Source organism: Aythya fuligula, chromosome 1, assembly GCF_009819795.1.
Source record: "Aythya fuligula isolate bAytFul2 chromosome 1, bAytFul2.pri, whole genome shotgun sequence".
Taxonomy (NCBI): Eukaryota; Metazoa; Chordata; class Aves; order Anseriformes; family Anatidae; genus Aythya; species Aythya fuligula.
The window spans coordinates 189,686,143-189,804,730 of NC_045559.1; the positions used below are offsets into that span (position 1 = coordinate 189,686,143).

Below are 118,588 nucleotides of genomic sequence, written 5' to 3' on the forward strand. Positions count from 1 at the left end.
AATAACGTATGAGTAAATGTGTTCCTTGTAAGCTATTCACCAAAATACATAGCTCAGACCTCTCTTGTGCTAACTGAAAGCCATTAAAATTTGAGAACAAAGTTTCACAAATCAGATGATGCAGACGCCTCGGTGACCTAGCAAAAAACGCTCTAAGGCCAAAGGGAAGACACGTGGCACTGATCGGCCATCCCCATCCCTCCCCACACCACCACCCCTAGGCCACCATTAGAGCCAAGTCGCATGAAGGCAGGAGTGGCATCTGCATTTTGGCTCTTAGTGCCGGACCATCGACCACCTGCTGTCCAAAGGTGTTCCCAATCTTTCCACTGGATGCGCAGTAAATTGTTGAGAAGTCTGTTGCAGGATAGAGCTGGTACACAGGTCAATAGCTGGATTGTACCAATTTAAGCAATATCGACTAAATAACACATTCCCATTCCTGAAACCTTTTTCTGAGTACTGCCAGAGAAAAGCTGCAAGTTATCAGTTTTCCAGGCTTACCTCCCATCTTTGTAATTCAAAAAATGTTCTGGTCTTCTGAGAAATTTTCCTAAGCTGAGAAATCCTCTCTCTTGACAGATGTCTCTTGGCTGGACTTTATTGCACTTTTCTACCGCCAATGAATTATCCCATTTGAGCCTCGGCTAAGCTCCTGGGCATGCACACAAATTCCTACAGTGCCTGAAGTGATGAACTAAGCTCGAGCCATCAGGCACACCAAAGAGCAGCCTGGAGTTTGTAAGACAATGGGGATGCATCAGCATCTGTTAGCACAACGATCAGGACTCCTCCAAGTCTGCCTCAAGGTCATTCTCACTGAGTGAGACGGGGAAGCCCACCTAGCTAGGCTGGAGCAGCTTTACAGGCTCCAAGTCAAGTGAACTGCTGCAGTGAGAATGAAGGACTTCGAAAAAATAATTGAAATCATTGAGGAGAAAAAGGAGGGGAAAAAAAAGTATGCTTAGTAATCTGTTATCACTGTTATCACTACTCTAAAAAACTGTTTTTGCTGACATATCTATTCCTTACATGTAGTCCCTATGGGCTAACATATTGGTCCTGCTGCCATCCCACTAGAAGCCTCCATAAAAGTTTCCAGATAGATTGAGACAAGGCAGATGATCATCTCATACAAAAAAAAAAAAAAAAACTTTCTGAAGTCATTTCAGAGAATGCATGGGTTAATAGTAGATGACATTTATTCTATTAAGAATAATCTGTCTCAAAGTCAAGATTTCAGGGATGGTAAGAAATGTTTCCCATTTCAGTTGCAAATGTTTCTACATTATGTCAAGAGCCACTCATCGATCACACCAAGGAAAAGTTTAGAAAGGCATGAAAATCAGGAACAAAGGCAAATCAACTGCCAACTTGGAAAACGGATTTTAAACATGCATTCAAAATGACAACTCTTATTCTAGAAGATGAAACAAAAACATCCTCTCAAAACTTTGTGGCAGAAAAATTGTTTCTGTAATTTGTGATCCTCAAAAAGAAACAGTGATAAGTGAGTAGTTAGCCCTGTTGTCCGGATTGGTAGTGATCTTTTTCTATTAGAAACAGTAATCCAAGATGGAACCACTTGAGATAAAGAGTAATTTAAATTCCTCTTCTCCAAAGTAAGTATTTTCTCAAGTTATGTAACTGTGGTAATACGCTCAGATACGGGTGTTGCAAACGGACCAGTTTGCAAGAACAGCCAATTTGACCTTCTGCACCAGCCACTGAATTTAAAATGACAAAAGTGTATTACTTTGAGATAACGCATTCAGCACTTCGTACATTTTTCCCCCCAAAATCGTGAAAGATCATACATAACAGGAGGCAAGCTCAAGGAAGTAATTTTTTCTACTCCATCTGCAGAAACTGAGGTTTATCCCTCTGTATTGCTGCACAGATATTGTTTTGATTTGTCTTAAAAGGGAACAGATATTATGACTTACTCTTACTCCTGTAGGGAAAAAATTCTGAAATGCTCTTATAAGCACTTTTTACAGCGCTTCCATGCTTGAACAGTACATCTTTTTATGGCGCAGTAACTTTTTATCATGTGTTCAATAGATTTTATTCCTGTAGCCATTTACAGAAATGTGGGTAAGATTCTTTTTATCTATCATTTTCAACTGCTCTGAGGAAAACCATAAAAAAAAACATATCCAAGCATAGACTAATGTAGACAAGCAGAGTTTGAGAGATCGATATGGGTAAAAAGCAATCTTTCATTTCAGCCTAATGTTCAATGGTCTCTTATGCTTTAGCTAACATGAAACTTTCCTTATTCAGTAAGGAAATTTGACTGATTTGTTTTTAAATTGAAAAAGCAGCTCAGCGTATTCAGTAGTCAATAATCAGGACAAGACAAGAAGCGTGATAAAAAGTTCACACTACATTGCACAAGCAACCTTCCTTCAAGGACACAACCATAATACATTTTCTATCTGTTTAGAAGTTCCCAGAAGATAACTGGCATAATTTATTATCTTATTTATCTACTTTGCTGTTTAGAACATCAGTAGGTTTCAGTATTTAGTACAGCTATGGGAAAAATAATGAGGCAGCTACAGGCCATTAGTGCAAAGAGATCAATATTTCAGCTAGGATAAGACTTGAGCGTTCAGTAATCAAAACTACGAAATACACAGAGCCAGTCTACAAGTATCTCCTCTTAATATGTTTTATACCTACCTTTAATACATGCTTATGCAAAACAGACGATTAACTTTAGAATCCATCTGCTCACTTATTTACACTGCTTCAATAAAATTCATCTTTCGATAAGTCCCACCCGCATTGCTTAAAATAAAATGTATGTGAAGAAAGCCATACTTCAAAAAAAAAAATTAAAACTGAAATGTTAAAGTCAAATTGAAGAAAAAAAGGAAAAAAAACAGGCAAGAAAACACATCTCCTCTTGAAGGGAAAAAATAATCTGTGAAAGCGCCAGCAGTTATTTGCCATAAAAGAATTCTGACTTTGAATAGTCCGACTGAAAATATGGCCACACTTCCCATGGCAGAAATAAATCCCTCTCCCATGAACACTTGCTCAATTGGTTTTTACTTGTTCATAGTTTCATGGATTGCTCATTTGCAAGGGCTGTGATTCAGACAGACTCAAATTTTTCATTCTGGAGGTCTGAGACTTGTAAATTCACTTGCAGAATTTTAACACCTGGATTTTCAAAGAAGCCACCATGGTTTGTTTTCTAGTATGGGTTTTTCAAGATCATCATAAACATCTTAAACTCTGGGCAGTTAGCATGCTCTTAAAATTGCTTGGATGGTTTGAGAAATGAAGTTAATTTTAAAGGGAGTAAGACATTAGACTCCTCTTACACCTTCTGAAAATCCTGTCTGGAAAATTACTGCATGTCTAGAAAGATAAGAAATAGAGGGGAATGATAGAGGGCAATAAAATGAATTTAAGAATGATATTTTTCTTTCAAAGTTGAACTGAAAAAAAATGAAAAGTTTTTGAATATCCAACACAACACAATTTTCATCATTCCCACGTTCTAGCTTCAGGGCATACTGTGCTTCTAGCCATCACCAATTCTTACCAACACAACTCAGGACTTAAATACGGAGTGTTGAGCAATTTACTGAGCAGCAGGTATCTACACAATAGTTGTAGTAGTGCTGAATACATTATTATAAAGTCTTCTTACTCAAAAGCATTAACATGAGACTTCAGATCAGATCCTGTATAAAAAAAACCTGCAATCATTATGTCACTTACACATTTAAAAGGACAATGATTCAGCAAGCTTTTTGGCTAGAGATTTTCTCTGGCAGAGTTTTAACAACTATGCAGTGAATTGCTTTGTTTGCAGGTTAGCCCCTTCGCCCTAACGCACACAGCAGATGGCTACTGTTTGAGATGTTATTTTTTAGCTGTAGAGGAGCCATTTTAACTTAGAAGCTATAGGCACAATTTGTAATGCAGTAAAACAACCAACTTTGTACAAGGAAAATGTATTGGGAGAAGGGGGGAGGTGGTTTACATTTTAAAAAGGGTAGGTTTAGATTATATGTAAGGGTAATTCTTCACTATGTGGGTGATGAGGCCCTGGCACAGGCTGCCCAGAGAAGCTGTGGATGCCCCATCCCTGGAGCTGCTCAAGGCCAGGCTGGATGGGGCTTTGGGCAACCTGGGCTGGTGGGAGGTGTCCCTGCCCATGGCAGGGGGTTGGAACTGGGTGATCTTTAAGGCAGGCCCCTTCCAACCCAAACCATTCTGTGATTATCTAGATTTTTTTTTCCCCCTTCTAAATACTCTACATACTCTACCAAGCAAATAGCAGGCATTCTACAGACTGCAAGACCATGTATTATGGACCTAACACCGCTCTACCTGAAGTAAAAGATAAGACAGACTTTCAAACACAATGGGGACAAAGCAAATCAGAAAGCCAGAGAAGCACACAAGGCAGCAAAGAAAAACAGATCTCTCTTGGCCACCTCTTGAAGACAAAGAGGGATAATTTTGAGCTGAAGATAGGCATTACAGGCTTTGAACCTGCTCAAGAAAGACAGAGAATCATCCCCTTCCCCCTCTTCATGACAGGAGCTACCTTGGAGGACTCAACTACCTGGGAGAAACTTAAGCTTGCATCTATCCTAGCATCCCCTCTACCCGCTCTTCATCACATGTTGGGGTGATTTTCACCATGACCCGCACAAAATGCTCTTGCTCTTTGCTGAATATTCTCTTCCCTAGAAACCTTTATCCATCCGAGAAACCTTTAGATGTACCCTTTGCTCCTTTACCCCCTGCAAAAAGGTTTTGTGCTACTGCACTGCCTGTTGTTGAAATCGCACATCTTACCAGCATCAGACCTTCCTCACTATTATCTTGATCCTTTGTGTGATTTTTTTCCTATTTCCAGAACCACTTCTCAGACCCTCACTACTTTAAGCTTGCCCTCATAATAAGAGGCAACCTCATTTGTTCACTTGTGTTCAGTTCTTGTTGAGACATTCTGTTTCAGGTTAAAGTTCCCCACATGAAATGTTCATATAACTTTCTGACATGTGACAGCCTAGAAGACAGAAGTTAGACTAAGCTGCCAGAAACAAATACCAGTACTTATTCACTGCCAACTCTCTGTGACTTTTGATGTGTTATGCCATTCTCAAGTGATTTCAACAAGCCATCTACACCTTAAGGACAAATATATTGAGGACACATCATATGCCTCCATGTTCACAATCAAAGAAGCAGCAAAGAGAGTACAACACTTTCTGATATCCACATACCAAAATCAACTACACAATGAAAGCCACGAGGCCATTTCCTGGGGGATCAGTGGCTGTCCCCAGAGTGCTGAGGTACTGCCGCTGCCAGAGCGGCCATGCCACCAGCCACCACCACAGGTCTCCAGCCAGAGGCCTCGGCCACCACCATGACTGCCACAGAGCTCCCCTCATCAGCAAAGTGACTTCCCATGAGCAAGAAACTCTCATGGACATTACTGCTTCCCATACAGCAAAGGCTGGAGATGACACATGCTGATCACCCCTCTTCATACATCCAGCATTACTACTCTGCAAGTGATGTGGGCCCTGCCCCACCATCACCAACATTATCAACAACTGGTCACAGCAAAAAGACCTGAAAAGGGTTTAGACATGATCAAACTTTCTTTTCATTTAATCTTGTTAAGGCCTCTCAAACGTTGGTTACCTTAATAATAAGGTAAATTATTAAAATATAAAAGTGGACAAAAAAGTCAAGGAAGTCTCTAGGTAAGATAACAGCTGTATCAAATCATATTTTTTATCAAAATACGCACAATCTTCACATTCTCCCCATGCAAAATAAGCTTCCCAAATCACACATTAACACTTAATTGACTGACATGAGTTTTAAGCATCCTGCTGTATATCCAGTTGCATTTGATCTAGCAGCTCTATTAGTCTGCAGTCAGCTTGATCCTAAGCCTAGTATTGAACTGGTCAGCAGCTTTCCAGACCTGATGGCAAACAGGGACACTTGACTACCCCACTACTTAAAGGGAAGCGAAGAACTCAAGATTTTAAAACTCCATCTAAATTCTCTAATTTAGGAAAACTTGAGAACACTACATATATAACACCACAAATCCTCTCTGTTACGTCCCTAGCACTTCTACCCTGCACAAAAGGTGACTACTGTAGCTGAGCCTGTCAGGGCAAAACCTTAAAAACCTCAGTCAAAACTAGTCAAGACAGCAATGCGGCACTAGAAAATACTTTGTTCCAAGACAGGAACAAGTATTACTTCAATTATTATTACAGATAACGCTCATCAACATCCCCTCACCACACATAACCCAAGGCAGCATGCCTCAGGCACATGTGTGCGTGCTGAATGCACCTGAGGGCTCAGGGACACCTCCACTCTAACAGAGTTCACCAACCAACGCTGCTCAGGCATATAGTTATATATGTGTTTGCAGCAGTACATCCCTAAGGCAGAACGAGAAAACAGTTTGCTACAATAAAAACAATATTACAATATTTGTTTTCGTAGCTGGGCAGATGGTGCATTGCAACTACAGCTTATTACAATAGTCATAATCATCTCCATTACCTTGTGTTTCCCTGTCTGTCTTTTATGTCCACCTGTTTTCTTGCCTTAAACAGTAAACTCTGTCACAGCATATATCCAGTACGTTAAGTGCCTAATGCAATGAAGTCCCAAACTCTGCTCAGAGATTTTATAATCTATGCTAAACGAAACGGAGATTGAATATTTTCAGGATTGTACATGGATTATTTAAAATGCACATTATTAACACCCACGAATCACGTTATATTTTTGTTCATTTAGTTAATAAATATTTGTAATGTTCCCCTTCCTTCAAACATAAGATTTTTACATTAGTAGTTCCTCTTCTGCTACGTAGACCACAAAAATCAATATATATACTCTCTTGGGTTTATTATCTTGCCTCTTAGCTTCCTCCAACACCATTTAGTGTCTGGCTTGCCTCCTCCGTTTACACCTCAAGGATTAGACTACACCAAAGCTGAGGAACCACCAACTTAGATGCATTCTGGAGCTGAAATGCTTCACTGGAATTCAACTGGACTCAGCCCAAGACATTCACGGACAGATTGCCATTGCTCATAAGACATATAAAAATTTCCATTGCTACAGTAATGAAAGGCACAGTGAAATACAAGGCATTTATTTTTGTCCTGCTGTTTCCCACCGTCAGCATTGTGATTACATTAAGTGCTCCCCGCCCACAGTCTCCTCAATATTATTTGTCAGTAGTTGTAGCCTGCAAAGGAAATTCTCATTTACTGTGCCACTGGGTGAGCATCCTGGGTCTACATTCAGATAATTCTTCAGTAATCACCACTGTGAAGCAAACCATCTCCTTTATGTCCCAACCTTCTCCTTCACAGTTTACAAGTCCTCATTAATTGTGTTGTGGATGCTGTATGTTGTGTAGGAAAACACAGCATCAAATACAGAAACCTTTATGCCCAGATCAGATGCAGTCTTAATGCTGAGCCATTACCAAAGCGCTCAGCCAAAATATCACTCCACATTAGTGAAATACATGGCTAAGGAAAGATGAAAGCAAGCAACAAATCTGATAGAAAATATCTGACAGGTTGTTTTAATACACAATTAAAAAGGATACTGCATGTATTAAGCCTTTATATTGGTCTCTTTTTTCAAATGCAAATGTTAACCTCTAACTGAAGGAAACTTTATGTTTAAAAATCCATTACTGACTTTGCCTGTGTAACATTTAATGGAAGCAGTGATAGCAGGGCTATTTACACTAATACCCTAAATTTCTTCCAAATTATACCTGTAATGCAACTTTTATTCTGATTGCAAATTAAATATTCTATTATTCTCCTTATCTATAAATTCCTTTTAAAGCAACATTACAGAAACACCATAGCTTAAAGAGAACAGCAAACTGTTTTTTCTGCAGTCTCCAGAGGTGCATTTCCTAAATAAACACAAATTTCAATAAAGCTTTACATCACTGCTAAATATTTCTGAAAAAATAATGTATTCCTGAAGGCAGAAATGCCAATTTCACCAAGCAGAAATTACATAATACAGTAAATAAAAAGTGAAAATACAAACAGCAAGCTCTGAGAATAAAAGACACCTGGAAAAAAAAAAAAAAAAAGGCTTTAATCCAAATAGTCATCTTCTGAAATTCCTTTCTGTCTTCTAAAGATACCAGTTTACCTCTAAACATTTCATTGCATTCACGTCTACTGCTTCTACACATACTACAGTGCTGTCATGTCTTTTCACCTGTGACTTCTGTGTGTGGGAGAGAGAGACTAAAACTGGGAAAGAACACGAAGGTAAAAGGAGGGGTGAAAACCAGAAAAGGTATAAGAAAAGCTTAACAATAAGGTCTAATGAGAAAGGGAATAAAGTTAAGTGCAGCAACACAGCTGTGTTGGAATCACAGCATTAGTGCATTAGAGACCAAATCAACTCCCATTGGCAGCAATCATAGCAAGAAGAAAAATAAAAAATGAAAACCAACATAGTTGTGCAAAGGTAACTAATTTTAACACAAAGACTTCTTAGAGTTATATACAGATAGGTTATAAAAGAAATGTTAGGCTGAAGAAACATTTTAGCTCCTTGGAGACTAAAAAAAAGGTTATAGACACATCAGTTGGGACATGGAATATACTGAGTACAGGGTGACCCAGGCACGTGGAAATACACAGAAAATTAAGTATTTCTGCATTAATTGATAACACAAAAAGAATTATGGTTCCTAAACACGAGTTTGGATACTGCCAATGACTTTAATATGTTTGTTCATTTACAGCGACACACCGATCACTTCAGTTTTATTTGGATGGTCTTAGAAAAGCTTCTGATTTGGACTATTTTGGTATAACTAACCATACCATCATTCATAAGTAATACCAAATATGAACAAATGATGGAATACTAAGGTTAAAAAAAGGAGGGGAATATGTAACATTAAAAAAAAAATCATTATTAAACTACAAAAAACAAGTATTTTCAGGGAAATAGAATAAAATTCAAGGACAGAAATAAAGGATATGACAAAATCTTTTTAATAAATATAATAAATATAAAAATATGTAATTCCTACAGAGCTCAGGATGTAGTAAGAAATTTAGTGTCTATGAAAAACACTTTTTTTTTTTTTTTTTTTTTAAGAGAACTAACATATTATAACTTTCCTACTGAACATACTTTTCTCAGGATTTTTTAATTGCCATCCTTGGCTGTTAACGGTCAGCAATATCTGATAGAAAGCAGGCATTCAGAAATCCCGTCTCCTTTTCCCCCAGGCACTGCATAAGGTGACAGGATAAGCAGCGTATATTACTGTTGCAAACACTCTCAACAAATAAGACTTAAGTCGTCAGCAGAATTAAAAACTATCAGTTTGCATTAATGTCATGTTAGGAAAGCAGGCTTTTGGGAACTGCACATACTACCTCTAGAGTCAAATTTGTGCTAAGGTCCCTGAAGATGGCATTTCCTTCTTTCCAAGGAACTCATCCCTGTGGAGCCATGCTCCCAAGGCATAGCTCCAGAGTTCCCTGCTCTGGCACCTCCTGCCTTGGATGCTCTGAGCAGGAAAACTGAAAGCCCCAAAAGGGCAGATGGAGAAGCCAAGAAACCAGGTATCAGCTGGAGGACTGATCAGCTTCATTATGAAGAAGGCATAGCAAAAAAAGCATGAACTTCTTCAAAATATATACCTGAGGAAAAATGAACTTGTAGGATTATAATTTCTTGAATAAACAAACATTACAAAACAACAGACTGGGAACCCTAAAAGGAGCTGAAATAGGGATGCAGGTGAGGAAAAGAAACCATACAGATCAATTTATAGGACTGAAGTCAAACTGCTTCCTACTACTGTAATACAGACCAAATAAGAACAATCCTGGTGGGGTTGTATAGTAAGAACAGAGGATCAACAACATCCTAAACGTGCTTTCAGAACTGTATAGCACAGCAATGAAAGGAGCCTAAGGAAAGCACAGCAGCTATCACCAGGTGTCTCAGTGGCATCAAAGGATCTGGAGCAATGTTCGGTAGAAACAATAACAGAAACACAGAAATACAAAACAGGACAAGATTCAGCCACGGCTGATCAAAGATACCATGCTGAACAAACATTCTTCCAGTGTAAAAGAAACAGTTTTAAGAAAGGAAATGCAAAAAATCCTGTTCTTCAATAAAGTTTTTGATGGAGTGCCAGATGCAAAGTTACCAGTTAGGCTGAAGAGACACCGGTGTAATTTTTCTTCAAGTCATCCAGCTACAGTGAAGGCAGCACTAAGGTGCTTCTGAAAGCTGAAGTGCAGGGCTGCAGAGGAGCTTACAAGCCCTGTAGGACAGCCCAGGTGGCCTGAAGGTGGCAAGAGCAAGAAGCAGCGTGGGTACCCCATGGATAAACCCCCCAGAATAACACAGTATCTGCCAGTGAGTGATTTGAGACTCCCTGGGTGTAACAGAAAACAGAAAGGAAAGAGCCAAAGAAACCATCTGTGGAAAAATAAAGAAATATGAACAGCTGAAGAAAGGAGCTGCTGAGGTAAAAAGGAAGTACTACCAGCTTGTTTGTATCAACAAAGAACAAAAATGTGGGAAAACTGAAAAAGGTGACCAAATCAAAGGAACTGTGAGCACCCTGATACGAGCCAAAAACCTTCCTGGCACCAATCTGGGTGCCCTGCCCATGGACAGCGAGCTCCTGCCACGGGGCACGGCACAGCCCCACGGCCACTGTCCCCAGGCCTCCCCACGAGGAGCAGCGGCCATCTTCTCCCAGCGGCTCGCCGCTCGGCCGCCCGCACTTATCGCTCTGGCAACAGCAGCACCCATCTCGGCATTACTATTTTCAGACTTCTAATTAATTCCTTTTGCACAAAGGCTTTGGTAATGATATTTTGTGAGGAAAAGGAACAGGGAGGCAGCCACAGAAGAACACAAAGGAAGCAATGCTGCATGATGAGAGGGATGCCCCCTTACCTGCTGATGAAGAATTAAGTTACAGAAAAAGGTAAAGATTCAAAGGGCGTTTTTCACCACATAGGAAAGTTGGTACCAGGATCCTCCAGGATTTCAGCTAGGATTTCCACTGCTCCACACATTCCTAATTTTCAAGCAAGTGTAAATAACAGGGTGAAAAATCTGTAGGCAAACATACTGCAAAGGATCACAGGGATATAGAGTATCTTGACAGTAAAATGAGGTACTGGATTACAGAAAATGTAAAATAACACAGAAAAATAGCTATATGGCACTCTAGACACAGTGATGAGTTCTACATCAGCTCTGTCACCCAGAGGAAGATCTTAAAATCACTGTGTGTAATTTTTCATGCATGAGCTAACCAATTTAGCGCAATCAAAAAGGTAAATAAACCAAGAACAAAACAGAAAACTAAATACTACTATATATTCATGATAAACCCTGCATTCTGATGACTACATCTGCTCTGAACATCTTGCCTGACAAATACAGACCCTTTGTAAGAGATACAGAATAAAGCAACAGCGATGATCCCAAGTACAAAACAGCTTCAGCACAGAGCAACCACAAAGAAGTCCTGTATGTTAAAAGGACCGCAGGGTTGAGGGCATGTAACGTGACAATGCCTATATATATATATATATATTTCACATAACTTCGATCAAATAATGGGCCTATAAAATATTGAGAATATATATAATTTACATTATTAAGACTTAAACGTAAAGCCTGCACAGAAAGAGGCAGATCTAAACCAAATCTAAAAACATTTAACCAGAAGACAGTTTTAATCATTAGAGAATGGAAAGCGTGGCTTCGTAAACAGTAATTCAAGAAAGAAGTTTAAGCCTGTCCTAAGATGGAACTAGGAGAAAAAAAAAAAAAAAAAAAGGAAAAAAAAAAGAAATTATAGTATTGCTATATGCAATATAAAGACTGTACACATAAAGGAAAAAAATGTTTTTTAGATTCCAACAGTTCACAAAGAAAATGCTACAAATCCTGTACTGCAACTATATACAAGGAAGGATTTAAAATAATTGAGATAAAGGAGAAAATTTTGAAGGACTCTACAGTGACGAATATCCTGGTGGCATACGAGACTCGGTGAGAACTTGCAAAGTAGAAATGATAGCTACATTCAGCAAGAGCGATAAGGACATGAAGACTTGACAAACCCAATATTGTTTTAACATAGATCTGATACTAGAATCTTCTTGCCTTCTAGCTGTATTCCAAAAATGTACATTTTTGTTCAGCAAATTTAATCTGTAGAACTATTAAATCCAAACTATGCTGTTTTATGAATTGCATCAGATAGCTAATAACATTTCAAATTCTGTCTCTGTCCATTGCCAGAGATTTAATTTCTCCCTTCTCTCCAATGATACCTCAAGAAAAGAGTACAGCAGTGACATCTTCTGCCTTATTTTCCACTGTAAAAACAGAGGCAGATTTCAGTGTTAGAGAAGCTTTTAAACAGTTCTAACTCTTAGTTGTGCAATTGGCTGGTGGTCTGGAGGTGTTGACTTCAGAAACTTTCCCACTTTTGACCATATCACCACAACTGATAAATGGTCTTGATAAAAGTTCTGAGGTTTGAATCCCAGCAAATCCTTCAGTAAAATAGAGCTTGCAAGTTCAACCAGTCTGACTGCAAACAAAGTGCTTAGCTCCCAGAACCCCTTTACTGCCCAGCCCTGCAGAAGATCCCCACGTGGCTGATACCGCTAGGCAATGGCAGCTCCAATTTAGAAAGCCCTGTGCACACCTGGAGAAGTAACATTTCACAGTGGGATGGAGAGTTAAACTCCATCAAATACACTGGTACAGATTGTTCAAGGTCAACTATACACTGTAACCTCTATTTCTGGATGCACTGATCAGGACTGTGCATGCCATGAAACCATTTCTCTCTCCCGATCTTCTGTTTAAAAGCTTATAATTTTTTATGTCACCAAGTGAAGCAAAGAATTTCACCTGCATATATAATAGGACCTTTGAGTATTCAAATTTTATGTTTAAAGCTTTCGTAAACAAATTATAGCAAACAATTATAAGTCCTTGCCTCCTTTAAATAAGAAGTCACATTATGATAGCATCTCAAGATCAAACACGATGACTGCATTACAAACTGTATAAACACGCCAGGAAAAAAAAAAAAAAAACACTGACCTTGTAAGAGCAAATAGCATGTTTACAAGTCACTGCGTCCCACTGTTTGAAGTGATCTCATAAGACAAGGTATAATGGGAGTAGGAAGTCATGAAAAGGTCCCACAAATCCTGTCCAAGTGTTTGGAGCAGCACCTTCCCCCAGGCAGAGGAAAAGGACCCACCTGGTTACAACATTGAGCTGAAGCCTGTAAAGGTTATGGTTGGTTTCAGTGCAATAAAGACATTAACAAGAGCATTAACAATGATTAATGTTAATCTTTAATACTGGGGACGTCGCTCCATCCTGAATGTCTGCCTTAATCACTACTGGGATGGTACTGGGTCAGAGGAAACAGAACTTATCACCTGTCAACATACAAACCGTCTACCGAAAGTATGCGCAAGCATATTTGTGGGTACAGGTATGCACATACCCACCTAATTCCTACACTCCTAAGAATGAAGGTAAATTGATATGGTAGATCACAAGCCAAATTCACGTCAGCAATAATCACTAACGTGTAAAGTGTAAACCATACCAAAAATGGCATAATTTAATCAAAGCCACAAATTATACCATCAGAACTACAGCATATGCCTTCACTGATGTTTCCGTCTCCATCAAAGGATACGTTTGAAATTCATCTCCTGGTTATTCCTATCTACCACATTTCGGTCGGCACAGCAGAGCAGTTTTGAAGAACAAAAAAATGGATTCCTTTCTGATGAAATGAGGCTTGCGGGCAGACTCCAGGAGTGTACCTGATACACTGACTGCTCAGTCAGTCCATAGAAACAGACCATATTACTCCAAACTAAAACCCTATGCATGTAAATGCAGACATGGGGTTTGCTCTGCAGATCCACTCTCACTGCATCACACTATGTGCTCCTGTAGCCACAGATTTGTATAAGTCTGTACTTCCCCACTATCAAGAAACAAAACCAGGAACCACCAGATTTCACAGATCTTAAGTGCCTTGCCAGTTCGTACGTCCCCAATTCTTCTCTCCTCGTGCCAGCTTGGTATACAGCCTTCTACAGAACACAATCTGCCTACGTGCTGTCACATATGGGAGAAATTGTTAACATACTGATCTATATTTTGGTGGAAATGATCATTTAAGGGCTAGAGACCACTGACAGCATCAAGGAGTATTTGCTAACTAAATTCATTTGCACACCAAAAAAGCCCCACAACCTGCTTACAAAGAGTCTTCTTCCAACCACAACGTTAGTTCCTGTGAAACTAATTTAATAAACAGTCAGCTCATCACAAAACCCACCATATGTACAAGAATTAGGCCTGCTGAACTCACTGATAGCAGACACTGAACAAAACAGGATCAGAGGATTTTGGAGAAACAAAGGCAATACGCTAGAGATGGAATTTACTCATACTTGAATGAGACACATCTGTGTTACCAGGCTACCCTGCCAGAAAAGTTCATAATGATATACTTAGAATTAATAAAATATGTTAGGACGTGCTGATATCAGATCCCAATTAAGTAGGCTTATGATATGGTAAATGATTCCCAAGAAAATAAAGCACCATTGGACTGAGAGCTTCAAAACGTTCTAGGGATTGGAAGCTTGAAGGTGTTGCTTTTCCTAATGTAACAAGAGCAGACTGCTTCAGATTATTAAAACCCTTTGCATGGGTGCAGCATGCCTTTGTCAAACACCTGATCTTTGGTTTATGTCTTGTATTTATACAAGATGTGATGTAGTCAGGTGGAAAAAATAACTCAAGACTACATATTTTAAAGGTTAATCTGATAGCACATGAGTATCCTGTGACCTTGCAGAGATTGAAAGATGCATCCCTACCTGTAAAAATGCTTGGTGTTACTTAAGCAGAAGGCACCAAGTTCAAATGTCTCAGCAGATTTCTTTCAGGGTGAACGAGGCAACAACACACCCAACAAATGATGCTTCTTGCACAAGGGACACACAAGAGGCCACAGCACTCGGTGGCAGCTAAGCCTGATTTTCCAGCAGCTCCCACAATTTCATGGGGTCGTGCCATGCTTCCTTTCCCAGTCCCCCACCATCCCCAGGAACCTGGCTGCACACGGTCATAGGGTGACCTAAAAAGCACAACGTTCCCCCCTGCAGAAGGTATACTGACTTTAGCTACATGGAAATACAAGGTAGGAACCAGCCAGGTGAGTCTCATTCTGTTCCAGACAAGACAACTTTCACACTTCGATACTGAGCCAACATTTGTATGTCTTCTTAAGCTGAGAGCACAATCACCGAATGATCAGGGTAAGGATTCAGAATAAGAACTGCAGGTTTTCTGTTGTTTCTAAGAAAGCAAAACACAAAGACTCAGCAAGTCTTTGGAGCAAAACACTTGAGCTATGCATGAGGTCTTATCTAACAAAAAGATTCTTTAGCTTTTGTAACATATATACACTTACATCAGTATAAAGAGCTCACTCTTGACATAAAATGAACATAAAAGATCAAGAATCTGTTTTTCTTTTAGTCTTAAAAATGCATGTTGAAGTGGGAAAACTAAGATAAATGAGAAGGTGCATATTTTTTACATTTAAAATCTTAAATCTCAGTAAATGCTGTTCAAACAATCTTGCATAAAATCATCAATTTTTCAGCATATTAAGAAAATAGCATAAATAATTTTCAGTTTAGTTTTGTACCATTAAAGTTCCAACCATTTAATATGAGGTAAATTATCAAAATTTATCAGATGAGTAAGTGGTAAAGCCCCATGATTATGTTGCACTGCTTAGCAACTTGCTTACATCAATACCAGTACAGGGGAGGCAAACTGGTATCATCTTTAATTTACACAAAAGGTTATTACACGGCTTCTGAAATGTATACAGCTAAAGCCAATTAAATTCTTATCCATACCTCAAGGTTCATGACTGGGGAGGAGGGTTAAAAAAACAGAAGGATACCTTCTACACTCTAGTTCTTGGTCTGCAACGGAGATGAACGTTAAACAGACAAAAAAAAGGACTGAGGCACAGGAATGTCTCTCAGGGCCCCCTCTAGCTTTAACATCTAAATTCCATGAAAATGAAGCCATCACTGAAAGGAACAGAGATCACATCAAGTGCTCTGGAAATACAATCGAACCTGCTTGGCCCTATATAGTAGCTCTAACTATGCCTTTAAACTCTAAGGTACCACTCTAAAAACTCTTAAAAAAAAAAAAACTTACAGAATCACAGAATCATCTAGGTTGGAAGAGACCTCCAAGATCACCGAGTCCAACCTCTGACCTAACACTAACCAGTCCTCCACTAAACCATATCACTGAGCTCTACATCTAAAAGTCTTTTAAAGACCTCCAGGGATGGTGGCTCAACCACTTCCCTGGGCAGCCCACTCCAATGCCTCACAACCCTTTAGGTTCTTACAAAGCAAAAATCTACTTCAAAGTTAAGCACAATATAGGGATCTTGACTTGATTTTTAGATTGCTTACTCATTACTGGTACAGCCAAGTCAACGGCAAGTTGAAGTCCAAGTATTCTGCTGCATCAGCATAGCACCGACCTGTAAATCAACACTGATTTGGGCAGGTTTTTCATTCTAATTGTTGCATGGAAAAAAGGAAGGCAAGATATACCAAGACATGCTGTTTAAGACCACCAAAGAGAAGCTACACCAAGGCTAGACTGAAAAGTGGCTTCAGTTTCCTATTTTTAACAACAAACCATTCTTTCAACTAATTTGGTCAGCGAAATTAACTTCAGATTTGATTATGAGTACTTCAGGTTTTCCCAATCACCCTTCTAACAGAGCCACATACGACACTAGGAAGCTGTACATGCTATGACGAACAAGAAAGTCAAACTGGCTCAGTGCTGAAGCCCATGCAATTTCAGGAAATCCCAAGAAATCCAAAGAAAACCCTTCCCCCTATTATTTTTAAACTGTTTTCCACCCATATTATTCAGACCTCTACATTCAGGAAGAATAAATTACATACAGGGATGAAGGCCTTTTTTTTTTTTTTTTTTAATGATTACAGTTAGTTTAAAGGATCTTTTTACTTAATCAGTAAATTTTGAAACTAAACCGTTCCTATAATTCCATAGCATTTTTGAAAGAGCAGTAACATATTCTTCACTGTTTTCACAATGAAGAGAACTAAAAGAAAATGACATTTTCAACCTGCACCCATTTTATGGACAGTCCAGTAACTTGAATTATTGAAAATAATCAAGTTTTTGCCACAGTTCATCAAAGCTGCCAAATTTTTTGGCACAGAACTAAAAATTGCTGCAACAACAATCAGATAGTTACCCAGAGCATAAAGGCCCTGCATTTCCAAATCAGATAGCATTCAATAGACATGAACTACATTGCTAATTTCATTAATTTAAGTTTAAATAAAGAGCCAAAAGTCTAAGAAGTACACTTGCAGGCTGGATAAGTACACAAAATATATCATGGAATACAACAACAAAACTATTCCCAAATGTTGAGTCCTAATTTTCCACTCGTCATTCTAATTAGACAGTATTAAGAAAATAGTAATTTCAAGCCATAAGGACACAATCCAATGCTGACTTTGAATAGCTTTTGGCTATTCTGCAAATTCAAATCTGCTTTTTAAGATATGACAAATATTTTCTTAGAATAAGGAAGGTTTTTAAAACAGTCCAAGTCTTTTTATTTCTAGAGCTGATTTTTCTACAGCAGCCAACATTTTTAAAGATCACTTGTACTGCAAATTGTACTAAACATTTTTATTAAAATACAACAGAACCACAAACATTTGCGCCTGAAACCTCTCAGGCAAATGCTAAAGCTCTATTTTGAGCACATATTGGCACTCCAATAACTCAAGCTGGATGAACTTCCCATCTCCGAACGAAGAGGGAGGACTTCTTTTAATGCACTTGTTTCATAGCTGTGCTTACCAAAAAATCACTTTTATTTTAGGGAGACAATCGCACAAAACCCATACACAGACCTTGGCCAACACTACAGTTGTGGCATCCTCTTCAACTGAAAGGTAACAAAAGGGGAGGTCTCGTACAGAGGATGCCTGAATGAGAAACTGGAAGCAATGATAGAAAGACTTGCAAGAAATCTTACTTGGCCTTCGGTATGACATTTTCATTGACTTTACCAATTCAAGTTAATCTGAAAGTCACCTCTTTTCCTTTAAAAGAAACAGCATACAGAAACCTTTCTATTTAACGAGGATGATATATCAAACTTTTTCAACCTGCCATTCCACGAAGCACGATAAATCACAAAAGCTTTTTCCCCCACACACATTTGAGTGGCTTTGAGAGGTTTGTTGTGGAGCACTTAGTCAAACCAGTGCAAATAACATGCCTCCAGTTTCATTGTGATTCATTTTGGTTTATTTTAGGCAGAAAAAACAAACTCTCACATTAGGACAGATATCCACATGCAATTTCTGCTGAGCTAACGAAATCTCTTTACACTTGCATTTCAACATTTGAAATCCCCTTACTTTTCAAACTGCAGTCCCAGTATAACTTGCTTTTCAGTTCACGCCAGATAATTTATTAGTCTGGGCACTCATTCCTCACAGGATAACTTACATTTTTCTGAAACTGCTGTACAACTTGCACAAGCCTTTATCCTTTCCCTGTAACCCTTCTCCATATCTAATTTGTAAATGGACCAGCTGTCAACACTGAAAACAGCATCTGAAATTATTGCTGTTCCCCTTGAGAATACCACTTAATAAGCTTATGTAAATGATGTACCTTTTATTTACTGCCTTACCCAAATCTAAACAGAGCCCGTTGTCAGTAACAGCTACAATCTGCAATCGTATGCTCAGCCCACTCATTAAGGTGGTTAAGTGCAGCACTTACATTGCCAGTCAATAAATAATAAAAGCATCTCTCGGGACACATCGCCAAGACAAGTGTACTCATGGAGCCTTAATAAATGACAAAATTACAAATTTAATTATTTGATAACAACCTGCGTGAAGTGCCTTTAAACTTTTGGTTTATTTGAAGTACATCTTAATACTCAAATGAAAGCAAGGAAATACACTGCTAGCAACTGCAAGCTGGCTGCCACTGCAGCTAGTGAGAACCATTTCTGAGATGAGGCTCAACAGAAACAGGAGTGGTTGGTTATACAAATGGATTTGGTTACTGAAACTTTCCCATTTTGGATATGCAGGCACCAAATCTGCTCAAATACCATGTGACACAGACCAGATGAGTTGAGCAAGGGTAATACCCAAGCTCATGCAATGGGAATGAAAACTTGCTGAGAAAGTCGAGAGACCTGACCTGTGCTTTTTGGATGTTGACACTGTTCAGAGGTGAGAGAGGAGCTTCGAATTTGTTTGAAAAAGGTTCTGTCTCTTCACAGCAACTTACAGCAAGATTCCTGAAAAAACAGAAACTACCTACCTCAGGAGCCTACCTTGCCCAAACACCTGAAATGCTGACACCAGAGAACACACATGCAGCCATCTTCCCACCCCAGCATTTCAGTTTACAGACAAGGTCATATTAGTTAGCTGATTTATAAACATGCTAGTTGCCAAGGTCAAGGTATGGACTTCATTTGCCAAGTAACCTGCAGCCAGTGTCACAGAACTGCTTTACTCATAAAAACAGAATGTAACACTTCCATAAAACTTCCCATAAAGAGTTTTATATATTTATATATATATATATATACACACACATATATATAAATTATATATAAACTATGAAGATATCAGGTTTTGCTTTAAAGGAGGTAATGGGAGGATTCCAAAGATTTGCATACATAGAGCTACTGTCATAGTAAGTGATTCATTTATATTTTAAACCACAGTTCCTTACTCTGTGCACATCAATTAACTTTTCTCATTTCTCACAGCTGTGAAGCTATTCGGGGTTTCATGGCAAAAATTATGTTTAGCAATGATTTTGTCAGGAAAAATTACAAGCAATGGTGTGCCAAGGCACCTTTGCCATGCACTAAACTGTTCCTAAGGTCAAATCTCAGTGTGCACCCAGTAACAAGTGAGCTACACAGGCGTTTTGGCACTGAACTTGTTTCCTTTCAGGAGTGAAAAGAACACAAGCTGTTTTTTAAAGCAGCAATTCAAGGGGATATTAACTGTCTTCAGTAGAATGGTAGGAAGAATAAGACGAAATTCTGGTAACTCTACATCACGGTTCCCTGCTTGCTTCCTCACAGCACAAAAGCACCAAAGCTCCAGCTATGACTGGAGCTTTATCATTTTGATCTCCAGCTGTGAAATGAGACTTTTCTATAAATGAAGCAAGGGAGGAAGCCTCCCTCCTACACTTCTGGTGTCTCCAGAAGGCAGACACATAAGAGATGCGAACACGCTGTGTGTGACCATGGCTCTTTTGCATGACTGCTCCCCAAACTCTCACCCACGTACGAGCTTGATCCAAGTATTCTCAATGGCAAAGACACAGGGAGCATAAATCAAGAAACCACGCTTCTGCGCCTCCACTGGCCCTTTTTCAAATTAGGAATGATGCTTTTCTACTGACTTTAAGGGCAGGGAAGCTACTTGCACAGAGGAATGGAAGACCTTCTGAAAAACTTCTTCACGTTCATGCCCCCTGGCCACATGGGAGCGGGGTAACCTTGCAAAATGACCCAGCTTCTGCCACGTGCACCTGCTGCTCCTCCAAAGAGGCCCCTGCTCCTTCAGGTGTTTTTAATGCTGATGGCAACTGCTGGCAAAGGCAAGCTAATGGCATCCAGTTGTTTCAGTGAACAAAAAAGGCCCCTTTTCCAGGGCAGAGGTTGGTGTTAATAACACATGGGTTTCCAAAACCCACAAGAAAAGGCAGAGCAGAAAACCTACTCTTCTGTGAAGTCCCCAGCAAATACCTAAGTGAGCACTTCTTTCCCTTTACTATTACTTCACACTTTTAAGCTCCAGCTGCCCTCATCAAATGCCCTGTTTATTTTAAGTGATAATCTTAATTGCTTTCTATCAACGTCTGTTCTCAAGCTTTCTTGTGAATGGCCACTTGCACCAAGAGGCAAAAATAGGGTAATGAAATTCTCCATGTTCCACATATACACACGCACAGTATATGCAAAACTAACATCCCCTGAAGAATTTTTCTTAATACAACATTTACTTTTCAGCACAAGGGAATGAGATAATTGAGTCGGAAGACTAGCAAGGGAACTGCGGCTGTTCCTTATATTAAGAAGCCTTCTGTTGGCTGGGGAAGCAAATTTCAGGCATTAATTAAAAAAGCAAGTCTGCCCAGACTGAAAAATTTCATGTAGAAAAGTGTCTTATCAAAACTGATATGATCTCTTCGCTTTGTTTTCTCCTGAGTTCTTTGAAAATCTTTTTGTAACCAGACTTTGCAGAAGGAAACAAGAAAGTTACTGGGTGGTGAAGAGGGAAATTCTGGAGCTTAAATTATTCACATAATTTCCAAAGGAGAGAATTTCCTTTTAATTACCTTGTTTGGTGACTGCCAGCATCTATAATAAGCAGTAGCAGCATAGCACATTAAGTCAGGAAAGGCTTTAGGGGATATCATTCTATTATCACATACAAAACTTGCAGTTTACACTAAAAGGTGAAATATCTGCTGGCAAAAATATAGGAAGGGACATTTAGAAGAACCTTGCTATTTTGGGAAAGTTAAAAGATGAGGATTTTTTTTTAAACAGAAAAGTATTTGAGTAAGAGTACGGCACCAGCGGCACCAGTGCTTCTACTGGCACTTCACCACACCGCAGGTCCTCTGGCTCTGGAGAAGTGGCATCTCCCCACTTAGCCCGGAGGTCACCATGCTCAAACTGGGTCAGAAATTTGGACCCGAGACCACAGTTGAAGTCCAGCACTTCAGCCTGAACTGCTGATACCAGCAGTCAACCTGAAACAGGTTACAGACAAGCAAAGCAAAATTTAAAATGTGCCAGAGAGCTTTTCAACTGATGGCCCTACTAGCATTGTCATCCCCCCCTCCCATAGCTTCCTTTTAATAAAATTCACGTAAAACCCCATGTTTATTAATAGCCAAAGAACCCTTGTATGCTTACAAAATAAGCCATGGGAAGCGATTCACAGAAGAATCCTGGCAGAAATAAAATGCAACATTTTCCAAGTGCAAGGCACATAACTATTTAGCTAAATTAATTAATTTAATAAAAACATTTTGAAATATTTTATGGGTTTAAGAGCAAATTTCTGCATACTTATAACTTAATTTCATAAAAGACAAAGCTACGTTATATGAAAAATAAAAGTTGCTTTAAGTTCATCTGATTTCAGGGTATCAGGGTACAAATGGTTCTTTGAAATTGCACTAAGAAATCATGGTATCATCTGACCACAAGCAGCATTTCAGGATACAGTCTGCAGAAGACAGTGTGCCAGCCTTGCTCCCACAACTTTGCCAGAGCCAGACCTCATGGGTGCATGCCCCAGGGCAGCTCAACTGGGCAATATATTCCTTAAAAGTTTCAGCACCTGGCATACTCTAAATGACTGTTTTATATATATATGTATATAATATATATATATATATATATATATATATATATATATATATATATATATATATAAAAGATTCTCAAAAGACCCTGTTACTCCATCCTTCAAAAGTTTTATTCCAAGCACTTTTTAAAATATTACTTCTTAAGGGAATACACACAAATTAAAATTATTAAAAACCATTCAATACAGCAAATAATGAAGTGTTAGAAATTTTATGCTGGCATGTTTCATAACTAAGAGAAATGACATTTCCAACAGTTTTAATGGATATTAACTTATTACTTGGGTTTTGTCTAGACTAGCAGTTAAAAGTGTGTTAAAGAGGTTCATTAAAACACAACACATTATGCACAGTGAGAATTGGTTTCATATGGCTTTCAGGCGCCAGCATACAGCTCAGAACTGTTTCATCTACAGTGAACCTTGACTCTACATGGATGCACAAACACCAGTACACTGCTGAAGCAGCTTACTGAAGCAAGGCCAAACATGTTTGCAAGAAATGTGCTTGCTGGGTCCCCTCAAAGTCATCAGGCAAACAAATTCAGGACTTAATCTGTGCCACTTGACTGAGAAATAACACAGAATCACAGAATGGTTTGGAAGGGGCCTGAAAGACCATCTCATTCCAACCTCCTGCCATGGGCAGGGACACCTCCCACCACACCAGGTTGTCCAAAGCCCCATCCAGCCTGGCATTACCATCTCTGACACCTGCACGTTGGATAAACCCTTCCTGTTGTGGACTGGGAGGCACAACTTAGAGAACGGAGATTTACGACAGATGCATCAAAGTCAATGAAAGCAGCACAGCTACTAAACCAGGTCTACCCAACATCCAGCACCACAGCACAACCAGTAAGCTCATCTCAGGGTACAGCCGTCACGTATTTTGCTCCTGCCTGCACAGTAGGAATAGTCCTCTCTAGCCTGTGTTGTGCATTTCACATCTACCTCTCTCTCCCCACCAGGCCAGACAATAAAAAGTTTCTATCCTCTTTACAACCCGAACATCACTGCCCTGAAGGCTCTGGGAAACAAGTTTAGTAGATTACAACCTGGCACCATCCATTCTGCCTGGGACTTTCTGGAGAGCCAAGACGCAGAACATCATGCCAGTGCTTTCCTTCTGCACCAAGACTCCTTGAAAATACACCTACATTGAACAAAGCTCCTAGATGGAGAATCCTGAGCTACATGTATTTTACCCACCTTAAACCACTCACGTCTTGTCCAGACACTTACCTTCTCTCTCCGTATTTTAACATGTGACAAACTGTAAGAGACTGGTATAAGCCATGCAGCACATGCTCTAACAGACTCATTACTCGCTCGCACCAAAGGAGTTAACCTCCACTGCAGTTATTACAGCCTTGCTGTCACTTGGTTTTTGTACTGTTTCTTCATCTAAAAAGAAAGCATTGCATCCACTCAGTTTTATAAGAATGCTTTTCTGAGTGTTGCATCTCCTCTCACAGCCTTCTCTGCCAAGTAACTGCTCAGAATTAAAAATCTTCAAGGAATATAGATGATGTGTAAGCAGATACTATATAATAATAAAAAAACCCCTCCAGCTAATGAAAGATGCTGACTCCAAATTTTCAGAGGTTTGCCAGAAAAAAAATATTCTCCTTTTAAAAAGGAGAAATTGCTTAAAATGAAGTATGGAATAAATGCTAAACACTCAAGGCTGGAAGCAAGACATAGCTCTAGCTCACACGTAACTATGGAGCTAAATAAGAAAGATGCTTCTGGTCTCCATCTAGAAGAAAACCAAGGAAACTTTCTTTATTTTCTCTTGCTTGTGGCTCACTGGTATCAATAAGTTCATAATTATTTCTTGGCATTAATTGCAAATAAATATGTGACCAGTCACAGATGCAATGGATCTTGAATGTTTGTGCCTTTGTTCCAATAAACCCCAGGTTTTGCTTCATGGTTTATTGATTCAAATAAAAATTCTCAAATTCTACTGCTTGTCCTCCTAGATTAAAAAGCCAAGCAGAAATGACATCTTAAGATTGTCTGAAAAAGCTAAGCCATCAGTTAACAATGAATAGGCATTTAGAGCAGTTTTTTTTTAAAAGAAAGGCTCATAAGTGACTGTTTTTTTCCAAGGGCAAATTCAGCCAGTAGTCCTTCCAGTACCAGAGGACCATTTCATAAAATATGCAGTGTTTTTTTTTCATTGTAACAGTTCGGATTTTAAGCCTTGAGTAATATTTCTCCTGGGAAATCCTGTAGATAAAATGTGCCAATTTGCTCCCTATCTCCAGCTGCTGGGAAAAGTTCATCTAGGGTTCTACGAGGTATCTATAATGCATTTTATTCCAGCCTTTAACTTACTGAAAGGTACAGCATTACCTTTTATGTTCTGCATATCCTAACACATAGATATATGCAGAATCATAAAATGAAGGTGATCCAGAATGTTTGAAATGCAAAATCAGGGGAACATACTTTGGAAGAATATCCATGGCTTTGTGATGCTACAGAACATTCTTCTTGCACAAAGTAGCATTACTTGTGACTTCAGTATGTCCTGCTATCCACTTTATACATTGCCTTCTGGTTTTCTAGCAATTCATTTATAACCAGAATCCTATTCTGCAAGTCAAGCAAGAGGTTTTGCCACTTCTATTTGTTTGCTTGGATGCCTCTGACCATACGATTTCAGCATGAGAGCGCTGCTAAGACCAATAGCTTGACGGTTTCTGCAGTACAAACTTCAATCAATGACTTCTTTATTGGAATGAAAGGAGCATAAATGTTACCAGAACAAATGATTACTCTGCTGAATGAAGTAACATAATTCTCTCTTCAGGCTATAAACTTCCCAGAAGTCCAAACTTCAAAGCTACTGCTCTGCAACAACTTTTATTTGGATTTCTCCATGAATTGGTTTTGTCTCTATTGGAAAATAATTACAGGAAGTTCAGAGAAGACACACTGGAATGGTGAAGAATATTTAAAAATAATTCTTGTACAGAGAAAATAAAAACAAAGAATCTTTGCCTCTGAAAAGAAAACAAATATTAAGAATTAAGCAATACATATAATTTAATAAGTGAAGATGCACTCTGTTTCACAACCCAAGAACAAGACACTATATGAAATTAAAAAGTCACAATTTAAATAGAAGGCAGGAAATACTGCTTCATACAATGCATAATTAGATTATGAAACTCATGCACAGGTAGTAGCTGATATCGGGAACTTGTTTTGATCAAAATGCATTAGACTTTACAGAAACCACGAGTACATTTGGATATCATAATATCCATTAACAGAAAAAAAAATAAAACAAATAAGGAATTTACTCAACCTCATTCTGTCCATGCTATTTTAACTAATAAATATCAAAATAAATGCTCTGGAATTCTTGTGAAACATAAAATGTATTTTTCAGCTTTTTTTTTTTTCCTTGAAATAGAACTGAGAAACTTCCTTCGTATTTAAGAAGGCTGGAAGGAAGATGTCTCTAATCTAAGAATATTATCAGATGTGGGGAGTTTGGTCATTAATTCGTTTTTAAAAAACAACCAGAAACCCTGGTGTGATGACATTTTCTCCACAACTAAAAATATCAGTTTTTACCATGTCCATTGGAGCCACCCAGCACTGAAACATCAGGGACTTGCCCCATGTGGTCACAGAACATGATCAGAACATGATGCGTTCTCAGCTCAGCCTAACACCTACCCCTGGTAACACCTACACCAGAGTAACCCTACCCTGAAGCCTCCCCGTCCTGATGGTGACCAGGACCTGCTTGTGCCGCTACGATTACTGCGGAGAAGGGGCTCAGGAGCTTCGACTGCTCACAGGAAATCTTCACATCCAGCCTTGAAAATATAAAAAATGAGCTCAAGGTGGTGTCAGCTTACCTTTCTGAAAACCTGACGACCAACATTTCAGAATAAATATGAGGAAGGGAGAGTGGGCAGCTTTCTCCTCCTGCACAAAGAGAACTGATCGGTAGGAAATCTGTCTTCTAAGGCAGCCACCTCTTTTTTTTTGTGGCTGAGTCAGCGCTAACAAAGGAGAAACAACGTGCACGAAGTAACAGAGAAGTGAGGTGCAGCTTCTGCACAACAGCAACAGTTTATCCTGTAACCATCATATGAAATATCTTCAATACCAAAATTGCCTGAGAGAGGTACATGCCATTTCTCTGCAGCCGTTGCTGATTGCCTCTGAGCACAATGCATCTTCCAAACGATCACAAAACCCAACGCGGAAAAATTCCTATTACAAGTTGGTACTCCTCGCTGAGCAAGTACCACCACAGAAATTAAAACGTTCATCATCAGGCTCTTGCCACTTGCATTAGCGAAATTAACCCCGTATAAAATGTGCTAAGTTCAAGGACTTAACAATAAATTTTCTTAGGAAAGGCACTGGAGGAAGAAGTATTTGGGAAGCATCTTTTCATTTACATATATATACACATGCATGCATATATAGGTACATAAATTAAATATGTATAAATGTTATATTTACGTATAAATGTTATATTTATAAGATTGTTATCTTTATTTATTAAACATGTTTTGTACATATAAGGGTTAATTATTTTATGTACACAATTTTTTAATATGTATAGTTTGAAATGTTTAAGACAACCCCGATCTGTCAAACAATTTAGTCATGCTCTGAATCCTGAAAGGCTGGTAGCCTAGCAAGTCAGTAAATTAACTCAAGTGAAAAGAAAACAGGGTCAATTCCAATTCAGCTCTGATCTACTTGCTGACCTTATCCTTATGACAACTATAAATTTCAACTATATTATCCTCGCAATCCTATTAAAGTAGGAGAAGAATGCAATTTCATCAGATAGAGTTTGACATTCAGATGCCCCAGGTCTCCCAGCACAAGCACTGAATTTCTATTTTGTACCAAGTCATTTCAGGCTGAACATGGCAAGTGCAGGAGGCTGTATAGTTCGGCCAGATTTCAGGACTGTTTGAAAAGGCAGACAGATAGATAGAGAGATAGATAGCCCTAAACTGCTCTCACTGACAGATTTTGGCCCCTCCACTGGAGGTAAAGGGATAGCAAAAGATCTCAGGAGAGAGAGATTTATTTTCGACTGATATGTTGTAAATGAAGTCGTGCTTTCAGAGCACTCCAAAGATAATCAGGTAGAGCTTTTACTTGTTGAGATATAAAAAGGAATAAATAAAAAAGGGAAAGGATAAGTTTGTTTATAAGCCTGACTGCACAGTTCATAGTCGTATTACAGGCTATTGTGAGACGTAAGCTTTGGCTTCCAGCAGTTTTCCATCACCGTGAATGCGGAGAAAAAGAGCTGCAGACACAGCCCATGAATAGGATGTTAACACACGCAGAACTGCTTCAGGATCTGTAAGCAACCTCTGTCCAACAGAAGTGGTTTTACATAGCAGGAAAATTGTGCTCAAAGAATAAACAAACCAGATACAGCAAAACCAAGCCGTTATTGGGTTGCAATTAAAAATAATAAACCTGGCTTTCTCCCACCACCTTACGTTTCCTAACCACAATAAAATCTCTCCTGTCTGGGGAACTTGAGTCCCCCTACATTATATCTCTATGTGTAAACACACAGCTAGATCTGTGAAAACCTTCACATTGCCTGTATCCAAATAAGCTGTCCATGGGTACACTAAGCCACCTCATTAAACATTCCCAAGGTAAACCCTGGCCACTGATGCCTGTAAAGATACCATGAGAGATTCCACTTCTGCAAATATGCTCATATTCATGGTTTCCAGCAACATACGGAAATTAGAAATGTCCATTAGATTTCAAGGAGGATGAAATTCTAAGTAATTGATCAGAAGTGCTTAAGAGAATTAAGAACATGGAAGTTGGATTCTACTCTTGAAGCAAATCCATCAGATGCAGCATTTGAAAATTAAATACTCGTTGTATTCTAGTGATTTTGAAGCCTTCTTAGCCTAGCTTACAATTTTCCTTCCCTCTCCCTAACCCCAATTCGGACCATTATTCGCTTCCCCTTTCTTTGTGTACACACCCACGCCACTTTTTGAAAGCTAACCTGAGAAACACTTTTTCATGTACACTGTTTCCTGTGGTCCTGCTGTCCAGGTCTGCAGCTGTAGATCACCTCCTAACCTAACCCTTCTGAAACCCTACACAAGCATCATTGAAGACTACCTGAAATATATGCAAGAAAAAGAACGCTTTGATCAATGACCAAGACTTAAGAGTTTGATTATTTAACATAAACATTAATCAGCTAAACATATACGTCTATAGAACCTCAGTCTAAAGTCTTAATCTTTTTTTTTTTTTTTTTTTTTTTTTTTTTAATAAAAATCCTTTAAGTTAGACTTGAACTTTCCTGCTGAAAAAAAAAAAAAAGAACTAATTTAATTGGGAATGTATCTTTTAGAAGCACTGCTTTCCTCACATAAATAATTTCAGAAAAGAGCTAATAATTTTTTAGCTGTAAAAGCTCTCTTTACATATACTTACACTTGCATAAAAATTACTTCTGTTAATTTAAACCTCTGCCCAAGCAGGGACACCCAGAGCAGGCTGCCCAGGACAACATCCAGGCAGCTTTTGGAGATCCCAAAGGAGGAGACCCCACAGCCTCTCTGGGGGTCACTGAGCAGAGCCTGGCTCCGTCCTCTCTGCACCCTCCCGTCAGGGATTTAGGGACACGGATGAGATCCCCCAGACCCTCCTCTTCTCCAGGCTGAGCAGCCCCAGCTCTCCCAGCTTCTCCTCACAGCAGAGATGCTCCAGCGCCTTCATCGTCCTGGTGGCCCTGCCTTGGGCTCTCTCCAGTATGTCCAGAACTCTCTGGTACTGGGAGAGCTTTTAACTATTTTTCCAGCAACTAAAGGAAAAATTGAAAACAATGAGCCAAGGCCTGTGTTCCAGTGATATGCTCACACTTGATATAAACACTCAATCTAAAGTTGCATTTCCTTTCTCCGGTGTTTTTCCACTAAAAGATTTAACATTTCTTGTACCTCTATTTATTAGTCTCTTCTCAATTTATCCAGTAAATATTCCATTACAGCTGTCTTAGCTTTAATCATTAGCAGCTGTCCTACATTACATCACAAAATGCTTTAGAAGGCTATTATTGCTCGTAAGTGCCTTAAAAATGTCCGAAGGTAAAATAAAATATGAAGATGTTATTTTTCCAACCATAAAAGAAGATTAGCAGTAACAAGAAATGTCAAGATTGATTAGCTTCAATGACCAATGAAAAAATCAGCTGTGCTAAAAAGAATAAAATACTTCTTAAAAAAGGGGAGAAGTCAAAGTAATTTATGTTCTAAATTCCCCAAGTTTAAAGGAGGATCAAGAGAGTGGAGCCACAAAAACAAGGCTGGCTAATGAGAACGTAACATTTCCTTGGCTCGGCATAAATGCTGACCTTGAAACCAAAGACAGAAAGGTTACCTGCAGGTGTGGTACATACAACTTTGTTTATTTTTTTTAATTTATTTAAAAGCTTGGCCTGTTAAGGTAATTACAACACTTGACCAGCCAGAAACAGAATCTTGACTCAAGTTCAGTCAGGCAAAAATACTCAACCTTCAACTCCTACACCATTTTTTTTCCATTTCTAAGCAACTACAGGGTGCCTGCCTTCCAAATGACTTGCAACACTTGATAACATGCAGTAATGAAGTGTCCCTAAGCTAAATGCTGTCTTAATTTGCATTTGCACATTGCATTTCCAATTTACATCATATTATTCACCTCCTCCATAACAGTATCACATTTTCTTCTCACATTCTCTTGTGTGCTAAAATAAAGTCTTTCTTGCAGACCAAAGGAGTATTTGTTCAAATATCTTTATTCTCAGCTCCTGTCCTCTTTCCCCCACATCCACCTCTTCACTGCAGCACTGACAAATGAACTAAACCACTGGGAGAAGTGCTAGTAATGGTAAACTTCGTATCTTTGTGTGTTTTAGGATACAGATTTCTTTTGGAAACAAAATTAAGTAAAATTCATGTTTTGTACTCAATACAAGTGTACCAAAGAGCATTATACCTGGGAAGCTCAGACCACTTCTCTTTACTTCTGTAAAACGTAACTACGTTATCACTAAAGACCTGTAGAACAAATTACAGACATCCATATTTAATGTCAAGATTTGAAACTGAAGGAGTGAACTTCACAGTAATTCTTATTCAAAAATCATCCCATAAGAGGTGGTATAAATCTTCATGAAACATGATGCTGAGAGACAGGAATCTGCTGACAATATTGTCTGGGTTTCCCAAAGGAACAGGCTGGGAAGATGCCTCATGAGTTTGTCGTTCCTGTACAACACCATTGCCTTTCAGTTCGTCTCATCTCAGCCCTTCAATCCCCCCCTTCACATCAGCCTCAATCGCTCATCACAGCTATTTGGGGAGCTTTCTTTGTATTCTTTTGCTTTGCCTCCTTTTTCTACGTCTGACAGTAAACCCAACAGCTGCACTTCCTAGAAGCACCCATTCAAAAATTGTGTCCTAAAGCTGGAAATAACATGAACATTTCTTTCAGCCCACAAATCAAAAGACATTTCGCATCAACGCTCACTGCCCTAACACAATACCTTCTTGATAGCAATTCTCCAGCTCTGCTGCAGGTCAGTATTTTCTTGTTACCACGTCATTCTGACATGGAGCCTACATATAAATAAATTCCCAAGAGCATATTCATTTTATAAAAGCTTCAAGCCTTTTGTAACCACCATAAAACCTAAAAGATATCCAGTAACTTATTTGCACTTTTAAGGCTGGGGAACCTACGGACACAACAGGTAAAGAAAGCAAAAGTTGACAGAGATTTACTTTCTCAGAAATGGTGTAACTCTAGGTCAGCATGCAATTCCCAAAACACACGAGCAAATTAAGGCATTACACATTCCTCCGAGCCAAAATGGTGAACCTCTGTGGCTGGAGTAGGTCTGTAAGCAGCTGTATATGAAGTACCTTTTGGCTTTCAGTGTATATTAATGTAAATAAACCCCAGATAGAAAGGCTTAAAACAATTGTTAATACCCATTTTAGGATTATCAGCTTGTTCTTCTATCTCCCTTTGTTAAGATAAAAAGGCTTGGCAGTGACACCAGATTTGTGATCTCACCAAAAAGACTGCCCTCCATTCACGATTTAGAAAACACCAGACTGAAAACCACCACCCAGAAGTACAGACCAATGAAACTCAGACCAGCAACGCATATATAAAGGAAGAGTGACGACTGTAAAAACAGTATTTCTCCAAAATCCCGGGGCAGATGCATAATTTCTCCAAGGCAGCAAAAGATCTACTGCAACAGAAACACATAGTGTCCTTTTGTGCTCTGCAAGACACGGCCCTTGCATTGCGAACCTGAAGGAAAGCTGCCACAGCAAGGCTGGCACTTTGAGGACACTCAGCTCTGAGCCAGAGATAAGGAGGCATCACTATAAGCAAAACAGCAGCTAATGTTAATTTTGCTCAATGCAGAGGAGATTAGGGAAACAAGAAAAAGCTGCTGGTCTTTCATCGACATCTCCCTAAAAAGCCAAAAAGGACAAGAGATATTTGCACTTTCTTAGAGAGTCAAGCTGTTTTCTCTTCCCAGCTTGCTCTTAGCAAGATCAGCACGGCACAAGTGTCTCAGAACTATCTTAAACTCTTTCACATGCTTATATCATCATTTAGCCCCTCAAAACGCTACTTTTGTCATTCTGTTTTCCCATGGATTTCCCGACTCAAAGACACCACCACTTTTTCCCATTTACTTGTTGTTTTTTGTTTTTTGTTTTTTTTTTGAGGGATTTACTAATGCACCCCCTCAATTTTCCTCAGGTGTGTTTGCCAGACATCTTGCTGCTGGAGCATCACCCTTTTTACTCCACAGGCACCTTCTGGAGCACGCAGGGCTGCGAGGAGCAGGCAGGGCAGTCTGCCTCAACCTGGTGAGCACCGTGAAGATGGAGATTTCCTGCTGGAGGATTAAACAAACCTGCAGCTCAAGCACAGAGAGGAACAACCCTGTGCTGAAGTAAGCTGAGAGCTAGCACAAGAGCAGCACGGTTTAGATAACAAAGGATGGGATGCCACAAAGCAATTTATAGCTCACTTAATTTTTGACACAAATAAGGCCAGCAGCTGTCATCCTAATTGTTTTATTTTCTCAGAAAAGAAGCTCCTTTAACAGGTCTTTATCCCCAGGGGCAGTAGCTGTTTCTTTACCTGAGACAGAAAGCAAAGAGCCCAGCCTGCAGCAGGCAGGAGGCTCCCTCCCAGCTGGTGTCACCTCTACCCCTCCACAGCTGGGACATCATGGAAATACGATGTCCCAAAGCAGTTTTTCTGTGATTACTGTCCTTTTTCCACAATCAGTCAGCAGGTCAGAATTTGTGAACAGTGTACTACACATATTTTCCTTTTTAAAATACTAATTACTCTACGGTTTGCATGTCAGTAATACCGCAACAAATCGCTCAGAGACTCATTTTGGCTAACAGCTCGTGAATCTTCACCAAAATTGTGATTTTTTGTCCTAATTGTCAAATTATTCCACCTAAAAAATTATACAACATGTAAGAATTCAGATATCTGCCCCAAACTATTGTTGAAAATGTGAATGAGCAGTTCGCTGAGAGGCTTAAAGTAGCAGCTGGCTGCATCACAGAAGATGCCCACATGAACAACTGAAGAATTATTCTCATAACGTCAACTACACACTGTGCTGACAGCGGTTGGGAGGCTCGGGATAAGTATTTGTTAGTTGGTCTGCTTTATTACTATTTCAGGAAGCCGCATTTCCTTTGAAAATTAGTGCTGTATAATTTCTGGTGGCATTTCAGAGTATTAGCACTCAACTTTTCAGAAACCACTCATCCAAAAACTGTGTCATAGTTATAAATACTTCCAGTGCCATCACCCAGCAAGCATTCAGGCAGTAAAGATCTTAAAGGAAATTGCAGCATTTTAGAATTTACAAATCCTACGGATTTGGAGAATATTGATTAAAACAAAGCAGTTTTAACGCAGAGTATTTGGCTCACTCATCCTCATCTATGAAATGATTACAGTATATTAAAGAAGGCTACAAATCAGTCATTAAGCACACCAAAACTGAGGGTATTGCTGCAGGCTTGAGTAACCTACTAGAAGTATTTAACAAATTATATTTTAATGAATCATTTTAAATTACACAATACCCCCGTATCTTTTGAGATACAAGACCATGCACCTCAGTCACCTCTGGTCTGTTCCATCCAAAGACAAAGTGTGCCTCGCTGCAACCTGAATTTGCACCATGAGCATGTGAGCAATGTGCTAGATTGCTAACATCATTGCACTTCAGGGAGCATCAACCCACCAGAAAAGTATTTTCTAAAGGAGAGATTAGAGACGTGCGTGGTTAAACACAAGTATCACAGTCCTCCAGTACAAGTTAACCACAGGAACACTTTGCAAATAGCTGCCTCTTGCTAGGACAGCAAGCTCTGTGACACTGCAGCAGGTTCAGCACAGTGGAGAAGACCTGGGAGGCTGCTTCAGAAAAGATTTTTTAACCCACAGCTCCAGTAATTAAAATAAAAAGGCTGCACTGCTTAGTTCAGGAGTCTGCTCCACTAGCTAGTAACTTTGTGAACAGCATTTCCTCTAGAAGATGAGCAGCACACTCCTGCAAAAGCTGCTGACTAACAAGCAACTCACCTCAGAGCTGGGGGAACCTCTCTTGGCTCAAAGGAGAAGGCACTTCTCAAAGAGCTGTGACTGAAAGACTGAAAGCAGGTCCCTGGCAGCTGTGGTATCCTCCTATACTGCATTCTTAATTACAAAAGCAACAAACTGTCCTCAAGGTGTACTGTAGACATCAAAACTAGCACAGCCCATAATGGTTCAAAAGCACTTTCCAGTGTAAAGCTTTTCACAGAAGCAACACCTGGCACATCAGAATTGGGTACCCTGTAGCCTATGACACAGAAAGCTAAGAGCTATGATACAGGAAGATATTAAATAAACGATACTTTCTATCCAGATTTGAAACATGATTAAAACATTTAGGATGACCATGTTATGCTGCACCCACAGTCTAAGAGACATGCAGCAGCCATTTATTTGAAGTATATGGCTCATCTGTAACTCAGATATGGAATTTTAATCCTATAGATTTTCCAATTTTCCTAATTGTCACAGGGATTGACACAAATACCTGGAATGCTGCCTCAAAAGGTGCAAGAAACAATTACAGTGAATTTTCCATACACTACAGAAGTTTTCAGGAAGTTTCTAAAAAAAAAAAAAATAATTGAAATAGAAATCAATAGAGAAAAATCTGAAGATACATTTGGAGTAGACACAAGAGCTGCCAATGCAAGCTGAAAGAACAATGAAGAAGCATTAAAAACATTTTAAAATAATAAGTGATTTATGGATCTGGAGTCCAAAACAGATTATGGGTTCTCACAAAGGACTGCCTCAAAAGCCTCTGTTACACACTTTAAACTAACAAGACGCTCATGAACGCTCTACTCAAAAATAATGATGACAGGGAAAATCTCAGGAGCAAAAGCTGTCCAAGAAGGGAAAGAAATATTTCTGCTGAACGCCATGCCTGGGTTTAGTACTGTCTCAATGCACAGCTTCCAGAAGCACTGCTGAACAACAAGATTTTTTAAAATTACATGGAATATAACTGGACGTCACAGCTTGTCTTAAAAAACAAGTTTCAGTTGTACTTAAGCTATTGAAATTGCACAGAAATAAATTGTGGTTTCATTTCAATTTTCCATCCACTTTGTAGGACACATTCAGCGCTCACTGCTGGGCATGAGGAGGCTCAAGGTGCTGTCAGCAGGTTTCGTTTCCATTCACGGCTGACAAAAGATATTTTTTCTTAACACTGCCTTCTTAAAACATCCAAATGTAGGCCTACCTCACTTGTGTGCAAATGTTTTGTGCTTCTTATAAATCATTACTTGCTATAATTCAACTTGAGGCACACAAGCACAGCGTTACTAGGCTAGGAACAGAAGGCCCATTCTGTAGGAAGGAGAATTTATGGTATATAATGCATCACGGCATTGACTTTTATTTAACTTAAAAATAAATAACCTCTGTATTTCTTGCTTTGCAATATGCCTCCAAGGAATAATGTGCCTTTTACAGCTAGCAGGTTGCCCTGGAGCAGGTTTGTTCTCTTGGACACCACACGCTACCACAGCAGGAGCAAAGAGAGGCAGCCCTAAGGGAACCAACACTGCTTCCAGAGTCAGCCAGCTTCAAGAGGCTTCCCTTGCCTCTTGCCTCCTTCGAGTGTTTTCTCTCTTGTCATCCCCTGAAAAGCACCAAGGAGACCAAGTCATATGTTTAACATGAGTTAATATGGAAGAATAAAGAGGTAATAAGAGCTGATAAGAGGAAGGAGAAGATGCTTCGCATGGATTTTGACCAACCTGATGTTTATATACTGCTTTTTCTGTCTCACAGCAAGGAACAGAAGGAGAGAAATCCCATTCAGAAGGGAAAGCCAATGTAAGAGAAGCAATCAAGATGAATCACAACTCTGAAAAGTAATTTTGATTTATCTGTATGGTGATAGGCTGTCTTCTCAACATCACAGGAGAAAATTCTAGAGGATTATGTCCTCACTTTGGTTGGCATTAAATGATGTTTCCTTGATACACTCTCTGTGAAAAGCCCAAATTACAGCCAACTATCACTCTCTGCTTCCCTGCATCATCTCTTGTGAGGGAGGCTTACCCTTGTCTGTTCTTTCCTGCTTCCATAACTTACCAGGTTTGTGTATCTGAGAACTGTAAGAAAATTTCATTTCACATAACATTATTGGATTATAAAACAAGCCAACTAGCTGAGACAGAATCATGAAATATAAAATAAAATCCCTCCAAAGCCACAGCATTCAAACTGAAGGCTCTGTGGGTGTACGGACTAACTCCAAGGAAGCTGCAAGTGTTATTGAAGGCAACCCTCTGTCCATAGGCTTACACTTCTACCATCGTCCAAGCAGGCAGTACCTCACTAGAAAAGCTTTACGGGTCTATAAATCAAAGGATTGGGGAGCAGGGAGGGAGTCGTGGCAGTCCTAAGAACCCAGTAATCTAACATTCTCTATCCTAAAAAAGAAAATTTGCTAGCAGAAAACAAGTCTGACAGCATGCAACATGTCCAACAAGAGGATTAAAAGTATAAACAAAAAAAAAAAACAAAAAAAAACTACTGTAGGCTTAATCTTAGTTCTCCAATAAATAGTGCTTTACGGGGAAGTACAGCTTTTGCATTTGAAAATGCGACATCCAATTTCACCAAAGTAGCATTAAAAGCAAAGTTTGTAACCTGGGATTATTTAAAGTCCTTGCAACATCAATACTGCTAATATTGTTAGATGCACTTTAAGCGATTAATTTACATAATGTTAATATAACAACCAAATAATACTGTGCATCTGCCAATTGATATTGGCAGTTCTGCTCGTCACCTTTTTAATGCATAAAAACATTGTACTTCTAAATAAGTCCCATGAGTTATACCAAACAGCTAAAAGTCATGACATATTTAAGTAAAATTCATAAATAGAGCAGCTGGTGAGTACCTCTGGAGCTCAGAAATTCATAACAACGTTGTAATATGTGCCAGGGTGAAAAAAACACATTACTCAAGGTTTTATTTTTTATGTGGCAGTGCTAAAAGAGAAACATTTATATTTGTTATCACAAAAACACAGAGACAATACACACACAACAAATAGACACACTAAGAAAGGGAAAGCACGTAGTCATTCTGGGGGTGGCGTTATTAACTGAGCTAACATTGGATATGTGGCACTTCCCATCACAACCTAACTTTCACTGTCAGGTTAGGCACCACAGACGTTCACCAAAAGCAAGCTATTCCAAGGAAGTCACACACATCCCCTTCCACTCCATCAGCTTAAAGAACTCCTGCTCTGCACTACAGCCCCATGGGACACACGGCGGTGCTGCACCTCCTCCTGCTCTTCCTGACGCTGGAGGGGCCTGGAAAGACACAAGCATGAGGAAGGGCTGGTGACCCTAACAACAGCTCTTTAAAAACTGAAGTTGAATGTAAGGTTTCCCCTGAAACTGAACTGCTGAAGCTCAACAACAGCAGTGGGACCGCTTTGCTGTCAACAAGCAGCATAGTACAGGAACACTGGAAGTGTAAAATCAATCACATGCATTGAAAGTATTAAGGCAAATTTAATTCAGCCTTTCCAGGTATATTCATGATCTCCCAATTAGATGATCACATACTAGCTTTTCCACAAGACTCTCATCTTTTTAGCACAGAAGGTAGATTTTTCTCAGCACTAAATGATCTAGCCAAGAGCACACCTCATTTTCAGACTCCTAGACCCTCTGCAGCGTTTGATGCTGCTAATTAACACACTGCCACTGCCTCGTCCCAGAAACACAGCAAGGATCCCGTACGCTGAAGTCAAACTGTCTTCTGAGTCCTTACTGGAAGGACACTCCAACCCAGAGCAACAGGAAAACTGCCCTTGGACTGCTTGGTGCCTTTTCCTCACAGCCCAGAGGAATTGGCTCTAATTCTTTAGATGTCAGCTACATGCATTCAGTAGGATCTACCACAGTACAGCATTAATCACCTCAAAACTTTTATCAAGAAAGTAAACAGATGGGGAAAAAATATAAGCAGTGTTGCAAGTTAACAATTCATTTTTAACATGCATAAAACGTGGTGTCAAGGTATAGGTATGAAATAAAGATGCACAACAACTGCATCTTTCAAGATAATTTCTGTCATGTGCGTTTGTATGCTGAAACATTAAAAGACTGCATACGGTTAGTGATACATGTATAAGCCTTTACTGTCTTATTCCTACTGAAAATAGAAACCATAAGTTTAAAGCACTCCACAATTTATCAACAATTTTCACAGTAACTAAGGCAATAAACACCACACTCCCATATGCAGTGATTAGTTTCCACAGCTAGGCACAGTACGCCCTACGTTCCTGCTTTCTAAAAATTATATATTGCACTATCACTGGCATTTCTGTAGGAGATTATTCAAATTATATTTCAATTCTTAACAACACAGATCTTGAAACTTAATTTTTCTTCACAGCTGCTTCGAGTATTATGCCCCCATGAACAAGAGGATTCAGGTAGTACGAGCTCTTCCATACTTGTATAGCAAGTATGAAACATTAACAACACTAAATCACAGAAAAGAATTTCCAACTTGCCTAACCTGTAAGTGTTTAATGCTAGAAAACTGTTAAAATATTACCTGGTGAGGTTCCAAATAACTTCTTAAATCACTAATATTATTCATAAAATTCTTGTTCATTCTTTTACATCAAAGCTTTGTTGTGTGGTTTTTGGTGGTGGTTGGTTGTTTTTTGTTTGTTTGTTTTGTTTTTCACTATTTTCTGAGCAAAACTTCCCAAATCACTTTCCAACATACAAATTCAACATAAAGCTGTCTGTGTATTTCAGCACAGAAAATAGCAGAAGCGATAGGAAAGCTGAGACAGGAGTGCTCTTTTAGGCAGAAATCTTTCATTCTACTTTTTGTTTTTTAAACTGCAGCTTCTTTACCACATGAAACTGAAATTTATTAATAATTATAAGGCACTGCCACGTCCACTCAGCTTTGCCCCGTACTAGCGCCTAGCCAGCCATGAGCTGCGCAGAGGCAGGACGATTCAGGTTTAGAGTAAGAGGGACAGAAATGCAATCCCTGGAGCACCCTCATCCACTACCCACACCTATCCTCCTCCCGTGCTGCTGGCAAGAGATGGGAACCTGTGACAACCTCCTCGAGGGAGAGGAGAGAACGCGGGCGGGGGTTCAGTTACTGAGCAAGTGCTCAGCTGTGACAAAGTGAGCTGACGGAAGGGTTTTACTCACATTGCTAAATACTAACGGAAAGATGCTGCTTATAAATGCAGCCAGTGGGCTGGTAAGCATAAGTTCATGACAAGTGCCCTGCGCTGTTAAATAACAGCACCGAAAAAGAAAGATTTAAAATACCAGTTGGAAAAATACATACATTGCTTACCAGGAGGCTCCCCTCGCATGTATGTAAGTTAGGAAAACCATCTTGCTGAAGCAGATGGCTATTTCACTTGGATCTCTTTACTACAGATAAATAGTTGCTAGATGGGACAAAGGACACACCAAAAATTCACAATATGCACTTAGCAAATCTGCTTTATGGGGGGGCGGGATGGGACTTACTATAACATTGCATTTAAAGATTAAATGAAAGCAACATTTCTGGGAATACTGAGTACTGAGTGCAGAGGAACCCTCAATTACAAAGCTACTGACTAAGGAAATGAAAGATCTACATCAATGAATACTTCTAATACATCTCTATAACTACGTTTTAGAAGTGCTCTTTAGAAGCGAAGTGCTCCTTCACTTGCTCCCTGATATTGGATCAATTCCTAACAGCAAAGGTAAGTCTTGTTGAAAGTAAAAATCTTGGTTTGAAGATATTTACATTAATGGTTTGGATCTTTAGGTTAATGTAAAGATCATTTCTTATGATTTGTATTAGGAAACAGCTCATCATCTGCTGCAATTTGGTTCCCAGTGTCATAAACTGTGTAACACCATCAAAATCAGGACTAAAAGTTGCAGCTACTTTAGGAAGGTACAAGAAAAGTATTCAAGTCATGTTATTCATAAATTAAAACTACTACAAGGACATCTTTTATGTGAGGAAAATTACTTACCTAATGTTAATAACACAAAATGATAAAAGCATAACTCACACCACCACTTATCTCCTGGGAGCAATTCTGACCTCTGATACTCTTCAGCAAAACATCTGACCTCAAGCGAGTACACTGCTAAAGAGCAGAATTTTCTCCTCATTTTTACTTGGAATATGTCCAAAATAAAATCATTAAGATTCATAAGCCTTACTGTAAAGTGTACTTACCTGTGCAGGACCATCTTTAGCTTCCATACCAAAAACATTCCGTCTTTTCACTGTCAGCAAATCAAAGTCTTTAGTATCATCATCTTCATCGTCATCTTCGAAGAACTGCATGGAGTCTGTGTTTGGAGCCCTGCTTGATAAAGCAGCTTCTTTTTCCTCTTCCTCAGATTCTTCTGATTCATCCTCAGACTCATCACTCTCCTCAGCACCTTCCTCAGAAGGGGGGTGTTCTGTTTCTTTCCTTCTTTCCTCTTCCTTTGCTTTGTTAGCAGATACCTTTCCACTGAAATTAGTTCTGCATTTCTCCACTCCTTCCTTGTTTATTGAGGAGATGGTATTTTTGTTTTGCTCTGTCTCCTTTACAAGATTTGTCTCATCAGCCGATTCATTCGCAGGTAACTGTTTCTGAACTTTTTGAAGAAATCTCACACGGGGTGCCATTGCAAGACCGAGTGATCTAATGCATGGAATTAAACAAACGCATTAATCTGAAAGGCATATACACAAAATTTGACTAAATTAGAAGCCTTCATCGAAGGCTCAAGTGCTTCAATTTTAATTTTGGTAATTTACATTTACACATTTTCACCAATATATTCACAAAACAGAATGTGGCACACAACAGGACACTCTAGATCATACAATATAAGTGAACACTGGGAGAGGAATGAAGATTAAAAAATGATAAAACAGGAACAATTACAGATCTTCCCAGGAAAGGAATAAAACAAAGAGCCTGAAAAGTTATAGAAAAGGATAAATTAAGTATGATCTATAACAAATACAGTGGAAGAAATACCAATGTAATTTGGTATGAAGTTGCATGGATATCATGTCACGGACTGAGATAGTACTGATACCTGTCAGTGTCCTTCACTGCTAGAAAGCAGTGCTTATCAAGTCAGTTAAGAAAGCAATAGAAGATAAGCTTGGACCAAGCCGTGTACAAACAACCTCCCAAACACTTATTATATAACTTCTCAAAGAAACTTCAGGATTTGGGGTCATTACTGTCTCTTTTCTATAATATATTCCACACTGAGAATAATTTGAGAAACACATTCTACTACTACTGAAAGTTTCCTCATGTTGTTAGATTTGACAGTATCTTTAAAACTTATTTCTTAATCATTTTTCAAACCTAGCGTTCAGTCATACTAAAAAAAAAAAAAAAAAAAAAAAAGCCCTGAATATATAGAAACAGCATTTCTTTCCATCGATTAGAAAAGGCAGTATCAGTTTCATTAATTCATTAGATGCCGCTCAGGCCACAATCCTACTTGCACTGTAGTTACAGCTGTTCTTCATTGAACCTTAGTGCTAGAATTCGCACATTCTTCCATAACAAGAAATTTGGAAGATTTTCTCATAAATACAGAGAGCAGTGATTTGCTGTGATTTAATAAATTCTAACACAGAACATTAAAAACATACTAACACCACAATATAGTCCTCAGACTTATGAAAGCCTTAAAATGCCAGTACAAATTCAGCTGACAAACTGAAAAACAATTTTTTGGTATGAAATGCAATAACTACCAGGGAGCAAGCTCTATAGAAAATGTTTTAAATCAACTTCTGAAAGCAATGCTGAAACCAAATACTTATTTTGCTACTATAAATGAAAGTACAGTTGACAATTCTATCAACTGACAGAAAATGAAGCAGCCAGACATCATCATTCCCTAAAACTCATCAGTGAATGTGTTAAAGGAGCTGAATAAAATATCCACAATGCTCAGGATGCTCAGGTACATCCTCCAATTCAAAGCAGGTTGACAATAATTTTCAGGAAATAATTTGAAAAAGTAAAACTCCAAAGGTCTTCAGAAAGAATATTTCATGCCTTTAAGAGGAATACAGCTTTTATTTCCTATTGAATAAGGAAAATTAGACATAAGTAAACATTTTAGAAAATGAATTCAAAGAAATAGCATAGACTGAAAGTAATGACTCTTACAAGGCCTGATAATCTCTGCTTCTATGAAGATCCATGAGTATGTTCGTATTAACGCAGTATCTTAAAAATCCCTCTATTTTGATTGTGTGCAAACAGGCACCTCAACTCTCTAAATGATGGTATCTTAAATATTAAGCAAAATCTGTTCTTCTATAGAAGAAATTAAACAGGAACTGGAACGCGAGTACAAGCTTTTACCTGTCACAAGACTGCCTAACCTGCAGCTAGACGATTTCCAGCCTTTTTTTTTTTTTTTTTTTTTTTTAAAATACGAGCCAGTTTTAAAGACTCTGTGTTCATTTTTTTTTTTTTTTTTTTGCAGGAGAATTGCTACACAACAATTTTTTACCCAAGTTAGTTCTTCATTGTAATGCTGCAAGTTGCTACCTTTACTATATATAAGACATTGTGTTTTTGAACTTACTCAGAATGATTCGAACACACAAAAAACGGCACAGTGATTTCTGTCACTGTAGAATAGGTTCAGGAAATGGTATAAAATAGCCTGAAAAAGGTTAAATACTTCAGAAGCAACTTCAAGAGATGAAATGTGTATTATTAACCCTGCAATATATGCTGTGTGCTCAGTACCTGAGCCACCCTGACACCTGCTCAAAAGCACAGCAGAGAACCAGCAGCAGTGGTTTCCAGAGTGCATTAAAGACCCTTTTTTCACCTTGGCTGGACTAACCAAGCATGAGAGGCACTCCACTGTAACGCTACTCATGCATATGCAAGCACTTCTGAGGTAAGTGAAGGTCGATAGCAGGCTTGGCTGCACTGGGAGAACAGATCCTAGCAGAAATGAGGGTGATGAGTAAGAGAAATCTGGGCTTTAAGAGAGGAGACAGCAGCTTGCTCAGGGGTCTGTACAGCAGGACCCGAAAGCTCAGAAGCTCCCAGAAGCTGTTGTAGAAAGCTCAAAAAGGGATGGCTGGGTCTCACAGGTGGTTGGGGGGGAGTGATGTGAAAAACACCCAAACTCCACAGGTCATTGGAGGGGACACTGGGGTCTGTATGTGTAATACTGTGTAAGGCTGAGATTAACTAGGTAACAGCACGCAAAATACTAAGTCTGGTTACAGGTGTACCAAAACTGGAACCAGCTGGGAAAAAGCAGTTAGGGCTAGGCCACTGATTTGGAAGGAGGCTAGAATCTAGAAAAGAAAGCACAATGGCAGTGAAATGGAAGGCCAGGAAGGGGCTGAAGCACCTCTCCTATGCAGAAAGGCTGAGAGAGCTGGGGCTGTTCAGCCTGGAGAAGACAAGGCTCTGGGGGGACCTCATTGCAACCTTTCAGCACTTGAAGGGGACTTGTAAAAAGGATGGGGAACAACTCTTTGCTCAATTGGATAATCACAGGATGAGAGGGAATGGTTTTAAACTAAAAGAGGAGAGGTTCAGATTAGAGGTTAGGAGGAAATTCTTCCCTCAGAGGGTGGTGAGGCACTGGCACAGGCTGCCCAGGGAAGCTGTGGATGCCCCATCCCTGGAGGTGCTCAAGGCCAGACTGGAAGGGGCTTTGGGCAGCCTGGGCTGGTGGGAGGTGTCCCTGCCCATAGTGGTGGAACCAAGTAATCTTTGAGCTCCCTTCCAACCCAAGCCATTCTGTGATCCATGAAGCAGCCAAAGGATGAGATGTACAAGCCCATGGCTGGCACCGCCTGGGGAATGTGTTGGGCAGCCCCGCAGGTGCTGACAGTGGCAGAAGCAGGACAACAAACCAAACCTTCTGTCCTGACCACGCCGTAAGGGCCAGGCCTACATCTGCAGTGCAGTGGGTGCTTTCCGTGGTCAGCAACAGGACAGACAGATGTGGACAGATGGATCATGCATCCTGGTGCCGTGCGTTTCAGGTCTGACAGCACCTGCAGCTGTCACTGCTGGGTAGCACTGATCTGTAAGCAACACTGGTAAAATTAGCTGGTACTGAGTTGTGTGTAACAGACATTTCCCAAACAACTTGGTTTTGACCTGCTTTCTTTATTCTCTGTGTACCTGTAGAGGGATAAACAGAGAAAAATATGCTGCATTCCTCCTAGAAGACATGTGGAAAAAATCAGGGGAAATTACCTCCCTTAGCAGCCCCAACAGAGCACCGACTAGCCAAAGTCCAGCAGGCTGCCTGTTAAAATACACCCCTGGAGACTGAAATGTGTGTTAGCATTTAACAGAATGAGGTGCCTGAGAAGTAAAATATTCAGATTCCCTGCCTCCTCTTTACCTTGTCTAGTACCCAGGAGGCCAGAGTAAGTAATTATTCCTTTTCACTCTGTTATTGTTTACATTTGCTTATATTTTCAATGCTGTTTTTTTTGCAACAAAAAAAAACAAATTTCTCTTTTATGCATGTGTGGAAGAGATTCTCCTTCAGGAAACCTAAAGGCTGTTTATGTTCACAACAGGCCTGTGCAGGTCTTCCTCCAGCAAATTATTCTGGGCAACAATTTGTAATGAGAGGACCCTGAACAGAATACTAATGTACCACAGCTCAAAGATGATAAATCTCTAGAATAAATATGTATATGTATACACATACACACACACACAAAAGAGACCACTGCTTTCTGCAGAGACTCAATCAGCAGCACTGAGGAGAATCTCAGTGCACAGACAGGCCAGGCAAGAGAGCAATAGAGACGACGGGCAACAGCCTGGCAGACTGAAATGCAAACCTGACAGGGGCATCGAGCAGCCTGTTTTCTCTATAGGATTTTAAGTGGAGTAACATCTATCAAGCTAGCTGTAAATCTCTAAAGAAAGGCTGAAATACTTTCAGGAGAATCCATAAAGAAGGTAAAAAGGAAGAAAGGACACTTATTCCAGCTTTTGCCACGAGTTTGTGCACAGACCGCAAACCGGAGCTGCTTCTGAATGCAGAATTTAAACACCCAACTTCGAGGGCCTTTCAGACAAATTGAGCTGACTTATCCACTGTATCACTGCGGTACGTGCACTGAATTGAAAGGCAGGGGACTGCAGGGTGTATGTTGGTAGACTAACAGGCTGGAGACAAGGGAAGAAGAATGCCAGCAGAAACCGTTCATTTAGAGCAGAACCTCCAAATTATCTCCCAGATTTATTATCTTCTGACTTTTTGATTATGTTTCCATGTATTTCATAGTCTTGACTAAATCTATGCTACTCTATCCAAGAACTGTCCAATTTCTCCCATTTTAACACAGAAATTACGAACTTCACAAAGTTGAAATTAGAATTGTCTTTTATGAAGGACCAAATCCTGTCACAGATGCCTAAGAGGAATTAGAGACTATTCTGTCTACACAAATATCGGGTACTAGACAGCACACCGTGCTGAAATCCACAAAGATGCACTGGGATTCCTAAAATTCAGCACTACCACCATCCATTAGGTTTGTTAACACACTGGTTAAATTTTTGTGGTCAGCCCTCTAAGTCCTGATCAGCATGGGGTAAGACCTATGATAAGGTTTTAAAGATGCTGACAAACCACACACAGGTCAAGGGGCAAGCAATAGATGTAGTGAAACTGTTGAAGTTTTTGCTAGCTCTCTTAAAAACCTCAGTCCACAAAGCATCTTTTGTAATTGTTTTGTTACCTTTAAAAACATAACCATGTTAATTGAAGCAGGGCACAGGAAGACCAGGTGTTCTACAGTCTAGTAATTTGTCACATTTTAGTTCATTAAGCCACGTGCTGACAATTTTGAGGACTTAAGTCTTCTCTGTATGAAATTCCAGAGACATGTAAAATTAATTTATCATGCATCTTTGAGCACCTTCCTGCTCCCTTCTGACTACCCCATGTCCCCTGAGATTGTTCTAAAGCTTCACATTTTAAAACAATCTCAGATGGTTGTCATCTTTAAAGTCAACCTGTCAGAATTAATTTCCTTCCCCTAGAAAATTTTGAAAAGATCACATATATGTACAAAACCAGACATGATAAAATAGATGCTATTCAGACCAGTGCAGACATGTTACATCTCTACCAAGCCCAGAGCATCTTTTGAAAAGTAATTTACATCCAGGGAACAATGTCCCTTTCACACTCAAAATGAGACTGCAAAATAACATTTTCACATAATCCAATTTCGTTTTAAATACTACACTAAACAAGTCAGCATTTAGCTACAAGGTTAGAGGGTGAACCTGAACAAGAATTATATTGTTCTCTATCCTTTTACTTCACAACTTCTGTCTTTTATTGTATCTTCTGCTGTAAGAATTATTTCTATTTGTAGACATATACTGTTTTTACACATAATTTCTATTCAAAATGTCTTTTAAAATATGCAAAAGCACAGTGTAAACATGAAAATGTAAATATAAGAAACTTTACAAATTTGTATGTTAACAGTCAAAAAAAGCTTTTTAAAGTTATCGTACGCTGCTAAACTACTTGTTATATACTTTTCACCTTCTGTGCTATGTTTTTTGTCATACTTACAGAGCATATTCTGCTAGAGGCAATTTGAAAACATCAAATACTTCCTTATTCTTCATCAAGTAAACGGAACGCAAGTAGGATACAAAACACTGAAAGGAAAATAAAAGTATTTAAAAAAAGAAAGAAACTATCCATTCATTTACCAACACATGAAATAAACATTACATTGTTGTTCTAAATACAAATAGATCTCCACTATAAGCTTGTCTGAAGCTAATTTCAAAGTGAAATTCTTTTACCCACTACTGACAGCCCCAAATTTAACAGTACTACATGAAGTGATACAACTTCAGATATTCGGGTATTTCATTAAAGCACATTAATTGGCTTAATTTGCCAGTAGAATGTTGTCATATTTCCACTAGAAAGTAAACATGGCAAATTAGTCAAGAAGGAAAAACTGATATTTACCCTCCCAGATCTTCTAGATGCTGTTACGCTATTCTGACACCTGAATCACATGGAAGCAAGAGTCTGAGTATGTTGCTATCAATCTGAGGTGTCTGGACTTAATTGCAGCCACTGGCAAACAGAAAGTGATTCAGCTCAATGTAGCTGTCTTTCACTGTAGCCCAGGATAATTCATATCCCCTTGCTTTTGCCACCAGCTAATCATACACATGCAGTCAATGAATGCAGCTCAGCTGACCAACATTCACTAATATGAGTCCAAGCTTGAAATTTTAATTAATGCCTGACATTCACCAGGAAAACTGGAACCAATCTGTAACAGAACAACTTAATCCTGTGTTATATTTTTCCTCCACCCTTCTCAAAAGGAGTGATTCCTATTATTCCTTTATTATTCAGCTTCTCATCGTTGTTTTTTTTTATATAGTATATTTCTGCCTATCATCAGTTCATTTCTTAAAATTAGTATTCTATCACCACTGATAGTACTGGATAGATTTACAGCTTATTCCTATTCAAACTGAAGAGAAAAAAAAAAATTGCTTTGTAAAATTGCACAGCACTTCTTTTGCTGCAAATGTAGGTGATGTTCTTGATGTTCGTTAACATTTGTTATTCACTAAATTGTATTGTTTATTCCAAGGCAGTATTCTGTTGTTTTTGTTTTGGGACACCAGTTTAAAGACTTGAAATCAGCCATCTGTTGCTTTACTTACACACTAACAGAATTTGGGGATGGCCTCTTGTGGTCAGACACACAACAGTATAATATCTTCTCTCTCCACCCCCTATCTAAAAAGCAATTCTTTAAGTCTATTAAGCAAGAACTTGGAATAGTTCGTATCACTAATGCAAGCATTTTTCAGTAATCTTAATCTGATGTCCCAACATTGTTGTAAAATAACAAACAAATACCCACCCTTGTAATGCTATCCAGACATACAGAGCATTCAAAGCACCAAAAGAAAGGACAGACTGTCATTTACCCAGTCACAACTTAAGAACTTTGACCCTCATGTATTAGTTCATAGTTCTGTACATTAACCTTCAATAGAAACCTATTAAAATATGTTCTGCTCAGCTCCAAAGGTTTGTCTTTCCTTTCCATGGCTGCTTGTCACCACCCAGTACCAGAAAAGCTCCAAATTCCTAAGTTCACACACAGAGGCAGGAAAACTTCAAAAACTCAGTGGGTTTCCCAGTTCTTATGTAAATACTGAGTTGTAAAAGCAGCACAGGTTATTTTATTCCAATAGAAAAACATGCTGAAAATTTTGTGAGTGCAAAACGATTTCCAACTCTCTAAAAATGGATGGCAGAACATTTCTGATGCTGGTGTTTGTGACAACTATGGCTTTTATCCCACTTCTAGGAATAATCCAAAAAAGTAGAAAAAAAAAAATCTGCGTTTATAAACTAAATACTTTAGATAATACAGTAAATTTGCCCTAGGAGAGTCTTGACTAGTGAGATACCAATCCAAAGAAACATGCCAGTAACGGCAAACATTTATCATTCCCCATTTAAAAGGTTCAGCATGAGAACTGTTCACAAAGCACTTGGGGGTATCTAGACAACAAAATTGAACTACCCAAAATAATAGCAGCAGTGCAGCATAATATAATGCAATATCTTAAGTATTAGCAAAAATCCTTAGACTATCATTTGCAATCTAATTTCTGATACATGCCAAAACTCCTGCCATCACGCTTAAACCAATAAGCACTAGAAACAGCAGCCAGTGAAGCTACTCTGGTTATATTCAGGTCTATCACAATCACACCCTTGTTCTGCCACGTACAGACACCTCTCAGAGAAAACTTTTGTCTCTGCAATTCAAGGAGAATTAGAAAAAAAAAAAAAAAAAAAAGTCTATTTCTTGTTACCCTGAAATACAGGAGAAGAACAATACTTGAGGCACCAATCTTTTATGGGGGTTCTTGAAATTCTAAAGCAAAACTATTTCCAAAGGTGAAAAGGGTGCGTCTGTAGATTAAGCACTGCCACAAAGTCATTCTTCTTTCCCTTGGCAAGGTGAAATAAGAACTTGTGCGCAGAGCTAAGAGAAATGCTTTTCAAGCTGCCCAAAGCCTTGTTAGAGACGTTTTTACTTGTTTTTTTTTTCAAATGCTAAGTTTTTAGGTAACTTCCTGATCTGATTATCTCTTTCAATTAACTTTAGACGTGGAAGATTTTAGCACAACCCATTTCATCTGGTACCAAGACTAAGGTGTGGAATAAAAAACTTGTTTTCTCACTTTAAATTACTAACTGCGAGTTGCACCATCCTTTTTCAAGTTTGTCACAGACATGATTCAGGCTGGAATTGCTCTACCTTCAAAGAAAAGTTCATCTCATTAAGATAAGAGGCTTCAAAGATCATTTAGTATTAATATAATGATTAAAGTCTTCAGCTGACCTCACTTGCTATTTCAGACACTATGAACACTTCCAACATGAGATATTCCCCACCCCAAAAGCTCTCATCCAAAACAGAAAATTACATATAGTATGGAAGAGAAGTTCTACTTTCAAAGAAGAGAAATGAAGTACAGAAAAGGTAAATGGCTTCTTCAAAACTGCAGCAACTTAATCTGAATTCTGATTTGATTTCAGTGTCTTTACTTCAAGCTCCTTCTAAAATATTGTCAACTCCTTGGGATTTTATTCATTTCTCCTAGGACTTGGTCACTCCTCTGCATACAGACCAGAGAGCTGAGGAAGATAAATTTCATCAGTCTGAACTCTATTCCTTCTCCTTTATCATTTTAGTTTTTTTTTTTATTATTATTATTTATTTTATTTTTATTACCCACTTCTATTTCTGCTGTTGTGATATCACTTTCGTGTTTGTTTGTTTTTATTATAACTGAAGGTTACAAAAAAATCACATTAATTAATTTATACCCTTATGCATACCATTAATGCTGAGCACCAGAAAGACCTTACAGCTCTACCACAGTAGCATCTAGAGGCCCCCAGAATGATTCAGACTAGAAACAGCTATGGCAACAATCTATACTAATTTGCTACATTTGCAGTTTTAATTTATTGATGTGTTTCTTGAATAATTGTTTTAAGCAATAATAAAAAAAATCAATTTATGTGTTGTTTTGACAGAATTCAAAGTTAACAGGGCTTGACTGGAATCTCAAGCCATAACTAATTATGTTACCAGAACACCCTGCAAGTCCCTCTGGGAGAGATGAAGAATTTAATGGAGAGGCATCACTTTGGTGTCCAAGTCTCCCCCTACACAGAAATGTTCAAGTTAGCAAGAAAAATACTTTATTTTTTAAACTCTTTTCCAGAACTGGATGAATTGGCTTATTAATTATTAAAATTACAAAGAATGCCAGTAGGCAGCATCAGTCCATGAGAACTGTGGAGGTTTCAGAGGAGCCCAAATGTGATACACCCTCTCTTTCCAATCAACAGCAGAGAAGTCAAGTCCTATGTAACGAACCATGAAATTCCTTAAGCCATTTAGTAACCAAGAATTTTCTTTTATAAAATAAAAGCATCTTGAAGTAAATAAAGAAGCTGTGGCCACCAAATCGTAATTCTCTTCAGACATAAATATAAGCAGAAAAACAAACCAACACATTAATTCCCTCCCTTATAAAAATGCTTCCCAAACAGGGTTTTCATTTTTGACATCCAAAATGCAAGATGCAATCACTCAGATCTCATGCCTTCAACATGCTGAACTATATCCTACCCAAACCTCTGTGCATAGCTGTTGCACTGCTGTCTGATCCATCCTGGTATTCCAGTAGGGAACTTATTTCTCACAATATGTCGAGAATTTAGCAGCTTGCAACAGGCAGGCTAGTTAGACAGCACAACACCCAAGCCTTTGACAAAACCAGCTTTCCAAACAAGAACCTGAGATCAAGATTTCAGCTGCGTTATTGTTTTGTTCACATTGATATATACTATATGTACTATATTCACAGTGATATGTACTGGAAGACATTAGCAGAGTATGTCTGAACACCCAGATCTTATTAAGGAGAGCCAAACTCCATCTATGACAAACCACTTGACCATATTTTAGCATTTTCAAAAACTGATTGTATATAGTTTGCCTGAAAGATGTCACTGCACCAATACTCATAAGCAAAAAATTGCAACAAAAATAGCTTAAAATGCTAATTAAATAAAATTTATAATTTTCAAAATTAGTTGAAGATTTTATCTGTAAGCTTGACAGACAGCCCATGTTTGATTTTCTTCTTATGTTATTTTGAAACTTTATCATTGTTTTCTTTTCTCAATTCAGAAATCTCTCTCTCTTCCTTTTAAGTAATCTTAAAAAGCCAACACCAAAAACTGAAAGGTTTGTTAGTATTTTCATTCCAAGTAAGATAACGCTGGCTCCCTCCTACTCTCATCCGCCCCCTGCCAGCTGCTCTGCCAATTCTGATGTAATTTGTGTAACTGCAGCTTCCTGTGGCAGTTGCAGATGATCACAGCATGTCACCAGTGCATCTGGCCTGCATAATGTCATGATGAACCTTACACTTCAGTCCACATGCTACAACCTCACTCTAGGAGTTTTAAATACTCCAACTTGCTTCATTTTACATCCCAATTCAGCAGACAGGCTACAACCCTCTCTAAACATTCCCAACCTGCTTCTCATTTTATTCTACCACTCCAGTTCACCACAATATTTTCAGGTGTTATCTATCCTCATGCTAGGTGAGACAATTAGTTACCTACACTAATCCAGAATTTCTATGACCTTTCCCTTGGATAGCCCTTGTACTTCTCAAAATTTGGCATTTTCAGATTTCCGGTCACTTGGCCTTCGATCACCAGCTCGTTCTATTCCAGGAAGTTTTTCTACGTTCCCCAAACCTGCTAAATTTTTTGATAAAATTCACATACTTTTTTTGAAGTCTCCCAATATTAATCAGCACAGCAAAGAAACACCAGTCACACACTTCTCTATCTTACTTGGAAGAGCAATTCTAAGCAATTTTGCTTCACATTAAAATCCAAATGAAAGTAAATATCTCTTAATCAATTCAATGATAGGGATTTTACAGCCATGATTGGACAAACTGTCCTATATATTCAGGAGATATACTATTGGAAATTGATTAAGAAATTAGGCACATGAGACCAACCTGATTTCATATTTCTAACTTTTTAAGCCAAGGAATGAAATCTATCACTTCCCAGTAACATTTTGGAATAATTGCAACAGCAACAACACTATCAATAATAATGTTCTGTATCAGCTCCCAAGGACAAGTCCTCTCAGGAACAACTACCAATTTACCCATCCCCTTCAATCAAACTGTTACTGAACTGCAAAAAGGTACATGCACCATCCTGTTCTCCATCGTGTCACTGAGGATACACAATAAAAAATACAAAGTTGTACTGAATTAAAAGCTTCATGCTTTACAGAATCAAAGTTTAGTTGAAGTTGAAAGAAACCTCTGGCGATCACCTAGTCCAAAACACTGCCCAAAGCAGGGTCAGCTACAACAGGCTGCTCAGAAACACATTCAGTTTTGAGTATCTCTGGAGACTGCAGTCTCTCTGGGTAACCTGTTGAAGTGTTCAACCACCCTGACAGTAAAAGTTTTTTCTCACATTTTCTCCAATTTGCATCCATTGCCTCCCCCCCTGTCACTAGGCACCATTCAGAAGACTTCAGCTCCATCTTCTCTGTAGTTCTCTCCTAGTACAATACATACTCCAAGCCTTTAATCATCTTTGTGGCACTCCGTTGGTCTTGCCCCAGTACACACACGTCCCTCTTGAACTGGAAGCTCAGAATCAAACCCAAGCACTTCACCAGGGCCAAGAAGAAGGGAAGGAGCACCTCCCTCAACCTGCTGGCAATACTCTGCCTAACACAGCCCAAAACCTGATCGACCTTCTTTGCTTCAAGGGCACATTGTTGTCTCAAGTTCAACCGCCTGCCCAGGGTCATTTTCTGCTTTACAGCCTGTTGGTCCCAGCCTGTACTGGCAACCTCCACAGGTTCACAACTTCGACATCTAGGAAAGACTTGAGCAAAATAATAACAACAACCAAACAAACAAACCAAAAAAGAACCCTCAAACAGCTGAGCAGCAGTGTCTAGATGATCTCTAGATCTTTTGGACTAGATGATCTTCAGAGGCTCCTTCCAACCTCGTCCATTCTGTGACTACTGAATCAAAAATTACTTTTATACCCCAAACTCTAAAATAATATGTTCCCACCTATGCCTTAACTATGACACAATAGCAGTAAGTCAGGATGGCTCTGCAGACATTAGCGTCATGAGCCCATGTTCAGAATCAACTCACCTAGGCCACACAGACACGCTTACCAGCACTTGCTAAAACATAATTGTTCTTTCTACTGATGCCACACTTTAAATATCAGAACAATTTAGAAGAACAGTTCCAAACACTGCTGCTAAGGCACATATCAGCAGGTCAAATATTCCAGCAGCAGTTCTATTCAATTAGCATACCTCAAGAACCATAGGTACAGCAGATGAGCACTTACCCTTTGAGCTTTCTCTTTTAACTCCTGATCTTGGGCTAAGAAAGCTTGCAGCCTCTTTTGGATGTCTGTAAGCTTATCAGGATTGATTCTAATTAAAAAAAAAAAAAAAGTTAACTTTAATTATTAGAACATGCACAAATAAGCACCTATTCAATTCTCCGGAGTATCTTCAAATTTTCTGCATTGCTTTAATATGCATAAAACTATCTCCACTCTGAACAAGCTTACAGAGGAACCGTGTTATATACACTCCTCAAAAGAATAACACAGAAAAGAGAAATGGGAGCTCAGCCTTTTTATCCAGCTACACTTTTTGTTGAAGTAGATTAAACTTGTCCCAAAGCAAAGCCAAAATCAGCATTAAAATAATTCTCAAATTTATAAAAATGATGAGAAAAAAAATACAACTACAGTGAACCACAGTACTACCTTATAGTGAGGCAACAGTCTTCCTAAGGAAATTCTCAGTGTTTTTGAAAGCTTAAATACGATGCAGTGTATTGAGAATACTGAAATTAACTTTTCTGTTATAACCAGATGAGCAAAAATAAAGGACGTTGAGATAAGCAGATTTAAGAGTTCCTCAAGATATTTATCAGGTGGATAGAGAACAGCTACTATATTATGTATATAAGCATATATTATGTACTATATATGTACTATAATATATATTATGCTACTATATTATGTATATAAGAAATGCCATTAAATCTGGTAAGAAGTTATGCAAGTCCTCTCCCTTTTTTTTTTTTTTTTAAACTCTTATTCCAGTGATATTTACACTGTGCTTTGCTTATTTGCCAAGATCCTTACTCACCTATTTCTTGTTTTGACCTACTAATGCCAACCTAGGATATCAAAAAAGCAACTAAACGTGGTAGGAGTGTACCCCTCAAGCAGAGGTCAAAAGAGATGCTCTACCACAACTACCAGAATTCTCACATTGGATCTTGCTGCTGTGTCACGTGTACTGGGTCATCCTATACTATACAGCAGAACATAGCTTTTGTTTAAGAAAACCAAGAAAAATAAAAGAATCAAAATCATGTATCTTTACATAACACCGAGTGAGTCTAAAAAACATGACTGACTGAAATACTAGGCAAGAAATATTTCACAGTAATCTTCTGTAATATAAACCATTATGATCATCTACTATTCTTACTAAACAAGAAAGCAGCCATTAAGCAAAGGGTTGTGGGGTGTTACCAAGCAGTACTTTAAAGACATGAAAGCTTTATTCCCTCACTATTTCAATTTCATGTGTCTGTCAGGTACAGCCAGTGGAAGACTGTGGTGCTCACAAGCTGTTTGGTGACAGTTTCAGTGAAAGATCAAATAGAGTTCCAGTTTCAAGACAGCATATAATTTGCTCTTAATGTGTAAAAATGTAAGACAGAAGTCAAGAGGCATGAAAAATTCAGTGGGACACAAACTGACCAACAACTTTTTGAAATGCAGTGCACATAAGATACCTAAGACAGAAAAAGTAAATTGAGAGGAAGCTCTCCTAGATTTTGTTCTACCAAACAAGATTAAGAAGGTAACAGCAAAAATATTTATGGTCCTAACACAGGAAACACGGCAGAATAGCAAAATAAAAGCAGCAGCTTCAGGAATACTAAATTGTATTAGAAGGTACAAACACAAAATATACAACCTCACTGCAGAGGAAATACAGAAAGAAGAGTAAAAAAGCTAGCTAGACAATATCAAGAGGTTTACAGTGACCTGAAACTCGGAAGAAACCTTAAAGTAGAACTGAACACAAGAATAAAAACCAGCACAAATACACTGGAATAAAGAAATATAAGCACAAAATTTATATGGGTATACAGATAGGTAGACAGATAGGAAGGGATAGTAAAAATTACAAAAAAATAACACTGCTAGTAAGACATCCCAGAGAAGTGTTGCATTACTATTAAGGGAAAGTTACTAATAGACGACATGCACTTAAATTATCCTGTGTCTTTTCCCCCTCCCCTGTCTTCACTCAGGTGGCAGCTGACACCAGTTACAGCACAGTCCAAGCTCGCACCTGAACTGGAAAGCCTGGGTTAGCAGGTACTTTGATAAAACACCTGGGTCAAAAGAATCTTGTGTCTTATCTAGAGAGAAAGCACGCTTCAGGACATAGTTATACTTATTTGTGCAAGCTCATCTGAGATAGATAAAAATCTGTGAAACAGGGCAGATAAACATAGTGCTCATCTTCAAAGGTGGCAAGAAAAGAAGTTAAACAATCATTGCTTCTTCACTTGGTACTGAAAAAAAGAACTTGTAAGTACCTGAAGAAAATAAGCAAACATGTCATTAATTGCCAATACAGCTTAGTCAATAGGAAAGGAACAGCAGATGTTGTATCTTGATGTCAGCAAAGCATCTGGCAGTCTCATATCCTCAATAAGCTAGGGAAACACAGTATACGTGAAAGCTCTGAATAAAGGCACAGCCAGCTGTGGAGCTGTTGTGGTTATGACTAACTCACTGTCAAAGTCGAAACACATCCCAAGTTCCAGCTCTCACCCAGGCCCGCTATTAGGTCCTCCATTATGAACAATAGTCTTAGACAAGTTGTAAAAAAATAAAATCTATGTGCAGTCAACAAACTGTAAGTAGTTTAGAAAACGTGATACTTCATAGCTAAAAACAAAGCAAGATATTGTAGTGTAAATCTAAGTTTTGAGTTTTCAACTTGTGTTCTTGTTTCTAAGTCTTTACAACATAAACTCACTGGTAACATGTCCCTTGTAGACAACATGAGAAGCAGATAAATTGCAAGATGTCAATACATCGGAAACTGAGCCATACGTTCAGCAAACACAACGTGGGGACACAGAGTCAGGCCATGGTGCGAATCAATTGAAGCCCCAGCTGTTTATGAGGTGTAAGTATTCTTGAGAAAACAGACAGGGAAGTTTCATTTCACCAGTATGCAATACATCTAGGGGGAAGGCTGCTAGTTAAAAATTATGACATGAGAAAAACTTTAATAATAGTCTAAATTTGCGAGACTGTACAGAGTAAGTCAGAAGTATTTCCAACACTCTTTTTCTCTCCTCATGATTTATTTATTTCAACTTTATGGACTACCAAAAACAGATGGGTGTTTAGATGGCAATTCATCCAACACGGGATCTTCAGGAGTGGATGCACACATGAAGCCAACTCTAAGACAACCAGTGCAGGCCATATTGCTGTTTTGTTAGAAAAGCATTACTTGCAGTTTTTAAACTTAAAATCACTCTTTTTTCCATCATATAGTTTCAATATTCCACGTGACTTACAAGCAGCAGCAGTTTTTGCTCTGTGCTGGGGGTATTGGTCAATACTCAGCTGAATAGTCAGCTGAATATGAGCTCAGGTGGCCAAGAAGGCCAACGGCATCCTGGCTTGTATCGGGAATAGTGTGGCCAGCAGGCCCAGGGAAGTGATTGTTCCCCTGTACTTGGCTCTGGTGAGGCTGCACCTCAAGTACTGTGTTCAGTTTTGGGCCCCTCAGTATAAGGACATTGAGGTGCTCGAGCGAGTCTAAAGAAGGGCAATGAAGCTGGTGAAGAGTCTAGAGAACAAGTCTTATATGGAGAGTCTGAGAGAGAGCTGTGGTTGCTTAGTCTGGAGAAAAGAAGGCTCAGGGGAAACAATACTGCTCTCTACAACTACCTGAAAGGAGGCTGTAGTGAGGTCGTCTCTTCTCCTAATCAGCAAGTGACAGGACAAAAGGAGTTTTTTTTTTTTTTTCAAGTTGAGCCAAGGGATGTTTAAGATGGATATTAGGAAAAATTTCTTCACTGAAAGGGTTGTGAAGCATTTTAACAGGCTGTCCAGGGAAGTGGTTGAGGCACCATCCCTGCAGGTATTCAAAAGACATAAAGATGTGGTGCTTAGGGACATGGCTTACTGGAAAACTTGGTAGTGCTAAGTTAACAGTTGATGATCTTAGAGGTCTTCTCCAACCTAAGTGATTGAGTGATTCTGATTCTCTATTTGCACTTCGTTTGGTAAAATTTTCTATAGAGAGATAAAGCTTGTTACGATAACCTTTTCAGAAGCAACTTTGTTCTTGTTTCTCAAGAAAATTAGATGCAATGAAGAAATCTCAAGGTATTATCAAAAATAATTTCAGTTTACACTTTTCATCTAAAACCTTAAAGTTATAGACTAATAAATATGCCTATAACATTTAATACCTTCAGAGTAGTTTTTGCTATATCTGAATACTCTACAGTACTATATTTATTATTGCATATTTTAGTTTATCTTGCTCTGCTTGAGCAACAAAAAATGACACATCATTAAAAGCACTAACTGTAAATTTGCAGCTTGTGCTGATTAGAAAAGAATGGTATACTGTAGCAAGCTCTACAGGGAGCTTCGATATGAAATTGAAAGTCAGGAAAACAAAACAAACCCTAGCCTTTTATTTTCCTAAATACGTGTTCAAAAATTCTTCCCCCTGCATCCTTCAAATTATGTAACTTTTAAAAGCCCTACATAAACGAAGTAAAGAAATGTTAACAGCTGTTTGTAGAAGAAATACAAAACAAGAAAGTAACAGAAAAGTGGTTCTTATGATACTTATGCAAGCTAAAAATGCTAACAAAAACAGCAAAATTCTACGAGTCTATGATGTTTTAGAAATAAAAAGCTTTCAAAATGAATTTCAAAAGGTTGAAGACTTAAACCCTGTTTGCAGAAAGCAATGCTCATAAACATCTAACTCATCATGTAGAACAATTCTTGAGAATCTATAATTGTATGAATATGTACACACAACACAGGAAAACTTCAGCAAGAGACCTGTAACGTCATCCATGAGCTGATGGAACTTCTTCAGCAATTCATCAACTGACAAAACACACCAGGGTTGTAGTAATTGGTAAACTGGTTAGAAGTAAACGACGTGACAAGAATCATCATTAATAGCTTTTAGGATGAAGGTGGTTTGAAATCTACAAGTAATTACAAAATTTTTATTATTTTTAAGAACTTTGGTCAGCCTCTTAGAAGTACGGTGCTAAACAAATGTTAAACACATCAAGTAGACCATTCTAATTAAAAGTAGTACCCTTCATTACAATGTTGCAAGTACTACTAAGGCGTCCCTTGCAAATTTGAAAACTCAATCCTAGGGGGCAGGCTGTTAAAAAGTATTATCAATTGAAAGCCTTGACTTTGCTTATACTGGTTCCATAACCTATTCAAACAATATTATTCAAGAAGTTTAAAGCTTAGTTGCCAAAGAAAGATGAACTATTTATACTGCAAATGAGAACAGACATTTATTTAGAGAAAACCAAAATGAGATTAATGATTTGATTAGATATCATTTTAAGAAGACAAAAGATGATGTCTGGAAAAAAAGACATTTTGCTTAGACTGTGGTGGTTATACAACTGATTCTTTTAAGGTGCTATGATGCCTAAAGGAAAAGGAAACACCAAAGAAAGAATCTTCAGGAACAATTAGACTTTTAGTAGATACCTGACTTTGGTTTTGCTGTTTTAGCAAAAGGTATCTGTTTGAATTTCATGCATATTCTATACAAAACTGTTACCTGTATTTGCCAAGAAAAAGAGTATTTACTTCACTGGCTGCTGTGTAGTCACTCTGTTAGAAGCAAGATTCACAAGCACAGTTTGCAAGTACAACCACTAGAATTTGAAACAATCCACTAAACCTTAAATCTGGAAAGTGCTATATGCATGTTTTTATACCCTGCAGAAGTGACAACCTGTGTCCAGGCACTGTGTGTTTGGAGTGATGATATTTAACTGTGACATTAAAAACAGCAATCATCAGCGAAAACAGCCAGAAAAATCCTGCTCGTAGCCTACTGCCTTGTGAAGCTGTATACTGGTGAACTCAAAGAGTAATATTCAGTGGAAACTAACAGTATTCTGTGGTTATCATTCCAAGCTTTTGCTTACCACTACCACCACAACTGCACCAGACCACTTGAGCCTTCCTTTCCACTTAAAAAAAAAAAAGTTTGTTAAAAGTCACTTTCACATCAAATTGCAGTTAAACACCTTATCCTGGCTTACCTTAATGCATCCTATTATTTAATTTACAATAGGAAAAGCTAAATTAAGTGAGAAAGTGTCATTTTTCAAATCTACTGAATGAGAAATCCTGAAGCATGTGTTCGCTTGCATTTCTTAACTTAACAAACATGTATGGAAAGTGTAAAAAAAAAAAAAAAAAAATTAGTAATGATATAAATAGCAGTAATTTCTTACTTTTACTAATTAGAATTCAAAGAATCTAGTATAAGTTAATTTTAAGCAGACCTGAAGGTTTAAGTGTTGAGGTAAAAATAGCCACTTAACGTTTCACCCTATTCTGTTTTATTCTCCAAAACAATTATTCCACCAACACTCTCTGCATACAGTTAATTATCTTCTAGTCTTAGGTATCTTCACCTTCAAACCATAACTTTTCAAAATAAAACAGTCCCAGCCTTGCTCTTATCAACTTGTAGAAATTAATTCCTACCTTGCATCATCCTTTCCTGGATTTCTTCTAGCTCCACTCTGTGACTTTTGACATGCGGTAACCTGAACCATATGAGCATTCAAAATGGAGTCAAGCTCTTTGTGTATTTCCTGGCTTGCATTCAGGCTATTTTTCCCTCATATATTATTTTTTTACAATTCTGCTTCTTCTTTTGATTTAGCATTGGGCTGATAGCCTCAACAAACACAGAACTTCTAAGTAAGAAATCATCACTGATTTATTTTTAGTGTTCTCTTTATTTATTGTTTTTAAAGCTATGGCTTATTTCTTTCCTACAGGTACGTTACTCTGCATTTAATAGATATTGAAAATATACACTGGAGTGGGGTGGGGGGGCAAAACATGTTGTTTTTGTTTGTTTGTTTTTAACATAGTATCGTTATATATTTTTGCAACTCTTTCAAAGTCAGCTCTCATTGGTAGCACAAGCATAGATTCCTACTGGTTTCCATTAGTATATTCTCTCCAGTGAGAAAAATGATCATTTAGTGAATTTTTTATTTCCTGTTTGTCCTGGTTTCAGTTAGAACAGAATTAATTTTCTTCCTAGTAGCTGGTGGAATGCTGTGTTTTGGCTTAGGATGAGAAGAGTGCTGATAACACCCCGATGTTTTAATTGTTGCAGAGCAGTGCTTATACCAAGCCAAGGACATCTCAGTCTTTTGCTCTGTCCTGCCAACAGGCAGGCTGGGGGTGCAGTAAGAGCTGGGAGGGGACAGACCCAGGACAGGTGACCCAAACTAGCCAAAGGGGTATTCCATACCATCTGACGTCATGCTAAACAATATATAGGGGTGGCTAGCCGGGGGAAGGGGGCCGGACTGCTCGGGGTTAGGCTGGGCATCGGTCAGCGGGTGGTGAGCAATTGCATTGTGCATCACTTGTTTGTACATATTATTATTATTTTCCTATTATCACCATTGTATTATTATTGTTATTGTTATTATTATTTTGTTATTATTATTTTCCTGTCTTATTAAACTGTCTTTATCTCAACTCACGGGCTTCACTTTCCATTTCTCTCCCCCATCCCAGAGAGGGAGGGGGAGGGTGAGCGAACGGCTGCGTGGTATTTAGCTGCCAGCCGGGTTAAACCGCGACACTGTTCTTCAACTAGCCAATTCAGAAAGAGCATGACAAATTGGAGAAACAGTCTAGAACTACAGAAAAGACAGGTAAGAGAAACCAGAGTAGTGAAAGGTCTAAAAAGCATTACATGGAAAGATTAAAGAAATTGTAATTACTTAATCTGCAAATGAAAAGGGAAAGAGATAGGGTGATAATGCTCAATTACATAAGAAGTAGCTGAAGAGAGTATGAGAATGTAATTTTCCATAAATTCTTGGCACAGGATAAAAGAAATATTTCACTTAAATTATTGTAAGACTTATCAGACACTTGAGGAAAAAAACTTAATGACAAGAACTGTTGAGTATAGATGAGATCACTTTGCGCAATTGTGGAAATATTCATTGGCAAATTAGACAAGCATTAAGTACAAGTAATTTGTACAGTCAACTCTGCCTTTAGGAAAAGAGATGGAATAGGTAACCTCTCAAGGTCTTTTCTTTTTCTTTAGCAACATCAAAAACAAATCATGTCCCTTGTTTGTCCAATTCCAGGCAATTCAAGCATTTGATTCCACCATGACTGTCGTACTCGTAACACGTTATTCCTGGGGAAAGGCTGGCAGACAAACCATCAGTCACTTACTTGATTTCATTGACAGGTACTTTCCTCTGCACCAGCTGTTGCACCATGCTTTTTTCTTCTGAGGGAAGCAGTACTAACAAAGCTTCACCACCTTCTTTGTACCTGATCCAAAAGAAAAAAGGAAAAAAAAGAAACACAAAGTAAACATGCAAAACATACAATTTTTTATTGTTCCGCTACTGCCTTCTCCACTCTTGTTTTTCTATGCAGGTAAAACTTCTCAGTCTCCTCAGACATAACTGGTTTGTTCTCTATATGGGAAGTTAACTTCTTCCTCTACCTTTACTCCATTCAGTCTGTTTCTATGCCAATAACTCTCCCAGTGTCCCTTATCCATTCATTTTCTTCTTGCCATTCAAATAACCTTTGGCTGCTTTTACTCCATCACATTTCCCTGCTGTGCCTTTATTCCAATTGCATTCATTCTTCTCCATCAGTAGAAGCATCAAGGAAAGGATATTATACAAAAGATACCAACTGTCAGCAGTAGGGTGGGAGATGTTACCAGTTTGCGTTCAGGTCAGAAACCACAGAGAACAAAACTGTGCCAAGGTAGGTGACATATTCCAAGAAAAACTTGGCAGCGATGGAAACAACCTTACAAGCTTGAGAAGTGGGCCCATGTGAACCTAAGCACAAGAAGGACATGGACCTGTTAAAGTGAATCCAGAGGAGGGCCACAAGGATGATCAAGGGGCAGGAGCACCTCTCCTGTGAAAACCGGCTGAGGGAGTTGGGGTTGTTCAGCCTGGAGAAGAGAAGGCTCCGGGGAGACCTTGCGGCGGCCTGCCAGTACCTAAAGGGGCCTACGGGAAAGCTGGGGAGGGACTCTTTGTCAAAGGGTAGGGTGACATGACAAGGAGTGATGGCCTTAAACTAAGAGCGGGTAGGTTTAGACGAGATATATGGAAGAAATTCTTTACTGTGAGAGTGGTGAGGCCCTGGCACAGGCTGCCCAGAGAAGCTGTGGATGCCCCATCCCTGGAGGTGCTCAAGGCCAGGCTGGATGGGGCTTTGGGCAACCTGGTCTGGTGGGAGGTGTCCCTGCCCATGGCAGGGGGCTGGAACTGGGTGATCTGTAACATCCCTTCCAACCCAAACCGTTCTGTGATTCTAGGAAATCACCCGTCCAGTCTTTGCACATAAAAAAGGGGACAGAAATGCTGTGTAAGGAAGTGTTGGAGTCAAGTCAAGACTCTGGCCTCTAGTGAGTTATCTTCAGCCATGGAGAGCGCCAAGTACGTCCTTCCGCACACCAAACAACAGTCACACCATTAACTGATAAAAATCACTTCAGATGGGATACAGAGAGCCCGTATTTCACCAAGTATAAACAGTTATCACTTGGCAAAAACAGAACTGCAAAACTGTTTGAAAACTATAAACACTATCTGTCACAGCATAGTAAGCAACACAAGTGGCAACAAAATCTGCAGTTAAAACAGTCTGACAGCTTTTATTACAGCTCTCTGCTTTCACTTGATGAATCTGGAAAATCACAACAAAATGTTCTGGAATGCCTTTTTCTTTTTTGCTCAGTGCTATGCATTACGGGTTTGGGGACTGACGTTTAAAGATGATTTAAAAAAATTATCCTGCCTTTAACATTTTTACAAGACTTTCATCATTAAAATTTAACCGTTACATTCTGTATTTTGGCATTTCACGGAGAAATCAAATTGATACAAGAGGAGAGCTTCTGCCATACACCATGGAAGTTCATAGCTTTGAAATTGTTTGGTAAGAATACCAAAACAAACTGTAATACATTTGGAATTTGTCCCCAAAATAATACTGTTTGGGCGTGAGGGAGAGATACTGTAAATATATGGATATAATTGCATTATTTTAATCCATGTAATTAATAGACCTAAAACGTTCTTAATGCAGAAATATCAGCTTGTAGTCTTTTTTTCAGAGTTCTAAATGAACAAACTCCCAGGATGTTTGGTTTAAGGCAACTCTCTTTGCCAACAGCACAGCAGGCCCTAAGCCTTTCCTGAGAGAACATTCCATGATTTTTTCAGCTCTTTATATAATGATTAAGGTTGGGAATGACTTGCATGTATAGACCAAGGCCACTTTGTAAGAAAGCTCTATTTACTTTTTAACCCAAGCAGATTCCAGGCTGTATTTCCACCAAGTAGGTGCATGTCAGACGCTACCACTGTCTGAACAAGCGATGGATTCCTGGAAAGCCAATGAACCATGGAAGACTCTGCCCTTTATGGCAAAAATTGATGATCACAATCCCAAGGCAACTAAGTATTCATCAAAAGAATTCTCAGTACTGTAGAAAACAAGCAGAAAAAAAAAATACCCTCTTTTATCTACCCAAAGCTTGTATTAGACACGAAGACAGAAATTATATTGCTGTCAGAAAGAGTCTCAGCAATTCATTACCCAGAGTAACACACACAGACCTGCTAGTCTCTTCAAAATAGATGCTATGACAGGAAAGGATTCAGAAAAAGTCTATGAGAACAACCAGATATCTGGAAAGAGTACCTGTCTAATCTCTTAATAAGAATATTCCTCATTTATCAAGATGACAAAAAAAAAAAGTCTTAATTCCACCAGATATATATACATACCTATGAAGGACGATTTGTACGGCTTAGTTGTTTCTGGCATTTCTTATCTTGGAATGCCTGATTTAACATTCTTAAACTTTTGTTGTAATGTATTTCTTTTATTCAGTGTGCAACACACTGTGAAAGGCCAGTGCCATACAAACCATATAAGAAATACCCATCATGGGTCAATAAATGCAGATACCTTCTCTGCAAGCCACAGCTCCAAACTGTGTTATGATACAGTATGCGAAATGTCATTCTACATCAGTTTCGCTTTAATAGCTTTTCCTCAGTACACCCGAGGTCACTCTCAAAACATCATGCAGGACCAGATAAAGCTTCAAGCTGACCCTTGAAAGGTGTTTTTGCATTGTTAGTGCTAAACACTTCCTTTCAGGAAGCACAAGTTCAGGAGATGTAATTCTGCAGGTACATTCCATACATAATTCACACGCACAAAAACCTACCACAGCCTGTTCTCTATGGACAACAATGAGTTCAATGTTTAAGTCTTACAAAGCCTTTATATCGAGAAGATAGTACTATAGCTAAGTAGAAAAACAATCACATGAAAACGGACAACAAACAGTTTCCAAATATCCATACTTTCTCATTTTTTGGCAACTATTAAGAAAAAAAAAATTAAAATATTTCTCAGAGTTGATGCCTTCAAAGATTCAAATGGAGTGAAAGACATCTGATAACTATTGATGCAGTATAAGCCTTTTCCTTACCTACTTTGGAAACATTCACTCTTTTAAATGTCAATATTTTAAACCTACTTAAGGAGTCTTTGCCCATTTTATACTGCAAGTGTGGTTTAATTAATTAAAACAGATGGTTTAATATTAATGCTGCTCTTCCAGAGCTAAACATGAAAACGAAATTATTATAGAACTGAGTAAGCTGAAAAACAAATAATCTTAAGTACCATCTGGGAAGGTTTGTATCTGTTTAGTCTCTCCCATGGGTGTTTAGTTACAGAAAACAAAATCCAAGCCTACAAAAAATGAGTTTTGCTTGGGCAAAGTTTTATCTTGTTTCTTGAAAAGAAAAGAACAACTTACTAATATGCTAGTAAGAAAATTATGGTCTTAAAAGATAACCTCCAAAACAGAGGTTGCAGAGGAAAGTTTCAATTTTCAGAAGTTTTTCTGTGTCCTTCATATCAAGAGCTTCTATATTAGCAAACTTATGAAAGCACAGTCTACTAAAAGCTGTCATAAACAATAAAGAAAAGAACACTTAAATTTTCTGCTCAGCATTTGTTTCCATTACAATGCCTGAAATGTAGGAGAAAAGAACATCCTTCAGCCTCTTAAGGGAATAAAGTTCTCCACCAATGCCAACAAAAGAGAATTCCTGTAATTATTTTCAGTAGACACAGGCAAAACATTTGAGCCTTTATAGATGACAAAGCAGCAGAGTCAACCTCAGTTACTGAAATTCTTCAGTACGAGACTACTTCTACAGAAAAGACGACATTAGAAGTTCTCCCCATTCCTGCTAATAGCAGCCTTCAAGTTGCCTGTTGTCACTGAAGCCAAACATCTGTCTTAGTGAATAACAAATCACCAGAATTAATTAAGTATGCACCTCAACTGCGCTGGAGAAAAGTAAGTTAACCTCAAAGTAATCACACTTTCTCGACTGTTTAGTAATTGATGATATTACTTATCTTGTCATATCCTCAAGGTGATCAACAAACCAAAGCAGGGAGTCATCTTTGCATTGAAATTTTAACAGTCCCTTAGTATTCCAGAGACTATTTGTTCCCATTCTGCAGCAAATTGCAGCTTACTTGCACAAAGTCTTTGAAAAAAGATATTCATCTCTCTCCTATTTATTTATTAGTCTGCTGCCTTCAATACTTGTCAAAAGGAAAGGAACTTCTCTGTAACTCTATCTTGACTTACAAACAAGGAAGCAGTGACAAATCATAATTAGCTCTATAAAGCAAAGGGTAGGAATGATGGATTTACACTGATTGCACTGATTGCAGATGAGAAGATAGTTTAAGGCTAGCAATAACTGATCAGCTACTTGGCCTCCACGAAAAGCATTTGAGTCTCATCCTGTTGTCCAGGAGTGGTTGCCGTGCTATCAGTTCCTTCCTACTTGATACTAGCCAGCAGCTTGAGGTGATTTTTAGCTGAAATTTAAATAGTTTATTCACCATGACAGAATCTATCCTCTTGATTTTAACTTTTTTTTTTTTATATATAAAGTAAATGAGAGTTATTCTACAACTCTTTGATCCTTTACTGAAGAAACAGTGCTCTTGACATTTTTAACCATTTTTCTCTACTTATAATATAATAATATAGCCAGTACCACAGAGTCCTAAATAATGGGTCCTGTTTCCTTCTCATCCAGCCTTTGGATGAAGGCATAACTATGTGCCTGCAAGTAGGTAAATATTCATAAAATTAATGAAGAAGAAAAAACAGAAAGATAAGTTTAATGATTAAAATTGTGCTGCATATTACGCCATAAGGACCCGAGTGAAGCGCATCTCATATCATTAAGAAAATTGTGGTTATGATCCGTATCTAATAAACTAAATTATTGTACTCAGTCTGTATTTCAGTAACATTTCTATTGTATTCGTGTGACATCTGGAGAAAGAAACTAGTACATATGGACTGAAATCCAAGAAACTTTATAAATAGTTTCTGAGCTTATGGTTGGGTCCTTAGATAAGAAGCTTAATATATGAAATCAGATTAACAGGATTGAAAGTTTAAATTTGACTGACTTCAGAAAGATTCTCTAGCTGGGCTTTATAATCAGACAACACCTTATTAGTATTTATGTAGGGCTGAACAGCCTGGTAATAATCCGACGTTCAAACTCGAGTCCTACACAGACATTAATTCCAAGTATCAGTTTTAATCTCATTTACTAAATAATTTCATTCCAAAAACACATTTTGGTCAAACTCAAAACCCAAGAAGATTAACGGTAAAATTTATGAGAGCAATGAGGCCTGCACCTTTAAAGATTTGTAGATAACAACTGCAGTGTCCAGAGACCTTCTCCTAGAAAGTCAAAAAGACTTCTGAAATACCCAAGAAACACACACACACACAGAGTGTATTTCCAAAATAGACCATGTTCATTACACAATATATTATTTGAAATGAGTGCACCCTAGGTCATTATTCCCTGTGTTTCCCAGTCAGATTTCTATCAGTTACAGAGCTTAAAAATAGAAAACAAAACCAAGTATGATGTAGCAGTATAAAGATTACATGAAATTTAAGTGTAAAATAACTGTTTCATTAATATCTTAACATGGGAAGTCATGCCAGTCATTTTAACCACAAAACATTAAGATTAAATAGATGTCGACAGCAAAGATTTATAAATGTCCTGTAAAAACAGAAAGAATAGATCCTCTTTTCCAACGGAAGTCTATATATTTCTCTATTTACATACAACTGCATTTGAGATTTGTGGCTGAGGAAAAAAACAGGCATAGCATATTTCTTCATATTTTGTAAGAATTACTCAAAAAGAGAGAATGGCTATCTGCGTATGCAAACATACATCTAGTTTTCAGAAGCTAGGTTACAAACAGTGACTTCCCAATCTACATTTTCATTAAGTTAGCTAAAAACTTGATCATACTTAACATAATAAGGACTAGAAAAACAGTGGAGTCAAGTTCTATTATTTCTACCATGTAATTTTTACATTATTTTCAGTTCCTTGACAAAATAGCTACAGTAGTGAAGGAAAAAGCATTTCACTGATGCACGTTTGTCTGCACTGAACTCTTTTTATGTAATGCAACATAAGACATCTTAAAAAAATCCAAAAATGTCAAAATGGAGAGCTTTATTCTGAGAAGACCTATTTCAATCTGATAGTCATACGAATAAATCTGTTCACCCACACACTACTCTTCAACAAAGAGGCGCTAATATCCATATTTATCCCTAAGGCCTTCCACAGAAATAACGTAACTCATACTTTTGTTTTTAAATTCAACTATTAAATCTGATTATATAAACTACCACTTTAAAACATATTTCTTAAACAAAGTAACAGCTTTAAGTCTCTCATGTTGGGCTCAATTCAGGCAAAACTTTTTATACTCCTTCCAGGCCTTCTGCCACAAAGAGGATTGGTGAAATCTAAGCTTCAGAACAATAAAACATTACTTCTCCAAAGCCCAGGAGCAAGAAGGATTTTATCTACTGTTTATCATACCTTCTACACTGCTGGGTTTCTTCCCTATCATGGTAATTTGTTATTCCATTTTTCTCAAGAGACAAAAGAGCAGAGAAAACAAATGGATGAATATCAGAATTTCTGCCCTATCTACATGATCAACGGTCTCTTATTTGATAAAGAATATTCTTTAAAGCAAGCTTTAAAAAAAATTTTTTTTCCACTATCTGATACTGGTCTTTATCATCTACAGCGTCCTACACAGCCCAACAAAAACCACAACAGACCAGAAAGTTTGCTTGCCATATATAGCTGAGCAAACCCCATAGACAGCCCGTGCTCACTGATGGTTTCTAGCTTCAGTCAAAAGAGCTTTTTTTTATCCCATGGGTTGAAAAAAAATCTGAAGTTCCACAGAGCATTTAACACAAATACACATCAATAAAAAGTAATCTGGCTTCACTCTTTGTTTCTTCTTTTGCTCATTTCTAGTGCTTTGTCCTCTCTTAGCTCTTTGTTGCATAGAACTTAGTTCAGTATCCTAAAAAAAAATGTATCAGTAAATATTGCTATGAAGTTAGAGATTTCTTAGGGTTTTGTTCATTTCTTTTTTTCTTTCTCTGATCGTTTCATAACGTTTTCCTTCTCTTGTCTGAACAGTAGCCTTTTTATATCTATTAACAAGTTCAGAGAATCATGCAGCTCGGTTGTATTTATGCCACAAAGCCTTAATCCCCCTCATTTAGTCATATATCAGTTACTTGTCATTGCTTGCCAGACAGGCAGAAGAAACAACGGACAAGAACAAGGAGTGGTTCACCATAAATTGATCTGAAAAGGCCTTTGGGAGGTTGTTGGTCCTCCAGCCTGGATTGTAAGCAATCCATTTTCCACAGCAGCTGCGCCCACTCTGCTGAAACACAGGTGCTTGCTTATTTTTTTTTTTATTACAGCTCACAGGATAGTTTCATGTCAGCAGGTAATAAACCTAGCCAATTAAAACTGCAGTTTACTGAAACATTCCTGTCATTGCACTGTAAAAAATAATTCTAATAGCCAATACAAAGGCAGGTAAACATGGCTGCAGCATCACAGGCCCCTGTCAGGTATGTACCTAGAAAATTTAATAGTATGAATTGCAAGGTAACTATGTGGTGCCAACAATTTCTTGTGACCTTCAGTGGCAGTTATTTTCACTTAACTTGAGCTAGGATAATGATTTGACTGCAACATAATTTGAGATGGTCTAAATACTGCATTTATTTTTAAAGAAACATCAGTAAAAGTGCTTCACTAGGTCTCAAATAAGAAAAAAAAAAAATCAAACAAGGAGATGCCATCTTGATTATGCTGTTTATTCATGTCTCTCTCAGATTTCCCAATGGAAAAAATCAAGTTTCCACCACTGAAATATACTTCGATTATGCCACCCACATTTTTAAATGATTTACTGTCACTTGGACATATTATTCTAAAGATATATTAATCTCATTTTCACACTTATGGTGTGCAATTACTTAAGGAGAGGCCCAATAAGCATGTTTCAAAGCAATTTATCTGATGACAGAGTAAGATCATTTCACGACTACAGCTCTTCTTAGTCTTTATTCACACTTCTTGGCTCTAATCATCATGCCAGCCAGTACAAAATAATAGGTTGTCCTGGTTGCACAGTACCTCGCTTTGGGAAGGACTTTTACTATCCCATTTTCAGAATAGAGTTCACCAAAAGGAAAAAAGCATATATACAGCTAGACAAAATATGCATACTTGTATTCATACACACATTACATTTAGCAAGCAACATAAAAACAAACAAACAAACAAACAAAAAAAAACCAACACTATTTTGCTAAGTCAGTTTGAGCACCTAACAAACCTAACCACCTAACTTGGATTAAACACCAACCAGTATCAGAAATCTGAGCCTGAGTCGGACCTAAAGCCTGTGTAAACCTCTGGATTTAAAAGAAAAAAACTGCAAAGCAGAAGTTTTATTCTGTTTTACATTTCACTGTCTCCTGACTGAGAGAATTACTAAAGAAACAGTCTTTCTAGTCCCCTCTGAAGGAAAAAACAGAGCAGAGGGAAGAATGAAATTCTAGGAATGAATGTAATTAATTACTGAGACGTGCTAGGATATGGGAACATCCAAAATACAAGATATTTACGCATGAATAGAAAGACAGAATAGACATTTCAATGTCTTTTCTACTCATCAATGCAATCACAACTGAAAGAAAAACATCCCTGTACGCGTTCCTTTCATGCCACACAACTTACAAATCATGTTTGGAAAATCAGTTTGGGGGAAAAAAAAAAAAAAAAGGATATCAGGGTGCTTCAGATACTATTATCTTCTGCTGTCCCCTAGTGGCTCTACAACTTATTTCACAGAACTGATCAAAGAATATTTTCAATTGCAGGCTTCACGGACTACAGAAAAGAAGGCATCAACAGAAATTAAAAGACAGAAGTAATGATCGTTTGCAAAACTCTGTTCAAGTATCACTTATTTACGTAGAATTTTTTAAGCTAAAACTCACAGGGAAACACTTTGATGTAGTATTTTAAATTACAGACTTCACTAAGAGACTGTATGACTGTATGTATCTAGCCAAAAATATTTATGGGCATGGACATGGTATTGTCAGCATTTCAGAAACCCTGTTACTGAACTAGTTAAGACTTTAAATAAATACTTTATATTGGAGTAATTGGAAGCTATTTCTCCATTTTAATGGCACACCTTTCAAGGTAAAAAGAAGACAACCTATATATGCCAATTCCACTATAAACTAAAAGCATTACTGGACAACACCCAGATTTTCTTGATCTTACTTTACCATAAATCAGAAATGCCTAAGCTGCAATTTATGCTCTTCATAGGATGCGATGCAAGTGAAATACTAGTTATGGAACATGGTGGTCCTCTCTATTTAAAAGAAACAATCTTCAACTTTCATTTTAGATAAGGTTTTGCAAAACTGCCAAAACAGAGGTGGGAACACGTCCACAAGTTTTAGTCAAAGGTTTTTCAGCCCCCTCCCAAAAATAATTTATCTCATGACTTTCATATTTACTTTTGTATCACAAAATAATTTGATTTCAAAAGTAAACAGTATTTGGCATCCCAGTTTTAATTACAGCTTAACACAGTCTTCTAATTAGCAGAGATATTTAATTTAGCTTTAATTCCATGCAATTATACACTCGCATAACCCATGAAAATTTGCAATTAACTCTAACCTCATTAATGAGGACTACTAAACTGCAGTTCAGTTCATTTTTATCAAGTTTCTAGAAGAAAGATGAGCTTCTCTCATACTAACTGCAGATACTGGAAACAAGTAAAGTTTCCTACTCAACAGTCAGAGTTAACCAAGAAGCACATTCTCAATTATCCACTTCTAAAACTGCATTAGCATACTTGCTTAGTGTACTGTATTTACCTATAGCTATTACACACATTTAGTATTTTATTTTCAATGGCTTATTTCATGGTGTTAAGATCAGCAAACAAATCTTTTTCCAGGAATGCTTTACTTCAAGGATGGGGAGCCTAACAATTCTCCAAAATGAAAGCCCTGTGTAGGGCAGGACTTCCACTGATCTTTGTATGAGTTTATGAGAGAGAAAATACCTGTGAAGCTTTACCTACAGAAGGAATTTGCCTTCAGTTTTAGTCTCAATTCTGCCGTCTCTAATAACTCACTCAGAGGTGCTCAGAATTTCAGTAAGGTCTGGCTACTGAAAAATTGATGTGAACACAAGTCTGAATGACAGCTTGGTGAAGCAAGAGACGGGCACCCGGTATGGCTTGTGGCCTCTGGGACAAAGCCTCTGCCCCAACAGCCTGCCCCAGTCTGTCCCAAGCCATCACAGGAGTTTGTATACGAGATGCCTCTGAAAACAGACCCTTAAGGCAGCAAGGCTAACATCTTAATTAGTGGTATTTTATGAGAAGTATTGTGGAAACAGGGTGGTTATTGAGCTTGATATAGCTGTTTACCCATTCGCATCTCAACAAGTGTTCTGTACTTGTGTAAACTGCCCATTAAACAGTGCCAAGTATAGAATCATAGAATCACAGAATCATTAAGGTTGGAAGAGACCTCCAAGATCACCTGGTCCAACCATCCCCCACTAAACCATGTCCCCAAGCACCACGTCCAACCCTTCCTTGAACACCCCCAGGGACAGTGACTCCACCACCTCCCTGGACAACCCGTCCCAGTGCCTGACTGCTCTTGCTGAGCAGAAATGTCTCCTCATTTCCAACCTGAATCTCCCCTGGTGCAACCTGAGGCCATTCCCTCTAGTCCTATCACTGGTTATCTGCAAGAAGAGGCTGACCCCCAGCTCCCCACAACCTCCTTTGAGGTAGTTGTAGAGAGCTATGAGCTCTCCCCTGAGCCTCCTCTTCTCCAGACCAAACACCCCCAGTTCCCTCAGTCACTCCTCACAGGCCTTGTGCTCCAGGCCCTTCACCAGCTCCGTAGCCCTGCTCTGGACATGCTCCAAGGCCTTGATGTCCTTCTTGTACTAAGGGACCCAAAGCTGAACACAGTACTCAAGGTGCAGCCTCACCAGAGCCGAGTACAGGGAGACAATCATCTCCCTGCTCCTGCTGGTTACACTACTCCTGATACAAACCAGGATGCGGTTGGCCTTCTTGGCCACTTGGGCAAACATCTGGCTCATATTCAAGTGAAACATGAACATGATATATTGTTTACCTTTCCACTATGACATTATGCAATAAAGACAAAGACATGTAATAAAGACAAAATTGCAAGCCTTGCATGGAATTCACACAGGATTTAAACAAAACAAAAACCCACCACCCCACAGAACACTAAGCTTATAGGTTTTTTCCTCAGTTGGGACCCATAAGAATAGGTAAATGCAAATCTACATGTAAGTAGTTACATGTTTTACCTAATTAACTAACATTGATTAATTTTGTTCAGACATTTTTGCAAGAGCATTTAAAAATGTATTATTCCAATCTATAATATAAGGTCAATAGGAAAATAAAGTACATAGGAAGGAGCAGAGCAGAAATGTTAGCAATTACCATAAAAATTCTAGATTGTGAGAGTTCTGTAACTACAAAATTTAATGCCATCTGATCCAGAAACACAGATTTCAAATTTCTGTAGTGCTGAGTACTAAATTCTGTTCTAAAAATCTTCCATTGTTGTTTTATTTCAACTTACATTGCAACACGCATGATAAAAGCCTACCACAAACAAATTAAATTATGTACAAGATATAATGCTAGGTCTCACATTTCATCCTTCAGATAATAAAGTTTATAACTGACTGAATTACACAATAACTAATCGTGTTGCTCTTAAAAATCTACTTCAAAAGACCAAGAAGCAGGTTTTCATTAGTGTAACTAGGTAAACTCTCTTCATGAAGACTTAGCCACAATATTTTAGCTCAGGCAATGCCTAAGAATATAATTCTACAAAAGACTTAGAAAATTAAAAATTTGACCAGTAATTAACATTGTTTGATTCCTTCCTCCCCAAATTAAAATAAGGAAGAAATATTTCAATTCTTTTGATGAGTCTGCAATGACACAAAGAAATTGCATCCATACTCTGAAGCAGTTATTCATCTATACATGGCAGTGGCAAAACAAGCATTTCCACCCACAAATGCACTCAACTCAGCCATTGAAGTAATCCTGCCAAGTGCACAAGACAACTTTGACTTACTCACTATTAATCTTCCCTGATCAGACTAAACAATTAGACATGCCCTTTTCTCTCAGCTGTAAGGAGTAAGGATGCTCACTAAGAAAAGATTAAGTCAAACCATTACACAAATAATCAGAAGTGTTCTTTTGGTTAACAACCCTTCTTTTCTTTCTAACTCGTGGCTTGGTTTTTTCAAGCAAGCGTGCAGCCAATTATCTGTCCTGATAGCTATGCAATTTTAAACAGTAAAATATTAAGGAGAAGTGAATATGAACCTGGCTGTTCTTCCCACTCTGTGGATATACGTGTTTGCATCCTCCGGACAATCAAATTGAATGACCCAGTTTACTGCTGGAAAATCTGCATGAAGAAAAAGAAAAATCAAAATTTAAGCTTAGTGGACTCCCAATTCTCCTAATCGAGAGCAACATATAATTTTGAAGCATTAATTTCTGTAAGAACCATCATTTATGACAATTTATAGACATAGAGTGTAACATCTGAAATAAAAATAATATTAATTGCATGTATTAGCATTTCATGAACAGCCGTCCTCTTCATCAATGAAAGCTAAAATTAATAGTGTCTTCATTTTCTAAATTATGACAGCGTACCGAATGGAACTTAATTTCACAATTGCTAAGAACAGACATGCTTTGTCTTAACACAAATGTAGTGGTGTTTTGTCATTTAATAATTAAATAACAAGATCTGACCCACTTGTCACCTAGAGTATCAATATTCTACACAGCTGGGGTTTGAAGTTAGCTGTGGTGAGACAGCACTACTTCAGTTATCCATGTACAGAAGTATCACACACCCTCTCAATGACAGGGAGGGATTTACCAAGCCTGCCAAATAAGTCAACATCCAATGTGAATTACAGTATTTATGAGCACTTTCCAACTGCTGCCCTTTATCCACCAGCAGCAGCATGCTTTGCATTGTAGAAAGTTAGTGTTACTTCCTGGCAAGTCTGTAGCTATGCCATACTGCACAGGAATACCTACACTCTCAACCTAAACGCACAACCACATTAGTTCCTCACTAGTAAGACATCTGCAGAGTAGAAGGTATGATAAGCCATTTGCACTTCCATTTTTTGAGCACCTTCCTCTTACAACATAAGCCAATACGTCACCATTTCCATTTTCTCTCATTCTGATTATTTGTCACTTAACATGGCTGAGAAAACTAGATTGTCTACAGACTGGGGAAAAAAAGATAGCTTTCACTGACCATTTTAGTATTAAATATTACAAGGCTAGTAACAATTCAGGTCCTTCTGGAACAAAAAAGCACAACTGAAGTTGGCCTCTCCATTAAAGAAACAGCAGAACTAATTAACAATCATCTCTCTTCTGAAATACCTTAATGAGCACGTAAGCAAACTACAGGTTCATTTCTTACATATCAGGTTGGTCTTCAGAACATACTGTCACTGAAAAAGAGTCTGAATAGGATTAAATCATAACTTTGTGAATAATTACAGCTTTTGTGGGTACATACCCAGGCCACGAGCTGCAATATCTGTAGCAAAAAGTACTGCTGCCTTCTTCCGAACAAAACAAGTGTAGACTTCCATTCTCTTGAACTGTTGCTGTTTGCCATGCAGTGCTAGTACAGGAAGACCAGGTTGAAGCTTACAGAACACTCTGAATAAATACTGGACCTATCCAACAGGTTAGGAAAAAAGAAAAAAGATTTAACACTGAACAGTAAAAATCACATCCAGTAAATCAAAATAGACTTAGCACTTTAAGTAAAATATACTTTTTTCCACATCAAAGATCTGACATGGATTTCTGAGACTTTATCCTACACCCAGGTACTATAATAGGAAATGAACAAAGACAAAAGCCTAGGCTGTCTTTTGACAGCATTTCCTAATAGAAACCAGCAAGAATGATTTAGGACATGACTAGTTAAGCTGTACACAACAGACCAAACCATAAGAAGTCCATCAGAAGCACTGCTTTTAGACAACACTGGAAGAGTACGATGTCTTATGCTTTGTACTCAAAGCAGTCTACACAGTCTATTTCAAGCTTCAACAGCTTCTTCTATGCAGTGTTTACGATCATATACACTACCATGATGTAGCTTACAGTAGACATATCTAACAATTTTTAAGAAGTTACAGAAACTATGTATATTGCAGTAACAGCTGCAGTTCAGAGGACTTGTGTACAAATAAGCCCACAACCTCACTGTCCTCAGTAGCCAACTGCAGCACAAAAATGCTGTAACCTTATGCACAAGTAAATGAACTGTAATATTTACCACATAATTGTGTACTGAACATACACAGTAAAATATTTGATACTTGCAGAAGTTATTAGAATAAATATTTGTGCCATACAAATGTATAACTTCAACAGAATAATACTAGGCCAGTAGAGAACTGAAGGATTACTTCCTATGTAAACACAAGAAAAACCCTTTCCTGCACCATTTCACAGTTATAATTTCTTACATAGCCAGCTTTAAAAGCTTTTAAAGAAAGCAGTACATCTATTAAACATTCTGTAACCCAACAAACTGCCTCACCCAACAAAACTGCAATTGATAGCCCTTAGTGAGACAACTTTTAGGGGAGGGTTGGTTTGTTTCTTTTTAAAAAACAGCAGAGCACAGAAGTCACTGAATACCCTGAGGTCTCCAGGATCTTCCTGCTCTGAGCTTGCTTACAGCCAGGCCCTGCCTGTATGACACACCTGTAAGTGTAGGCAATGTTCAGCTCCTCCACAAATTCCTGTTACAAACTGGCCCAGAATGTCACCTCTGGTGCCTTCAAACCAACATGAATGTCTTAGTTTAAATACTGTTTTAACGTGCTACAGAGGGAAGTAAAAAAAAATAAAATAAAAAATAAATTAGAGGGATAGACCTACCTCTTTACAGCTTGCAAAAAACACAATGGTCTTCTTTTTCAAGTGACTTCTCAGGAAAGAGTATAACATGTTTACTTTTTGTTGAAGCTCACAAACAATGTAGCTCTGATCCAGAGTTGCTGGGGTACTTAAAATATAAAAAGAAAGAAAGAAAGAAAGAAAGAATTAGGTACAATAGTTCCCATGACATTAAAATGACAAAAAAAAAAAAAAAAAGGAAGGGAAAAGAGAAAATATGAATATATGCTATCCACAGAGCTGTCTGTCCATTCTTTTTAAATGAGTGTCTGACAAATATCCATAAAAAGGGGGAAAAAAAGTCAGTCTGGAAATTTCTCCCACTTTGAGGAACCAGTCTTAGCACCTCTACTAGAAATATACTGTTGAAAGATTAATCAATTTCCTTATTAAATGTCAGGGGGGAGAGGAGGGGCAGGGGGTGACTTTTGACATGACTTCATTTCATTTACCTTAGACTCTTACTAGCAGTAAGCCCAACTCTTTCCATGTCTAAGCAGTGACATTCAAATTGCCTTGACTTAAAATGCAATTTTTGTCTATTAGTGCTGTTAAAGCATCATTTGTGCTTAAGGCAATGTCAAAGCACAGTCTAATCATGCACACAAAAAAAGCATTGATGTATTTTCACTGATTACACCATGACATGCAAAGTGACTTTGTAAAGCTCTGAATTGTCATCTTAACTCACCTTGCCATTATTTGTAAAATTAAAAAACATAAAATAAAATTTTAAAACAATTATTTGGCATTATTGCCCTTGAAATACATCTAAATGCTCATCTCACAGTCCCTCTGCTTCACCCAAGACAGACCAAGGGTATTTAAAATCATTTTATTTTATTAGAGGTGCCACTTAGGAGAATGAAATTACAAGAAACTGCTCCAGATTTTATTCTGTTATTCAGTTTGAATTATGCCACAGTACTTTTTGCCTTGTAAGTCTTTCAGAGGAAACTGTTTCCATAACACAACAGTATACTGTATACTAAGGATGTAAATTCTAAAACAAATAAAAACGTGTTTTGTTTTTTTTTAATTTAATTTATTACCTAACTCTACTTCCCTAAACATATCAAAAACTCAGAAGTACTTGAAAATAGGCTTCACAAAAAAAAAATAAAATAATATAAAAAGGATTTGTGAAACAGTCCTCAAACTGAAGCCCACATATTAAGCTCGTACATCCTCTTCTGATGAATATTCACATTTTTTTCTAGGAGTCATATTTAATTAGGATACCAATTTAAAAAAAAAATAGTACTTTCAAAGACATTTACAGTACAATAAACAGAATCTAGCCAAATACTTAAAACACTGCCTCAGGATTCAACCTCATTCTGCTGTTTGTTTTGCGGATGATTTTTCGTTTGTTCTTGGGTGAGACATTTTTATCAGTGTGCTTCACCTTTCTCCACCTTCATCTTACATATGGAAATATTTGCACAAATATGTAAATATGTTTTTTTCTCCCATAAAACGGCAGAAAAAAGTCATGCATGTTTATAAGCCATTTGGCACTGAGATATCTGACAGTCTCCAGAAATGCAAGATTTAAAATTGCATTCTTCACTTTTTTTTTTCCTTTCAGAACCTACGTGCCAAAAACCAACATGCATGTTTTATCATTTAGTGACACATTCATCATGTCTGGGATGGGTCTCCCATTCTGACCCAAACTGTACAGCATGACAAATTTACTTCATGTGCATAGGGCTGGAATCCTGAACATGCAGAATAAACCCAACATATCTGGAAATCACAAGTCTTGCTGCAACACAGACAAATGCCAAATGCTTTCGTTTACACACCTAGTATCACATACACAAACAAGACTGTCATTCTGCACGTTCCCAGTAGAGTAGCATTGTCTTGGAATGCCAGATTCATCAACAACACATGGACGAACTGTATTTGTGCAATAAATCTGATGGTCCTGCACAGTAAGTATCACAGAATCACAGAATTTTCTAGGTTGGAAGAGACCTCAAGGTCATCGAGTCCAACCTCTGACCTAACGCTAACAGTCCCCACTAAACCATTTCCCTAAGCTCTACATCTAAACATCTTTTGAAGACTTCCAGGGATGGTGACTCCACCACTTCCCTGGGCAGCCTGTTCCAATGCCTCACAACCCTTTCAGTGAAGAAGTTCTTCCTAACATCTAACCTAAAACTCCCCTGGCTCAACTTAAGCCCATTCCCCCTCGTCCTGTCACCAGGCACGTGGGAGAACAGGCCAACCCCCACCTTGCTACAGCCTCCCTTGAGGTACCTAAAAAGAGCGATAAGGTCACCCCTGAGCCTCCTCTTCTCCAGGCTGAACAAGCCCAGCTCCCTCAGCCGCTCCTCGTAGGACTTGTTCTCCAGGCCCCTCACCAGCTTCGTCGCCCTTCTCTGCACCCGCTCGAGCATCTCCATGTCCTTCTTGTAGCGAGGGGCCCAAAACTGAACACAGTACTCGAGGTGCGGCCTCACCAGAGCTGAGTACAGGGGGACGATCACCTCCCTAGCCCTGCTGGTCACACTGTTCCTGATACAAGCCAGGATGCCGTTGGCCTTCTTGGCCACCTGAGCACACTGCTGGCTCATATTCAGCCAACTATCCACCATCACTCCCAGGTCCTTCTCTGCCTGACAGCTTTCCAACCATTCCTCTCCCAGCCTGTAGCTCTGCTTGGGGTTATTGCGCCCCAGGTGCAGGACCCGGCACTTGGCCTTGTTGAACTTCATGCAGTTGACCTCAGCCCATCAGTGCAGCCTATCCAGATCCTCCTGCAGAGCTTTCCTACCCTCAAGCAGATCGACACACGCACCTAACTTGGTGTCATCTGCGAACTTACTGAGGGTACACTCGATGCCCTCGTCCAAGTATGCACATGCAGAAGGAAAGGAAGCCAAAGAACAAAAAGTAGCAATTCAGAAGTGACTCCTGCCATGGCCATGACACTACTCCATACAGTCTGTAGCCCACTCTGGAGCTTATTCCCAAGGAAAAAAACTTCCAGCCAGAGAAACTGCCTGAGGAGCCACAAGAAAAGTGATGGTTCTGTCTCCTGTAATGAAACAATCAGAACTAGTACCATCTTCCTTAGAAATTCCTTGTTTTCAGGATAGCACACAACAGCATCCAACACTGACGGAAGGAAAAAAACACGACTTCTGATCCAGGAAACTGACGGTCAGATAAGCAGTTAAGTATGATCACCATCTGTTTAACCACCCCCTGTTCCTCCTCCTCCATTTCCACCCCCCAAATATCCCAACATACCTGAATTTGGCTTTCTCATGAACCCAGACATATTCTGGATCTTTCAGACTCAGCCGCGCAAGATCCTTCACTGATTTTGTTTGCGTTGCAGAAAAAAGCAAGGTCTGGCGTTTCTTAGGCAGATTTTCTATGATTGCGTTCATTGTATCAGCAAACCCCATATCTAGAATTCTGTCAGCTTCATCAAGAACTGAATTGAGAAAGATTTGAGAAAAACTAGTTTTAGCTTTACTCTGTTAAAGACTTTAAATCCATGCCTACTTACACCGCAGAGATTAATTACCATACATGACAGGATTTAGTTTATATATACTTGTATTCCAAAAACGTTTTTAAAAACTGCAATAAAGTCATAGCATTTCCCATATGGATTCTCTCAGACTCTTCTTTCAGACCCTGAAATAACATTTATACACTCCAGCCCTCCATTTCACATGCTGAACCACTGGAAGATCTGCATTTTCAAGTAATCTGTTCAGCAGTTTGCAGACAGAATTAAAATTACAAACTCCCTGTCCTATTGCAGAAACAAAAGCACGGAATATAAAACAGTGCTGTACTACTCTTGACAGAGCAGAACAGACTCTCCTGTGCCTAAGCTCAATTTGCCATTCAAACACAGGGAATGAACAGAGTAGCACAGAGACAAAACCTTCAGAAAAGAGCGTATATTTGATGCAATTCTTGTCTAACTGCCATGAATTGTACTCAGTATAGAAAGCTTAATTTTGCACTTTATCAGCTTCATTAGCTTGTTAATTGCTTTTAAGTTCCTCAAGCTATGCTAAAAATTATGCACAGTTCTTAGAGGAAGGCAAACCCTTCCATTAAACTGAGATTTGTATTCAGGTTGGAAGGATAAAAAGAAGCAATGAAGGGAGAAGTAATCTGGCTTAAAATTCAAAAAGAAATGTCTTCTAGAACTGGCATGAAATACATACACTGTAATGAATATTCCATACAGTTAATTATCATATCAGGAAAAACAAGAGAGCTATAGGCAGAAAAGGCCAGCTTTTAGCTAATACATACCTAAAGGATAATATGGCATACCACTTGTGGTTTTTGGTTCCTCACTTAACTCGCCTACTTGTCTTTATCATCTTAAAGAAGGCACGCTCAGTAATTGTTTTGAGAGAAAGTAGACAAGACGGGTTTTGTTGTTTTCTACTTTAATTTGTCCATATGTAAACTTAAACGCTCTTTCATCTACATACTAGGATAGTCATCTACAGACTAGGATAAATTTTTTAACCGAGGAACTGTTCCACAGTTATCAACTACTAAAAATATTTCTAAGTACTTTCAAGTACTTAAAAAACTTACTCAACATTTGCAGATCAGATGCATAGAAATACGAAGTTTCATCCATGTGCTGTAGAAGCCGTCCTGGAGTGCAAATCAGCATATTTATGTGGTGGATTCTCTCAGACTCTTCTTTCAGATCCTGAAATAAGTTAAAGCAGCTGAGCTCTAACTGTTCACATTAGAAGCCCAGTGCTAGAGATCTCAGCCCTCCTTAACCTATTGATTGCTTTTTGAAAGAATTGAGCCTTTCCTCTTTCTACACATATACCACATCTTATCAGCATGCTCGCACTTGTGGCTTGAGCAAATATATTTCAGACCAATCCAGTTTAACAGGACATGAAGAGTTGGAAGGAAGTTCCATCCAGTCACATCACCTGGAAAGATGGTAAATATGCAAAAGCTCTAAAAGACAGAGAGTACACAGACAGAAGAATGAGTGGGTTGCTGATGGGTTCCCATTAACTAGTATGTTCTCTGACTTTCCCTTTTCAGGGTTTCCTTCCTAAATATTCACATATGATATGAAAGATGATTCTGTGATTTATTACAGTGCTCATCCATGCTCCCATACAGCAGTCTCCAGTAGAGGACACACCTTTCCTCCAATGATTAGACCAGCTGAGAACTCGTGATTCTTTCCCACTTTACGCAGAACCTTAAAAATTTGAAATGCCAGTTCCCGGGTAGGCGATATTATCAAAACTCCCAATCCATCTGCTGAAGTCCACTGAAGGCGATAGAGGAGTTCCAAAGCCTGAAAAAAAGTTACCACATTCTCATTACATAAATCTCCGAAGGAAAATACATAACAAAAAGTGTCATAGAAAAGATGACGTAACACTAATTCAAATAATGTCAACAAGTGAGTATGCATTTCACACAGTTTGATTAATGGACATAAGATGTACAAACAGACAAGAAATTTCCCTGGTTTTAAGGGAACCAGAAACAGATTGACCAACTAGAAAAAAGTCAATTAGTGCAGCTTTGATTTTAGACCCTCAGGAGTACCACACACACATGCTATATGGGAGCATTCCACCTAACATTATCATACAACTCAGTCCAAGATTATTCCTCCTCTTATGAATTTATACTACAGAAATACAGCCTTAGCTAATATTAATACAAAGACTTAATAGGTATAAATAACTGAGGCATTTTTGGAAAAAAAGTTTATGAGGGTGCTAAACAGCCCTTAATATTTCACTCTTCATCTGCCCAGCTCCTCCCTTATCACTTGTTTTCCCTAAAAAAGTTTTTAAATAAGGTTTGTAAAAAAAAAAAAAAAAAAAGCACTTCTACTCCTAGATCAACTAATTCTGCAATCTCACTTCTGTTTTGTTTCTCAAATCCACAAGACTCTCTTTTGAAGACACCTACCACCTACATTTTTTCCTATTCTTTACTAACAAAAATAATCAGCATAAAGCATGTCTTCTCAACTAGAGTGGGTATTCAAAACACATATGACTGTTACCACAGTTACTGACAGAACAGGCTCCAATGTAATTTATGTTTGCAAAAACACAAGTAATGTTTAAACCAAAAAAAAGAACTCCATAATTAAAACTACATTTCTTTTTCCCTTTATCCAATCATAACATGATGGGTTTTGTATCCATTTATATGTGCACTTTTAACAAACAAGATTCTCAATTTTATTTTCAATCTAAAGCAATTAAACGTAGAGCATAATGTTTAGAGGAAAACAGTCAAACATGTTATTCACAATGGGAGTTTTCATCCTGTTTTCCTGCTTGGACCTGGAAGCGATTTCTAAGGTGTTCAAAATAGACAACCAAGAAAAGGAAGCCTATTACACTTCTAGGCTTCAGTTTGCCATAAAAGGTCCAACTGTTCATATTATTTCATTCTTTTAATTTTAAAAACACACATCTAAAAAAACAAGAATGCTGAAATTTCTATGGTTTCTATAGATGTAGCTTTCGAATTTTAAAAGAATCAGACAACTAGATTGGCACAGGAAAAAAAAAACACATTCCTGAGAGAAAAACAAAGCACTTCCTAAATCACAGAGGGGCTACTGACGTAAGGATCAAAATGAGATTTCTAAGCACCAGAATACTCCTAGGGACAATAATATATTTCTTCCAGAACTTCATGTAGCTTTCTTAAATGTGACTGTCTTGGCTATCTAGGAACATCTAGACCACTCGAATTATCTCCTTTCTCTCATTATCTATTAACCTAAACTGCTTAGCATCCCCCTAATTCCCAGGTGACTTCCCAGGCTTAAGGGCAAATGATGTAAGTTACTTACCGGGATAATAAAAGCCAAGGTTTTGCCTGATCCAGTCTTTGCAGCTCCAAGTACGTCTTTACCTTGTAAAGCCAAACCTATGGTTTGCCTCTGTATCTCAGTTACCATGCGGTACTGAGCTTCCTGCAGTCCTAGCATTTGGGGTGTGGGAAGGGAAAGGGAAAAAAATATATGTCTTTATTTTTCTTTGCCCAGAGCTGTATTTTTCCATTTAGACAACACCATACATGGCAATACTCATTTAAAACTAGTTTAAGACAAAAGATTATTTATATGCAAATAAATAATACGCTCATTTCTAATGTAATTACTTTCCAAATTAAAATTTATTTATACTCACCTTTTAGAGTTTTCTTTGACAACGGAAAATCTGAAAATCTTTGAATTTCATCTGCATTTATCTGAAACAAATTAAGTTTAATCAGTGCTAAAATCAAACGTAATAGAAAAATTAAATAACCTTTAAGTCACTGTTATTTTTACTAGGAAAAATCCAGAGGAGCAATTTGTTTTTGCAGGCTACAGCAAATGGAGTAATGACAGCCACATGCCATAAAAAGGAACTCCAAGAGCTCCCATATCTCTGTGAAACAGAAGATGAAGTCTCTTCCAGCAGCTGTATGAGATCAGACATCCCAGGTAAATGTTTCCAGCCTGGTCTGTACCTGGCCAACAGTACAGTACCACTCACAGCTGATGGCACCAACACAGCACCCACCACTGCCCTCCCCATATAACTCTTACTGACAAGTCATCTCTGTCTAAACTGCAAGCAAGATAAACCTAAAGCAAAAGGAATTTATATTTACTATTACATTTCTCCCCTTAAATCAAACAGCTTGTACACTTGCATCACAAAAATCCCTTAGTGATTCTAAGAACATTTTTTCACATCATTCATAAAAACGATTACACTACTATATTAATTTTATTTTAGTATGATCCTTATTTAAGTTCTTTAAAGCTCAACTTTCTAACTGTATGTACGGATGACTAATTTAATGTAGGTGGAAAAAACACACAACTCTAAGCCAAACAAGTTTTCTTATTAAAAAAAAAAGACTTAAATCTGTTGTCAATGATGCTATAATGATGGGTTTACAAAGTTTTTCATCTCTTTACTGCTGTCGTGTACCCGGTGCTCCCAGCATGGATTTAGAAATGGGAAGTCACGCTAACCTTGTGTGTGAAATGACTGGCCTGGTAGATGAGGGGAGAGCAGTGGATATTGCCTACCCAAACTTCAGGACAACTTTCAATACTGTCTTCTCATAGCGAAGCTGCAGTATGAGCTGGATGAACAGTCAGTGCTGTGGACTGAAAACTGGCTGAACGGCCAAGCACAAAGCCTACTTGGAGGACATCAACTAGTAGAGTACCCTAGGAGGCAATACCAGGTCCAGGCCTGTTTAATATCTTCATTAATGATCTGTCCGAGGGGACAGAGCACTCCCTCAGCAGGTTTGCAGATGAAACAAAGCTGGGAGGAGCGCCTGGTACACCGTGTGGCGTGCTGCCATCCGGAGGGACCTGGGCAGGCCGGAGAATTGGGCCGACAGGAATCCAAGAAGGTCAACAAGGAGAGGTGCAACATGCTGCTCCAGGTAAAAGACACATCCCCGCACCACATTTTTCCATTTTGACTCCACAGCACTAGCATTAAGATTTCGGTAAAAATGGGGACTCTGTACAACCTCTTATGACGTGTTTTCAAGCCCACTGTAGGAATGTCAATGGCATTATAGGCTGCTTAAGGGAAGGATCAAAGGCAAAGAAAGGGAGGAATCAAGGTGGATTGGGGAAGAACAAGTGTGAGGAAATCGAGGGACTTGGAGATAAAAGGGGCTGGTCAGTATGCTCACCTGACTGAGCCCTGCACCTGATTAGCACAGCCTCTCCTAGGGTCTTAGTACATGTTGTTAAGTAATAATTATTATTTACCAATAATTATTCTTACTTTCCTTCTAACCATTCCCTGTATGGGTACATGGTCTGTTCTGAGCCCACATGAGAGACCACCAGCAGACGTCAAGCCAGAGCAGTCAGCAGCAGCAAGAGAGCCGAGTGCCACAACTGGAGCAGGACCACAAACTTCAGAGGGAAAGTCAGGGGCTGAGGCCAGATCTTGGACAGAGTGAGCAGCTAATGCCAGCCACTACTCATCTTCCATGTGTGAGTATATATTTCACTAATAAATGTTAATCCTGACTAGCAGGAGAGGAACATTGCCTGCTCTCCATGTCGTTCAGGTGTGTGCAGGTACTGAGTGTATTCAGGTGTCTCTTACAAGGGTTGTGGTAGAAGCACTGCCCTCTCTGCTCATCGGTGGCTGACCACGTGTGCACACACACTCACCCACAGGAATACACGCTCATACTCACTGCAGGCTGCACCTCAGGACCCAGCACTGCAGCAGCCTTACACCTGCCTGACTGGGACAGGAGAATCCCCCTGGGTACTGAAGCTCAACGGGTTCAGCAACCTCTAACATCTGGTTTACTTGATTTTCTTCGGCTGTCCTGCAGGGTACAAAACATACTAAAGAAGTAGCTCAGTGTGCTGACTCCTACTGATTTACTTCTCTGTGTACATCCACCTCTAGAGCACATTGTGAGGTGTTAATTCTCTACTCACACACACCAAGAGTATGCATTTGATTCCACAAGTTTGCTGAACAATTCACAAAAACACTGAGATGTCAAGTAGAGATCTTAAGAAAAATGTAGTACTTTCAAGTCTTCTCTAGTCAATAGCATACCATCAAAAGATGCAGACAGCTTCTGCTGGCAAAGTTAACAATCAATAGCAGTAAGACAGCACAGAAGCCAGAGAGAGAAAAGAACAACCAAAAGTACAAAATAAAGAGACCCCTGTATCTATAACGCCTGAGCAGACTAACAGAAAGGTAGATGACAGCTCTGAATGCACACTGACTAGCAGCCACTAAGTGAGATTTCCAGATGACAACCTCGGAGCTTCCTCAACCCTTTCCTTCCTAACGGATACCACTTACCTCTAATGGGCTGTGGAGCAGAAACCTCCCAACAAAGGAGCCAACCAACGTGGTCCTCAGACGTTTATGACAACTTGCGACAGCACTTCAAGAAAGCCTCAAAGAGTTTCTGAGCTGTCAAATCAGGCTTGAAATACCAAACTTTCTGCCAGCCCTGCCCATTACAGAAAACCGCGAACTGTATTTCTCTGAGGATCTATGCCTGTTTAAAGCACCCAGATCACAACGCTGCTCTCTGCAGCCAAGAGCTCTCTAGTAACAAGGAAGGAACTTATCTCAAGACCAAACGTGTACATTAAAAGGCAGTAACACCCTTATTAAAACCCCTTTTTGACACATTCCAAGACAAAGCTCTTGAAAGATAGATTTCAACCTTTCACTGTGTTCTAGCAGAGCAATTAAACTTGTACCAAACTTTATTCAGAAATCTTCAAGGTGAATTATTTAACTTGTGCCCTGAGAAGCACAGACTTTAAGCTAGTACATTTCTGGGACTGGGAAAGAACTGCTATCTGAAATCATTATTTTAAAAGGTCTGGCTGTCACAAATTGTATTTCGAATCAATATTTCCCAAATTCAGTTGATAATTGTGCAGATATTGTATGGCATGCAATACTGCATATTGTGCTAATTCTCAGTCTTATCCTTTAGCATCTAAAGCAATAACAACTCCCTGATGTACAGAGGTTCAATTTAATTTCAACCAAGAGATTGTTCACATTGGAAAGGAGTACACCTAAAGAAAAGACTGTTTTACTAACACTATTTTACTATTTCACTAAGAAGAATTAAAGCAGTCTACTATGTGCAAATAAAGGGATAATTTTAATAGGTTTTGACACAGAACAGACTACCACAACAATGTGAAACTATTTAAATAATTAGAACTGCTACAAGTATTTCAGCGGACAATTTATTACTGGGTCATGTAGAGTTAAAAAGAACAGATGTATTAATCACAACAGAGACTAATACTATTTTACTTTTCTACCTTAAACTCCAAAAAGTCAATTAAAAAGTCAAAGCATGCATAAGTCAAGTTCTTTCAAAGACTTCCAAGAAGGAGAAAAAGTAAGAAAAATATTAAAAGAGAGAGCACAAGAACATTAGGAAGGGTCATATCACCAAAGCTTCCCATGTTACTTCTCTGCCCTTCAAAGAAGGATCAGTTGAAGTACCCTAAAACTCCAAAGATACTGGCTTATTTTCAAATAAAGTCAGGATGGCAGGAGTAAAAGGGATTGATGCTAAAGAGCTAGAAATAGGGAAGAAATGCAGAAGATCAATAGAAAAACCTTGTCAGGGACCAGAGAAGGAGTCATGAAGTCTGAAGACAGGACGCTAAGCAGTCATCCACTGTATGTTCATCAAGAAAAGACTCCTGGAGCGAGAGAACAGCAAAAACCCAGAAGAGTTGAGGCCAGGAGTCCCAAGAACAATCCTAATACGTATGCTTACCCTGTCTTCATTCTGATGGATAAATGCCTGACCGCTACCAGCCCCTCTTCTTTAACCTCTATAAATGCACCCCAAGACAACCTCCCACCACCCACTCCTTGCCTCTGTCCCTCCCAGCTCCAAAGAGTGACACAGAATGACTACCCATGTCCCAAAAGTAGATAGATGCACAGACAGATATGCACACCGGTGACAGAGCCTGGCATCCTTGTGTGTTCACATAACCAGTTAGTTTGTATGGCAAACTAGCTCAAATATTGTAGAATTAATTGAAAGACATGTCTACAAGGCCTTTTTAAAAATTCTATGTAAAATGACTAAAAATTAAACACAAGTTCCAAATGTATAAAATGTGTTTTGGGGGAAATGACGGCATTTGAATGTTACACAAAAATATTTAAGTCTAGGAGTAGCAGAACAGACCACTTAAAAAACAGAACAGGGCCCACTCAGCCTAAAAGTCTGAGGATCACAGATCTAACCACCACAATCAAGACATAAAACCCTAAAATTTATGTGGGTGAGAAAGGAATGCTGACCTCACTATGGAACAGAATGGTAGAGAAACTATTAAAGAACACAGTTTTATTGACTGACTGTTTGTATGCATTCCTTCCAAACCTTTCTTTTGCCTACATACATCTGTGAGCAGCACACCCATACCCTGCTACCTGCCATGGATGCATTCCTGTAAAGTTCAGTGATAGGACATAGCAAAGTATTTCTTCTCCCTAAGAAGTAATGTAATAGATGGGGATACACGGGGATTTAATGCATGCATACAACTTAAATGTAGCAAACTGTATATGGGGAACAGACATTGTATGTACGTGAAGAAACAAAGAGGCTAAAGCAGCATCAAGAAAAAGAGATGTCAGCTTCCCAGAGCAGATCAGTTATCAAAAGACTTCAGCCACTTTATCTCTGAGGCTCAAGAGAAATCTTTTAATTCAAGCATTGCTTGCTTCCTCCTTCTAAACAATTACATTTTTTCATTATCATCTTTCTCAAATTAATTAAGCTTAACTACAAGCAAATGACAGATGAACGGAGGTCACATTTTCCAATTAAGTCTCACAAATGAAGAGGCTGTAATCCACTCCAAAAGGCAGCATCTCCTCCAGTTGAGGATTCTGATCATCCTGTTTTTACCTCTTGAGACTCCCACGCTGTATGCATATAACTTCAGCACACAAGAGCACTGTATTACTTAAGTTTTTGCATATATCAATCTACTACATTAAAGAAAATAGAGGAAAGGGGGAAAAACTATCAACTGAACTAAGCTACTTTATAAGGCCAATAGCAATTACCTGCTTGGAGTATTAAACAACCAGTGATGCACCTCCAAAACAAGAGATTGTGAAGAAAAAATAGCTAAATATTGTGATAGTACCCTAAAAGCAACGCAGAAGCCTAACTTCTGTATGGCATTACCAAGTAAATGAAAACTACTGTCGTATGTAGAAACAATTAGGGCCTGAAAATAAGCAAAGTTAACTTCACACTACACATATCCACTCCTGTACACAGAAATGAAAAAAGCAATCTATTGTAGAAATACCACAGCTAGGTATATAAACAGCAAGGCCACCACTCAGGGGCCTGGGCAGAGTCTGCAAACTCTGTACCTGGCCTGTGTTGAGCTGCTTTAACCCAGTTTTCCCCTTGCACACACACACCTTCCAGAGACCATGCAGAGCCAGCTGCCTAAGCCGAGGTGCCGCGATACCATGACTGAGTGCAGGAGGCTTTTCGTTCCTCAGCAAAGGGCACATACCTGACAGTGGTCATCCCCCTCAGAAATAATACGAGCTTCTAGCAGTGCAAGTACTATTCAGCACCTAAATCTTCTACAGTCAGTACAAAAATATTGCTGAAACAAGTCAAGACTCAAAATTTATCCACGAGATGTATTAATCATTTATATAGGTACCAACTTTAGTTTTTATCATGAAAACAACATAGGGCACAAGCAATAAGCCCATTTTTCCCCCTGTGAAATAATCTGTGATTCAAAACAGTAATTTGAAGTATACCATTTGTTTTTAAAACAGTAAAACAAATGACAATGTGAAGCTGGATCTTAACAAAGAGCCGTCTCAACTTCTGCATGGTGACAGACACATTCCTCCCATACCTACCTTCATTACCTTCTGCTCAGTCAAAATCCATCAAAAAGCCTCTACTACCAGCAATGCTGAGTGCTGCACAGCCAAGTACAACTGCCACATTCCTCCCCGATGGCAGCTGCAAATTCAGCAAATGTTGGCAGGACGTGTGCTTAGCATGTATTGCTGCCCTGAGTCGTTATCCATAATTATAGTATTTTCCGCTACATGGCTTAAAAGATGGCCATCTCCCAGAGGCCTGTAAGGGAATCTGGGTGACAATACCAACACCGCCAACCTTGGCACAAATATTCAGTTATGTGGTTCCTGACCTGATGCTAACTAAAGTGAAAAGGTGATATTTGCCTGTTCAGCATCTTCTATGCAGACAGAAGTGTCCCATCCCCAATGGCCAGGCATCCGTGCTGCCTGGTCAGAAGGGACAGGTACCACTCTTCACAACCATCCCCACCATCTGCTTCGGCCTCCTCCTCCTCCTCACTGTGCTCTGGCCCACTCGCTGCCCCCAACCACCCCATGGGGCTGCATTACCACCCTCTGATCTGCCTGGGGGGAGGCATGGAGGCGCCTCGTGGAAGTGAAGAGCCCTTCTGCCTGCACAGAGCCCTATCACACACTGCCCTGACGCCATCAGCCACATAAAGCTCCCACTCCCTAGCCACGGGGGTGCTCCTACATCCTCCTCCTCCTCGCAGGAGCCCCCCTTTCCCCTCGCATCCCTTCCCTCCGTCGGGACAAACCCCCCCATGTGCCGTACCTGCGGGTATTGCTGCACCAGGCGGCTGATGCCCTCCCTCTCCACCTGCCACTCGGGCCGCTCCCTCTCCTTGCGCTGCAGCCGCAGCCGCTTCGTGCGCCGGGTGTACTTCTTCTTCCAGCGCTCAAAGCTGCGCACCGGGTCCACCGCCGCCGACCCCCCGCCGCCATCCCTACCACCAACCCGCCCCATGCTCCCCACCGCCCCGCGTGGGCCGCGCACAGCTGCCGGCTCGGAGCCCGTCGCCGCCGGAGCGCGTCAACGGCTGCGCCGCCGGGGCTGTGCCCGGCCAGGCCCCGCCTAACGCGGTCAGGCTCGGCCGCTAGGGGCGCGGTGGGGGGCGCTGGGACTTGCCCCGTAGCTGCGGGCCTGACCAGGGCCCGGCCACGGGCACATGGCGGGCGTGGGGTTAGGGCAAGGCAGCGTCCCGGCTGGGCGGTGGGTGTGAACAGCTTGTAGTGCTGCAGCTGCTTCTGCGGAGGGGTTGCAAAGGGTTAATAAAATAAATAAATAAATATAAATAAAATAAAATATTTATTATAATAAGTAAAGAACTGGCCTCGTGGAGTACAGCCGAAAAAGCGCACTTCGTGCAGTGTAACCAATGAAATGCCCCTCAGTGTAATATAACCAAACTGTCCTGTTAGTGGGGCATGCGGCATAAATGCTCTGTAATGGAGACTATTAAAAGCAGAATATTTTTGGTTTCGTTTTTAATTTAATAGAAAGCAGTACGTGCTTAGTACTGTCGCGAATGTCCTCTGCAATACCCTGTTATGGAGGGAACAAGAGGAAGAATTCTGTGGTAAAACCTGTTAATGGTTTAGTCACTGCTGAGAAAAATCTTAAATTAGGAAAAATCAAAAAGCAGTTGGTCAAGGGGCCAACATATCACAGAATCACAGAATTTTTAGGTTGGAAGAGACCTCAAGATCATTGAGTCCAACCTCTGACCTAACGCTAACAGTCCCCACTAAACCATATGCCTAAGCTCTACATCTAAACGTCTTTTAAAGACTTCCAGGGATGGTGACTCCACTACTTCCCTGGGCAGCCTGTTCCAATGTCTAACAAATATGGTAGGCCTTGTGTTTAAGACGGTGGATTTAAGCTCCTGTTTTGACCCTTCACAATATAGTTGCAGTTACTCTCACTGACCATAGCTAAAAGCCTTGAATCATGCAAATGGCTTGCAGAGCATCACAGGGAAAACTACAAAAATGCAAATGAGTTTTACACTGTGCAGTGGAGGGGGGCTCTTTACAATGCACAGACCTATAAAATTAACTAGATTTAATCAACCTGCAAATGTACATTATCTTTATGTGTGCAGAGTATTAACATCTTCCTAGAGGGAAGGTCTGCATCATATCTGGTTGTTCTGCAGTCACAACCAATGTGCTGAGTCAAGTTTTAGCACCACATCAGCACATAGGATTAAAAACAAAAACAGGCTACAGAGTCATCAGGCCACATCAGGAAGAGAAAATTACAACGCACTGTCATAAGAAGGAAGTAAACACTTCAATTAGGGGAACAGTGAAAGACTCCCAAAATAATTAGGTCTCTGATGAGGGTTTGGAATTCCAGAAAGCCAAGGGAAAAGGGAGTGTCTGTTAATTACCTCCACTTTTGCCATAAATATGTTGACTGTATCGTTAAGGGTGTTTTCCCCTCCTCCCCAAGACCAGGGAAACCAGTGATTATAAAAATGTTCGTTTTCCCTTTAAAATACATTAAATTTCTAATTTCAGGAACAGATGGAAAAATCTCCATTAAAAATGCCCTGATGGGATCTCTCCTCCCAGATACAGCTTTGAATGTGTTTTTCTCTAGGGGGTTATTTGCTGTTAAGATTAATAAGGAATGATACTGAAGTTTTTATTCTTAAAACAAGTATGTTTGCACTTGGTGAAACAAATGTTTGTAGGAGGTGCTGTTCCACCCCAAAGGGTATTCTGCTGGGGCCTGGCACATCTTTCCTATGATTACAGCTCTGGACCTTGACATATAAAGCAAGGTCCCAGTCAAACATAGTCAGACTGTTGCAGAACTTAAGTGTCACTCTAAATTTTTCTATTTGTCTGCCCATAATAGCAAAGCAAACAAACAAAAACCCTCCTCTATAAATTTTTCTGCTGTAGCAGCAGTAAAGTTTAACATATTTATAAGTAAATGTACACGTAAGTGTTGTGTTTGAACATGCCATCTTTGCTCGCTGTGGCCTATGTTTTGCCTACAGGCTCATTTCTCTAATAGCAGAACAGCAGGAGTGGTCTGATTCACTACAGACATAAATCCTCAGTGAAAAAAAGTTATACGGAAAATTGTATCGAGCAGTTGTATTTCCGAAACAAGGCTGTATGCTGCTATATGAAAACTTCTAACTATGCCTGGGCTTTTTTTTTTTTCTTTCAGTGTTTTTTTAATATTATTTTTTTCTTTAGCCAAGAGTCCAGATATCAGAAAAGGAAGAATGGAAAGCCAAAAGCCGCCTGTTCTGTAACCCACAAGAGAAGGTAAAGTTCTGGAGAGCCTCACCAGCCCTTGTGGGGGAGTTTTGGGGTCCAAAAAGGCCCCCATGAGTTACCATTCTGTTTAGTCTGGTTTCTCTGCTCTGCTCCTAAACCAAGGGGCTTGCCCCTCAGAGAATGATTTGTAGAAGTTTACCTTCTATGCAGGAAAAAATGTTACCCTATGAAATTTGATGTATTTATAAGGTACAAGACTTCTGCAGTTGTTTTGTATAATATTATCCCTAAAACTGGCAAAATCAGAGATATTTCTCAGTAAGAAAGAGGGAAAGAGACAGAGAAAAAAAATGCCTGTAAAAGCAGACAAATAAGTGACTCAAGCATTGTTGTTTACGTGCAATTTGGGGGAACGAAAGAAGGGAGTATGGATATCGCAATAAATGTAGCAAGGCTCCATGCAAGATCATATTTTAAAAGACATTTTTTTCATTAAAAAAAATGGTAAACACTGGTTACACTAACATCTGCACACACATTTCACTCTCTCTTTCATACTCCCTCTTTCATATTCATTCTTTTATGCTTTAAAGCAGAAATACACATGTGTCTGGCCAAGGTTATCTGTGGTGATAAGGGCCACTGTGTCTCAAGGTCAGAGCCCTGAGGGCACTCATAGGCTTTAATGGCCCTGGTCAGCTTCACCTGGGGCCTCCCCACACACCCTGGCCTCAGGCCCAGGAGCCCTGTTTTGGCTCCACCCTGGGGCTTCAATCCCTGCCTGAATTATGTCATAGGAGCGCTGGTCTCCAGCTCAGCCATGGCTGTGCCCGTTTGTAGCCACAGAGTCCATTGATGGGGACTTTGGGACCGACTTTCTGGCTTGACCTTGGACCTACTTGGGCACTATGGACCTGCTTGGTCATCAAAGGGCTATGTCTGACCCTGGCTTTTGCCACCAGGCCATAATCATGGCCCTAACCCAGCAATTGATTTCCCAGCTTGACCTTGGACCTGCCCCATCACCACAGACTTGTCTGCTGAGCTGGATTCTTGATTGACCCTGGTTGCCACCCATGGGCTTGTCCTGCGCCTTCAGTTGAGGTCAGTGGAATAGACAGTGGCTCTTTCCTTGCTGGCCACATTATCATGCTTTGCTCCCAGCTCTAAGGGAGCAGTCACCTTCACTGTGCCCTGACAGTCAAGCCCTCATCACTTCTTCCAGGTCCAACTTGAATGGTGACAATGGTGCGTGACCTTTGGCATCCTTATATGCTCTCTACACAAAACCTCAGGGCCAAATTGAGTTGTATTATGCTACTGTTGCTCCAGATCTGTATTGTGGGGCCTTCTCCATGGCATGGCCTTAGTACAGATGGCCTTACACCCAAGTTCTGTCAATTCCATTATTCTCACCTATATTCTTTCTTGCAGTTTATGGTTGTTTGTAGTCTCTTGGCTTGCTATGCACGCATCACTTCCTGTACTTCTGCTGTGCCATTTCTTCTGTTGCCTCATGCTACTGCATAGCACTCTCATTTACATTCCATGTATCCCAGTTTAACATTCTCTTTACAAATCTCCTCAGGAATTTAATATAACTAGGGCTTGATTTCATTTTTTTTTAAATGTAAAATTGTGTATGTTTAAGTTAAAGTTTGGGATTTCCATCAAATCTATTATTGTTTTGTACCAACCTGTTTTCTTTCAAATTTTCTAAATAATCTTTATCACTTATCTGAAGAAGTAATTAGGAAACCAGAGAAATTGCTAAATCGCTCCTAGAAGCACAATATGTCCACAAAATACCACTGAAGACTTACTCAATGAAACAGCCAAGTACTAGGACAATATCCATATATGAGATACTATGGACACTCCACTCCTTTTCTTCTGAGGCTTATCTTGCTGTGCTTCAGGAGGTTTGAAATAAAGCAGGTAAGAGTTTGCATCTGAAGATTGTGCTCCAGTGTCTTTGAACGAGATGGAAGCCTGACAACTCCCACAACAAAAAGATGGATCTGCAGTGTAATATTTTCAGTACTAAGGTGTAACTCCAGACTGTTTTGAAAAATATATATATGAAAATGGCAGACATATTTATGAATGTTGGTTTCAATAAAAGTAATGTTCCTGTAAGAATTCATTAAAAAATGTATCTGGCTGAAGGCTGTACATTATGAGATAGAAAAGAGGTACTCCTACTTGGAAAAAAAAAAAAAAAAGAAAAGAAAAATCACTTTAAACAAGCATTAGTAGGTACAGTCACCAGAACTGTTCAAAGAAGAGGTGGGTGTCAAGGCTCTGAGGGCACTATCGGATCTTGATGTCTTGATGTCTGGCCAGTCTCCCCTGGGGCCTCCCTGACCCCTGCCCATAGGCTAAGACCCCGCTTCAGCTCAGCCTCTGGCAAAGTATTACTCTGAGCACTGCAAACTGAGAAAATCAATGCTGTCAGTGTAAAACAGAGATTAGAGCACTCTTATGCAGACCCAGGTTAAACAGCTCTAGGAAGGAAGCACAGAAAGTGTCTGTGATGGAGAACAACAACAGCAAAACAGACAGAGAAAAAAATAAAAAATTAAAAATAAATAAATAAAAAGAAATCCACAGAATTTACTTTTCCAATATGGGGTATACCTCTAATAAAAGTTCTAACATCTGGATTTTTAAAAACACAGCTTTTAAACTGGATTTTCAAAAACACATTAGAAACATTTAAAAGCAATTCCTGGTCTGAGTAAATGGGTAAATTGTGATTGGGTAAATGGTAAATGGTGTCAGTTATGGCCAAGGTTATTGTGTGGTGTAACTGAGTGTCTGTCCTTTCCTCTTAGTAATGGGCTGCTGTTTCCCAACAAAATAAATACAAGTTTGCATACGACATGATGGCCTCTTCCTGTGGAAGTGATAAAATGAAAAATCTTTTACCAACTATATACAATTGCAGGAATTAGGCTTTATGTGGACACACCAAAACGTATTCTGGTCTGGAAAAAAAAAAGCAGTTAAGCCATTACTCTAAACATGATTGGATGATCCAGCTTAAAAACTCAGAACAAACTACTGACTGCATCTTTGGCAACACAGATAGATATACATAGACAACCAACACAGAGTTAATTCTAGATTTCTCACAGGTGTGTGGATTAAAATGTTTCTACCATAGAAAATTTTAGAATTAAGTCTTTTCCTTCCATGTTGGTAAATAATTTTGTACTCTGGAAAAAAAAAAAAAAACAGCTATCATATATAAAATAATATTCAAAAGATTCAAAAGTAGCTGCTTCTTGTTTGAGCCTGATCTTACCAGAGGACAAATCATGTCTTCATGGAAAGAATATGTTTGTCTTCAACGAATCCTTCACTCATTCTCCTTGGATATGGACAATTTATGAGCCACTACTGCAGAAATGTCCCTAGGTTCTTAAAAATGTCCTTCAACAAGTTGCCAAATTGGGATTCTTTTAGGAGATACTGATAATACACCCCTTAAAACCCGAGGTGAAATAGACTGGGAAAAGTGGGGGAGGAGAGGGAACTTGTGTGTTGCTCTTCTCTTGATTACTGGGATTTTGACTAAACACCAACCAATTACACAATTACACAGATCGGAATGACAGCAACCAATTTACTAAATGTTTAAATGAAAGCCACCCTCCAAAGGACAGGTTTAAGTTAACAACATAAAACTTTGTGCCACAATGTTTCAAAAATATTCAATGTATGTCAAAAACCTTGCTGGGGAGGAATTTGCCATTTTTTCAAAATCAGAAATAAAATAGGCTTGTAAAGTCTGCAGAAATGCCAAACGGAAGTGTTGGTGGAAGTGTTGGATGTTATTAGAGAGTGTTTCAGGAAAAAAAAAAAAAAATAAAGAGCTGTTTGATAGGATATCATACATATATTTCTTCTAGGAAAGATAAAGGACTTTTTGTTTTCTAGGGGTCTGCTGGTGATTCTGTTACTCGTCATTTAGTCTGCAGGGCCCTCCAAATGAACATTTCTCCAGTGAAAGCCTACCTGAATGTTAGGAAAGTTGTGATGAAAGCCCTGGACAAAGAGAAGATTTATATAGTCAAGGAAAAAGCTTTTCTCAGACTGTTGGAAAACAGTGTGACCATTTATAAAATGGAAAAGATTTAAAATAAAATAAAATAAAATAAAATAAAATAAAATAAAATAAAATAAAATAAAATAACTTATTATGTCACACTTTCAGTCTTCTAATAAAACCATCTGCTGCTTCAAAATGTTACCATATGTAGATGCCTTTTTAAAAAAGACACGGAACTGATTTTAAAACCTACAGATACAAAATCAAAACATTTTCCCTTAAAGCTAACAAAGGGATTTTTATTGAAAATTATCAGCATGATGAATCTTGCAGGCAGCATGTGACGCAGGTTGCCGAGACACGTTTTCCCTCGCAGAAATGTCACGCACACCCAGTGTCTCTGCAAGCCCTATCGCTTCACCGCTTCCTGCAGTTTGCCCCTTAGCTCTTGGCACTTCTCTGAGCTTTTGGCACAAGGACCGGCATCATGTTTATGTATATCTAAGCCACTAGGGGCCGTAACAGAACTGTAGAAATAAAAATGACTAATAAATTGTGATCATAATAGATAGGTGTGTAAAAGACTCATGAAATAATCAGGCCTGCCTTTACATGCTGGTCAGGGTCTGTATGCAGCCCAATGACATGGGCTGCCATTCCAGTCCAGGGAACTCCGTAAATACCTGCTGAATTTTGAGCATCTTTGACAGTTCTTTCGCAAACTGAGCTGATTTCCTGACTCAGAGTTGACAAATCGAATTACGAAAGATTACTTAATCTTTCAGACAATCGCACATTTTGGAAGAACACCATTTCTGAAACAGAACGGTATACACTATGTTGCTACTGGGGCTTAATACAAAAATGACACACTTACATGCTGTCCTCTAATTAGTAAAGAACTTTATGGATTAAGAAAAAAAAAAAAAAAAAAAGAGGACTTGCACTTAGCACAGTTCTTGGGCTATTTGTATTTCAGAGTCATTCAAGGAGACAGTTAATGTATTGTTTTTCCCAGCCCATTAACATGGTAAAATATATTTAGCTCTTGTCAGATATGCAAAGAAATGGCGCTGTACTAATGCAGCAGGCACTTACGCCTTATTATCCTTGTGTGTGTATGCTTGATTATTCTTACGTTTGGAGAAAGAGTCATAATTTATTATTTTGATTCTGTAGTTTATTCACTAGGTGTATTGCTCAACTCTGAAGTGCATATTTCTCTCCTGTTTATAATGACTTAAAAACACCTCTTTGTGTGGCTGTGAAGTGTAATCCACCCAGCCAGTCCTATTTATCTGCATATTTCTGGCTGTAGCAATTAAATTTGGTTTAAATGTTTATGCTCATTAGAACTGTATTTGATAGTAATGGGTCATTAGACTAGTTTTAGAGAGGAGACGTAGGCTGAGAGTAAATCACAGAAAGACAATGTGGGAAGGCAAAAGGAAACTGAAACTAAACTACCTCAGCAGGACCTGTTTACACTGATAGAGGTGAGGCCAGACCAATGCCTCTTCATACACCTCAGCCACTCCTACTAACAATCCCTGTACTTGTCTTCTGGTAGGGACCTCATGTGGGCCAATATGAAAACCAGCTGTGTGAACTGTAAAGTTGTCAAACCAAGTTCATCCCATATGTAACTGCGAAGTCATATTAAATATATATATATATATATATATTTTCATGCTTTATTATTGGACTTGCACCAATACAAGGTCTTCAAGACTCAGGTGAAATCTATATTGTCCCTATGCCATGTGTTGATTCAGCTGTGAATAACCAATTGTGCCCTCTAAACACCAGAGTGATGGCTGCGTTGTCAAAAATGGAAGAGGAACAGCAGCAAGGCTCACTCTCAGCAGGCATAAAATTCTGCCACCCCAAGCTTCAGAGGGGTGATGCTATTCCACATCAACCCAAATTCTGTGGCTGCTGTGCTTGATGTCCTTATTTACATGCTCATTAACACACAGAAAGGGTTTTACGGGGAGCAACATGGTGATGAAGCTGTGCAGATTTCTCTACTGTTCCCTTCTGAAGTATTAGATCAGTTCCGTGATGGTTGGTGTAGAGAACCATGTGCATGAGTAGTTGGATTTCTGAAGCTAACAACTACAAAATTTCTGTACTACTGCTGGTTTTAAGAAAACAGGAAAAAAAATGAAAACAGAAGCATTGTTAAGATTTTCTTTTTTTTTAATGGGATACTCTGTATACTTTTGTTAGACAAACCGACACAATGATTTAACATTTTTTGACAATCTGATCCCAGGGGCGGCATTCAGCTCCATGCTGTATGCATGTAAATTTAGGTATCTAAATAGGGGGGCTCACACGTGTCTGTCTGTTGCCATCTGAGCATCCTGCCTGAGCCCCAGTGGCTTTTCCTGAAGGGCACAGATCTCCCGTCTGCCCTGTGTCACATCTGGCAGCCTCGTGCAGACGCTCATCTACCCTAAGGCACTAGATGCTTATGTGTAAGCCCACTGGAAACTGTAGAGCCATTTGACTAATTCGGAAAGAGCCATCTCATTTAGTCATCTGTATCCCACTCCAGTCCATTATCTGTATTGACTAGATCTCCACTGACTATAATGGGAGCATGACATGCAGACGTGACATTTAAGTGCCTATAAGCTGGAACTGATGGTCTGTCACCCCTCCCCAAAGAATTTAATGTTCACCAAATGTAAGGACACAAAGTAAGAGGCATGTGAAAGCACGGGATCATAGAATCACAGAATGGTTTGGACTGAAAGGGACCTTAAAGATTATCTAGTCTAACCCTCCTGCCACGGGCAGGGACACCTTGTACTAGATCAGGTTGCCAAAGCCCCATCCTGTCTAGCTTTAACACCTTCAGGAATGAGGGATGGACCTTAAAAGCTTCACTAAGCGTCTCAGCAGATTAGCGTTCCAGTTTCATTTCATTTAGCAATCCTATAAATCATTTTAGCATCAACAAGACCATTCAAGAAAGCAGTTGTTTCAGTAAATGAGGTTGGTTCATGGGCAGAGTTAAAGCCTAAACAAATCTTTTTATTGAGTTCAGTACTCTTTAATCAAAGTAGGATCTCTATTTCAGATTTAAGTTGTGCAGGTTTAACAACTCATAAAACAAACTAAACTAAACTTAAAAAAAAAAAAAAATGAATTGGTTCCTACCAAATTTGTTTCCTACCATTGGTTCCTACCTACAGAGCATTGGTTCCTACCAAATTCAAAAGTAGCTGGTCAGTCTAAACTATCTGGCTCTGCCTCTCAGCAGAGTTTGGTGGCATAAACATCTCACCACAACCTTCAGGTTCATGTCTTCCAGAAGGGACATGGATAACCATGCACTACCCAACTGTCTGCACTCATCAGTGCTGATGTTACTTGGCAGTCTCCTGTTTTGCTCACAAAGGGAACAGCAATACAATATTGTTAGCTGTAAAACAGGGATCAAATACACCTGAACAGTATTTTAGCTATACTTACAAGTGCCTCTTGTGTAGGTAAATATTTTGAAGAGTAAAGGGAGATTACTAATGGCAATCTGTAGGCTTGGCGCCTCACTGACTTGGCCTGGTGCCTCGCTGACCTGGACCTGGATCCTGATGTGCTGAGTTGACTCCCTGGCTTGACCTTGTGCGACCACAGACATGTCTGTCCATCAGTCACTGGAAGGAGGCTGAGCTGGGTTACCACCCTGGGACCTGTTTGCCTTGCTCAGGCGCTGGTGACTGTGCCTCGCCAGTGAGGGCACTGCCCCTGCCTGCCTCGTGGTCGCTCCCCTTCCCTTACAGCACAGCCTTGCTGCTCCCGACATCACGTTATCTAGTGTCATAAAGGGTTTCCTGGGAAGGCTGTAGAATAATTGACCAGGTAACAATGCAGCAATTAAAATTCAATGTAAATAAAGGTGAAATTATGTACATAGATAAAAAAAGTCCCAACTTTGTAAATACCAATGTTGAGCTCCGAGTTGATATTCACCACCCATAAAATTTCAGTTATGAAGAGACTGTTGCTATTATAAGGTTGCTACTTAGGCGTTCACTATCTATATTTAAGGTAGCAATTATCCTGTAAGGTACAAACTAAAAGTAAAAGCAACAGAAAACCCCGGTGCTATCGCTGTATATCACTATGTTGTATATGTGAATGTTGTCCAGCTGGATGGTTACTTGCAGGGCTTTAACAACAATACTCAGCTTTCAACCCCAGATTGTAAACAGTCTGTGAAGAATTTATACTGCTGTATATTCAGTGAAGTGCAAAGAGAACATGGCCATGCTATGGCTTTCCTCATCCAGCTCAGGACAAAACTGCATGCATGCACTCAGTGATCACTGTCCTTCCGTTTGGATTCTCCATGCCATCCTGTCCTGCAGTAGCTGTCTGGCATCAGGAAATAGTAATACCTAAACTGCACTGAAAGGGCAAATAAAGTAACTTAGCATCCCTTAGAAGACAACCCAGAACACTTGCTTCCCTTTAAACACAGCAATTCAAATATTGCTAAGACTTGAAATCCAGTCCTCACTGGAGTTGTGCTGTAGCTGTCCACAAGGCCTGGGTTTCACTCTGTTTGTGGTACTTCAAACACAGTATATGAAAAATGAAGAAAAAATCTGTAAGAATCTGTAAGAAGCGCAGGTAACCACTCAGAAGCACACCGTGGCAGGAAAATGTTGCATCGTCACGCATTGCCTCTGTGCTTAGGATAGTATCCACAGGATCAGGGAAAAATAAATGTGAATTCAATTTTGGGGTGACAAAAAACTCCTGTTCTTCCTCACATTTATTATTGTTACTGCATTTCATTGTAAATCTATCTTTACTGTGTTTATTGTGGCATAAAAATTGGCATACATAGTGGCATAATATGGCAAAATATACAAAAATGACAAAAAAAAAAAAAAGGAGACACATCACATCTTCAGTGAAAAAACCTGTGCTTGAAAAGTAACTAAAGAACAGAAAGAAAATCCAGGATACAACGTGAGACCTTTTATTCTAAATTTAAGAAAAAGGAAAAGGCATTTGAGTTGCTACTTATATTCCAAGAGTCATAGAAGAGAATAAAAAGATTTATTTTCTTTACTGTGGAGTTGTTTTAGATAGTAAGGCACAAGTGAACATGGTGATCTGGGGAATCCCAGATCAATAGCTTTGACAAGACCATATAAGACAAGACCAATAGCTTTAAGTTACAACCATTTCTATGTGTGTTTTGTTTTGCTTTCCCTTCTGTCACCTTTCAAAGCAGTAACAACCAAAGCCACCTGTGCATCACCACCTGTTTGATCCTCGCTGGTGATAGCAGCTATTTTGCATCTTCGTTCAAACCACTCCACCCCATTCCTTGCAGTAACATTAACAACAAAACTTCCTGTTTGGGGATGCATTTCCGCAACAAATCCAATTACTGCGGCTCCAGGGAGGGGCTCAATGGGCAACAAATGCAACCAGGACAGATTGGTGTCACACGGATTTTTCCTAGGTCCTCAGCATTATGAGGCAGGCAAGACAACTGCTATAGCTTGGAATAGATAACAGCATTTTTAGCCTCCCCAAAATCCTTGTGAAGGTGAATTGATTCTGTGCCAGTTCTTGGCCAGTGTGGACTGTAAAGTTGTGCTTCATGAAATAAAGGCTGTAGAGATTCGCTGTAATTCATGAAGGACAAAGTTAATTCAAAGTTCAAAAAATGTAATGAAAAATAAGCTGTTGAAAAAGCATGCTCTTTCAAGAAAGAAAAGAAAGAAAAGGTTATATAAATGCTGCGATAGACATAGATAATTGTATCTTTAAAAGGAATATGAACTAGCCATATTATGAATTATCAAATTGTATCTTTATTTTGCAAAGCATTTATCTGAGAAATTTAGGCGAATGGATCCATGCACTCCCTGGTCTCAAACCCTACTTGCCAACACAATGGTAGGATGCTAAATTCAATGTATTTCATTGTTTCTTCAACAGCTTGACACCACGCTGCAGGGGAGCGTGGAGGAGCAGGGATTCACAGCAACACTTCAGTGCTTCTAGCAGCTGCCAGGAAGAGGCTGCACTCACAGTATGAAAATGCTTGCAACCCCTCCAATGATCTGCGGATTTTTAGGGGCCCTCACTGTAAACTTATCACTGTTTCCATTGTGCTCAGCAGCTTAGATGTGCAAGAAGCTTTCACAGTGTGTTACTTTTGAAGTATCTGAATGATCTCAGTTGACATTCTGGTATTCAATTAACTTTTTACTGGATGGAGGAAAGATAAAATGCTGCTACCAAAAATTATCAAGATATCAGCACTAAATTAGTTTCCCATGTGGAATTCAATATTTAGTTTTTCAGTGCAGAGTGCAGACATATCTGAGCAGATGAGAACTGGTGGCAAGGGTCCCCCTCTTCTCCCGAGTACCAAAATGAACAAAAACAACTTATGTTTTCCTAGGAAATAAATCCTTCAAAAACAGTGGCATGTGTTGATTTGTTTTTAAATATTTTTAAAGTAGGCATGTACTTACTTAGTTTTTTGTTTGTTTGTTTGTTTGTTCATTTAGGTCTTCCAAGAGCTTCCAATCAGATCAATAAAGTTACAGTAAAATTTGTGAGTTACAACTGTATTTTATTGCCTTGTTGATCAGGCTATTTATAATGTGCATTGCATAGCTACTTGCTAGGATATGTAAACTGTTATATCTGCATATCTACAGCTCTACAGCTGTTGAAGTGACATCATTCCCAAGTGTTTAAATGGATACCTTCATTGATACCACGTTTAGTGAGATGAACTGATTTCATTAATCTTCTGCAAAGGCTTCTACATGTAACAGTGTCAGAGCAATAAATTCTTCCCACAGAGAGACAAAAACAGGCAATAGTGGGGAAAAAAAATCGACTGAAGGATCACTCACTAAAGAGATTCAGATCAACTAGAAATGTAACAATACAGCAAAGACATATGTAACTGCACCTGAAATACTGGATTTATCTTTTTATCAGGAAGGTGATTTAGGAGGAGTAGGTGGAAAATAACAGTAATATTTTGGGTACTGAAAAACAGACAGAAGATAAGAAAAATCTTCAATGGCTCCACTGCCTTGTACTTTGAACAATTGCTTACATTAGCACCTAATGAACATAATACGCTAGCATTTTCATTAACAATGCCTCCAATTTATAGTCACTTTGCACTGAAGCAAGATCTTATTTCATGAAGTTACCAACAAATTGTTTGTATTAGGTGTATGGTTAAGTGGATCCCCATTTAACAAGGTTACTTAACCAGTTTGCAAATACCTTGGTACATATAAACTGTGTTTACCCTGAAGCCAAGCAGCTAGGCAGTATGCAGGGCTATTTGGTTGAGATCATTTTCACTGGAAGAAAAAATACCCATTATCTCACTGCATATCCTGGTTTGCTCATCATCTGACCAAAGTCCTGTCTCCTAAGAGTAACAACGCACCAGCAGGAAGGTAATGTCCACGTCCAGAAGCCAAGCTCTGTTTCCAGATAGGTCTGAGAATTTCTGGTCCATACAGAATTACAGGTGGCAAATTTTACTGTTTGTTTTATTCCTGAAGTGGAATAGAGGAATGAACACAAATGTGATGTTTGCTATTTTCTGTTAAATGAGAACTGTATCATTCAATCACAGTGGTAATAGAGAACTGTGTCATTAAATAATATGAATTAAAAATCTAATAGAAGTTTTGAAGAAGGCTGTAAGCCAGTGACTAAGAAATACTTCTTCCTTTGGATCCCCCTTCAAGCTACGCTACTAGCACTCTCCTATGCTCTTTCTAACCTCCCAGTTGCTTTCAGACATGGTCACGCAGTCTGATTCTCATGCAGCCAAATCAGCATCCTTCTTCTTCCCCATTCTCGGAGTCACTCTGGTTTGACCATCACTAAGGTGGAGCTGGTGCCTGCTACAACTAGGTCAGCGATACTTTACCTTGATGACACAAGGCAGTGACCTAGTCAGAAGCATTCTGCCAGCTGCAAATTATTCCAAATATGTTGCTGGGTCAACTATGCCACAACAGGCATTGCCTCTCTGTGCAAGTGATCTATTAGACTCCCCACAGCTGCCTCACCATCTTTTTCACCAGTTCCTCCTTGCTGCCTCCTTGTCATTGATGCTGGAAATTGTTGGGTCTGGATGCTGCAGGTTTCAGTCTGGCATTTTTTCTTTCTCTTCAGGCTCTCACCTCAGCCAAACGTTTCCTTATTTTTCACTCAGTCTGTCCATTGAGCATTTGCCTTCCTCAGAGCCTGTCTTGTTTACCCCTCTCCCCTTGCATCTAGAGCACCAGCACGGTATAGCCCACGCTGGAGCAAAAATTGGGTTTCCCAGGTAAGAAGGTCATTTGTCAGGTCCTTTCCTGTTTTCCTTTTTATCACTCGCCGGGCACAGAGCCAGGAGCGGGGCACTTTGCCAGCACACAGGCTGCTCTCACCCCACCCTGGACCTCGTGTCTTCATGCCTACCTCACCTCTGGAGCGGTGCCTGGGGCCGCACCCCTCGCTACACCCCTGCAGCAGCGGAGCCACTCCTGGCCCTGGCACTGGCCCCAGCTCCTCTGCCTCTGCCCCACCTGGGAAGCCATGCCCCGGGCTGGGCTCCTCCCGGCATCCTTGGCCTTGTGCTTCCCGGCTGCCTTCCTCCACGCGTGCAGCCAGGGCTGGTTCCACTGCCTGGGGTCTCTGTGGTGCTCGGCGGCTTGCACTGGGAATGCAGACAAGGCATGTGCACAGACAGAACGGTAATTTTTTCCACCTGAGAGAAGGAGAGAATGCTGGCTGTAACAATGCTTGTCTCCCAGATAGGCATCAATCAGACATGTAACGTTACGTACTTTTAATTGATCTGTAGGTTGATGTGGTGATATAGCATCCCCAGACACTCCCCAGAGATAATAGGCTCCTCTCCAGGCAGCTCTTCCAGCACCGCTGTTCCCCTTCTCCTGGGATGACTTTTGCTTCAGCAGCAGCAGAACAAAATCAGCACTTGTCTGTCCGGGATGGAGTTCACAGAATCACAGCATCGCAGGATGGATGAGGTTTGAAGGGATATCTGGAGGTTTTCTGGTCCAACCCCTGCTCAAGCAGGGCCACCTAGAGCTGCTCTCTCCCCCCCAGCAAGGAGGCTAAAGGTGCACAGAGCCAGGACAGCTGTGTACAGCCTAACCAAAGGGATATTCCTTACCATACGATCTGTCCAGCAATAAAAGCTAAGATAAAGGAGAGAGGGGGGAGCTTTGTGGTTCTGTCATTAATATTCCCAAGTAACCATTACACATGCTGAGGCCCTACTTCTCTGAAAGCAGCTGGACATCTGCCTGCTGACGGGAAGCACTGAATGAACTCCTTATTTCGCTTTGCTTGCACATGCAGCTTTGCTTTACCTATTAAACTGTCCTTATCTCAACCCATAAGTTCCAAGTTCTTGAGCTTCTGAGTCTCCCCCCATCCTTCTTGTGCGGGGAGTGAGCAAGCAGCTGGGTGGGCATTTAGCTGCTGCCTGGGGCCAACCCACCACAGCACTTGAAATGCCTTGGGCTTGACTGACAGAGCATTTTCAATTAATTAATAAAAATTAATTGAATTAATACAAATCTGTTCTTTGCTACCAGGGCTGACTGAAAATGGGTACAAGCATCACAATCAGGGCATGTAGGAAAAGCTACGTTTGCTCCTGATCTTGAATGAGGATGTGTCTGAAGGAAAAAGTATTTTTGCTACTCTGACCTTAACAATGATAATCTATGACAAGGGTTAATTGCAAAGGCACATAATTATTGTTGGCTCCTCTTTGAGCATCTCCTGGCTGGGCCTCACGGTGCCAAGGACATTAAGGAGAGAGGGAAAAACCTTGCTGCTCTGAGTAAGCTCTTCCTTAGAAATACATGACTGTTTTTTCCTTATTGTTCTTCCTTTACTCATTCCCAGGACAGCATGTCCAGCTGCTAACAATGTTTTGTTGTTTTTTTTTTTTTTTTTAAAGATCATACAAAAAATAACTGTCATCATTAGAGCTCACAGGGAGAGGAACTAAGGGCACTAGGCAGCTCCTGACTCCCTCCAGATTATTCGTCCTGCTGGGAGTCATACTGGTACAGGCATCTTCTGCCAGCGCTGAGTAACAGTGTGTCACCCAGGTAATTCTTTTCAAAGTGCTGAAACACTTAGATACACTTCAACCAGATTAAAGTTGTCAATCCTACCAGTGCCATTTCCTATTTCCTGAGCAGCAACTCATCTCAAAAACAGGCTGTTAGGTATTCGAGTGTCATGTAAGAACCCCTTTAACGCAATAGGACTGACATCAAAGGACCTGCAGGGTGGACAAGTCCTTGCAGATCAGCCTGTGATAACAGACTGAATACCCATGCTGCATGTGGCTCAAAAACATCATGGTGCAATTCTATGAATTTGGTAATGCCTGCTGCCATTCTGATCACGTGGCAACATTTTCACCGCCAAATCCAGCGCAGAAGACGAACACAACTGTTCTATGAACACACTAATCCCACATAAATCCCTTTGCCTTTAAAGCACGAGCATTACTAAGGCTTTTGCTTCTTGGTTTTTCATTTGCTTTTAAGAAAGAGACTTTTACACAGTTCCTGTGAGCTGGTAAATAAAATGAAGCTAAAACTGAAGAAGTTATTTTGAAAACTCTTGTGCCATCCAAGTGCTTTTACTAGCATTTTTGTGCTAGTAGTGAAGAAATTGAAACTCCTCCTGTTCTTACAGCATTACAAAACCAGTGTGTAATTCTTTCTTTCTTCTGATGAAATACACCCGTTTAATACAGAATTTATGGCTGGTGTTAAAAGAAAATGAGATCATATGTAAATTCTTCAGCGTATCACCATGTAAAAAGTTACCCAAAAATGTTGCAGTTATATGAATTAATACATATGCAACCTCTCACACCCTCCCTGTAGATTATTGACAGCATTTCTCTGTCTTTTCATTATTTCTCACCAAATAAAACAAACAAACAAACAAACAAACAAACAAACAAACATAAAATGGATTACATATCATTGCCATTTTTAATGTGCACAAACTTCATTTTTCAGTATGAAATACAAAGTCTGCAAGGTTAATTAACAAAATGATAATTTGCAGGAAAACTACTAATGTAACTAATTTAATTGGAACAGGAAGGACTTCTTAATTCTGCATCCCTTCAGGACCCAGAGTTTTAGTAAGCCTGTACCAAATTTTCCTAAATACAGGTTGACATGATTAGAACAGTTCCAGCACAGATTTGCCAGGAAGCAGAGCACCACAGGTGTTGAAGTTACCCTGGTGACCATTATCTTTAGTACCCATCATTAAAGAACTCTGCAGAGCACACAGTCCTCCCTCACATGCTTACAGCAGGCAGGACGTTGGGTGGATGAAAGCTAGCAATGGCACGGCAAACAGAGCTAATCTACGGCACTGCTTGTTCAGCAAAAATCCCTTTCCACAAGAATGGGGTCGTCAGTTTCTTTCCAAGCTGCTGTAGCTGCTTGTATTTCTCCACCTAGATAAATTGTCATCTTTTACGTCCAGGTGCACTGGCGAGTCCCTCACTTTCAGCCACTCCCATACTGATCCAGTTCTTTTAATTTAATTTAATCCTGTTATTAATATGTAGAGTTGCTACTTTGATTCTTAATGTGTTTAGAAGAATCCTTCCAAGCTGACCTCTTTTGCTTTTGCACTGGGGTTGTCAAACGGGGTGGCTGTGCAACCTGTTATCCCCAGTTCTCAGCACTCCTGCCTTTGACAGAATTCCCTCTCCCCTTTTTCAAGACCTCTTTGCTAGGTGCTCAGGCAAATCAGTTAACTGTGAATCCAGACTGATATTTAGGATGAATCCAGCAAGGAGAAAACAGCACAAATCACTTGGCTTCCCCCCCCCCATTAGAGCTAGCAAAGGCTCTGGAGTTCCATGCCATGGTCACAGTCATGCAAGTCCATGCCCCCTGGTTCTTCAGTTCCTCACACTGAGATCAGGACTGGATTACACCTGAGCTAAACAGTAAATCTTCATTTAGATAGAGATTCATTTTCATCACCTACACTAGGTCCCTAATGCTTTCATCAGACTTTCCAACCAAACCCCATTGTAGTGCCTACCTTTTACCATCTGGGGTCCATCACTGAGGATCTCTGCAAAACTGACAGCACAAAGTTCCAAAGCCATCACTTAAATAAGGCAGCAACATCCTTCTGGGCTTTTCTAATGTATAACACATATTAATTAAAGGGCAAATCATCCTGGGGAAGGAAAATAAACATCTGTACTTCCTGGTGTTATTTGGATTAGAATTATTAAGTGCATATATCACTAAGGATTTATCAATACTGCTTATATATTTAATATCAAACTTGGAAGGAAAAAAACACTGATTCAAAACAATCCTATTCAAAGTATAAACACATTTATAAAATACCCTTTCTCATTAAGCATTGGATATCCTTTTCTAATTGAATTTAGTTAAATATCCTTGATGAGAGAGTAAACAAAGCTAAGTGACAAGCCTCATTAAATTCCTCTCAAAACATACAGCTATTGACTTCAATGGGAGTTGAATCTAACCCTAAATTAAGAGCTGAATTGCTCAAGATTAAAACAACTTGTTTTAAAGCCTGGGGACAGTTTGTTCATTTTTCATTTTTATACTATATTGATATTCTTATTTTATTATGTGTACAAACAGGTGGGATGGGATTCCTCTCACCTAACTTCAGACATTTGCAGTGTACACTTCCCAGCCAGCCATGCCAGACTCGCTTTATATTCAATGCAGAGAAACAGACTCTTTTAAGGCATGATTCATCTGACCCATTTTAGATGTCTACTTCAGAATGAGATAAATTGTGTGCTAGAAGTATTTGGTTTTCTTCATTGAAAGTAAAGGTAATTAGGCAAACTCACTTAAAGAGAGCTGTCTATATTACAAGTGTTTACACTTGGTAAAATGAGTATTTCCTCTGGCAGCTGAAGCCATTTAGACTTCTTGTCAATGTATGTAGAAGAGGACTAGTTAGTGAGTTCAACTGAAGCCTAAATGTGTCTTTTACCTGATCCTGCAGGTGGAACTTGCTTGCCAAGGGAAAAAAGATATTTTTTTATAGAATGTTTATTCTTCTGACACTGTATTTGTAGATGACCAACATCAATAGCCACTGATACTTAAGGATGTGAATGGGCTACACCTCCAACTTCCACTGTTAAGGGCATTTAAGTATGTATTTATGCCACCAGAATAAGAACTAGATTCTGATAGAATTTCCCTATACAAAGAATCACAGAATGGCTTGGGTTGGAAGGGACCTTAGAGAGCATCTAATTAAAACGCCCTGCCAGGGGCAGGGATGCCACCCACTAGACCAGGCTGCTCAAAGCCCCATCCAATCTGGCCTTGAATGCCTCCAGCATGAGGCATCCACAGCTTCTTTTCAAACATGATAGAGAGAGGCTTGGCAACCCTATCAGCCAGTTCCCTCAGGGCCCTGGGGTGCATGGCATCGGGCCCCACAGACTTGTACATGTTTGTTTTCATCTGGTGGTCTCAAACCTGCTATTTGCTTACAGTGGGAGGGACTTTGCTCCCCTAGTCCCTTCCTTGAGTTTCAGGGACTTGAGAGACGTGGGAAGCCTGACTGGAAGCAAAGGCTAAGGCAAAGAATTTGTTGAGTACCTCAGCCTTCTCCATGTCTGTTGTCACCAGTTCTTCCTTCTCATTTATCAGAGGATGTACGCTCTATGAGGACTTTATTTTCTGGCCAAAGTACCTACAGAATCCCTTCTTGTTATTCTTTGCATCCCTTGCCAAGTTCTGTTCCATCTGTGCCTCAGCTTTCCTGATCCTAAAGCAGAGAATTCTGCTTTACGTTAGTAGTCCTCCTGCAATAAAAGCACTCTTGGAGTTATGCACTAATGAAGAACAGAGAACTATCTGTGATATAATTAAGCTATAGACAATCTGCTTCTTAGCTGGAATGCAAGGCATTTTCACTCAACAATTTATATTAATTTTCCCTGGTATACTCTCAGAGGCATTTTGATTTCATTATACCAGAGTTAGTGCATCTTGTCTTCCAAAAAGAGGATTTGAATAAAAGTTTTTTGGTTAAGCAACTTCATTTTAGATAGCGAGATTTTTATTACATTTTACTTATTTTTACTCTCTTTATTAAATTAAAATTAAATGATGATTTTTGTAAGATCTATAACATTTCTTCTTCACCAAGTACTTGATATTGTGAGATTCTAAGGAAACCAATCAAAGTTGCTGATAATGTCTCTGATGATCTGATTATTATTCCACAGTAAAAGATGAACTTATCTATAACATGAAACAAAATTCCTCAAAATGGGTTGCATTTATATCTTGCAGTCAGTACACAGAAACCTTATGTGTCTCTGCAAATCTCTGTTTTGAAGACCTAACTGTGACATATATGCTATAAAAAACTTAGAATCACAGAATCATAGAATAATTTAGATAGACGTTGAGAAGTCATCAGTTTGAATCCCGTGGTCAAAGCTAGGCTAACTTCAATGTTAGACACACAGAGCCTTCAAGTTTTGCCCATTTACAGTCTCCTTGGATAACCTGTTCCAGAGTTTTATCAACCATGTTTGGTTGGTTGGATTTTCTTAATAGTAAGATTTGTTTTTTTAATGCTATTTACATCCGTTTTCCCCTTTCCTTTTGTGGTGGACCTCCAAGAAGATCCTGGCTCTGTTCTCTCTGTAATCACCCACTAGAAGGATATACCCAGCAATTAGATCCACTTACCCTTTTCTTCAGGCTGAACAAACCCATTTCTCTCAGCCTCTACTCAGGTGTCACATGCTGCAACCTCCTCCTCAGCTCTGTGCTCCTCCACTGGACTTGCTCCAGTTTGCTAATGTTTCCTGTAATTGGGAGGCCAAAACCAGACACAGCATTCCAGGTGCAGTCTCTTGAGTATCATGGAGAAGGAATAACTAATTCCCCCAGCATGCTGTCTACACTTAGTAATGCAGCCCCGTATACAGTTAGCCTTTTTTTGTGCAAGGGCACATTGCTAGCTCACATTCAGCTTGTTCACCATGACCCCCAGGTCCCTGAAAGACTGCTTTCTAACCTGCCAGTTCCCAACTTGTACTGTTGCATAGGATTTTTCATGAGCAAATAAAAGGTTTTACTTGTGTTTTTTAACTTGCCTTTTTTTTTTTTTTTTTTCTTGCTGTTTTGCATTTTGATAAGTTTCTGTCAGGCTCTCTCTCTAGTTTGTCGAGGCTATTGGCTGTCCCTCTGAATAGCTGCCTTGCCATCCAACACACCTTCCACTCCCCTCAATTTAGTGAAGCTACTGAAGTGAAGCTGCATTCCATCTCATCATTCAAGCTGTTAGTGAAGATCTCATGGCAGCTGGTCAAGACCACATTTGCAGAACAGCTGAACAGAAGGCAGACAGGACAAGAAAACCTCAGGAATTTGTTTATAAGATGAGGAGTCCTCTGCAGCCACATAAAGCACATGCTCTTGACCACAGTTATGGATCTGGCTATGTGGAAAGGGAGATCCCAGGAACAAATCACTAACACCAAGGCATTATTGCTATGGAATGCCTAGGTAAGGCTCCACAGCTGGTCCACAGCCCATCCAGAGGTGATGGTACCCAACATGAGCCCACCTTCCCAGATTTCACATATATGCTTTTCTGGTCTATGTCCATTAGAATATGCAAATGCTCATCTTGGTTCAGACCACCACTCCATCTACCTCAGGGGTATGTGAAGCTCTCTCAAAATGTGCCTATTCTCAGCTCATGCATTTTCCTGAGTGCCTTTTCTATTAAATAATCTTGAATTAATCTGTCCATTAAATACTTCTGCCATCTCCTCTTGAAGCCATATAAACTTTTGTATCCATAAAATCCTTTGGCAAGGACTTGCGCAAGTTCTCCTTTTGCTTGGATTGAAATCAGCTCCTGTTAGCTCCATTTGATGGCCTCTCATTTTTGTGTTTGAATAAATGCCAGAGTCAATCACTTTTTACTCTTTCTATTCCATATAGAAATGCAGAATTTTTAGAATTCTGTATTCTAATTCTATATTTAATATATAGTTTTACATATTCATATACAACCTGCATGAGTATATAATGCATTCTCTATATAAAGAATATATATGAATATGTAATCATTATATATTCACAGTGTATATTCGCAAAATATTTACATGTGAATATATTTCTATTTTATATGATTATATTTCTATTTATATGAATATATAATATATGCTAAATTCCATGTAGCATTCCATATTCATATACAACTTGTAGGTGAACCATGGATTTATTTTTCTGTCCTAATAAATTTAATATTTGGTTTGCTTTTTGATACTTTCACAAGTTATGCATGGCATAAAGACTTCACTTCTGAATGGTAATAGTCAGCTCAGAGTCCATTGCTTACATGTGAAAGCTAGCTTGTATGTGAAGCTGGGATTTTTTTCCACACATACCAATATTTCAATAAGTTAAATTTTACCTACCCTTTAATTTCTTAGTCACTCAGTCTTACAAAGGTCTCTTGTGGTCCCTCACAGTCTGTGTTTGTCCTTCCTATCCTGAGTATCTCCATATCACCAGCAAACTTCCTTATCTCACTGGTCACTTCTTTTGCAGATCACTTCAAAATGTAATGGACAACACAAATCCCCTCACAGAGCTCTGGGAAACTCCAGCAGTGAGCTTCCTCCAGTGTAATAACTAATCATCTTCTTATCATCTGTTTCCTAACTTGTAATCAGTTATTCACTCATAAAATGATCTTGTCTTTAATTCATGAATACTAAATGTCCTTGGAAACTCTTGTTCACAGTCCTGTAAAAGTCTTCAAAAGTTCAAGCAGATGGCATAAACTTTTCTGTCTTTATCCAAATATTTGCTGACGTCCTTCTAAAATCTCAAAGAAGACTGCAAAGTAGGATTTCCCTTTTTTAGAAACCACATTAACTCTTCTGAGGTAACTTTTGCTAACCCAGGTAACTACTCATTCTGTCCTTTATTACAGTTTCCACAAATTTACCCAGATGTCTGATGCATCCCTTTAGTTCCCTCAATTCTCTCAGAAAACTATTTTACAGCTGGTATTTATTTGTCCCACTCCAGTCCTCAGGTATCAAGGACTACAGTTACAGACTACAGTGACTCTAGTTGGAACCATTGAATGAAATAACTTCTGGAACTGGTGATCTCTTAATGTTTGCATTGCTAATTCATCACATAATCAATTTTACAGTCACTTTGACTTCAGTCAGATCCTCTCCTGGGAAAGGATTCTGGCACGTGGGTTTTCCTAGTTTCTTCCACAGTGAACATCAATATCTTCTCTGAAAAGGTCTTCTGCTGTCTGTAGTATTCCTTTTATACCCTGATCATTGATCAGGCCCTACAGATTCTCTGATGAGCTTCTTGATGTGTCTGAAGCTCAGACACCACATCTTGAGTTGGTGGTGGTTTAAAGTTGTTCCTCCTCTTTTTTTTTTCTTTTTTTTTTGTCTGCTTAATTTTATTTTCATATGTTATCAGCCAGGATTTTTGAACTTTTCTAGTTTCTTCACTTGGACATGACTTTAGCATTCTGAAGGTTCCTTTCTTGATTCTAATAGCAGCCCTTCTTTATTGCTTAGTCACGCCTGATTCCTCTTACCTTTACTCAAGCCTGTCTTAATAGGTTGCATGCACTGGCATATAACCTTAATATATTAAATGCTTAATTGTGCTGTGTCCCAGGTACTGGCCTCTGGTGATTATGCTCATGTGCATATTATTTAAGGAGGAAGAGAAGGTTACATAGTTTCTGCCAAGAGAATAGATGTTACATACAGTACTGGCCAACCTATGGCTCTGTCAGTCAGAACACCAGACATGTGAGTACCCCCTGATGAAGCAGAAATCCTGTATCATTTCAACAAAACACATTCCTTCAAGCAGTGCCATTATACTTCTGTACAGAGACGTACAGGTAAGCACCTTCTTTCTTCTTCATATACCTCTCCAGGCCACAGTCCCCTATAGCAACCCCCTAAAATCCCAACCTGTCTTGCCCCATGAGGGATCCTGTTCACAATTTTGCCTCCAGCCCAGAGAAAGTGCAGTCCTGAAGGGTACTCACAGCGGAACTAGTCATTATCTGAATCCTAGAAGTGAGGGAGGAAGGACAGACATCCATGCACGAGCAAAAAGCAAACAGAAGGGATGTCAAGGCCTCGTTGTCCAAAGCAGCACCAAATACAAGGAAAGCAGTGTCAAAAAGTGCAAGGATAAGACTCCATGTCTTAAGTCTGTTAAGTTCATAAGACTCTGTTTGGCAGACATCTCATGACCAATTCTCCTTGCTGGCATGCAGTGCTAATATGTATTATTAAGATGAGAGGAAACAAACACAGTGAGTAGTTCAATGGCGCAGAAAGCCAACATGTCAGCAGACCAGAGTCTAAAACAGGGAGAAGGAGAGGCCCATATACTCAAGTGACTGGGAAGAAACGCAAAGAAGGTGAATGAGAGGCTCTGAGAGAGGAAATGCTTGAGGAAATTGTGAAACGGAGCAGTCTGCAGCCATGCAGGCTGCAAGATTTGACTTGTGAGTGGAGTGTACCTCGAAGATTGACTTTCCCTGCAGTGCCTGTGGCGGTTTCAGGGTGGACAAAATGGCCTACGCTCTGCAACCTGCTCAGCCCAGTCCTGGCTCCTGGCTTGCCTCACAAGAGGTTGTGTAGTGCACAAACAGCTATAATAACATGAGCAGCATTTGGATGTTGACATCCAGGCGTTCTTCAAAGTGCAGCACTTCACAGTTAAAATGCCTAAATGAAAGTCTTAAGATCTTTTGAAGTGGTAGCTGAGGGCCCAGTTAAGGATCCTGCAGGACACTGTTGAGTGGAAATGTCTACATGTGGCAGTGGGAACCACACACTGCAACCCACTGTGTCCTGTGAAACTCAGCAGGACAATTAGTTAACTTAATGCAATAGCTCAATCACCACTATTACAGTAAACTGAGATATAAATGATGGGCTTATTAAACACAGTGAGAGGCACGGCTTTTGTTTTTGAGAGCACTTTTGATCAAACTATTTTTGACCTAGGTTAGTGTTGGAAATTTTTATTTCGAACACAATGAGCAGATTTAATACATTTTAAATGACGGACGCTTCATATTTATTCTTTGCGTTGCCATGAAGGCTTTTTCACTTAGCACAAGGAGTTAATTAAACTAGCCTTCACTAATCTGCGTGACAATTTACACAGTAATTAGTCCAACAGGATTAGACAAGACCTTACAGTTCTTCCAAGGCTCAAGGCCAATTGCTATAAGATGCAACCAACCCTGCTGCACATTCCCCTCTATTCTCCAGCTACAGATCAGCTTGCAGAAACAGACCCTCTGGCTTTCTGCAGTTCTACGCTTTGAAATCCTCCACTGAGAGTAAGTGGAGTTAACACCACCCATTAGTACAACAGTATTTTTAAAGTGCAGTTTTTGAAGAATTTGCCCTGTAATTAAGGTATGTGTCAGCATCCTCTTTAGTGGCATTGGCAATTAACATTACTAATAGACATGTCTCATGTCTGCAGCATCTCATATGTTATTTTGGCCCTCTGTTTTAGGTTGCTAAACAGAAGAAATGCTGCATATTTACAAGAAAACACTTCTGTAGCTTCCTGGAACAGCTCTTAGCTAAAATCATGGAAAAAGTTTTAGAGCCTGTATCTTGTCTTGAGTTTATGCAACAGAAATTAAAGCACATGAGGTGCTAGAGACTCTAAGTACAGGAATGCAGGTAGTGTTTTCTTGCCATCATGATCTGTATATGAAAAAAGCATCATCTTTAAACTGAGAAGGAGTAATGAAGAGATATGGAAAGGTGGTTGTTTTCCACAAAATAAGAATGTGACAAATGACTCCATAGACAGGACCCATTTCTAGTCATGATCCAATACATGTTTTGTAGTGGTGATATAGCATGCTAAAGAAGCGGTGTAAAATGAAGGTCTTTTTACCAGATGCCCAAGTTTATGCCCAAATCTCTAAAAATTAAGGATTTAGAGTGCATGAAGTAATAACTACTGTGATGTGTGGCAGAATGTTTCTGGAGGCCCTGGTATACCTACTCAACACCCTATTAAATAATCCTGTCACTTAGCAGAGAATGAAAAACTTATTTCTTTCTCATTATTAGCTGAAAGACTATACATTGCTTTTATACAAAATGAGGGTCTTCTCCCTGTTCCCCTC

The 118,588-nt window shown here is 39.2% G+C and overlaps 1 protein-coding gene across 1 annotated transcript; it reads right to left on the reverse strand.

Moving 5' to 3' along the window:
* Nucleotides 1-217: 217 nt before the first annotated feature.
* LOC116501826 (probable ATP-dependent RNA helicase DDX10) lies at nucleotides 218-91,945 on the reverse strand. Its single transcript, XM_032207433.1, has 14 exons — nucleotides 91,754-91,945; nucleotides 84,733-84,793; nucleotides 84,393-84,523; nucleotides 82,704-82,862; nucleotides 82,124-82,244; nucleotides 80,798-80,987; nucleotides 77,510-77,636; nucleotides 76,125-76,287; nucleotides 74,891-74,975; nucleotides 62,147-62,248; nucleotides 53,912-53,999; nucleotides 46,979-47,067; nucleotides 40,587-41,043; nucleotides 218-373 (listed from the first exon to the last, which is right to left on the reverse strand). Exons 1-14 carry the CDS (start codon nucleotides 91,943-91,945, stop codon nucleotides 218-220), a joined length of 2,121 nt encoding a protein of 706 aa, XP_032063324.1.
* Between the last annotated feature and the right edge of the window lie 26,643 nt (nucleotides 91,946-118,588).

Bases quoted from the DNA above. Each gene is read 5' to 3' on its own strand.
- LOC116501826 (XM_032207433.1), bottom strand. From the start codon at position 91,945: ATGGGGCGGGTTGGTGGTAGGGATGGCGGCGGGGGGTCGGCGGCGGTG. The intron at 77,637-80,797 runs GTATGTTGGGAT...TTATATTTTAAG, and splicing joins CATGAGAAAGCCAAATTCAG to TACCCCAGCAACTCTGGATC. The intron at 76,288-77,509 runs GTAGGTCTATCC...CCTGTTGGATAG, and splicing joins TTTTTGCAAGCTGTAAAGAG to GTCCAGTATTTATTCAGAGT.